The 112254-nt window shown below is 49.9% G+C and overlaps 1 protein-coding gene, 1 long non-coding RNA gene and 1 pseudogene across 5 annotated transcripts; 2 read left to right on the top strand and 1 right to left on the bottom strand.

Moving 5' to 3' along the window:
* The first annotated feature begins 11256 nt into the window (after nt 1–11256).
* Nucleotides 11257–108661, top strand: GATAD2A (GATA zinc finger domain containing 2A). Of its 4 annotated transcripts, none has more exons than XM_055431366.2 (13): nt 11257–11622; nt 50054–50142; nt 72283–72551; nt 97447–97579; nt 97681–97812; nt 98974–99063; nt 99697–99828; nt 99972–100139; nt 101482–101761; nt 104017–104315; nt 104980–105054; nt 105364–105559; nt 107195–108661. In XM_055431366.2, exons 2-13 carry the CDS (start codon nt 50128–50130, stop codon nt 107323–107325), a joined length of 1920 nt encoding a protein of 639 aa, XP_055287341.1. In that variant the 5' UTR covers nt 11257–11622; nt 50054–50127; the 3' UTR covers nt 107326–108661. The 4 variants fall into 4 exon arrangements, with proteins under 4 accessions (XP_055287341.1, XP_055287345.1, XP_055287340.1 ...); XM_055431365.2 differs by lacking the exon at nt 11257–11622 and adding an exon at nt 25395–25676; XM_055431370.2 differs by lacking the exons at nt 11257–11622; nt 104980–105054 and adding an exon at nt 25391–25676.
* LOC148777192 (large ribosomal subunit protein eL33 pseudogene) lies at nt 23197–23795 on the top strand (annotated as a pseudogene).
* Nucleotides 87490–91218, bottom strand: LOC148777193 (uncharacterized). Its single transcript, XR_016038123.1, has 3 exons — nt 91087–91218; nt 89874–90014; nt 87490–87591 (listed from the first exon to the last, which is right to left on the bottom strand). It is a non-coding gene; the product is annotated as an uncharacterized LOC148777193 (long non-coding RNA).
* Nucleotides 108662–112254: the final 3593 nt, after the last annotated feature.

Raw genomic sequence — 112254 nt, forward strand, 5'->3', positions numbered from 1 at the left:
ATGCTTTATGAAAAATGTAACTCTCAATGAATTATGACTGCTACAACAAATGTCATTTTAGAAATTGTAACATTCTTGCACTAAGTTAGGAGTTCCCTGTAGGAAGAAAAGCTCTCTGAAATAGATCCTTAGAAGGGGGCCACTTGGTCAGTGTGTGCTTGTTTTGCTTTGAGTGTTCCTAACTACAATTCTGAATGTCACGTGTCTGTGCAACTTGATGTTCAGGCTCTATCTGCAGATAGGTATGCTTTGTCCAGAGCGAGTGTCTGTGTGGCCCTGGAGGATGTCCTGCTACTGAACATAGGGTTCTGAACAGAGACACTCCCCTAAAGGGTTAAATACAAACTGCTCAGAAGTAACGTGAACCGGAAGTAAATCTCCCATCTCATCTTGGTGTCATCAGCAGCTGCCAGTGGCCCGGTCTGTTCCAGCCTCAGCCACCAGGGGGCATGGACACTCCAGTCAGCGGTCCCACCAGGCAGGGCAAGCAAGCTGGGAGGGCTGGTCTGGGTGTCACCAGACCTCAGTGTAGCCTGGCTCTGTCCTTGTCTGCAAGGATGTGGGCTGACCTTTACCTGAGGGCCGCTTAGTTCCCCTCCTGTAACACGCAGTTTGGAGAAGCTGATCCCCATGGTTCTTTCTCTGTTAGGGCTACACCATTCCTTCATTTGGCACCTACTGGGGACACAGCAGGAGCCACATCAGACAAAGTCCCTGCCCTCAGGGAGTGGACATTCTACCCGCAGCTCTGCGATGGGCCTCAAATAGGAGCAAGTGTTGTCTTGCCCGTGAGAGAAGTAGCATACTGCAGGATGGGGCAAGCAGGGGACCTAGGGGGTACTGGAGCTCTGTGACAGGACAAAGGGAAGCCTTCCTCAGCCAGCCAGTCAGCTGGGCAGGCGGATGATGTTTCCAACTTCTGCTGCACAGCCACCGAGACTGTGGGGAGGGAATGGACAGCCCTCGCTTCTGGACACTCCATAGATGATGCTCCGTGGGCCTCTGGGCTGCCTGTGGCATTCTGGAGGGCAAGGGCTGCCACACGCGCCCACCACCTCAAGTCCAGCCAAGGCCTGGGTCATATCCAGGAGGACACTGATGGATGGAGAAAGTGACTGAGCCCCCTTATCCAGGGGAACGACTGAATCCCCAGGTCCCCTCAGGTTCTTCTTCCCCCAACACATTTGGGCCCATGTCCCAGAAGTGAACTCAGGTCGGACTACAGACAGGGCTGAATGTGAGGCATGGCCATGGATCAGAGGGTGACTGACGGAGATGGGGTTACCCACCCCCTCGTGTAACATGGACTCCAACAGCAGGTAACCAAGGGTTGGAGCCCTCCTGACAGCCCCACAAACTAACCAGAGAAGATGCCTCAGAGCTGGGCCCTGAATTCGGGTACTGTACGCCTGTTCCGTCTGTCATCTGGCTCCCGCAAAAGGAAGTCCCATCAGGGCCACACCCAAATCCCTCACTCAGGATTTTTCTCAGCATCTAGTTTTCTTGAAACCTTGACTTGAGATTACTTTTTCTCCGGCCCCTCTCTGATTTTTCTGGAATAGCCAAAGGCCATGCCCGGGCTTGCCCTATGGAATACCCACATGCCTTGGATACAGAGTACAGCACCAGGTGGGTTTTGCACACAGACCCCAGCATCAATTCGGTTCCCACAGTGAAACGAGGAGCCCACAGCCACGTCATCTCTCTCTGGATTCTTGCAACCTTGAAACTTGATCTCAGGTCTCAAAGCCACACCCTCGGTGAGGATAATAGGTTGGTGCTGAGCACACTCCCCTCCCTTCTCATAATTCTCATGAAAAAGGCCAGAATCTATATTTGGTCACCCAAAAAACCTCCCCACACAACAGGATACATACTGGCGACGCAGGGACATCGAAGGCGTTTAGATCAATGCTGTGTGGCCAGCTAACAAGTTGGGGCACCCAAAGGAATCACCAGTTCAAGGTCACAATTTGGGACCAAGGTGGATTTTTGAAGCTGGTTAATCCCTCACTCCCAAGCCACACCAGACTCTAACCTTCATGTCTGACAAGCTCCTCCAAAGGCAGTAGGCTGTGGGGTGGTGTGAAGTGAATTATTCAAATCTGAGCTGACTGCTAGCAGAGCCCTGGCATATGGAAGATACTCTGACACTCGAGGATAGGTTTATAATACGGGAGAATTGGTCATTGATCTGAAGTTCAAATCTAACTGGGCATCCTATGTTTTCATTTGCTAAATGTGGCCACCCTGGAGGTTCAATAACATCTTTGAATAAAAGAATGTAGTCATGAAACCAGAGAGCTGGAAGATTACTGAATCCAAACCAGGAATTTTACCAGTGGGAAACAGAGCTCACAGAGCCTTGTAGCATGCTTACATCTCCCCATCAGAATAAAATCCCACTTCCTCGCCGGCTTGCAAACATCAACCAACCTCTCCCACTTAATCCTTGCCCACCAGCTTGCCAGTTGTTCTCTGCCAAGCACTGCTCCCCTCTGTCCAGAATGCTCATCCCTGGGCTGAGTCCTTGTTAAGATTCAAATCTCTCAAATCTACCTGCTCACAAGTCTCCCACCCCTGTCCTGGTCAGAGCCCTTTCCGGTCACTATGTCACATCCCCAGTTACTTTCCTTTTTATTGGCTGCTCCATGTGGCATGTGGGATCTTAGTTCCCAGATTAGGGATTGAACCAGCACCCCCTGCCATGAAAGCACGGAGCCATAATCACTGGACCACCAGGAAAGTCTCCCCAGTTACTTCATCAGCATCTTCAATGGCTGAAATCGCCTTGCTCACTTTGTTGGCAGTTTGTCCCTCCCCGCTTGACTTGCTCGCCGCAGCATCCCGAACTCCAAGACCACAGGCCTGTGATGGCCCCAGTGGAGAACCTGGGCCCTTGCACTGAAATTCTTGCCGCAGCCCCACCTGCCCCTAAGCTGCAAGCTCCTGGCTGCCTGCATCATTTGGAACAGGAGTGAAGGTTCCCAGATGGGGCACTAGTGACTCCTGCGCTAGCCAGAAGATACATTTGTTGCCAGAACTAAGCGGAAGTTGTGATTTGGCCTTCTCCAACTCCAAGGATCCAGGAACTGTTTCCCCTCAGGTCCCAATGCAGGGCTTTCTAGGGCTTTCTATTTGTTGTTTTTCAGTCACTAAGTCATGTGGGACTCTTTGCAACCCTTTCTATACTGAAAAGCAATGTTGGGCTAAGGGTGCTCAGTTCTTAGAAACATTCTAAAACAGTCCCAGGTCACTGAGGGGGCAACTTGAAAACTGACCACCAGAACACTTGCTTTAAAAGATCAGAGTGTGTGATGCTGTGTGTGTGGAAAACCAAAGTGGACCCAGTACTTCTGCGTGTGGAATAGAACCTCTGTGGAAGGACATTCAAGAGACTGGTGACAGTAGCTACCTGTGGGGGAGGGAACAACAGGCCGGAGGGTCAAAGTTAGGGAGAGATGCCTTATGCCTGGCACCTTTGCCCATTGCTCTAACCGCACAGTGCTCAGCCCTCCTTAGGGGCCATTAGATATTTGTGGAATAGATGAATATATCAATGAATGAGGGAACTTTTGAAAGGTTATTTGTCCAAAAGAACAAAATAAGACAGAGGCACTAAGTATGCTCTTTCATTCCATCCCCACTGCTCCTCCTACTGCCACCCAGTGCCAGCCCCATGCCTGCCACAGAGGAGGAAGAGGGGAGCATCCGGGCTCACGAGACACATTCCTATAGTTTCTATGTGTCTGGGAGAATGCCTGTCTCCTGCCTCTCTTGTCCATGCTTCGGCAACAGCCCAGAAGAAAATTCTCATAAAGAGGATCAGGACCTTGGTAAGCAGATGTGTGAGAGGCTGACTTGCAGCAGGAAGCAGCAGAGCCTGGCAGGGTCTGGGTGGGAGCCAAAGTCAGGGAACCCTGATGGCTGCTTCCCTGCAGACTGGCCTGGAGGCCTTAACATGGAGGCAGGAAGCAGCTGGGCAGCGACAAAGAAACTTCCCTCACAAAGATACATGAGTGACCCACGGGGCATGGCCCGTGACTGCCCAGAGCTCCCCGGGGACTCCTGAATTCCACTCAAGACAGGAGATGGGACGCCGCATGCTTTTCCACTGGAGTTTAGAAACCGCTTAAGTGCAACGGGTCTCTGTGGACTTTGACATTCAGGCTGGCTCTGCCAGGGGACTGGCTCAGCTCTTGCCTTGATGCCAAGCTTGCTCAAGTCATACCCTCTCTGCACTCTGCATTTGGGAAATTGAAGATAGACTAGCTGATTGCTTAACTTCCTCTCGGTTCTGACAGTTCTTAACACGCTATTATCTACATGAAGATGTGAAGGGGAGAGATGAGCAGGCATTCATTGTTCAAGCCTTGTGTGTGTGTATTTTTATTATTATTTTTGGCTGCACCACGTGGCATGTGGGATCTTAGTTCTCCAACCAGAGATCAAACCCTGCAGTGGAAGCATGGAGTCTTAAACACTGGACCATTAGGAACGTCCCCACTGTGTATATATTAAATGTGTGCATGTATCTATTATAAGTATTAATATCTTGAATAATGTAGCTCTGTCCTTTGGGAATGTATTATCTAGCGGAGAGAGGAAGGGCGAGAGAGGGAGGGAAAGAAGGACGAGAGAGAGGAAGAGGAGGAGGAAGAGGAGACGGAAAGAAGGAAAGGCAAGCCCGCCTACATACTCTCTGTAGTTGCTTAATATAAAATGTACAAAAATGAGGATTATAAACAGAAAATGTTAGTTATAATATGCTTATGACCCTCGTAGGTGGAAAGGCTCTATGAGAGTCAGAGATTTTGTTCAGAATTGGAATTTAAACCTAGGTTCTGGTTTTATTGATTTGTGACCCTAGCTAAATAAAAACCCTTGAGCCTCAATTTTCTCCCCTCCAAAAATGGGGCAATGTACCTTGATCTCATTCAGCTTCTGGGAGGCGGAGAGGCAATAAGGGAGGCAGAATCTGGCTTAGACAGGGCAACATGCCCAGCCAGCCCCATTCAAGCCACGAGCCACGTGCTACTGATAGTAAGTTCGCCAGAATATTAATGGATGGTCTTAGGAAAAGGCTTCCATGGTAGCTCAACTGGTAATGAATCTGCCTGCAATGCAGGAGACCTGGGTTTGACTCCTGGGTCGGGAAGACCCCCTGGAGAAAGGAACAGCTACCTGCTTTAGTATTCTGGCCTGGAGAATTCCATGGACAGAGGAGCCTGGCAGTCCATGGGGTCACAAAGAGTCGAACACGGCTGAGTCACCTTCACTTTCACTTTAGGAAAAAAGGAAATATCACATGCTCAAGGAGGGTTGTAATATAACATAACAACATGTATTAACAATATTAAAGGCTTAGCCAAATTCTCTGGCTGAAAAATAAAAAACAGTTGTTGTTTTTTAAGCAGGGAAACTCATCATTGAATATTGATATTTTGAGTCATTCTTTTTTCTAAGACTGTTCTTTTTTTGATGACTGTTTTTAAAGGATTTATTGAATTTATTACAATATTGCTTCTGTTGGTTTTTTGGCCCCAACGCATGTGGGATCTTAGCAGGGATTGAACCTGCACTCCCTGCATTGGAAGGTGCAGTCTTAACCACAGAACCACCAGGAAAAATCCCTTGAGTCATTCTGATGTCTCCTGGAATTCAATGTGGGAAATTTTTCATTAATCAGTGTAAGATAGCATTCCTGAAGAGAGCATCCAGGAAGAAACTAGTGAAAAGAAGGGGCAAGTAGAGGGCTTAAAACATTAAGTCAAGATCCAATCTTTACCTTTGGTGATGGAGGTCATTAAAAAAAATTTTTTTCCTTCCTGATTTATAAAAGCAATGCGACAGACACAGTCTCCATAAAAATCACAGTTTTTTGAGTAGGATGTCATTTGGTCCATGATTTAAGAGAAATTAGTCTGACAGCTTGCACACGGGAGTCCACGCACCGTGGCAGAAATGGAAATTGCCAAGAGCAGATAGAAACAGGAGGGCTTCCGCAGTGGGCCAACAGCGAAGAACCCGCCTGCCAGTGCAGGGGACACAGGTTCTCCCCCCACCCTCCGGTCCCCGCACAGTTCAGGCGCTAGTTGACTTTCTCTTAGGGAATCAGGGGGACATTGTAGGCCAGCCTCTTGATTTAGCGGTGTCTATTCCTCTCTGGAAACAGGGACTGACTGCCTTTTTTAAGACTGAAGTATAGTTGATGTACAGGGCTCCCCAAGTAGTGCTTGTGGTAAAGAACTCGCCTGTGCAGGAGACATAAGAGACATGGGTGCGACCCCTGGGTTGGGAAAGTCCCCAGGAGGAGGGCATGGCAGCCCAATGTGACTTAGCACAGCACAGAAGACATAGTTGATTTACAATGTTGCATTAGTCTCACGTAGACAGCAAAGTGATTCAGTTATACACATCCTTACCTGTATATCTTTTCTTCTCAGATTCTTTTCCTCTAAAGGTTATTATAGAATATTGAGTGTAGTTTCCTATGCTATACAGTGGGTCCTTGCTGTTTATCTATTCTACATATGCTAGAGTTAAACTGGAGAAGGCAATGGCACCCCACTCCAGTACTCTTGCTTGGAGAATCCCATGGGCAGAGGAGCCTGGTAGGCTGCAGTTCATGGGGTCGAGAAGAGTCAGACACGACTGAGCGACTTCACTTTCACTTTTCACTTTCACGCATTGGAGAAGGAAATGGCAACCCACTCCAGTGTTCTTGCCTGGAGAATCCCAGGGACAGAGGAGCCTGGCAGGCTGCAGTTCACAGGGTTGCACACAGTAGCAGCAGCAGGAGTTTTAAATTCAGTGTCTGGGACTAAGATACTCCTAACTGTGGTGCTGGAGAAGACTCTTGAGAGTCCCTTGGACTGCAAGGAGATCCAACCAGTCCATTCTTAAGGAGATCGATCCTGGGTGTTCACTGGAAGGACTGATGCTAAAGCTGAAACTCCAATACTTTGGCCACCTCATGTGACGAGTTGACTCACTGGAAAAGACTCTGATGCTGGGAGGGATTGGGGGAGGGAGGAGATGGGGACGACAGAGAATGAGATGGCTGGATGGCATCACCGACTAGATGGACATGAGTTTGAGTGAACTCCGGGAATTGGTGATGGACAGGGAGGACTGGCGTGCTGTGATTCATGGGGTCGCAAAGAGTCGGACACGACTGAGCGACTGAACTGAACTGAACTGAACTGAACTTATCCCTCCCCAAAGGAACTGACTTATGGCCACCCTTTCCCTGGGAGAATCAAAGCTGATTCCAATGGACTGGCTGAACAATGCACGTTTCAGTAGACTAGCAACTCAGATATGTGAATTTCATGCGTGTGTGCCTGCTAAGTCACTTCAGTTGTGTCTGACTCTTTGTGACCCTGTGGACTGTAGCCTGTGAGGCTCTTCTGTCCATGGGAGTCTCCAGGCAAGAATACTGCAGTGGGTTGCCATGCCCTCCTCCAGGGGATCTTCCTGATGCAGGGATCAAAACTGAGTCGCTCACGTCTCCTGCACTGGCAGGCGGGCTCTTTACCACTAGTGCCACCTGGGAAGCCCAGGTGGACCTCATAGTGCTTGGCAAACCCAAATGAATTAGGCAATCCCAGAATCCTAGGAGGCAATGATGGAGGGGAACTTTACTGTGTGTGCCTGGACTGCCACTCTGATCGAGTGACACTTGTGGGCTTTAATATTCATGCTTAGTACCCTTCTACTCCTTGTCAGCTGGCTCTCTTCCTTGTCCAGGACCACGACCCCAAGAGAAGGTCTCTGCAGGGTGGCAGCCCACCAGGTCCTTGCTTTCTAACTACTGATGAGGCCTTGCCTTCCTCGCCGCTTGTGCGTTCACCTGGCTCAGTTCCCATTTCCCTATTTGGATGTGAATGTCACTTAGCCAGTTTGCCCACATGATTTCCCAGACCCAGGAAGGAACACGCCTTGATGCAGAAAGATGCAATCACGGCTACCAGTATGGAAAGGAGAGCCCATCCTTGGTATGAGTTGAGTGCTCTTCTTTTTTAATATCAGAAGCTGTGCTCCTGTCATCCATTTTGGTGGGCCATTTCACTCTCTCCAACGAATGCCATTTGCCTCTGATTCTTCAAAGATATAATTTTCCAGCCAAATGGGACTCTTGTTTATGCTTAGAATTCCAGACTTCATTGACATCTCTTAATTCAACCAACATTTCCGCCTCCAGGCAATGCTTTTTTTTTTTCCCCCTTTCCCCAGAGAATCTGAGAAATTCTGTGCATTCTTAAAATATAAAGGTGAGATGTAATTATAGGTCCTGACATTTCCAGGGATCAGTCTGGAAATTACATGGAGTAGCTCTGAAATATTAATAACCTCACTTCATTTGCAATTTCCCTTTGATAACGTTAATTTAGGTAGCCTTGACCCTGGTCAAGGCCCCCACTTGCCCTTTGCTCTTGAGTCTGGGGACTCTATTAGAACTATTTCCAGAACCTTCTCACAATTGCCTGAGAGAGAGATTAGGCCCAGGGAATTCTGGGTTCTTACATGACTCTGCCTTGCACAATGGATCAGGGGCACAGGTCTCCCTCCTCATCTTTCCTGCACAGAGGCCAAAACTGAGATTAAGACAATGCAAGTTTAGGATTCAGCCGTAAAGTACTAGTGGGATGTGAACAAGTCACAGTTGCCCTCTGGGCCTCTCGGTTTCTCATATATAAAATGAAGGGGTTGGACAATGAACTGCTCTTTGATCCCAGTTCAATTCAGAACTATAAAAGCACTGAGGGATTATTTAAGTGAGTAAGGCTGTATTCTTGCTCTCAGAAAGCATCCTGGTTAGTGACTGGAATGAAATAAAAAGCTCCCAAGTCCTATTGCACATCAGGTACCACACAAGGCACTTCGAGCTCACAATCCTCAGTGCAACCTTTAGAGAACTGGTGTTCCCATTTCTGATATGGCTAAGGGAAGTAACGTGAAGTAGGAAATGGTAACCCACTCCAGCATTCTTGCCTGGAGAATCCCATGGCCAGAGGAGCCTGGTGGATTACAGCCCATGGGATCACAAAGAAGTGGACACGACTGAGCGACTAAGCATGCATGCAAGGGAAGTAACTGGCCTAGCTAGAGAGTGACGGGTTCAACCCCAGCTCACTATAGTCCCAGGATTTACTGTCCACCCAGACTGCTTTAGACACTTGTAGAATGCGGCAAGTGCTACAAGAGAGGTACAAACAAGGCGCTCTGGGAACACGGTGTCTTCATGTTTCCAGAAGTTTCCTTTCCTAGCCAAGGATTCTGTCAGCCTTACCACTTGGGTCCAGGCTGAGCTCACTCAGGGAATCAGGCCCCACAGGGCTCTCTGCCAACCTCCCATCACTCTCTCAGCATTTATTTTTTACTTTTCTCCCAGGAATGTAAGCTCACTTGTAACAATAACAATAATCCTTTCTACAAGGGAACAGTGCTTCAAGGTTTACAAAGCACTTTCACATCCATTATCTCATTTAATCACTTCCTCCTCTACATTCCTAGAACCTATTCTTGGTATCTCTTCAGTATAACAGTCTGCCTTGTCCAGTAGGCCTATTTCCCTTTATTGTGTTCATACTGGCTCACAAGTTTCATCCTATAGTTCAGGTATTCCAGCGTCTTGCATATTTCTGTGCATAGGTCAGTGGGGGTGGGGTGGGGGTGATAACAGTTTGTCATATTGAATCCTCAGAGTGTTGTGGATCTTTCTCATGGCTGCCTTCTCCCTTCAATTCAATGGATGTCTGGTTGACTGCAAAGGGTATAACTGGGATCCTTGGGGATAAATCAGGGGAGACGTTCAGAAGAGCTGAGGGAAGACAGAGGTGAAAGCCTCAGACACCCGGGAGGCCATGGTGATGCTACAGCAGAGTTTAGTTACTGCTTAGTTTTGTCTGGGGACAGGTGAGAAAAAGCACTGCTTCTTGGAAGGGCCCCACTCAGTAGAATAGAAAAGTGGAACTGAAGAGCCCAATAGGGGACAGAATTAGGAAGGGCCACAGATTCGACCTTTGGGAAAGAACTGACAGCTGCTTGGAAAAATTCTCATAAAAAAAGAAAAAAAGGGAAGGAGAGCTAAATGGATCACTCTTCGAGGGCAGAGGAGTCAAATGGTTGCAGTTCTTAGGAAAAGAGGAACTCTCTTTGCAACACTCAAAACACTGCTTAGAAAAAGCGCAGGGAGCACAACTCCTTGGCAATTATTGAGTAAAAAGGGTAAGGGGCCATCAGTTTCCTGCAATTTCTCTCTGGAGGGAGGAAGGGTGCTTTACATTCAAAGTTTCTCTTCTGGTGGAAGGAAGGACTTGCAAGTTATGAATTTCCCAAGTTATCTTCAGAGATGAAGGCCAAGGACATGCAACCCCCACTGCCCCTCAGACCAGGGAGGAAGAAGGCCAGTGGCCACCACTAGGGCTCAGAAAAGAGGCAGGGTATGTTCGCTAAATATTCTCCAGGAAAGGCAGTGGGCCCCCAAATTCTCCTTAGTAAAGGGGACAGGGGCCCGAATCCCTACAAGTTTTCTTAGAACAAAATCATTCTTATCCTGGCAAATTCTCAGGAAAGTGGGCAAGGCAAGAATCGCTAAAACTCTTCTCAGAAGAGGGGCCAGGGGCAAGATTCCTCAAAGTTCTCCTCAGAAGAGGGTCGAACCCGTGACTCTAGTCAAAAGAGAGCCCAGGGCAACGAATCCCCTAGGGAACAAGAGTGGGCCACAGTTCGCCCAGAGTCCTTAAGAGCGCGCCTCATGCGGCCCCGCCCACTGCCCGGCGTAACCGCTCCACGCCCGCCCGGGCTAAGCCGCCTCCGGTGCATTGTGGGTGGGGCGCCCCTGCTGAGCACTGCGGGGAACCCCCTGCCCAGACAGTTGTCGGCCTCCGGGTAGCCGGGCAGAATCCCCCGCCAGTGTCCGAGCAGCCGACCACGGATTGACGCGTCCTCATGCCCCGCCCCTCGCGGTGTTCCTGCCCCGAAGCTAAAGCCCCGCCCCCGAAGCTCCCTGACTGGACCTGAGGTCCGCTCCACTCTCCCATTGGCAAATCGCATGTCATTCATCTTGTCCCGCCTCCTCGGGCCCGCCCAAGCCCCCGGCGCGATCCCGAGGGCCAGCCGGCCCGTATGCTCATTGGCCGCCGGATGCTGTCCGTCACGAGGATGGCCACGCCCCCTCCGGGGCTCTGATCCCGGGAACCCTGGCCAGACCTCATTGGCCTGCGGCGCCGCCACTCGGTGAGACGTGCCTCAACCCGGAAGTGTGAGAGGCGAAATCTGCCTAGCAACCGGGGAAGCCGGGCTGCGAAGCGGGCAATTTCAGTGTGAGACGGAGCGGCTAGACCAAGCAGCGGCTTTGAGCGCGGCGCGGCGGCTCCTCCCGCCCGGGGTCAGCGCCCCGGCGCGCGCACGCGCACCCCCGCTGCCCGAACGCGCTCCGCGCCGCCCGCGCAGTCAGTCGGTCGATCGTCCGTCGTCCTGTCGCCGCCGCGGTCGCCGCCGCGGGCGCCACCTGAGGGAGCTGCCGCCGCGAGACCCGAGCGGACGGGATCCGACCCTGCCACCCGAGGCCGTCTGGGGCCCAGCAGCCGCCCGCAGAGGCGCCGAGCAACTTCGGTGAGTGAGGGGCGGACGCCGCTGGTGGCGGGTCCCCGGCTTCCGGTGCCCCGGGCTTCTCCGGGGCTTCCGCTTCTCCAGGGGGCCGCTTCCATGCGTGGACCCTCTTGTCTGGGGGAACCTGCTTCTCTAAGGGACCCTGCCTCTCTGAGGGGAGCCTCCCTTCCCTGAGGGTGCCCCATCGCTTTGAGGGACCTCCTCCTTCGTTAAGAGGCTCGTTTTCTGAGGGCCCCGCGTCTCTGAGACACCTCTTCTCAACTTCTCTAAGGGGACCCCTGCTTCTCCGAGGGGTTACTTTTTATGTGGGACCGACCCCCATCTTCCCTGAGGGACCGCCACTTCTCTGAGGAGATATCCCTGTTTCTAGGGGACCCTCCCCCTCAGTTCTCTGGGGGACCTCCACCTCTGTAAGGAGATCCCTGCTTCTCTGAGCTGTTGTCCCACTGTGTACTGTGTTCCTTTTTTGCCCTTGCTTTTTTAAGGCGTCCTCCACTTTTCATGGGTTCCCCTTCACTCCTACCTTTCCGCGTTGCTCTCCCTGCTTCTCTGTCCCCAGTTCTTTGGGTGACCTCTTCCTGTCCCCATGTCCCCCCCCCCAACTAATCTGAGGTATTCCTGCTCCAGTCAGAATCCTTCTTGGAGGTGTTCCCCACTTTTTTGAATTGTCCCCACTTTTGATGGGACCCCTAACTTTTTGATGAGTACCTCCATTTTCCTGAGGGGGCCCACTACTCCAAAGTGCTCATACGTATGACTGGATCCTTATTTGTCTGAGGAAATGTTCCCCACTTTTCCAAAACAGTTTCCATTTTGTGGGGGACTCCTGCTAATCTATGGGTGCCCCAGTGTTTGGAGGGGTCCCTGGCTTCTCCAGAGGTTCTCTTCCCAAAATGAAATGTCCCACTTTATTAGGCTCCTCACATCCCTGAAGTGTGCTTGCACTTTCAAGATACCCCCTCTCTGATTGAAGAGGGAATGAGTTTCTTCACTTCTCTGAAGGGTCCTGCTCCATTCCCAGGGGTTCTCCTTCCACTTGCCTGAGGACATTTCCCCTTTCCTAAGCTTTCCCTCCTGATTCTCTAATGCAAAAACTCTTCCCTCACTTTTCCTTTGAGACCCCAACTTCAGAGTTCCCCTGTTTCTGTTTTTGGTACTCAACTTCTCTCTGTTCTGGAAGGCGAGATCAGAAATATGCCCCTCCCACCTTCAGTCTTCTTTCTGGCCAGATTAGGGGTATTCTCTGAATTGTTAACCTCAGCTTCAGGGGACCTGGAGGAATTTGTGGCTGGAAGGGAAATTGGGAGACAGGCAAAAAACAAAATGCTATTTTCTCTTATCCTTTTAAGGCCTGCTAGATTTGGGGGAGCAAGAGCTGTTGTCAAATGACAATTGTGTTTACTCCATGTTTGAGTCATGGGGCCACTACAGTGTTGTCTGGCCAGTGCAGAGACAGGACGGACAGGGCTGGAGCACTGTACCCCATTATCACACCTTCATGTTGTGGGACTGGCCCACTTCCTGTTCCATCCCCAGTCCTCCTCTTCGTGCTAAACTCACCCCCCACCCCTGCAAAAGGAGAAGAAAAAAAAAACGCTCATTCAGGTCTTCCTGCTGTGTTTTCTCTCCTGAGGTCGACTTATTTACCCCTTGATCTCTAGTGGATCTTCAGTTTGTGGGACACTCTGGTTTGAAAGGCAGGGCAAGTGCAGGAAATGGGTCACCTTCGATCCAGGAAGGGAGGAAGCAGAGAACAGGGGATTTGAATTCATTTCTTTAAGTTAGGTGACTTCAGCTTGGCTCAAAGGAAGTTTTTACGTGGCTATTACAAATCTCATGTGTACTTTATTTTAGTGGCCCACCCTGGATTCCAAGTTCACTCCAGTAGCTAATTTTATCTGTTTTGCCAAACGCAGAGCTCTCTGGAGCCCAAGTTGATGAATGCTGGCATTGAGAGATGGTCCAAAGGACAGGAATGAACTCAATTTGAAACCTGAGTAACTTGTAACCACTTCGTGTCCATGCACAAGTCTCAGGCTAAAAACATGGGGAGAAATGTTCCTGAAGTGGAGTTCCAAAATATAGGCTGAACTTGTTTGGTTTAGCATTTCAACCAGTTCTTCCCTCTGACTCTGCTAGAACTGCAGTTCACTTTACAGTTTGACTTAAGACTCTCTCTCTCCTGTTCATTTCCATCTGGGTCTTGCTTAATTTGCGTCCTTTGTGAAGACTCCTGCCGAGGCTATAATTTGAGTTCTAAATCTGTCGGTGGACCATGTGGACACAAGTTTCAACTCGAGCTATTTTCTTCTGTGGAGAAGTGCTTGGAGAGTTTCCTGGGCCCTCTGCTCCTGCAGTAGTCAAGTCCAGGCAGGAAGCTGCCACAGACCTGGTTGCTTCTCTACTGCTTCTTCCTGGTCAGCTGTAGGCACTGCCCTGAAGGAAAAAGGAAGATGGTGGGGAACTTGGGGCATAAGATGTCTTGAGACAGGGCAGAGAAGTGCTGGCACATGTTTATTATTTGAAATGAAACCCACAGGACCAGCAGGGTTAGGGAAGGGGAGCTTTGAAATCAGAAGGACCTGATTCAGATTCTGGGTCTGTCCTTCCTAGCTGTGTGGCCTTAGATCAGTTATGGCACAAGATCAGCACATTACTAAATATTTGAGGGGGGTCACATCTCCGTGAATATGTGTGAAGGTGCCTACAAATGGGAAGTGCTTCCCAGATGTGTGAATGAATGAATCTAGGATAATGAACTGGAGGAAGCCAGCACAGCACCTAGCACATGGTTGGTGTGCAATAAAGGTTGGTTGTTGTGCTCAGGAGACTATGGTTCTGGCCTGGACTCCCAGACCAGGAAGCGTTTGATATTTTGCCAAGGCTAAATATGTCTGAAGATCTAAGAGAAAGAAACTTATCTTTTGCAAAATCCACTGCCTACCTGAGTCTAGCGTTTTTCTGTGTTCAGATAGCAGTTGTGAGACTTGGCTTTGTGGTAGGGGTTTGTGTTTGCCTTGGCTTTGCTTTCTCTGTAAAATGGGGTAACCTGTGAGTTAAGGACAAGGAGATGTATTACTATAATTAGACCACAGGCCGGATAGAAGATTATTACAAACTTGAATTGTGGGAAGAAAAAGAAGGTGAACCATATAGGATCCTAGTCCGGATTTTGGGACTGCTTGACTGAAGGATATGCAACAGTTACCTGATAAGTGATCTCTTCTTACATTAGAACCTTGGAAGACGAACCATTCTTTTTGGGTAATGGATCAGATTTGGGGTCAAAAGACTGCAAACTTGATGTACAAAGGCATTTGTTCCCATACAATAATAGTACACTGAGTGTGTAGCGTAGTGCCCATGAGATCAGAATTCACCTTGAGGTCCCACATATCCAGAGAACTGTGGAGATGCTAACTCAACCTCTGCGGATGGGGACTGGAATGAATGGGCAGGACCCTTTTTTTTTTTTCTGAGAAGCTGTTTTTCTTAGTAGCAGTGAGAGCCTTAAAATTGGGCCTGATGAGTTGGGCTCTGCCTTTTTCACTTATTCATGTGGGGACAGATGGCACTTGTCCCTGATAGCTACAACCTGGGTTGCAGGGGAATAGTGAGTGAGAAATCTGAGCTCGGCCTCCACTGCATTGCTCCCAAGTTAGAAGAAAAGGCTTCCCTCCAAAAAATATCCCCTCTCCCTCTCTCTTTCATACATACACAGTGAATTTTACTGTTGAAGCTAAGAAATCTGCCAGTCTTGAATTTCTCTTAATTCTCTTAAGGACATTTATTCCATTATATGGGAAAGGAGCAAAGTTTATTATTTTTAAAATATAAAACACAAGGTTAAGAACTTTAAAGGGATTATTATCCCTTCTGAAATTACGTCTCTTATGTACCACAGACTTCACTTTGGTGGATGGTGGCGCCACCATCTCATCTCTTTGATCTTACAGGAAGTTTTTTAAATCTTTTTTTTTTTTGAATTGAAAGATCCTTACAGCAATAAAAACCCTTGGATAGTTAGAAATGATATTGATCTAGGTACATTTATTAGATGTAATGTAACGTGGTTATCCGTTGGTAAGCTGCTCTAAAAGGCATGTGGGTCCCAACACTGCCCAGCTTCTAACTCTGGACGATAAACTGTTGATTTATATAACTGAAATAGCTGGGGAAGTCAGGGTTTCCTTCCTGTTGGAGACAGCACTGGGGGCATTAAATCCCTGCGGGATTTTGATGATAAGAAAGAAGCTAACCTCTTTCGGAATTGGGAAGTAACTACTCTATGGAGTTGTTCCATTCAAATGAATGGATGTTGTTATTTTGAATTTCTAGTATTAAGTTTGACATTATCCTCTCTGCAGACTATCTGCTTTTGTCTGTGTGGGTGTGTTGCTTGGATATGAATTTATCCCTCCAAACTGGCATATAAGGGACGTTTGAACACTCAAGTAAGGCCTTAACTTGCTATGAGTTTTCCTGTGTGGCCCTAAGGTAGGGTTTTTGTTTTTTAATGTAACTTAAATTGGATTGGAAAATAGAAAGTGTTAGATCTTCTGGCTCATATAACTTCCTATGCCAGCAAATAATTCAGCAATAAGTGGGCACCAGTGATGCACCAGGCGCACCATGCTGAGTGCTGGAAGTCTGGCAGTGAGCTGGCTAGAGAGATGCAGTCAGGCCTCTAGGACCTTACTTGCTGGTCACAGACAAATAAACAAATGAATGAAAGACTATCTCAGTCCTTCTCTGAGAATATCCCTGGATGTTGAGATTTTAGGGTAGAGTTTCTTGAAGGTTTGGAAATAAAACCTTACTACCCTTCTAATTTCCTCACTGGACTCTTTTTTTCTGTTTCCTCCCTCTGAAAGGAAGCAGAAATTATGGTGTTTTCCCAGTTGATTGTTGGCTTTTGGCACTAGTTGATCCAGGATGACTGGGGCTATAGTCTTGGAGAAACAAAAGAAATTCTGGAATGGTTATTTCCCAGAGCATTTTCAGCTTTGCTTCTCCTGAAGCTGGTGGCAGTGTGTTTTTGGAATCCCGTGGTATTTCTTCATGGCAGTGCCTATTATGCAAAGAGATGCATGCATGCATGCTATGTTGCTTCAATCGTGTCCAACTCTGTGCAACCCTATGGACTGTAACCCACCAGGCTCCTCTGTCCGTGGGATTCTCCAGGCAAGAATACTGGAATGGGCAGCAGTGCCCTTCTCCAGGGGATCTTCCCGATCCAGGGACTGAACCCATGTCTCTTATGTCTCCTGCATTGACAGGCAGGTTCTTTACCACTAGTGCCACCTGGGAAGCCCAGATATGCAAAGAGATACACAACTCTAAATGTCCTCTTGCCTCATTTGGAATCTCTTATAAAGAAAATCAGACAAGGGTAGTACTTGGCTGTTGTTTATGGCATAGGAAAGGTGAGATTTCGAAGAGCTAGGTTGCTTTATCTTGTATTAAGTCTTCTTGGCGCAGAGTTCCCTCTGCCCTACGGTTCCTTCTTATACTGGGACTGGGGAAGCACTAGTTTGATTTTCCTGTGTTGTGGTCCAGATTTGATGTTAGTCCACGTAGATCAATCATGTGACAGGTGTTTTTCTTAAGTAAGTGTATTTGTGAGGGGTGGGGCCAGAGAGCAGGGGTGGATACTCATTCAGGGCCCAGGTTCCAGGGGAGAGGGAGCATATACAAGGAGTTCCTGGTAGTCTTCTTTTCCTTTCTCTCCACCCAAGTACTAACTCCTGAGGTGAAGAGGAAAGCCCGGGCCGGAAGTGGGCGTGGACAAGTATTGCAACTGTGCACGTGATCAGACTCCCACCTCTGGGCTCTGCTGCCCTTGGGAAGTGGATGCTTGCTCTCTGTTCACTTCCTGTTCCCGCCCTCCAGGCTGCGTTCTTAGACTCCAGTGTGAGCATAGAAAACATGTTAGGCTCTCACTTTTTGCTCAGTAAGCCGCTCTGTTAGAGCTGGGAGGTAGTGGACCTGCACTTAGCAGGGCTGGGGGCCCAGCTCATGTACCCACAGATTCAGGACTGTCTGGCAGGGTGGTTAACAGGATAGTTTCCTGTTGCATTATCACAGGGTTCCCTGCAGTAGCTTGCCTACAAAAGGCTGCTCTGGAGATGTGTGTAGAACTTATGGAAGCAGACAGTAGATAGATCCTTCTGCAAGAGTGTGTTCTTGGATAATCGTTTGCTGTTATTTTTCTTTACTGCTTGGTAAAAAGTGCCATGGGAGACCCTGTGTGCAATAGAAACTTTAGAGCCAGAAAGCCAGATTCTGCCACTTGCTGGCTCTATGCCCTTAGGAAAGTGGCCTAACATTGGAGCCTCAGTCTCTTCATTTGCTCGTGGGGATGGTAAGCATGAAGCAAGCAGCCAGACTGTTGTAGGTGCCTAGTAAAGGTAGCTTCCTAGGTGGCTCAGTGGTAAAGAATCCGCCTGCCAATACAGGAGATCCCCTGGAGGAGAAAATGGCAACCCACTTCATTATCGTTGCCTGGGAAATCCCACAGACAGAGGAGCCTGGCAGGCTACAGTCCATGGGGTCGCAAAGAGCCAAACACGACTCAGCAACTAAACAACAACAGTCAAGGTAATTGTTATAGAATCATATCAAGGCTGGCTGTTCCTCTTGAGGTTGGCACCCGATAGCTACCAGTGGCAGTTAATACTGCCCAAGAGCAAACCACTCCATGTTGGGGCCACAGGCTGCTGTTTATGACTGAGGGCCAGTGATCTAGAGCAGTAGTTCTCAATTTTTTTGGCACCAGGGACTGGTTTCTTGAAGGACAGTTTTACCATGAACCAGAGGGAAGGAGGATGGTTCTGGGATGATTCCAGAGCATTACATTTATTGTGCACTTTATTTCTGTTGGTACATCAGCTCCACCTCAGATCATCAGGCATTCCCAGAGGTTGGGGACCCTTGATCTGAGGGTTCCTGGATTGGCTGTTTTTTCCAAATGGGTCCCTTAGTTCACTGTAGCCTTACGCTGCTCCTGCTGCTGCTGCCCCCGCCACCGCCACTGCATCACCTTGGTGTACCCTGTGGACGTGCTGTGCCTTCTGAAGCACGACAGGGCAACTAGGAAAAAGGCTCAAACTGACACATTGTGTGCTTGCAGTATGTTATAGCAAAAACCTTACCTTCAAGTATGATGGGAGTACTATTTAACTTAAGGGTTGGGCGCCTGGCTGGATACAGTGACCCTCATATGCTGCTAGGAAAAGAGAGGTTCATGAACTGGAAAGTGCAGCAAAATGCTGCAACTGGAATGTGGAAGGAGGGATGGATTGGAGAACCTGCAAGGGAAGGGGAAATGGGGAGAGCGACTTCTTAGGTGACTGGGCATTCACAGGAGAGGAACAGCATGGGCATCATCAGGGACCCGGACTTGAAAAACAGTCTGGTGAATTCTCTTGACCTGAGGTGGTTATGCTTACTTAAAAATCAGTGTTTGACTGGAGTACCTTTGGCAAGAAAAGCTCAGTTACCTTCAAAAGTAGAGAGTCTTATAAAATGTGTCATAGTCAAGATTGAACTGTAAAGTTATATTTAAATTGACCTCTGAATAAGTATTTTCAATCAGAAACAAGGGGTGGCTAGTGAAATCAGACTGTGCAGACTCTCTTTGTAATAGTATGCAGTCTACACGGAGGACAGATAATGGGGACTGCTTTTGATTTTTTTATAATATTTATATATGTCAGCTGCACTGAGTCTTAGTTGCAGCACGCAGGATATTTAGTTGTGGCATGTAGAGTCTAGTGCCCTGACCAGGAATAGATTGGGCTCCCTGCACTGGGAGTGCAGTCTTAGCCACTGGGCCACCAGGGAAGTCCCTGCGTTTGAATGTTTTCTTTCCTTTGAGAATTGTCATTTTTAGAAATTTGTCTTTATTTTTGGCTGTGCCGGGTCCTCTTTGGTGCAGGCGTCTCTCGAATTGCAGTGAGTGGGGCTACGCTCTAGTTGTAGTGCTCTGGCTTCTCATCGCGGAAGGTGGGTTCCGGGCACTCGGGCTTCAGTAGTTGTGGCATGTTGTCTCAGTGGTTGCAGCTCCCGGGCTCTAGAGTGCGGACTCAATAGTTGTGCACCGTGTTAGTTGCTCTGTGGCATGTGGGATCTTCCTGAGTCAGGGATCGAACCCGTGTCCCCTGCATTGACAAGTGGATTCTCTACCACTGAGCCACTAGGGAAGCCCTAAGCTGGTCTAAAATTCTTAAGATGCAGAACAATTTTTTAACTTGCATGACATTTCCAAGGTTTAGGCTTTATATTTTATATTTATAAAGGTTTCAAGTTTATATTTATCCTCTTAAAGTATCTATACTGAAGGTTGATTTTTTAAAAAAATTTTATTTTTTTATTGAAGGATAATTGCTTTACAGGATTCTGTTGTTTTCTGTCAAACCTCAACATGAAACAGCCACAGGTATACATCTATCCCCTCCCTTTTGAACTTCTCTCCCATCTCCTTCCCCATCCCACCACTCTAGGTTGATACAGAGCCCCTGTTTGAGTTTCCTGAGCCATACAGCAAATTCCCATTGGCTACCTATTTTACATATGGTGAAGGTTGATTTTTGACCCAAGTTTGAACAAAAGATTTTACTGCTCTCAAACCAGGATTTGGTAAAATTGTAGGCCTGATTAGGTCAGCATGGAATAGGGCAAGCTGTGAGGGAGAAAACTAGAAAGACCCACCTCATATATTTTCTATAGTAAAATGCTGGGCACCAGTGGAGGCAGCAAGTACTCATCCTATTAGGGAAACTTTGGGAGGAATGTTTTCCTCCTTCCTATGTCAAGTTGGAAGATCAGCCATTTAATAACTGGGAGATGGAGGTATGAACTGGATACCAAGGTTTTAAAATATGTTTTTCTTCATGTCTAAACCAAGGATGTTTATTAGCAAATGAATCATGTGACTAACACTTTCTTTGTTAAGTGTGTTTGAATAGATTTATTTCTAGACTTAAGACTGTCATATAGCACTTTTTTTTCCCCCCTGTCGTCTTCTAATTTTTTTTCCCCTTTTAATTCTTTAATTCATAGAAAACATGGTTCACTAACTAACTTTTCAAAGACCTAAAATAGATCTAAATTAGGTGTGCTTTTTGTCAGCCATGTATAGACACAAAAGAGATACTCCTTGCCAACTGGTGACACATGCAGATGAAGACAGAGTGGGAGATACACTTCCGGTTCATGGTTCACAGTGATACTTCTTAGCAGTTTGTATTTAACCCTTTAGGGAAGCATTTGTGCTCAGAACCCTGTAATAGAGGGATATCATCAGGGTCACAGAGACTAACTACACATGGAGCCTGAACTCCATGTTGCATTGACACTAAGTGTTCAGAGTCGTGGTTAGAAAGGATACTGAAACACATGTTGCCAAGGTGGCTCATCTCCAGAGAGCTGCACCTCAGAGAGCTTTCCTGGGATGGGACAAACAGGAGTTGATGTCTGCCACAAACTCCCAATCTAGTGTGAAAGTGCTGTGGTTGTTTTTAAACAGTGACATTTGTTGTAGCAGCTGTAATGTGTTGGGAGTATTGTATTTTTCTTAAAGTACATCTCTTTAACTCTTTTCTGGTCCTTGAAAAACGTACCAAAAATATCAAAGCACTAGGGAAATGAAATTCACATAGAAATGGATCTTTTCCTTTCCCAACCCAATTGCTTTGTAATCTCACCATCTGAATATGAATTTGGGGTGAAATAAGAAACTTAAAAATAATCCTCTTAGAGACTGGTTATATTGTCTCTAAATTCAATGAAAATAGTTTTAGACTTTAGAGTACTAAAAATGCAAAGTGTGGAAAGTAGTCAGTGTTTTCTTTTTAAATAATCTTTTTTTTAATTTTATGATCACATTTCTATTTATGTATGTGTGTGTATTAATTTTTGGCTGCATTGGGTCTTTGTTGCTGCACGCGGGCTTTCTCTGGTTGCACTGAGCTAACTCCTCTCTCATTGTGTTGCACTGGCTTCTCCTTGTGGTGGCTTTTCTTGTTGCAGAGCACCGGTTCTAGGGTTTTCGGGCCTCAGTAGTTGTGATGCACAGGATTAGTTGCCCCTCAGCATGTGGGATCGTCCCAGACCAGGGATAGAACCCATGTCCCCTGCATTGACAGGTAGATTATTAACCACTGGGCACCAGGGATGTCTAGTGCTCTTTGTCATAAGGGTACCTTTTAAAAAATATATATTTATTTATTTTTTCTTTGGCTGCACTGGGAGTTAGTTGCAGCATGCACAAACTTTAGTTGCAGCATGTGGGATCAGTTCCTTGACCAGGGATCCAACCCGGGCCCCCTGCATTGGGAGCTCAGAGTCTTAGCCATTGGACCACGAGGGAATGAACAACCTGTCTGTTCTTTGGAGAGCTTCTTAGAATATAAGTCGGAGCTTAGTATCACTGTTTGATAGCAGTTATCTAAAAATTGGTTAAAGTCTTCATAACTAGGCCTGCTTAGCTTGTGAATTTAAGCATTCTGAGAGAGAAAGCCAACTAGAAAGTTTAAAGGATAGTGAATCCACCCCTTTTCAGCCCCTTTTGTGCCAAAGCCACTCCAGGAGTAGCCAGCTCTGGCCCCTTGCCTCTGCTATTCTCGGTGCCTAGGATGTCCATCCATTAAGAGCTGGCTCAAATGTCACATCCGCAAAGATTTCCCAGAGCTCTTCCCAGGGAGGGGAGCAGTCCTTTCCTCTGTGAGTCCTGTCTTTCCTACGAATGCATTTTCTGCATTGAAATCATTCTGTCTTTCTGTGCCACCAGCCAGTGAACTTGTGGAGCTGGTGCCTCTAGGCTCCCCAGCCTACAAAATCCAGTTCTTGTTTATCACATAAGACATCTTAAATTTTTGTCCACCAGAAAGTTCAAAGAAATTTTCTGATTAAAACCCAAAAAGTACAGTACCTTAAACATTCAGTAGGTGATGCTACTCCTTTTCAGTCAGTTTCACACTATTTTGGAGCCTTTGACCAATTTCTGCTTTACAAACGAGGACACGAACATGGAATTTGGCCCAAATTTCTTTTCGTCAGTCCCTCTGTTGTACAGGAATTTAGCTCAGATGGTGTTTGGAAGTTTATCTAATAGTACATTAGAGAGAGAATTAGAATATTTCTTAAGTGGTTAGGGTGGAAGAAGGCTTTGCTATTATTAGCAAGGATCTAATCTGAAGAATATGAAGTGAATTTGGCAGAAATTTTTGTTTAACCTAATATCAGAAGTGTTTTTATGTTAACTGGCATCTATAAGTATTAAGTGACTGCCTTTTTCTTAGGGCAGAGGGAAAAAACTTCAAAAGAAACAGTTCTAGCCCTACTTGTCTCTTAGTGTTTTCAGTTTTAGAATGGCATCTGAAGGTGATTGCAGCATATTTCTTAATCACCAGCTGAACTATTTGCTGTTTAGTCCAGTACTATGGCACAAGGCCTCAAAGCCAAGCAGCATCAGCATTCACCCACCTGAGCATCTGGGACCCCAAACAGGTCTAGATTCACCATCGCTTTTTCCATCTACACACTTGGTCCTCTCTTCCTATCACAAAATAAACCATTTCACCCTTTGCCAGCCAGAGAAGTTGGCACTATTCTTTGGAGGACCACCTGTCACCAGTTCACATCTCAGTCCATGGGGCCGTGTCATTACTGTGTTGCAGCTGATGCCTTCCTCTTTAAAACAGGACGGTTGCTCTTTCAGCCATCTTGGACCCTATGGAGGCCTGCTGGGAATGGGACTTCTGAAACGACAAATATGTCTGGAAGGCTGTGGTCCAAGGCCATTTTTGCTGGCTATAAACGGGGTCAACGGAACCAAAGGGAACACACTGCTCTCCTGAAAATTGAAGGTGTATATGCTCGAGATGAAACTGAATTCTATCTAGGCAAGAGATGTGCTTATGTGTACAAAGCAAAGAACAACACAGTAACTCCAGGTGGAAAACCTAACAAAACCAGAGTAATCTGGGGAAACATAACTCGAGCTCATGGAAACAGTGGCATGGTTCGTGCCAAATTCCGAAGCAACCTTCCTGCTAAGGCCATTGGACACAGAATCCGGGTGATGCTGTACCCTTCGAGGATATAAACTTCTTGAAAATAAATAAAAGTGTGGATTTGTCCTGTTGTGCTTTTGTTTAAAAAACAAAACAAAACAGGATGGTTGTCACCTGGGTGATTTGCACAGGGTTTGCCAGCTCAGATTCTGGAATCCCTATGTCAGGCTCAAGTCTTGGATCTCCCACCTGACCACACTTTGCTGTGTCTGTAGTTAATTAAGTTGGATTAATCAGGACCCAGCTGAGGAGCAGTGAGGTAATATTTTGCTTGTATTGCTTTGATATACATCATCTGATTAATTGTTGAGTAAAGCAGTTCTCAAAATACAGAGCTGCCATATTAGATTGAAAATCATATTTGCTTTAAACTACCTTTGCCTCTGGGATCAGGGGTTTTTCTGCATTCCTCTACCCAGTTACCGGTTTGAGAATAAACTGTTTTTGTTTGGTTTTTTAATTTGAACATTTAAATTTCTTTGTAGCAAATTGCTGACAAAACTGGGTCAGGCCAGGTGTCTGAGGGTCAACAAGTTGTATTTTGTATCATTTTTAGTTTGAGGAATGCTTCTCCTTTGGCCCTGGAGAGGTTGTACCAGATGTTGACTTTAAGCCCTTGGAAGAGTTTTTGGGTAGGGTTGGGGGTGGAATCAGCAACAAAAAGTTGCCAGTTAGGTGTGGAACTCACAATTAAAATGGGCTTTTTTGAACTTCTTATTGAGGTGGGGTGGGGGGAACATGGCAGAAAACTTATTTGTAAAACTTATTCTACATTAAGTGTTTTCAAAGTTTTGGGGCAAGACCAGTTGTGGGTCAGAATTACATTGATTCTCTTTAAAAAAAATGAAGTAGAAAAATATCACTACATTTCAAGTGGTAAAGGTATGTTTGGTGAAACTTTGTTTCACTTGATGAATATGTATTAGGATGTGTTATCTAGGTGTCTCATCGTGAATTATTTGTATTAATGCCATAAAAAGAACTTGGGAAGGGCCTTTTTTGGTGATTCTTCAGAACCTAACCTTGATATTGAGAGCTTCTTGTAATACAAGATATTTTCCCTATTAAAATTGTGTTTTGCTTTATGTAGTTGAATATCTCTCCACGTCACTGCAGAGGGAAGGGCGCAGCTTTGCTTTCTTGGGAGGTTTCACCTTCTAGAGGCACGGGGCAGATTGGGAGGTAACTGGAGAGGGAGAGCAGTCATCTCTTAAGTGTTTTTAAGTGGGTGGGTCTGGCGCTTACTTTGTAGAACTCTCTTTACTGAGCTGGAGGAATTATAGTTTCGCCTATCCCCTGGAGGGGAACTTTTGTGTGTTGACCCCGTGGAGGTGGCATTCTAACCTCGGTTTTCAGAAGCAGTTGCTCGATGTCTCGCAGCCCAGTTGGAGCGAGGTCAGCAGTGAGCGCGCCGTGAGTCAGCCCTGGGCGCGGCCCGCTCGACTGTGCCGCGGGGTGAGCTGGCGACGACCCTTCGGCGCTGCTACAGGAGCCCGCCCGAGCCCTCGTGGGAAACCGGCGCACGGGGCAGGGCGTCCCGTGGAGGGCCTTCGGGAGGGGCGGTGCTTCCGGGGCGGTGTCGGTCAGCAGACCCCGCCCACCACCACAAGACCCCGCCCACCACCCGCCTGGCCCCGCCCAGCCGGGCGCGGGCGGGCGGCGTCGCCTTTAAGAGCTCCCCGGTGTTTTGGGGGCCGCGGGCCGGGCGCGCTGACCTGGTGCGCATGTCCCGGGCGGTGACGCCGGCGCCGGGCTCCATGTGTGCGGCCGAGGGGCGCATTATCTGGCCGGCGGCGCGGGCGGGCGGGCGGACCGGCGGAGCGAGCGCCGCGGGCCCGGGCGGCCCCACAGGCGGAGCGAGCGCGCGCGGCCCAGCGCCCCCAGCCCCTCGGCCGCCCGGCCCCGCAGGCGACCCCGACCCCGGCCCCGCGGCCCCTTGAAACCACGCACTGTCCTAGGGCCCGGCCGGCCAGCGGCCCGGTAAGTTCGGGACCAAACTTGGCGGGGGGCGGGGGCTGGGGTCAGGGCCGGGGTCGCGTGAGGGAGACTGGAGCGGCAGGGGCGGTGTAGGCTGGGCAGGGTCGGAGGGTCTGGGGGCTGTGAGGGACCCCGATGCGAGCGTGGAAAAGTGAGAGCGAGCGAGTTCTACTCCTTGTATTCCGGGAGCGTCTTCCTCGCGCTGCCCTGGAAAGTTCCGCGCTCCGACGCCGCCCGGGCACGTGGGGGCCGGGCCGGGCGGGGGTCCCAGAGAGTCGCGGCGTCGCCCCTCTTACTCTTGCGCTTCCTCTGGGGGTCAGAGTCGGGGCCAGGTCGTGAGGTGCAGCTTCCAAGCGGCCGGGACGGGCATGGGGGCAGTGGCACGTGGGCGCGCGGGGCGGGGGTCCCGGGCGGGAGACGAGGGTCGCGGGCAGGCCGGGCCGTGGCGCTGAACCCCGCGGCGACGGCGACGGCGGCTGCGGATCCCGTGTCAGAATAAGAGTCCCCGCGCGCCCACGCCTGCAGGGCTGGCCCTCCCCCACCCCCACCCTCCGCTCGCGCCCTTCCTGCCTGACCCCGGGGAGCCACGGGACCCTTTCTCCTCTCTGGGTTCCGGCCTTTCTCAGGCCTTATACTTTAAATTTGCCTCTCCATCTAGGCGTTGTCTGTATTGATTTCTTTTTTTCCCACCTGGAAAGGGTTGGCATCTGTGACTAGACAGCAGCAGCTGGCCTTTTAAAGGGATTATTGCCAAGAATCGGAATTGATCACTTCAACAAGGAAAGGCTTATGGGCAGGGCCCTAGCCTAGAGCGTGACTGACACTTGGTGTGTGTGTAAACACTGGGACCCAGAAATGAATGGGGACCCCTCCCTTAGGCACCGAATGACTTGGGAAGCCTGCGTGCACGTTTCTTCCTTGCCCTGGGAATTTTGCAAGGACTGCTTAATTTTGTGTATCTGACCCTACCTCCTTACGTGTGTCGTTCATCCTTATCTTTAGAGCTTTGGATTCTTTAGATCAAAGTCCGAGTGAGTCACTTGAGCCTTTAGTTTTTCTCTCTTACTTCTTTCAGTTTTCTCAGAGTACACAGTACTGGTTAAGTCTATGGTTCTTGTGTGTCCATTTTACACAGTGACACCTTCTGGCTGTGGTAGCACAGAGAATCTGAGGGACAGACAGCCTTCTGTGCAGTTGCTTCAGTCTTGGGCCCAGTGTCCTGTTGATATTCTTTTTCTTCTGATGGTGGTTACAAGTTTTCTTTTAAGTTCAGTTCAATTCAGTCACTCAGTGATGTCCAACTCTTCTGACCCGGTGGACTGCAACACGCCAGGCTTCTCTGTCCATCACCCAACTCCCGGAGCTTGCTCAAATTCATAGCCACTGAGTTGGTGATGCCATTGAACCATCTTCTGTCGTCCCCTTCTCCTCCTGCCTTCAGTCTTACGTAAAATGTTCACTGGCACCAGAGTGCTGGTAGCTTGTTAGACCTGACCAGCAAGCTGTGGAGGAAAGATCAAACTGGCCCCAGTTTGAGTGCCCACTGTATGCTAAGCTCAGTTCACAGACATTATTTCAGTGCCACTAATAATCTGATTTTTCCGGGAGTTCCCACAGCACAAAGCCATGTGCTTGTCCAAGCTCCAGTACACCTCTGCTTGGAGTTGGGGGATGATCTGATAACTCCGTTTCTAGCCCTGCCTTGTCCTTGGAGAGCAGAGTTACCAGGTGGTTTTTAAGAACCAAGCCACAGAGTCACCCCATTGCTTCCCTTCTATAGCCTATAACTCAGAAAAGTTGGCCCTTTTTTTTGGAGGAAGCAGTTTAGATTGGGGATTTTGAGAGTGATTGGCTAGACCCTCCCCTTGCTAACTCCCCCACCCTTCAGCTTTCATCCCCTCTGCTGCTCCTAAAATTCTGAAGCTGGTTTTTGCAGAGGATTGCCTGTCATCTTGGATGTGGTGTAGAGAATGGGATTAATGTATTAATGATTTGGATGCATTGTTATTTCCATTCCGATGACATCATTTTTTTTAAATGTCAAGTCATCTCGATTAATGCAGGATCATTTGGCAGATTCTACAATCTTATATTTTGATAGAGAGGAAAGAAATAATGCTGCTGTTGGTAGAAAAAAATCCTGGAAGAATTTGTAGCAAGATGTCAACAAAATCTTTGGGTTGGGATTAGCAGTAGTTTTTTGTTTTTATAAACTTTTTGGTGTCTGTATTTTACAATTTTTTTTAAAGAAAGAACACTTAAGTATTGAATGATAAAGCATTTAAAAGACTCCAGTTCTCAACTCTTGTAAGTAGTTCTTCTCATGTGTTCTGCATCACTTATTTTGTGACTTTGTGGCATTGCAAGTAGTGATTTCTCTATTGATTTATTCAATAAATATCAGAGTGCATACTGTGCCTCCGGCACTGTGCTAGGGCTCTCTCCTGCTCAGTGGAGTTTACTGTGAGATTAGGGGGAGAGCAGTTGTAACTAAGCTCATAAACTTGAGGAAACTTACCATGGGCCGAGGACAGAAGGGTGCTGTGAACTGGTGAGCAGGACTGGAGGGGCCCTCCTTCATCTGGGACCAGAGGACATGGAGGAGCTAAATAAGCGGAAAGGGAGAGCATTTCTGGCAGAGAGAGTGTTTGGGACTGAAGGAAGATCAGTGTGGTTGGAGCAGAGAGAGACAAATGGTCAGGTTCCAGGACTGAGGGAGTCTGGCATTTACCATAAGAGCAGTGGGACCCAGCTGAAATGGGTAAGGTGGGGACCAGTGTGATGCAGGTGCACTGAAGCTCAGAGCTAGGACCTCTTGGGCCTTAGACAGCAGAGGACTAAAAGGTGCACCTGAAGGACGTGAGTGGGAGAGTAGTGAAATGACCTGCAGAGTCTTGACTGTGTCAGTTTCCAAGACACAAAAGTGTGATACTCTTACCACTGAATCCAGTGAAGGACTGTCAGTGTGACTGTGTTAACCTCTGAAAGCATGGGCAACTCAAATACTTGTCTCGAGAACTACCTGTTTGGACTTGGGGTGTTTCTCTGCCATCAAATGGAAAGGACAAGACTGTTTTCCCTGGGCTTATTTTTTCCCCACAATAATTGAGATAATTTATGCTCATTGTAGAAAACTAGGAAGATTATGAAACAGGGGAGTAGGTGAGGTCTTCATGAGCCGTCGTCCTGGGGTAATAGAGCATCGTTGGGATTTCCTTATAATAGTTGTCGGGTTTGGAAGTGCCGCAGAACCAGAAGAACAAGTTGGCAGTGTCATAGTTTGAGGCTTACAGAACTGTGCTGCCAGCTAAATGTGGTTGTTAGAATGGATGCTCTTGAGTTATATGAACTGTTTTAGGAGGTGAGTTAGGCAGTCTGGCTTCAGATTGCTATTTGTTCAGCTAATGAAACTTACTTTATGTGCCAACCGTGCAAAGCTACATCTTTGTCTTGAATTAGGAAGGCGGTGTGTTTAGAAGGTGGAGGTAAAAGGCAGGGGGCCTGAAGAGGTGGCAGTGAGGTGGAAGGTGGTGAGACTGTGTTATTGGAAACAAGTACCAGCTGGGGACACATCTTGCATACCTGTGGATTTTGGCAAACATGATGCAGGACTTTTGAGTCAAGAGGAATATCACACCACAGGCTTCTTGCCCCTCCCCTTGCTTTCTAGACTGTATTTATGACCTCTTTTTTTGTCTGATGAAAATGTAGGTTATTAGAAGACAAAGAAACTTACTCTAATTGAAAACCTGCAGGTTGCCTTAGGAAGTGACTGGGAATCCTCTGGAACACTCCAGGATATGTTAGAAAGGGTCTTTGCAGCTTCAGTGCACTGCACCCACTTTCTCGCTCTCAGTCTCAACAGAGGTACCTGTTTCACAGGTGAGTTTGACAAGGATCTTGCTTTCCTGTTCTGATTCCTAGTTTTTGGATTCCTTATGTGAAAGGACTGAATATTTGATATGTGTCCGAGGAAATCTGAGGTAGAATGTGCTGGCTAGATGGGCTGTACCTGAAAGGGGGCTCTCAACAAAATTGAGGCAGGAGTTTGGAGGGAAGGTTTGATGGGGTTGTAAACTTTGAGGCTGCTTGGCCTCAGGTCCAGCCATAGCTGGGGGTGGGGTAGAGGGCAGAGGCGGAGTTGGAGGCAGTGTGGGATTGGAAAGAAAGTCTTCACTTGAGGCTGAAGAATTCTTCAGCTAGTCCTCCTCTGTCTTCATCTCTACACTTGACACTACTTGACCTCCCTTTATGGCCAGGTCTTTTGATTTGAGCCTTCAAACCTAATTCATCCTAAAGGAGGTAATGCCTTTGAGCTCAGTCTAGTACTGTTGGATTACATGGTTATCCAGCTTCTCCTGGTGCCGGGGGTGGGGGAGGGGGTGTTCCCCGGCAGCAGGTCCCTGTAGATGTGTCCTGGGCCAACCCTGGCTTTGCCTTAGGTTGGGTGTGAGCTCCACCCAACCACTTCATAGTGACTTGACCTTGGTGAGCCTCGTCCTTTGTTTCCCATTTCTTCTTTTTAAAATATTTATTTTAATTAATTTGGCTGTGCCAGGTGTTCGCTGTGGCATGTGAACTCTTAGGGAGCTCTTAGTTACCTGACCAGGGATGACCCCAGGGCCCCTGCATTCAATCTTAGCCACTGGACCACCAGGAAAGTTCCCTGTGTTTTATTTCTGAAAAGGAGAAAATATTGTCTCCCATGAATGACTGAATTGGAAGTGAGATAATAAATGCAAAGGGGCATAGTGCAGCACCTAGTGTGTACCTGCTCACACACTCGGGGCCACTGAGTGTGCTGTTGTGGTTGGAATAGATGAGGCAGAGCTCAAAAGCTCACTGAGCTGCTTCTCACGTGTGGAGCACCTCCATGCTTGTGGGACAGATGTTGCAATCTGCCCCTGGGAACCGCAGCCTGTCCACACATTTGAGATGGAAGAAGGTGAAGTCCCTACAGAGAGTGATGCTTGCAGGGTCACCTTGCTGGTTTTTCTACATCTGGGACTGGGTCCCAGCCTTTCTAATCTCAGATTGAATGTTTCTCCCTTCAGCCTTGGTGCCTCCCTGGCAGCACAGAACGCCTGGGTTGGTGATACCTCATCCGGGCAAAGGGCACACAGCCCCTCTTCCTGACGCTGGGCTTTCTGAACCTCACATATTGATTTTTAGGGGGCTGCTCTTCCATTTGTAAGATGTTTGCCAGGCAGATCCTCATGGGGTCCTGCCGTTGAGAACCAAGAGGGGCTTCTGTACTTCTGGCCTTATCATTGAGTGCCCTTTGGCCAGGGATTGGAAGTAGGTTGCTTGATGGTGCTTGCAGTGGCTAATGGGAGAGTTTGGGCCTGAACCCTGTCTTTCTTCCGCACTTAGGCTGCTTGGGAATCTGAAGATCTGACAGCAACTTACTATTCTTCAGCTGTGGGCAGGTTGCCTGGCCGCCTGGCCACCTGGCCTCAGCTTTCCCACCTGTAGATGGGGACTGTATCTTTAACCTCATGGGATGGTTGCAAGGACAACTGAGAAATGTTAGAAAAAGTCGTTAGGGGTATCCTAGCAGTCCTCCATTTACTTCGGAGATGAAACTCCTCCCCTGAGGGAATTCCCTGGTGGTCCAGTGGTTAGGACTCCTGGACTTCCACTGCAGGAAGCATAGTTTCCATCCCTGGTTGTGAAACTAAGATCCAAAAACAAACCAAAATCCTCCTCTGCCCAGAGGACAATTACAGGAATATCCCCCCAAGTTTTACATCTCAGTTATCAAGCACAATGAAACACTCAGATTGAGGAGCTAGATTTTCTTTTTAACAAAATTCTACCACAGCCTAAAAATTTGGAGGTCTTCAGAACTCATTGTAAGGAGATCTCACCTAAAAAGGTCAGTCAGGTTGCCCAGAAGGAAATTTAAAAAAGTCTTGTGGTCTTAACTCTGCATATAATCCCAATATAACATTTCCTCCAATTTCAATTGTTCTATGCAATTACCCTTTGAGTCAGTGGCTGTTAAACTTGACCCAACACATTTTTACCTAAGAGGAAGGGTTCTCACCAGGACCTTGGAGGTAAGCAGGTTTCCAGGCCAGTTTTTCCTTACTCGAGTTTCCATTTGTTGGGCTTTTGTGACAGTGACAACAGTTTTAGTTTTCTTGTGTGTTTTGGGCAGGCTCTCACTGCTAGCTGGCCAGTTCTGAAAATTTTGCTGCTGCAACTTTCATTCATCCATGGAGGAAAATTTTTTTCCCCCCAGTTGTTCAGTGCTGTGGGGAAAGTAGGAGCATGGCAAACAGAATCCTTGGTTTGAAGGTGTTGGTTGCATTGGTTGAGTCACTCCAGACCTGTGGTGTTCTCAGGGCTTGCTTATCATTGACAGAACACTTTAACTTCATTTTCTTTTCTTTCCTGTATTATTGTGTATGTAAAGGCTTAATGCATTCCTTCAATGGCAAGTGATTCTTTCAGAGGATTCTGGAGTCAGATCTCTCCCTGGGATTCTTTTTCGTGCACTGGGGAGATTTTGAGGGTTTGGTTAGGATTTTCCTCGACACTTTTGTTTGATTAGCTGACCTTTTCAGCAGTCTGTGTGTTGGTCATCTGTCTCTTGCCTCTTTCCCCAAACCTGTAAGGTTTCTATTGTTGAGGCTTTCTGTCTCTTTCAACCCTACAAGTGCCATTTCCTGACCCTGAAGTCTGGAGAGAAGGTGGGGTCTCCGGTGTCAGTAGTAGTCATACCACTATCTGCTATTGAAGTTTTCTTGGTTAAGGACATTAACAGACTTGTGTCTGGATTGAAGTGTAATTGCAGCCTATTGTCAATTTCTGTTTGTCAGGAAGAGTCTTTGGGCAGCAGACAAGTTTAATATTCACCTAGGACTAGCTTTTTTGTGTGCTGTTTGGCTGAACCCAGCAGGCGGCATACAGTCTTCCAGATGAGTGGGGCAGGGCTTGATGTTACAAACTGGAAACTGAGGCCTGAGACGGGGAATGGCCTGCCCTGTGTTGACTTGAAGAAGAGAGAAGGACACAGAGCTCTATTCCCTCCTGGAGCCTCCTGGTCTGATCTGTTATCCTTACTTCTTTATGGCTTGGTTAGTTTCACAATTTTTGTTTTGTTTTAGGTTTCTCTTCCCTTTATTTATGTAGTGTAGGTCCAGTGTCAAATTTCCTTCCTCAGGACCTTGTCTTTTGAGGTCATCATGGTATCTAACGTGAGGATGGGACAGAACACAGGCAGGAATTCAGGCTGCTTCTGGAGTATCCGGACTGCATTTAAAAACCAGCAAACGAAACAACTGTAGCTGTGTTTCTTGTTCTGGAACTAAGCGGTTGATGGCTTTTAGTTTTAAGAGCATTAAACTGCTTTTCCCTATCTATTAAAAAACAAGAGATGGCACTTATTATTTAAGCATCCTCGAGATGAATCATTTTGGGTGACCATTTCAGGATTCAGAAAAGCAGGACATCAGATCCTATATCAGGCTCTGCTAGTCTTGGGCAGGAGGGACGGTCCTTAACACTCACGTAAGGGTGAGTCTACAACAGCACAGGCTGGCTGCTGAAAAGCTTTGAGAGAGGTTATTTCTCACTTACCCTTCACATGTGGGGGGAGTCCGCTCTGTCTGCTGAAGTCATCTTTAAGCCGTTTCACAGGTGGACTGGTTACAGGGATTGAATGTGTTCTTGGACGAGAGAAGATCGGGGTATGGGGTGGTGAGGGGTTCCAGGAGGTACGTTGGTGGTAATTTGGGAATCTTGGCTCAGGATTGGACAGTTGTCCTTTCCTGCTGCTGGTGCCATCAAGTACCCACTCAGCCCCCTCAGGGAGGATGGAAGGGGTTCCTCTTAACTTTGCAGAGATAAGCTCGGGTGGCTGTGCCGTGGCATGCGGCGAAAGGGGACGGCCACTGGGAAGGCGCTCTGCATCGGGCGAGCACAGGAGAGCCCTGTGTGCCCTCTGTGAGTTCAGGGTGGCGGGAGCGCGCCCGCTGTGTTGCCTTGGTTTATTGCAGAAAGGAGAGGGAAGCTGAAATTGTAACCAGTCTTGTGTGAACCATTGTTGGCTGCTGCTTTTTCTTAAGTTATTTTTTAAAAAGTTAGCCCACTGACATTTAAGAGCCTGTTAAATGTCCATTCCAGTGGGCAACCCACGGAATGCAGTGCAGTGCCAGCGCCGCACAGTGAGGTGGTGCACACATGCAGGCTGCGTCATCAGTTGCGAGCTCTGAGATTCCCTAAGGAGAGATGCTGAGCTGGGTGACAGAGATGCACAGACATCCTCGGGCCCAGGTGGCCCCAGCCCAGCTCCTCAGCGAGTTGCCCTCATATTACTGAAGTGCACTGTGCACATATAATTTTTGTTACATGTCATGACGTGAAAAAGATGGGGCATCCGATCTGTGTTCATCATGCACACTATTCTGAGAAGAGATAATTTCCTTGGTCTCAGGGGTCCTAACAGCTATTGTGAAGCAGCTTCGTTGTGTGGGACTGGACTGTTAGAGAGAGTGTTCCCTGCACTGGAGTGTCAGGGAGGGATGGCATTGGTAAATCACTGTCCTGGACCTCAGGGTTTATGGAAAGTCTTAATGGAAAATAAGTATGAAAAATGATTATCGTTGATGACCTTAAATGGATGACTGTTGACACTTGATACCAAAAGCATGGAGAGCCCTCAGGTTTGTGAGGAGGAAAATGCTGACTTGAATTGGGTAGGGAAGCCAGTGAGGTAAAAGGGCCACTGATAAGAGGCAGGCATGAGCTGACCTGGCCTTGAATTTGCCTGATGGGGAGTAAAAAGCAAGGACAGGTGCCAGAGATCCTGTGCGTGAAGATTGGGTAGGGATTAATTGGATACCAGGAGCTGAGGACAAGTCATCTGTTCATTCAGCAACTGGGGTCCCTTCTCTGCCGGGCCTGTGCTGTGTCCCTGGGTTCTGGCGATGGGTGAGATGGCCGGTTCCTGTCCTCGGGGGTCTTAACTCTTCATGGAGGAGACAGGGCACAGTGCTCTGGGAAAGAGGAAGGATGGGCAGGAGCATGTCCAAGTGGTGGCAGCCGAGTGAGGACTGGGAGGTGACACAGGCCCTGACATAGTGGGTCTTAAGTTTTCAGGGTGCTGAGTTTGAGTGAAGGTGGGGTGAGCTGGGTCCTAGAGAAGCGTGGTCTGAGATCCTGTCTCCGTCCTGGAGAAGCCAGGCATTGTGAGACAGCCCAGCCTGTGGGCCTGGATGGCCACTCTCTGCTTCACTGGGAGAAGATAGTGGATTGAGGTGTGGTGGGTCATGTGTGGTCCTCAGGACCCAGGACCCTCCTGAACTGAGGGGTGTGTGTCTTTGACCCTTCTCTGGGGTCTGGATGCAGAACTTGATTTGTCCTTGTGTCTCCTCCTCCCCAAACTAGCAGTGCTTCGTGTTAGATGAAAGTGTGGTAAATAACACATAAAAGAAAGAAATATCTGAGGGATGGTCCCATATGTAAACAGTTTGTTCTGCTCTGTTCCCAAGAGTGAAGTAGTGATGAGTGGATTGAAATTAGGAGGATGCGGCCCTTAACGTCACCTGAGAAAGAGATTGCCAGTAGTTAAAGAGGGAAATGGCAACCCACTCCAGTGTTCTTGCCTGGAGAATCCCAGGGACGGGGGAGCCTGGTGGGCTTCCGTCTATGGGGTCACACAGAGTCGGACACGACTGAAGTGACTTAGCAGCAGCAGCAGCAGCAAAGAGGGACAAGAAGAGGCTCAGTGTGATTCCTGTGCCCCAGGAGCTGGTTGGTAATCAGCATTTTCTAAAGTCTGAGAATTTTCCAGCTTGAGGCTTTGGACACTTTTCCAGACAGACCTAGAGCGATTAAGACACTTCCCTGAAACATCCACATGAATTTTTCCAACAGCTGCTACTTTCTAGTTTGAAAAAGTTACCCTGTTTCATGCATTGCTCAAATGTTTTCAAATCCTGACTCTTCTGGCAGAGTTCAAGGAAGAAGACAGGTGGATGTCCTGCCAAATGACAGTATGGGTTTTGAAAGTAGGGAGGGGTTGTGGACGCAGGAAGGAAGGGAGCCTTGGAGACTTGGCCCTTGGGAAAGAATGACTTGGTTTTGAGAGTGGTATCTGCCTGATGATGACTAGGGGTCCCGGTTTTGAGGTTAAGGGTGGGAGTGAGGAATCCGGAGAGTCAGGGTGAGGGTGGCAGACTGGTGCCTCCTGTACAGAGCTGGGCGGGCCAGCATGTGCCCTGGCCACCAGCACCTTAGGAAGCTCTTTCTTCAGGGCCTGGGCTGCCCCCCAGCTCCACGTCCCATGGGCTGGGGAGACTGCCGAGTCAGTGACCAGAGAACCTGTCTCCTTCCCCCGGTCTGGGTCTGCTCTGTTTCCTGCCTCCTGTGAGCACTTTGCTCTTCTGATGGAAGGAAAGCAGCTCAGTCTGCACAAGTCCTCCTCGCCGCGGGACCCAGGTCTGCTTGGTGGAGTGCTGAGTGTGGTTGGCGTATGTGTACATCTCACACAATGGAAAAGACAAAAGGGTCTTCATTTATATTTATAACCCAGGCTGGCAGTGTTGATCAAGTCCTCTTCCCTTAGCTTGTATGTACCCTGGCAGGTAGGCGCTTAGAAATCTGTGCTTCAGCACCCTCCGTAGGTTTTAGTGCCTCTCATAGAAGGTGAAGACACACATGAGTCCCTGAATTTGCTGTATGGTTCATGGAATGGGGGTTTGCACAAGGAGGTTTCCTGAAATTCAGTAAAGGATTAAGCTAGTGTGCTTTAATCAGAGGAACGGAGGTTGTGCTGACTTTGTTTAGGAAGTTCTCCCAGAACCTTGGGAAGGATCCAGCCTGAGGATGGTCTTAGTTAGAGACAGGCTGCCCACCAAGGTGTCATGGTTGAGATTGGAGCCTGGGTCTGGATCCCCATTTAACCCTGTGACCTTGGCCGATCACCTTGACTTCTCTCAGCCTGTTTACTCACCTGTCAAGTGTGGGCATCAGTGGCAGTTCTTGTGTGCAGTGTAGGTGACGGTGGCAGTCCCCCGTGTGAAGTGTGGGTAGCGTTGGTAGAGCCTCAATTCTGTGGTTATGAGGATTAAATGAAATCAGGCATGTAAAGTACTGGCGCCACGCCTGGCACCAGATAAAGAATTTAATAATTGTTAGCCACTGTTACACTTCTCTTTTCCTCCTTTAGTAACAGAATCTCTTGTCAGTGTGCTAAAGGTGATTCTCTGGATGTTCCCGCCTTTGTCAGCAGTGGGCTTTTTTTCCTGCAGCAGTTTGAATCTGTGTGTCCAGCGTGGCTTTCTCAGTGAAGAGTCAGGCCCTCCCCTTCCCATGCCACCAAAGCTTGATGAGCACTGGAAGGAGTCCTGGACCACGGGGGACCGTGGAGTCCCCACTTCCAGCAGTCATGTCACTGGGATCTTGGGGACAGACCTGCAGTGACTGGGCCCTAGGTCTGTGTGAGGCGGCTGGTGACAGAGCATGGCAGTGGGGTGGGCTGCGGGGGAGGCCGGAGGGGTCCTGCAGGGCGCCCAGTAAAGGTGAGGCGACTGGACACCTCACTCCTGCCTCCCTGGCACTACTCCTCCTACCCCCCCTTACCCCTTTTGGTCTGGAAGGGCTGGTGACCTGGGACTCGAAGCGACTTCCCAGAGGATTTCTTGCTTAGGTTGGGTTATGTTGGCAGGACTGTGCCATTGGGACGAGGTAGACTTTGTGGGCTACTTGGGACCACTTAGGACTGTGTTTCTCTGCGTTCTCAACAACTGACAGCTTAGAAGTGCGCCTTTGCCTGGAAGGTAAAATGTGTGCTGGCTGCTGTGTGTGCCCCCGTGCTCACGCTTGTGCACCTGTGTGTGCCTGCTGGCGGGCGTGGAGCCTGACCCGAGCAGGCACTCTGCTGTTTGCAAATGGAGCAAAGACATTTCGGTCGGTGTTGGATGTGGACTTTGTGGCAGAGTCCTGCCTTTTGTGGGGTCCCTGGCTTACTCTGGGGTGAGTTTCAGGTATAGGCAAAGGCCCGTGAGGGCACAACCCCAGGTTTCTTTGAGCTTCTTATCTTAAGTCAGAGATTCACATGGCATTTGCATTGTACCTCACAGCCCATCAGTGTTGGTACTAAAATCTACCACCAAGGAAAACTCCGATTTGCAGCCGAGGACAAAGCAAAGCATATTTCAAAATTCTGGTCTCACCGTTGCACCCCTGGAGGCAGGCACTCTTCTGAAGCTTTGGTGGAGGCGGGGGGTTGGCCCTCGCTGCCTCTCTCCTGGAGCCGGCTTCTCCAGGTGTCTGAGTCCCTAGTACAGTTTCCTTCCTGTCTGCTCCCCAGATGCTGGCTTCTTGGCCGAGTGGAACAGGACTCTTCCCAGCCAGCAAGACTGTGTCTGCCCGGCACCTCCTCTCCGCATTGGCCCTTCTGTGAGGAGGAAGTGATGGGAAGTGTCCGTGCAGGGAAGCCCTGATGGCCTACAGAAGCTGGTGTTACCCACCCTCCCCTCTTGCCCGCCTCCTCTAAGACCTTAGGGAGGCTCTGCTGCTTCCCTCTTGGGCTCAGTTTAGCCTGTAAGGGCTGGGGGCAGTGGACAGTTGGATGGTTCCCTGAAACACCCTCCCTTAGAAACCCCTCTGATCTTGATGTTCTCTGATCATACCTTTATTGTTGGGTACATTGTCAGGAAGATGTGGTGTATGTTCATGTCATTTCTCAGTTTATTTTTAATTGGCTTGTGTAGTGCAAGCTTGTGTGTAGGACTTCTCTGGTGGCTCAGATGGTAAAGAATCTGCATGCAATGCAGGAGACCTGGATTCGATCCTTGGGCTGGGAAAATCCCCTGGAGGAGGGCATGGCAACCCACTCTGGTATTCTTGGCTGGAAAATCCCATGGACAGAGGAACCTGGTGAGCCACAGTCCATGGGGTTGCAAAGAGTTGGACACAACTGAGCAAGTAAGCACAGCACAGTGCAAGCCACAATTTACTGATTGATGTTGCCATTGTTGTGGTTTCTTTTTTGAAACTTTGCAGCATTTTAATCAGTCCTGCAGTTTAAAAGAATTAGTTTTCTTTATGGCTGCCCTGAGTGTGTGTTGATGTATGTGAGTTTTCTCTAGTTGTGGCAGGTGGGCGCTACTCTAGTTGTGATGCTTGAGCTTCTTATTGTGGTGGTTTCTCTTGTTGCGGAGTGTGGGCTAAGTAGTTACGGCACATGGGCTTAGTTGCTCCGCGGCATATGGGGTCTTCCCAGACCAGGGATCGAACCTGTGTCTCCTACATTGGCAGGTGGATTCTTCACTCCTGAGCTAGCAGGGAAGCCCTTGGCAGCATTTTGTTGTGCAGTTTCTTTGGGGAGTGGAGGGAAGGACTGAGTGATGGTGGAGCATGTCAGGGGCGCGGGCCCGCTCTGGGAAGCGCGTTTCTAGAGCCACACTTGCAGCTGTGGGTGCGCCAGCCGCATGGGGTTTGTTCCGAACGCAGCCCTCAAAATGCTAGAATGACCTGTTGTTTTACCTCGAAGAGGCATTGTGTTGAGTGAAGTAAACCAGACAATAAAGGACAAATAGTGCATGATTTCTACTTAAATGAGACGCCTAGAGTAGTCAGATTCATAGAAACAGAAAGTAGGATGGTGGGCGCCTGGATAGGGGTGTGGGGGAGGAAGAATGGGTGATCAGTGTGCAGTGGGGACAGTTTGAGTTTCGCAGGGTGAAGAAGTTCTAGAGACGGGTGCTGCTGATCGCTGTACAGCAGTGTGAGTGTACTTAATGCCGCTAAACTGTGCACTTAAAATGACTAAGACCAAAAACATGACTAAGTCAGTAGATGTTATGTATATTTTACTAATACCACATTGAGGAAGAAAAAAGGGAACCTTTGTGAATTTAGAAATATCCTGCATCTTTATGAGGGCATGCATTTTTATCTTCCAAACGTTAGCTTAGAGAGAAATGAACAAAGGCACTCACATTTTGATGGTCTGCCTTATGTCAGATACTAGGGGCTTAAAAAAAAAAAAAGATATGCATAGTTCTAGAAGGCTCATTGTAGCATCATCTTGGGAGCATGATTCCGTGGGTGTTCTTTGGTCCCTAGAAGTGTGGGGCCTGGATGCAGTTCCTCCCCTCGGTAGGGTGACATGGGACTGGAGTCTGCAGGAGATTTAGGGGGAGCAGTGTCCTGGAACACCTGAGGTCTTCTCCCAGTGCCTGAAGAGCTTGGAGGTATCCCTTGTTTTCCTGTGGCTCTTTGTTAGAGAACCCCCTCAGTGTGGCACATATCTATGGGTGTGCTCAGAAGGGGAGCCTCCAGTTCGCAGGTCCTCATTACTAACACCGAAGTTATTTCCTCTTTTGTTCTGACATTTTCTTTAGGTTGTCCTTTCATAACGTAACACACTAATGCTAAACCCTTCAATCACTTAGCAAAGTCTCAGATCTGTCTAGAGGTGGACATTTGATTCCTGTGCATTTTAAATATGGGGGGAGGTGGTTTCTCTGACGATTGGGCAGCTGCTAGGGAGCGAGTGTGCAGACGCTGAAAGGAGCCTCATTATAAGAAGGCTTAGGATTTTGAGGAAGAACAGTAATCATAGTCAGAGAAAGAACTAGTTGCTTCTGTTGGAGAGCCCGCCTGGAGCCAGGCTTTATTGCTTGGTCCTCAGGGTGATCTTGAGACCTAAGGGGCTAAGCGGACCCTCAGGGGCACAGTCGGATTTGGCCCCAGAGTGTTTGAATTGTCAGTGGGGTCGTGGCCAAGCAGTTGGTTGTGTGTGATTCATCAGGAGGACTCTGTCCATCATCATCAGGATGGCCTAGTGGTGTGAAAGGGAGGGATATCCGGAATGCTTAGGAGAGAGGAGGAGGGTGGTGGAGTCAAGTCTTCAGGAGGGCACGGGTCTGTTGGAAGGATTGTTGATGGTATTTTTTCGGGAGGGATGCAAAAGGAGAAGGGGGCAGCAGAGGGTGAGATGGTTAGGTGGTATCATCGATGCGATGGATGTGACTTTGAGCAAGCTCCGGAGACAGTGGACAGAGGAGTCTGGCATGCAGCAGTCCATGGGGTTGCAGAGAGTTGGATGCTGACTGAGTGACTGAACAACTACAACAAAATAGAATTTTGGTCATAGGAAAGGGGGAGGGGAGTAGTTCAGGATGCTGGTGAATGGGTACTGGGATGGCTCTCACTTCTCAGCAGTGACAAGGAGGTGCTTCTGGACACAAGGCTATTGAGGACTGTGGGAGTCTCCAAGCACCTTTCTCCAAACAGCTGTGTGAAGGAGTCGGGGGAGCCCCTCCCCCAAGAAGCCTTGGGCCCCCCAGGGGCTGTGGCGATGCTGTGGCCTTGCCTGTCTCCATGTGTTGTTTATTCCTAATGTTATTTATATTGTTATGTTTTTCCATCAAGTTGGTGGTAAAAACAGACTTCCCAAGTGGCTCAGTGGTAAAGAATCTACCTGCCAATCCAGAAGACATAGAGATGTGGGTTTGATCCCTGGGTTGAGAAGATCCCCTGGAAGAGGAAATGGCTACCCAGTCCAGTATTCTTGCCATGGGGTCACAAAAGAGTTGGACACGACTTGGCGACTGAGTACAGTGGTGAAAGCACAGTGGCTGGACGTTTATAACTGGTAGAGGATGCCACTTTGTCATTTCTTCTCCATTCCTTGTTGGGCCTTGGATAAGATGAACAAGAGCCCTTCCTCTTGTGGATTGTGGAGTGTTTGGGGGAGAGAACCGAGTGGGATGCTTGTCAGATGTCAAGATCAGCCATGCCAAGTGATGGGGTTTTAACCCTTGGGGATGAAAGGCAGAGGGTTTCTGAGTAATACGTGTTTTCAGTCTGACAGATGAGTGGGGGGAAGGAAGTACTTTCCCAGGAGTGAGAATAGCATGTGCAAAGGCCAGGTCACAGAGGAAGGCAGATATGGTGGGTAATGGAAACAAGACCAGTGTGGTTGGAGGCAGGAGTTTGGTGTGTGTGCCCATATGTACGTGCGTGCCTGTACATACATGCATGCCAGATGACTTCATGTGGTCGCCTGGGCCTAAACAGGCAGGGTCCTAAAGGCTGTGGTGAGGTGTTGGGAGCATTGGGGGTTTTAAGGAGCTTCAGAAAGGGACGGTGTGGGGACACAGTCCGTCTCTTGGTGAGGCCATGGTTACTGTGGCTGAGGGGGGACAGACAGGGGCCCTTCAGGGGTCTGGGGGGCATGTACTGTTTGTTACCCCAGTGGATGCTCTGGCTTGACAGTGGAGATCGGCCAGCTCTGGTTGCCAAAGATAGGCTTGTGCAGCTGGCCTCACTGTCAGCTCTGTGGCCCTCGTGGGGCTGAGTCTCCCTCTCCAGTCTGCCTAGTCATGCTCTCCCTGCCTCTATGGGGACACAGGGTTAATGAGGCTCTGGGCCTAGGGGAGAGCAGGTGCCGCTTGGTCCCGGGGGATGTGGAGCCAGAGCACACCCTCGCGGTGCCTGCACTCTGATCTTATCTCAGGCAGGCAGCTCTGACCGAGTCACCTCTGTCCCTGTAATGCTGAGCAGAGCCCACCAGCTCAGTCTTGTTGGCTTTGGGGGCCACGTTGTCTTTGTCACTACTGCTCAGCTCTGCCCTGTGGATGAAAGCGGCCGTAGACAGGGTGACCTTGGGTGGATGTGGCTGTGTCCCCGGAAACCCATTTCCTAGAGCAGGCCCAGGCAGTAGTTTGTGATCCCTGGATTAGGGAATTGACTCTGACCCAAGTTAATCTTTCCCTGACCAGCCAGCACATGTTGGAGCAGTGTGACCTTTGGGCTTCCTTGGGGTAATCCGCTGTCGCCCTGCCTCAGTCTCTCCCTTTCTCGTAGGGCTGGCTGGGGACGTCGTCTCCTCAACAAGTAGTTGCGTGGTCACTTCGATCGTTGGCAGAAGGGTCTAGGGTAGCCCTTTGTCTCTGGAGGGGGTGCTATTTTGTGTAGAACACGTGGACTCTGTGGCCCTAGGGGTGGGAGAAGGCGACTGGGATTGTTGGGTTTCCCCTTGGCGGTTTTTGGGCTTAATACATGTTCTTGGACCTGGGTTGGAGCTAGGGTGGTTATATATTTGGATGCAGACACAACTGAAGAATTTTAGAGACACACAAGTGTTTGAGTGCAGACAGTGCTAAGGAGGAAACCAGAGGCATGTGGCTTCCATAGGACCAGGCCTCGGAAGGGACGATGTGGCCCTCGGGGGAGCCCCTCAGAGAGCCCAGGCTTCCCCGTCAGGTGCCCTTGGCCCCTGAGAGCTGTCCTTGGGCTGGCCGTAGGCACTGCAACTTCAATGTCTCTGAGGAACACTAGAGCTCTCTAGACAGCAACCAGCGTCTGGCCGGGGCCACCTCACCTCAAGTTAAAAGGGTGCATACCTTAGCACCTGAACTGGAAAGGATGAAATGGCAACAATGGACTTCTGTTCCCCGAAGTGCAGTGACTTGATTTCATGTGAATCACCAGTCACTGCCCCCTCACCAAGTGTGTGCTCCCTCAGATGGGGAAATAGTTGTTTGGGTGGGTCGAAGGTTTGGGGTGTTGTGTGTGTATGCATGGTAAGTGCAGTACCCAGGTGCAGGGTCAGAGCCAAACCATGATGATTTACCAAGGGAGTGGAAGAGTATCTTATGAGTTGGTAATTGTGTACTTAAGGGTTACTCGATACTGATTTAAATGTACCGGTTGGAAATAAAAATAGTAAAAACTCTTTAAACCAGTGTGGGGTCCACGCACAGCAGCCCAAATGATGTATCAGTGAAAAGCGATTACAGTTTCTTTTAGAGAGGTGCTTCCAGTTCTGTTGGTGCTAAGGGGTCTCTGCTTGGTTTCTGCTCCTTCCTGAACTTTGCACTAATTGTATCAAGGGGTGGTTGCTTATGAACTCCTCAGGTTGATTCCTTCTCCCTTGGTGTTAAACCATCTCTGCTCATTCATTCCATAAACGTTTATTGAGCGCCAGACATGTTGTAGGTGGCTTGAAATGAAATCAGGCCCCAGGCAGATACCCCTTTCCTTGTGGCATCTTTGTTCTTACTGGTGAGAAAGTCCATAGACATGGTAACTATGTTGTCTGGAGTTTGAGGAGGGGTTGGGGTGTGGGAGAGAAGGGGCAGAGTGAGCAGGGTGGGCCTCTTTGAGGGAGACATTTGAGCAGTGATTTGGGGGTAAAGGGAGGAGTCAGTCCTCGGAGTCAGAGTGATTGAGGCAGAGAGAGCAGCTAGCACAAATGGTCTAACTACAGTTGGAACAGACTGTATACAGACATTTCTGAGAAATCGTGTGAGGCTGAATATGGACTGGGCATTTGTTGACATTTCGGGCTTATCGTATGGTAGTTATGTCTTCAAAGGTCATTTTCAATTTGGACTGCAAACTGAAGAATTGATTGTTTAAAATGATAGCGTATCTGGGATTTTGTTGAAGACCTTAAAGGACGCCAAGGCAGAAGGGAGCATGGTGTGTTGGAGGCCAGCATGACTGGGAGGTGGGGTGGACATGCCTCTGGGATCAGGAGAGGACAGGACTTCCCTCTGAATGAGAATGCAGGGCCTTTGAGGGTTTTGAGCTGAGGAGTGAAAGCAGGAGGGCCAGTCTGCAGACCTCTGCCCTGTTATTGGAGGATGGTGTGGCTAGTGGAGGTGTGAGAGGTGCTTGGACCCCACATGTGTTTGATAGCAAAATCAGTAGGATTTCCTGACGGACTGGATGATGGGTAAACCAATTAAGAAGGTAACGCCAGATTGTAATGTGAGCATCTTGAAAGACTGACTTTGCTGTGAGCTAAAGTGGGGAATGACAGAATGTGGTCCACTGGAGAAGGGAATGGCATAACACTTCAGTATTCTTGCCTTGAGAGCCCCATGAACAGTATGAAAAGATAGGATACTGAAAGAGGAACTCGCCAGGTCAGTAGGTGCCCAATATGCTACTGGAGATGAGTGGAGAAATAACTCCAGAAAGAATGAAGGGGTGGAGCCAAAGCAAAAACAGTACCCAGTTGTGGATATGACTGGTGATAGAAGCAAGGTCCAATGCTGTAAAGAGCAATATTTCATAGGAACCTGGAATCTTAGGTCCATGAATCAAGGCAAATTGGAAGTGGTCAAACAGGAGATGGCAAGAGTGAACGTAGACATTCTAGGAATCGGTGAACCAAAATGGACTGGAATGGGTGAATTTAACTCAGACGACCATTATATTTACTACTGTGGGCAGGAATCCCTTAGAAGAAATGGAGTAGCCATCATGGTCAACAAGAGAGTCCGAAATGCAGTACTTGGATGCAATCTCCAAAATGACAGAATGATCTCTGTTCATTTCCAAGGCAAACCATTCAATATCACAGTAATCCAAGCCTGTGCCCCAACCAGTGACGCTAAAGAAGCCGAAGTTGAACGGTTCTATGAAGACCTACAAGACTTTTTAGAACTAACACCCAGAAAAGATGTCCTTTACATTATAGGGGACTGGAATGCAAAAGTAGCAAGTCAAGAAACACCTGGAGTAACGGGCAGATTTGGCCTTGGAGTACGGAATGAATCAGGGCAAAGGCTAATAGAGTTCTGCCAAGAGAACGCATTGGTCATAGCAACATCCTCTTCCAACAACACAAGAGAAGACTCTACACATGGACATCACCAAAGGGTCAACACCGAAATCAGATTGATTATATTCTTTGCAGCCAAAGATGGAGAAGCTCTATACAGTCAGCAAAAACAAGACCAGGAGCTGACTGTGGCTCAGATCGTGAACTCTTTATTGCCAAATTCAGGCTTAAATTGAAGAAAGTAGGGAAAACCACTAGACCATTCATTTGATTTGACCTAAATCAAATCCCTTAAGATTATACAGTGGATGTGAGAAATAGATTTAAGGGACTAGATCTGATAGAGTGCCTGATGAACTATGGACGGAGGTTCATGACGTTGTACAGGAGACAGGGACCAAGACCATCCCCATGGAAAAGAAATGCAAAAAAGCAAAGTGGCTGTCTGAGGAGGCCTTACGAATAGCTGTGAAAAGAAGAGAAGTGAAAAGCAAAGGAGAAAAGGAAAGATATAAGCATCTGAATGCAGAGTTCCAAAGAATAGCAAGGAGAGATAAGAAAGCCTTCCTCAGCCATCAATGCGAAGAAAGAGGAAAACAACAGAATGGGAAAGACAAGAGATTTCTTCAAGAAAATTAGATACCAAGGGAACATTTCATGCAAAGATGGGCTTGATAAAGGACAGAAATGGTATGGACCTAACAGAAGCAGAAGATATTAAGAAGAGGTGGCAAGAATACACAGAAGAACTGTACAAAAAAGATCTTCACGACCCAGATAATCACGATGGTGTGAGCCCTTACCTAGAGCCAGACATCCTGGAATGTGAAGTGAAGTGGGCCTTAAGAAGCCGCGAACAAAGCTAGTGGAGGTGATGGAATTCCAGTTGAGCTATTTCAAATCCTGAAAGATGACGCTGTGAAAGTGCTGTACTCAATATGCCAGCAAATATGGAAAACTCAGCAGTGGCCACAGGACTGGAAAAGGTCAGTCTTCATTCCAATCCCAAAGAAAGGCAATGCCAAAGAATGCTCAAACTACCGCACAATTGCACTCATCTCACTTGTTAGTAAAATAATGCTCAAAATTCTCCAAGCCAGGCTTCAGCAATATGTGAACCGTGAACTTCCAGATGTTCAAGCTGGTTTTAGAAAAGGCAGAGGAACCAGAGATAAATTGCTGACATCCGCTGGATCATCGAAAAAGCAAGAGAGTTCCATCATCGAAAAAGCAATAGAAAAACATCTATTTCTGCTTCATTGACTATGCCAAAGCCTTTGACTGTGTGGATCACAATAAACTGTGGAAAATTCTGAAAGAGATGGGAATACCAGACCACCTGACCTGCCTCTTGAGAAACCTATATGCAGGTCAGGAGGCAACAGTTAGAACTGGACATGGAACAACAGACTGGTTCCAAATAGGAACAGGAGTACGTCAAGGCTGTATATTGTCACCCTGCTTATTTAACTTATAAGCATGAGTACATCATGAGAAGTGCTGGGCTGGATGAAGCACAAGCTGGAATCAAGATTGCTGGGAGAAATATCAATAACCTCAGATATGCAGATGACACCACCCTTATGGCAGAAAGTGAAGAGGAACTAAAAAGCCTCTTGATGAAAGTGAAAGAGGAGAGTGAAAAGGTTGGCTTAAAGCTCAACATTCAGAAAACTAAAATCATGGCATCTGGTCCCATCACTTCATAGGAAATAGATGGGAAAACAGTGGAAACAGTGTCAGACTTTATTTTGGGGGGTGCCAAAATCACTGCAGATGCTGATTGCAGCCATGAAATTAAAAGACGCTTACTCCTTGGGAGGAAAGTTATGACCAACCTAGACAGCGTATTAAAAAGCAGAAACATTACTTTGTCAACCAAGTGGTTTTTCCAGTGGTCATGTATGGATGTGAGAGTTGGACTGTGAAGAAAGGTGAGTGCCGAAGAATTGATGCTTTTGAACTGTGGTGTTGGAGAAGACTCTTGAGAGTCCCTTGGACTGCAAGGAGATCCAACCAGTCCATTCTAAAGGAGATCAATCCTGGGTGTTCATTGGAAGGCCTGATGCTAAAGCTGAAACTGCAATACTTTGGCCACCTCATGCGACGAGTTGACTCATTGGAAAGACTGATGCTGGGAGGGATTGGGGGCAGGAGGAGAAGGGGACGACAGAGGATGAGATGGCTGGATGGCATCACCGACTTGATGGACATGAGTTTGGGTAAACTCCGGGAGTTGGTGATGGACAGGGAGGCCTGGCGTGCTGTGATTCATGGAGTCGCAAAGAGTCGCACACGACTGAGCAACTGAACTGAAAGTGGGGAAGGTTGTGGTTCAGGGTGAAAGTCTGAGATGACCTTAAAACTTCTTATATGTTGCATAATGTCCCATTATGCACTGTATGCATTATTATAGCAGATTAAGGTGACTTGGCATTAATCTCTTAGGAAAGTGTCCAGTGTCTTACGGTGTCAGAGTTAGGGTACTTGATGTTGCAAATCATTTGTCCACACGAGCGTGGCTGCATTCTGTTCATTTATCTGCTCATCCGCTTTTATGTGCATGTCACACTTGGTTACATACTTGATGGTATGTGCCAGATTTGTTTCTTTTTCAGTGTTTCATTATTGTAGTCTTTTGCATTTCCATATAAATTTTGGAATCAGTCTGTTTTTTTTTTTCCCAGCAAAACATGCTGGCAAATTTTTGATTGGGGCTTTGCATCAATTTAGGGGAGAACTGACACTTTCTGATCCTTGGAAAAGTCAACTCTCCAGGTTTTCTCTCACTAATCTTCGTGACATCTTACTGTAGTTCAGGTTACAGATCTTTTCCATGTTTTTAAAAATCAGATTTATCCTTAGGTATTTTACATTTATGCTGTATTAATTATTACTATTTTTTAGAGCTTTGAGTTTGTTTTTTTCCCCAAAGATTTATTACTTAGTTTCTTGTCTGTGGCGGATCTTTGTTGCTGTGCCCAGGCTTTTCTCTGGTCAGAGCAGGGACTGCTCTTCGTTGTGATGCACAGGCTTCTTACTGTGGTGGCTTCCTTTGTTTCAGAGCTTGGGCTCTAGGCGTGCAGGCTGCAGTAGTTGTGGTGCCCGGGCTTAGTTGCTCCTTGGCTTGTGGGATCTTCCCGGAGCAGGGAGCAAACCTGTGTCCCCTGAATTGGCCGATGGATTCTTAACCATTGGACCACCAGGGCAGTCTGAGCTTTGAGCTTCTAAAAACTTTATTTACTAATTTGGCTGCTCAGGGTCTTAGTTGTGTGCAGGCTCCTTTAGTTGTGGCATGTGAGATCTCGTTCCCTGACCCGGGGATTAAACTTGGTCCCTAAGAGCAGGGAGTCTTAGCCACTGGACCACCACAGAAGTTCTGAATTTTGATTGTTTGTTGCCATTGTGTGGAAATACCTCTGACTTTTGTATATTGACCATGATCCTGAAGAGAGCAGGTGCTTGGAGAAGAAGTCCAGGACTACTCCTTCTGAGGCTTCCCTCTCGGAGGCAGAGAGAGGTGTTGGCTCCAGGGAATTAATGGCATCTACTGCATTTCCCAGACTGAATAGGGTCTTAAAAAGTGGCAGAAAGGGCCCCTCTCCCTAGGAGCTAGCCCTCGTGGTGGCTGTAGCCAGCCCTGGGCCTCACTGAGGAGGACTCTGTGTGTTCCTTGGTGCCCAAAGGTCTTTCCATAGGTATCTTTCCATATGATATTTGCTTGTTTTGCCAGTTCTCCTGTGGGAGTGTTTCTTGACATCCATGAGCTGTGAATTGCTGTGAACCCAGTTTGAATATAAAGGTTTCATAGCAGAGCAAGCTCCTGGTAGTCATGTGGGTGCAAAGAATGACCACAGAGGTGATATTGACAGTATTTGGCAAGCTGCAACTGACAGCCGCCTGGGAGGCTGAGATTTGGCTGGTTCACTGGCTTGAGCCTTTGTGCCCATTGCACTGGACATCTAACCTCACAAAGGAGGGAAAGTCATGCTGTCTCTGTGACCTTGGGAGAGTTCCTGAACGTTCTTGAGCCTTAGTTTTCCTGTCTGTAAAACAAGGCAGCCCCTTTTTGCCTGGGCCGTGTAAGCCTTTTGGAGCTGATCGCTGGGTGAAACTTCTAGTTGCCCTGTGGCAGTGAGGCCACTTCCATGTGGGAGATGAAGTTTATCCATCCTTGGGCTCCTCATGTCCACAGCTTCATGAGGGCAAACTCTGCCCTGCCTGTAATGGTGTGTGGTTTTCTTGGGGTCTGTGTTTGGGTGTGGGGACTGGAGAGGGGAGAGGTCACCTCGGGAGAGGGAGATGTGGTGACCTTGGACAAGTTCCTGAATATCATATATGTCAGATCCCTTACCTGTCAAATGGGAATGATTGTGTAACTTAAGCCTGAGCCTGTCCTGGGGATTCAAAGAAAGAACTGAATTTTAGCGTAGTGCCTAGAGCTCACTACTAAGCATCTGTTCAGTGCCAGCATGCCTGTTCTTTCTGTTACTGTCATTACTATTATAATCGCAACCTTGAACCAAGTTTTGTGTGGTCAGTACGTTGGCTTATGGTTGTGTACCACCTGTCTCTATCTGTATTGTTTAAGATGGCATCTTTCATGTCTGAGATCTTTGTGTTTACTGGTTAGTGCACCGTATTGGGTCATGCAGTCAGAGACTGATAGAAATTGATTTCTTCAGCTTGCCCTCCTGTGGAAGGGAGCAGTCACAGAGCTCTGGCTGAAATCTAGAATTATGCTGTGTAATTCCAGGGATTGGAGACATTTAAAATTGTCAGTATGTTCCAGTAACTTTTTTTGGAAACTCAGTGTTTCTTCCTCTGTTCTTTGTTTTAGGTTGGTCAGCACGTTGACAGAAGTTGCCTTTTGACATAGCTCCCACCATGGCCGGCTGGTAGGACCACCGTCCCATGCCCAGAAGCCAGGTGAGTGTGAGGTATCTAGTGTCTGGAATGGAGGCACTGACTTACCCAGTAGGCCTCACTCAGGTCCTTGGACGTTGAAACAGCACTGCTTCACAAGCTGATGGCCACCTCCTAGAGAGGGAAGAAGGCCAGCGCCTCTGGTTTTGCACACTGGGCGCTGTCCTCGGGGCTGCCCGGCCCTGCCTTCTCCAGATGGCCTTTTGCTCTCTTCTTGTGTCTCACAGGTCACTCGTTTGAAAAGCCCAGGCCCTAGTAGCGTGAGCCGTCCTCTGTGAGGATCAGGGGCAGAGGATCATCCTGGCCAGGTGGCCTTTGCCCTCTGGCCATTCCTGCGATTTCCCAGTGCTGGCGGAAGCGGTTAGAATTTATCCTTAACCACCTGTGTTTGGAGCTCACTGGCCTTAACACACTCCGTGCCTGTGAGAAACTGAGCCATCCCCCCACTGCTTTGGGGTCTCAGGTGGGGACTCTGTCCAGGGCTTTTAGGACCCAACAGGACCGAGCCCAGAACCAGGTTGTATTTTGTCTAACAATCAGGGCCTGGCTAGTGATGTTTTGGGCCAGGGCTGCCTAACGAGACGGGAGGACTGAGAGACGTCTTAGAAGACGAAGACACCTTGGAGACCTCGTCCTGGGTCCGTGAGCCGTTCCTCTTGTAGGCCAGCTGGCCAGTGACTTTCCGAGGGGTGTATGCCCTTGAAACAGGGGCACAAGTGCGTGGGGCGAGAGCTGGCTGCAGGGACCCCCCGCTGGGCTGAGCAGGGTATGTGACAAGGGTTGGACGTGGGTTTGGGAGGTTTCAGCTCTTACCTGCATAGGCCAACAACGTATGGGAATGGTCAAGCAATCCTGGGGTCAGGAAAATGTTTCCAGAATGTTTCCCCAGCAAAAATAAATTTTATTGGTGTTTAAAATGTTTTAATTGAGATAATTTGTATGCCATATAATTTACCCATTTATAGTATACGATTCAGTGATGTTTTTGTGTGTTCAGGAGTTGTGCAGATGTCACCTCTGTGTAGTTATGGAACACTTTTCATCACCCCAAGAAAAACCCCATACCTATTAGCAGCCCATCTCCAATCCCCCTCCCTCAGCCCCCAGCAGCCACTCCTCTACTTTACATGTCTGAATTTGCCTGTTCTGGACATTTCTTATCAATGGAATCACTCTATATGACCTTGTGCGTCTCACTTCTCATACTTAGCATGTTTTAAAGGTTCAGGGTTCGTCCACTCTGTAGCGTGAGTCAGTGCTTCATCTATTTTTGTGGCTCAGCATATTCGATTGTATGGCTAGACTGTGTTTTGTTTATCCATTCATATGGCATAAATTTGGGCTATTCCCACCTCTTGGTAATTATGAATAGTACTGTGAAGATTTATGTACATATATTTATGGAGACGTGTTTTCAGTTCCTTTGGACATGTACCTTGGAGTGGAATTGCTGGATCACAAGTCTAATATTCTGAGGAAATGCCAGACTGTTGTCATGGCAGCTGCACCATTTTGCATGCCCGCCCCACCTGGGCCCTACCCAGGGACCCTGGAGCTCTGGTGAAAATGTCTCAAGAGTCTGCGCCAGTTGCTTAGAGCAACTGAGGGGCATTGGTGTTAATGGTGCTCGTTACCGGGTGCTGGTGGCAGCATGCAGTAGGCCAGCCACCTGGAAAATGGGTTTTGCCTGTGGTGCTTTCTTTGAATGTTAGCATTTAAAATTCATGGTACTTTATGTCTAGAAAAGGTCTCACTGCAGCCCAGGGTGGGGTGAGTGACACCAACACTTGTCTAGTAGCCCAGAGTGTTGTCTGAAGGCAGAGGGCTGGCTCAGGATTCTTTGAGGTTCTAGGCTGGATGACCTCATATCTGCCTGGCGCTTTGTTTTATTTTGTTTTAAATTTTGACCTCAGTTCGGCATGTAGGATCTTAGTTCGCTGACTAGGGATTGAACCTGCACACTTTGCAATGCAAGTGCAGTCTTAAACAATGGACTGCCAGGAAAGTCCCTGCCTGGCCCCTTGTATACTGGGAAGTACATGGTCTGAGCAATAAATTCTTGGTGAAAGAATGAATGAAAGAAAACTCCTCCTTTCCTGTCAGAGGGCCAGCAAGGAAGACATAGCCATAGCATTAGAAAGCAGTCAGGTTGGGGATCCGGGAGGGAGTTTCTGGAAGCCGCCTCAGGTGTCCTCTGTGGTTCTGCCTCTCTGTACCTACTGTGTGAAGGGCTTGATGGGAAAATATGGTTTGCGGATGGCAGTGGCAGGTGATGGTCAATGTCAAACAGGCAGAAGCACCCTTGAGCAATTATTTTTTTTAAATGTATAAATACGTCAGCTTGTGTACTTTTGGTCGTGGGTGTAAGTCAGCCGAACAGATTGATTGATTGATTGTTCCACTTTCCATTGAACCGTGGCCTGTGGTCAGCTGGGGTCTCCTCATTCCTGCTGCCCAGGACTCAGTGGGCACGGAGAAAGAACACGGCAGAAGAGGGGCTGGGTCCTGGAGCATCTTGGACACGCACACAGCCCGCACACAGTGCCACACGTTGTGTGTGGTGGTCAGCGTGCATGCTGAGGGTAGGTCTGCTTGCCTGGGCTGATGGAATCGGTGTCCGCCCTTGACTTTCGCCTGTCAGGGGTCTTGCTCATTCAGCAGCCGTGGACACTGCTTGCGCTGAGAGATTGGCCTTGTGCTTGGTGTTAAGGACCAAAACGGGTATGACTTGTAGAAAAACAAACAGGGAAAAGCAAATGCAGATGACCCTTAAGCAAGGCAGAAAAGAGACTCAGTCTTTCCCAGGACTAAGAATAATGCTCACTTGGAGCTTCCTTGAGACATTTCTGACCCTTAGTCTCGAAAGGTGGACACTGTTCTCTTGGTGGGAACCAGGCACCACCGTATGTTGCTTTGGGAGGTTCGCAACACCTCAGAGAGGGATTTGCTTACCCTTTGCTCCAGTGAGTTCACTTCTCAAAAAGTATCCTGAAGATACTGTCAAAAGTAAGGATTGTGGCTGGGCTGTTCACTACAACATTCTGAAGTAGCAGACTGGAACTAACCTAGCTGTTTGTCAGTTGGGGCCAGGACTGATGGGGCTGGATCTGCCAGTGGGGTGGAGCTGAGCCCCTGAGTAGAAAGAAGGGATGGCTTCATGTCATGGTGATGGGATTTCTAGGGTGAATTAAGTAGAAACAATAAAAAACTGAAGGGTAGATGTATTGCACTCACTTTCATCCCCCATGATAAAGGGTTAGGGGTGGAATGGAGACATAATGTGTATTTGTTTCTATTTTATTTTTTAGAATGGATATACAAACCATAAATGAACTACATGGTCACCTGCAGAGGCATGATGAAAAGAGGATAGGATTATTGGGAGACTCCTCCAGGTTTCCTTTCTGTGTCGCACCAGATGCATGTTTTATATAATGAGAAAATAAAGTTATGTCATGTTGGGGGAGGGGAACCCCTAAGAGCCGTGTGCAAAAAGCAAGCTGAAATAAATGAATCTAGCTACATATCAGTTGTTACTCAAGTTGGTAATTTAACCTCTCAGAGGATTTATTTTACATGGCTTTAAAGCATTGTAGTTTTGGGGACTTCCTGGTGGTCCAGTGTTAACAATCCGCTTGCCAAGGCAGGGGACACATGCTGTGGGATGACTGAGTCCATGCGCCACAACTGCTGAAGCCTATGTGCCTAGAGTCCGTGCTCTGCAATTGGAGAAGGGCTGCATGAAGCAACAAAGACCCTGTGCAGCCATAAATAAATAAAATTTTAAAAAATGGTAGTTATCGATCATAAGATATGAGATAAGGCCATACAGGTAAGAATTAGGGAAAAAAATCTAACTGCTTTTAGGAATCATATTTTTGGTTTCAGGTCAACAGTGCCAATAGTCTTATATATTGTAGGAGAAAACAAGTAATTGATCTTTAAGAACCAAAATTGGAAATTCCCTGGCTATCCAGTGGTTAGGACTCCATGCCTCCATTGCAGGGGGCCCAGGTTTGATCCCTGGTCAGGAAACTAGAATCCCACAAGCCCTATGGTGTGGTCAAAAAAATTTTTTTTGTTGTTGTTTTTTAAGGACAAAAGATATGTAAGTGAAAGATCAAAACACTTAAGTGAAAATGTTTTAATTCTAAATTTACATTGGGAATGTCCCATTGTGAAAGATCCTGCCAGGGTTGTGTCAGAAGGACCTACAGGACCCCCTTCCCCCATACCCCCGGCCAAGGGTGGGGCAAGGGAATGTGAATGAAAATTAGTTCCCTGGGTTGGAGCATCAAATGTGTGGGGTTTTTTTTTTTTTTTAGTCCAGGGTTTGTATTGATGATTAGAGGAAAGGAAGAAACTCGAGTGCCCTTCAGAAAGTGTTAGGAAATCAACTCATTTTGAAAAATTGGTAGAGTGAAGAAGCAAGCATTTACCTCTACTCTACAACTGAACTTGCAAGGAACAAAATAGTGGGTGAGGGCTAGTTTCCCTTGAAGACAGATTCAAGCTGCCAGAATTTTCCAGTATGCTGTACTCATACTGTCTGATGTGGTACCTGGAATATTGTGATTGAGAAAGTCAGACTTTAGTTTTATTTGATTGAAGTCTTCTTAAATGGCCACATGTGGCTAACGGACAGTGTAGCTATTGACACTCTGGCTAATGAGTATGGAGCATGAAATTATGAGTTCATACACTTGCAGACACCTCATAAAATGGTGGGTCTAGACAGTGGTCCTCAGAAGCTGCCAGCCCTCCACCCCCACCCCCAAGGACGGGCGCATGTGCTTTCAGAGGGATGCATGCTTGATTTGGCCTCAAAATCTAGTTTATAGGAAACTGGGGCTGTGTTCCTGGTGTGTATCCCTGGTGACTCAGATGGTAAAGAATCTGCCTGCAGTGCGAGAGAACTGGTTTCGATCCCTGGGTTGGGAAGATCCCCTGGAGAAGGGAATGGCTCCCCACTCCAGTTTTATTACCTGAAGAATTCCATGGACAGAGAAGTCTAGTGGGCTACAGTCCATGGGGTCACAAAAAGTTGGATACAACTGAGCGACTGACAACTTTTCACACTTTCCATTATACCACAAGGAGGCCACTTGGAAAACCCAGTCAAGGGAAATGGGACAAATGACCTGATTTCTTCAACATATGATTGAAAAGAATGCAATGGGGGAACCTGTGTATCTAGACAAGTGTGACTTTGACAAAGATTGAGGAATGATTGTTTAATTGTTGATGGTGTGATCATGGAATTGGGATTTTGTGTCCTGTAGTGATAAATGCTGAACTGTTCATTCATAAATACATGTTGAATGGCATCTGCTTCTTAAAGAGCCTCGCAGATGTGAGGTGGGTGAAAGACAATGGTTGGTTGTCTGATGACCGTGGGATCTGGGTGGTGGGCATGTGCAATTTATGCTGCTTCTTTGTGTATGTCTGCAATTTTCCATAAAATAATTCATTTTCCATAAAATAAATTTGGAAGATGACTGTAACCCAGGCCTTCCTTCAGGGAGCTTTATGATGCATGTCACCCAGAGCAGGAAAAGTACTGCTTATAAAAGTGAGGATGGTGGTCACTTGTGGTTAGTTTAAGTTCAAGCAGAAAACCTGCAGCAGAGATTCTGCAATTGCTGTGGGGAGCTGTGACCAGTAGCCCGTCAAGCGGTACAGCTTCCTGTTAAAACATTCTTATTTTCTGCAATAACAGCACTTAACAGTACCTTCGTGGAGCCATGTTAGTGATAAAGTGGGTATGTTCCCATTTTACAGGTGAGGAAGGTGAGGGGTATGGAGGTGAGCCAGGCATTCTGGTTTCGGCCTGATGGAGTGTGACGCTGGTAGCACTGTCTGTTCTGTGTGCGCTTCCCCCCTCTGCCCCCAGAACCCAGAATGCATCGATCATCGCGTGTGCTGCTTCACTTCAGTACTCTGATGCTGTAGTGTCCCATATGTTGTTTTCTGACACAAATTAATATATTATTCATTATAAATCAATCTCACCTCTCCATTGGTGGTGTCTGTCCAGAGCAGCCATAGCCAGTTAGTCTGGATAAAGTAGGTGGTGATCTGGTCTTCAACATGACTTTGTCTTATAAAAAAAGAAGTGCTTTATAATTTGAGCCTTAAGTGTGATCCAGGGTTTATGACAACTCCAGCGTGGGAGGGACCTTCGCCCTATGTCTCAGCCTGCTGTGTTCACTGCCCACCCCACACATCTGTGTGTGTCCCCAAGGGCTTCCTGGGACTGTGCTGCTATGGATGGGAGGCCTTTTGTTGAAACCCCCAAGGGTGTCGCTGGGGCTCAGTCAGCCCCGGTCCCTGGTAGAAACTAAGCAAGTGTTAGGGTGAATGCGTGAGTGACGTGTCTGTGAGACTGAGGCGTCTGACACAAGCCAGTGTGGGGCCAGTGACAGGCCTGACTTGAGTCCTGCTCTGCACTGGTGGCCTGTGTGGCCCTGCCCTCGGAGGCCGTGGCTTCTCCCAGAGTGGGTTCCCTTTTGGTAAACTGTCCCCTTTGTGTCCCACGTGGCCACACTGTATCACGGGCTTGCTGCGGCCTCCTTGGCTGCCGTGAGTGATAAGGGAACCGCACCCCAGTGGACAGTGGCTCTTGGGTTGTTGGCGATCTTGTTACACAAAGGAGTCTGTCCTTGAGGACCCTTTTCGAGTCTTGTTGGGATCAGCAGCTCTAGAGGGGCTGTGGCTCTTGAGGTTAAGATTATTTTGTTTTTGTTTTCCTGCCTTAAAATAATAAGGTAATGTTCACACAGCATGAAATTCACCATTATAACCCTTTTAAAGGGTATATTGGCATTTAATACAGTTATAATATCGTGCAGCTATCACCTCTAATTCTAGAACATTTTCATCACCCCAGAGAGAAACCTGTATGTATTAGCCTATGCTCCCCAACCTCTGTGCCCCCATTCCCTAGCAACCATTAATCTACTTTCTGTCTCTAGATTTGCATGGTTCTGGGCATCTCAGAAAAATGGAATCATATACTGTGTGGCCTTTTGTGTCTGCTAAGCATGCTAAACACTTACCATGTTTTCACGGTTCATCGGCGTTGTGACAGGGATCAGCACTTTGTCCCTTCTCCTGTCTGAATAATATTCCGTTGTGTGGATATACCACATTTTGTTTATCTGTTCACCCATTGGTGAACGTTTTGGTTGTTTTGAATAGGTCTGCTTTTTAACACTTCTGTACATTTTTTTTTTTTTTAATGAACACATCTCTTGGATATATCTAGGAGTTGTATTGTTGGGTCATAAGGTTAATTCTGTATTTATCTGTATTTAACTTTTCAAGGAGCTGCCAGACTTTTCCACATCACAGCAACATTTTACATTCCCACCAGCAATTTATGGTGGTTTCAGTTTCTTTATGTCTCAATAACATTTTCCTTTTTTTTTTCTTTAGTCATCCTAATGGGTGAGAGCTGGTTTTGATTTGTGTCTCCCTAATGATTGGTGATGCTGAACATCTTTTCATGTGCTTATTGGCCATTTGTCTGTCATCTTTGGAGCAATGTCTTTTCAAACCTTTTGTCTGTTTTTTTGAATTGGGTTTGTCGCTAAGTTCTAATAGCTCTTTATATATTCTGGACATCAGACCATTATTAGAGATATAATTTCAAATATTTTTTCCCCATTCTGTTGATTTTTTTCCACAATCTTTTGCACAAAGGAATTTAAATAAATTTGATGAAGTCTGATTTATTTTTTTCCTTTGTTGATACTGAGCTTTTTGTGTCGTATCTAAGAATTTCTTGCCATATTGAGGGTCCTGGTTTTACCCTTGTATACCCTTCTTCTAAGAGTTTTATAGGTTTAGCTTTTAATATTTAGCCTTTGGCCAGTTTTGAGTTGGTTTTTCATGTGTGGTATGAAGTAAGCGTTTTGTTTTATTGGTTAATTTTGTTTACTTTTGGCTGCCCTGATTGTTCGTTGCTGTCCGTGGCTTTCTCATGCTGTGGCGCGTGGGGGCTGCTCTCTGCAGTGTGGGGGCTTCTCTTGGCCGTGATCCCCCTTGTGCTGCGCAAGGGCTCAGCTGTGAACTTCGGTACTTGTGACTCCCATGGTCTAGGATGAGGGCTCAGTAGTTGCAGCCCGCTGGCTTAGTGCTCTTGTGTCCTGTGGGATCTTCCTGGACCAGGGATGGAACCTGTATTCTCTGCACTGACAGGTGGATTTTTAACCACAGGGCTACCAGGAAGTCCCCGTTTTGTTTGGTTTTGATCATTTTGTTTTCTGTTGACATGAAGAGTTTTTGACTTACTTAGCAAGGGAGGGGGGCCCTAGTGCCAGAGCTGAGAGTACTGCAGGTGCTTTTTCTCGCCTGTGTAACAAGTGTGTATGGACACCTCCTCTGTCCGGGGCCCTAGGATAGTGTCACTGGACAGAGAGAGTATGTATTCTTGGGTTGAGAGGAGGGGACGCACAGATGGAAAGGTGGGAATTAGCATGTCTAGTGGCGATGAGGTGGGAAAGGGGGTAGAGACCCCCCGGGGTGCGTATGTGGAGGGGAGACTTGTGCCACTTTGCTGCTGCTGTTGAAGGAGAGGGTGCAGTACACAGATCCTGGGGAGGACCTCGCAGGAAGTACAGAGGCCCTGAGGTGGGAGTAAACTTGGCTTTCAGAGGAGCCGCTGGGATGTCTGAGGGTCTGGAGCTGAGGGAATGGGGCCGAGGGGTGGGGGGCATGAGGGGGTGGTAGTAGACAGGTCAGAGGGGCTCTCCGGGCCTTGGCTGGGGCGAGATCTTGCTTTTACATTGAGTAGCATGTTGTACAAAATGACCACTTGTGATATCCTCTAGGTCAGCCTGGCTATTTCTTGGAGGTTGTGATAGGTGTCTATACCCAGAACAACCCTCTGCCCAAGGGGGAGATTTCAACTTACAGAATGGAGGAGAGAAGGAAGATTTCTGTTCCAGCTCTCGCAGCTGTGCAGGAAGTGCTGGAGGAACTGTTCATCACTAGGAACTGTTTCTTAGGCCCATGGGCTTCATTGAGACCAGAAACTTGTTTAGTCCTGGATGCAGGTTTCCCCGCTGGCTCTCATCCTCTGGGGCTGCCGGCCCTGCTGCCGCAGGATGTGTGCGGGGAGGAGCTGACAGGAGCCCAGGCAGGGCCTCCAGGCCCGCGTCGCCACAGTGCTGGGTGCATGTTTGGTTCTCCCTCTTTCCACTCTCATCTCCTCCTGAGAATACAGAAGGTTTTTCTGGCCCTTCCTGGAAATTTCTGTGTAAAACCTCCTGCCATTTCCAGCTCGGTGGAGCTGGTGGTCAGGACTGCTTTCTCAGCCAGGTCCTGAGGGAGGCAGCCCTGGAAGGGTTAAGGCCTCCCATTTGGTGATGTGACGCCCGCTGGGCACATTGCAGATGGCAGGGAATTGGCAGGCGTAACCCTTTGTGGGCCGAGGAGACTCAGTCACACATCTCTCAGTGACGTCCTGCGCCAGGGGGCCCCTGGCCACTGTTTCCCTGTGGGTGTTTAATATCATTCACATCCCCCTCACAGGTAGCGTCTTTATTTCCGTGTCACCTTCTCTTCTGGTAACATTTGTTTCTCTCTCTGGGGTGTTGCACTTGGGCTTTAGGCGCAGGCCCCAGCCGTCAGAGGCTCAGACACCCCTGTGGGGCCACTTCCAGGTGGGCAGTGTTGGGTAGTTACTGAGCATTTCTGAGAACAGAAACACAAAATCCAAGCCCCCCTCTCCAGAGCGAGCCCTGGGGTGCTATCAAGTTTTAAAAACATTTGCCGCCATCTCTCCCCCTCTTAAAGTGCGGTCAGTTTAGGTGTGCTTTGTCCTGCTGTATGCTTGAACGTGGAGGTGTGGATAGGCTTCCATCTCCTGTCACTGGGAAGGGATACTCAGGCCAAGGCATGAGGCTGCGGTGCAGGCTGGTCTCAGTGGTGTCTGCGTGGCCTGGCTGGTCAGTAGTGGCCCCTGTTTTCAGAACTTCCAAGTGATGGTCTGTGTCTGGGAAGGATAAAAACACAGTCCCCACCTGCCTCAGCTTCCTCGACGGGAACTGTGCTTTCTCTGGCCGCCCTCCCTGTGACTCCAGGGAGGGAGGAAGGTGTTGCAGTCTGGGGACTCGGCTGTCCCAGGCCTGGCCCTGCGTGTCCCTAGGGTGAGTCTGGGTGGCTGGGCGGGCCACCAGAGGGCCGGCTGTGGCATGAGCCCCATTGAAGGCAGTGACCATCAAGTTTTCTGGAGATGGCTCGTCCCCAGACCTGCTCTGTTCCCTCAAGCGGCACTAGGGTGAGCTGCTACCACCGTCTTTCTCCAGGTCTGCATGGCATTGGCCTTTAGGAATCTGAAGACCATTGAGGTTTTACTTTTAAAATGTTGGTGGTTGCTACCTGAGTATATTAAAATTTCTGCTTTCCGGATTAATTTTGTTAAATATATCCCAAACAAGCATTATTTCAGAAGCTACATTTACATGTTCTCTACCTTAAAAAGGCTTCCTTGGTAGCTCAGCTGGTGAAGAATCTGCCTGCAATGCAGGAGACTCCAGTTTGATTCCTGGGTCAGGAAGATCTCCTGAAGAAGGGATAGGCTACCCACTCCAGTGTTCTTGGGCTTTCCTGGTGGCTTAGATAGTAAAGAATCCACTTGCAATGAGAGAGACCTGGGTTCCATTCCTGGGTTGGAAAGATTCCCCTGGAGGGGAGGGCATGACAACCCCAAAATAATTAGATTGTAAATGTGTGTTTATTTGTAAATGTAAGAGCCCAGGGTGTTTTATATATGAGTTTTTTTTGTTGTTGTTGTTGTTTAATTCTTTCCAGTGTTAACAGTCTACATACCTACATACCCGAGTGGTTCTTGAACCAGGGACTGAAGGTGACCTGATAGGATGGCTGCCTTGGTCTGACTTTACCTTGCATGATTCCTGAGTGTTGATGGCCTTATATTTGATGTGTCATTATCATTTCAGATGGATGTGGTGTCTGGGCACGCTTGGCATGAAAGAAGTGCCCTGTTAGGAGGAGACTAAGATGCTCCTGAACTTAACCGTCACCTTTCAGTTCTGAGTCTGAGTTGAACCCCGCATTCTTAAATGTTGTCTCTTCCCTGAAGGTTAGGTAGAGCACGCCTTTGGGGACTGGGGTCAGAGAGTTCCCTGTGGAGAACCTCTAGTGCTCAGATTGATTAGGTTGATGGAGTGACTGGAGGCACTTGATTTACATTGTGTGCGCACTTAGGTCTTTTTGGAGCACACTCTGTGCTCTCAGCACTTCCCTCCTCTGTCCTTCAGGACCTAATTAAGGTTCCAGCTCTCCTCACTCTCACAGGTTGATGGCCGGCCAGGACCTCCACCCTATTCCCAGTCCCAGACTACTGCAGTCTGGGAGGCCCAGTCATCAGTGCAGAACATAAGTGGCCTCACTGTCACGGGGATGTTCTCCTTCTAAGCGACCTCACTCCATTGTAAGAGTTGTTGACAGTGTCGCCCCCTTTTGTCTGGCCCCATGTGCTTGCGTGGGGGGCGGGGCTCACACGCCTGTATGTTTCTGCCACTTCACCTTTCTGCTACCATTGCTTGCTCCTCTTCCCCCTCTACAACTCCAGACTCTGCTCACGGGGCCTACCTCTAATGGCGCATTTCTGGATACTCCCCCTCCTCCTCTGGGCCAGCAGAGTGGAGTTTTTTTCTGTTGTTGGCTTGTAACAAAATGATGACTGACACATGCATCTCACAGCCCTTACTGGGTCTTTGCTCTCACGAAGGCCAGTGACCCCAAGCTGCTGCTCCTGCCTTCCACAGAGGTGGGTCCCCCAGGCCACTGGCCCCTTGGAGGTCACTGACTGGCACAGAATCAGTATTTGACATCCATGTCCTGGATCAGACAGGCTGTGAACTAGGACAAGGGTATCCCTGGTTGTTAGTAACTGACCAGGCTCCTCGGTACTGCCAAAGTTCCCTTCCAGGTTCAGGCATCACTCAGGTATTAACACCAGTAAACAGCAGTTGGTTCTTTGCCTTCTTTGTAAGTTTAAATTACTGTGTGCAGAAAGTGGTAAGAATGAGCGTGGTCGCAGGTGCTAGTGATTTGTAAACCGCGCTCTTGTTCTGCCCAGGTGTGAAATGGTTTGTCTCAGAGGAAGTGTGGGTGGACATGGTGGAGGTGTGCAGGGTCCCCATAGGGCCCTGAAGGGATTCTGCATGGCCTGTGGCTCCTTCACTTGCTTCAGAAGGTGGTGGTTCTGGACCCTGTGTCTCATCTCATTTGCAGAATGGTTTTCCTTCCCGACAGTTGGTTCTGGAGCCCAGCGGACAGTGATCACACAGAAGAACTGCTGTTCTTTTGCTCATGAATGAATTACACAGAGAAGAAAGACCTTTTCTAAGATGATTGGGTACGATTTGGAAGTGGGAGGAAGGGATGAAAACTGTACATGCATGAGTTTGTGTAGGTGCATGTGTCTGAGTGTGGGTACACATGTGTGTATTTGTGTGTGTGACACAAGGTTTCTTGGTGTTCAGCTAGCCTTGTGTATTTCATTTTGGGGAACAGGGAGGTATCTGCTGACACCCCAGTTTCCTGAGTCCCTCCTCTGCCAGTAGGGTGTCCATCAAGTAGGGTCAGATGCTCCCAAGTCTGGAGCACCATGTGTTCATCTCTTTTACGCCCTTCTCTCTGCGTATCCAGAGCCTAGGCACCTCCGGCCACCGTTCGAGGCCAGCAGTGACATTACCCATCTTGTGAGAAACCTTTAAAAGAGCAAGTGAACTCCTTTAACATGACAGAAGTATTTCTTGGTCAAGAATTTAAGTTTTGTAAAGTGGTTGTTTATCTGGCAAATGACACTGGCTTCTCTTAACATTAAGCAGGAGGCTCAGAAAACCTGCATCAAGCCCCCCAGTCCAGGGAGCTCCAGTGGGATGGGCACGATGCTGTCAGGCTGGCAGTGAGGTGGTGTGCCTACCAGTCAGACCTGGTGTTCACATACAGGTCAGGAGACTTGAAGGACCAAGATGCTGACTGGGTGAAGGCTGAGCCCAGCGGCTGAACCCGAAGCTGTTGTGGCGTCTCCAGGCTGGGGCTGAGGCAGAATGCATCGAGGTTTATTCAGGATGCAAGGAGCAGGGCTGTGATGGCATTGCCTAACCTGCCCTGGAGTAGGACCGTTGGGGGGGTGCAGTGTGGTGTGAGCCTGTGTCCTCCTTTACCCCGCCCCGTCCCCCGCTGCTGCCAAACCAGTTGAAGGGCCCTTCTTAGGGTTTCTCTGACACAGACGAATGCAGCCACCCTCCGACCAGCCCTCAACGGCAACGTTAAGTCGGTTGCCTGCAGAGAAACCCGATCCCGAGGCTCTTCCCAGGGACCTCTTCCCTCAGCATCCCAGGGCTCTAGCAGCTCAGCCCCAGTGTGCTTGATTTGCACTTTGGTTCCTGGTGGCTCAGACGGTACAGCGTCTGCTTGCAATGTGGGAGACCTGGGTTCAATCCCTGGCTGGGAAAGATCCCTTGGAGAAGAAAATGGCAACCAGCTCCAGTACTCTTGCCTGGAAAATCCCATGGATGGGGAGCCTGGCGGGCTGCAGTCTATGGGGTCGCACAGAGTTGGACACGACTGAGCAGCTTCACTGATTTTCTTTTCCTGGCTTCATCCTGCCTTGTCCCCTGCCCCAACTACCCCCCAACCCCCGGGTCTCAGCCCCTATGCTGTTCCTTAGAGCGTTGTTCTGATGCTCAGGCACATGTGCTTAGGAGCCATTTGTTTCTGTGACTGGGTTAAAGTTTCATCTGCTTCAGTAATTGAGCTTATAGCATGTAATTTCCTTCTGTGAGGGGCCTATTTATCTTGAGAGTGTGTCGGGCTTTTAGAGTGATGTAAAAGTGACCCATGTAGTTGGGACAGACTGACCCTGCAGTAACCAGTATGCATTTGACACTTTTTGAAACTAAATTTCTTCTGATTTGTCAAAAAGGGTTAACCTTGAGTCCTGGACTTGGATTGAATTTACACATTCACATCCTTTTTGAAACCAGTTTTCTCTGTAGTCAGTTCTGCTGTAATGCTTGTTTGGAAAAACAGATTTGTTCTAACACTGTTGGTATAAGGGCACACGGTTTTGTTACATGCGATTTTGTCCAGGAGAAATGCTAGGTCTGAGGGGATGGGAACCTATGGCCCACAGGCTGGTGGCCTGTTTGGGTAAATAAAGTTTGATTGGGACACAGCCACGCCCATTTGAGGACAAACTGTCACAGTTGCAGGGCTTGAGTGACCGTGACAGAGACTGAATGGCCTGCAGAGCTGAAAATCTTTATTGTGTCTCTTTAAGAAAGTTTCCTGACTCCTGTACTAGATGAATCCAGAAAACTGCTCCCAGCTAAAAGAGCACCTTCTGGGACCCCGAAACAAAATGCACATACCTTAGATGTGCATCGCGCCACACCCATCCCCTTCTGGGTTCAGACAGCCTCCTTCCTCCTGAGTTACTGTTGCAGTAACTCAGAGACTGCACCCCACCCTCAGTCACAGCAAATACCAGGTCTTCCCCGGGTGAGGCATAAGGCTTTAGGCAGCATTTGTGTATTTCTTAGCTATTTAACACACTGCCATTTAAAAATCAGGTTCCAGACTCTTTTTTAATGTTACTGATGAAGTCTTGTGGTATTGTTCCATAGTTTCTACAAGCCCTGTTTTTATTGCATGATTTTGCACCATGTGGCAGTTTTTAGGAATGTATATCCTGTACTCCAACAGAATTTCTGTGCTCTGAAAGCAAACAGCAAAAGGTGTGGTCTCACTGATAATACTCAACAAAGTTGTAAATATTTAATATCTCATTTGGACCTCATGGGGCCAGAGCAGCAGTCAGACCCAACTTCCTGCTTGTGAGGAGCTTCCTGTGTCCTGTGGAAAGGACACGCCTGACTCTGGGTGGTTGATGGGGTGTTTCAGTGGGCACTGGGCTTCAGTTCCCAGCCCCGTGCCTCCCACTTGCCGTGTGACTTTCACCTGCCTCAGTTTCCCTTCCTGCAAATCAGGGGCTGATGATAGCACTCACCTTGCATCTGAGATGATCCATGTGCGGTACATAAATGCTCAGTCAGTGTAAGCTATCTTGTCTGTAAAAGAAGACCCCACATTTCTGTTAACAGGGGAACATTCAGCTTGGGTTGAGATCTGAGAGTACCAGTGTTGAAAGGGAGCCCATGTTCAGCAACCCCCACCCCAGCCCCTTGGGGGGTCTCTTTAAAACCTGCATTTGTTCATCAAATGTTTGCGTGTACCTGCTGTGTGGCTGGTACTCCTCCGGAGTTGGGGATACACCAGGTGGGTGGCGGTGACATCTGATGCCAGGAGGCTCATACCTTTCAGTCGCAGGGGTCTTCCTGGCCAGACCTCCCCACAGGTGCTTCTGTAGCCCCTGGCAGAGCAAGTCTTAATTCTCTGAAGTAAGGCTGCCATGGAGGCATTTGAGGACAGCTGTTCTGTCCTCACTGGTGTCATTTAAGCCCCACCATGTGCTTGTCTCTTCAAGGTGAGGGAAAAAAAGCTTTAAGCATGATTAACAAAAGGCCTTTAGACTGTCTGGTGGAATGTTCCCCGGTGGGCAGCTTATAAGAGCGCCAAGTAGAAAGAGGAGCGTTGAACCTGGTTCTAGGCCCACTATTCTCGGATTTCCCCCCGATGGGGTGACTGGCTGGTCTTCTACCCACAGAGACTCTTGGTGAAAGGCATGTGCCCTCACATGTGTGGGTGTGGTTGGTCCCCACCTGAGTTCTTGGGCTGCGGCAGGGAGAGTCTGTTCTCCTTTGAAGGCCCGTGGAACTTTTAGCCAGGTGGCTGGGCCAGGGGCCCTTTGATGATATATAGGAGAGAAAACATTTACATTTTTGGAGTGTCTTTAAGTTTTCAGACCACTAAGGGTTCAGATGCTTTTGAACTGTCATGCTGGAGAAGACTCTTGAGAGTCCCTTGGACAGCAAGGAAATCAAACCAGTCAGTCCTGAAGGAAATCACTCCTGAATGTTCATTGGGAGGACTGATGCTGAAGCTGAAACTCCCAATACTTAAGCCACCTGATGTGAAGAACTGACTCATTGGAAAAGACCCTGATGCTGGGAAAGATTGAAGGCGGGAGGAGAAGGGGGTGACAGAAGATGAGATGGTTGGATGGCATCACCGACTCAGTGGACATGAGTTTGAGTGAACTCTGAGAGTTGGTGATGGACAGGGAGGCCTGATGTGCCGCGATTCATGGGGTCGCAAAGAGTCGGACACAACTAAGCGACTGAACTGAACTGAAGGGTTCAGAACTCAGCTTCAGTCAGTCAGTAAGACTCAGGTTTCTTTTTGAGGAAATCTTTTGCACAGGACTAACTGTGGCCCCTTTTCCTCTGTCTGAGATTCCCGACTCAGCTGCTTGGCCTACGCTGTTCCTCTACCTGGACCATCTCCCTGGATTCCTGTTCCTGCCTTGGCCTCAATCTGTGAGGCTCCATCTCAGTACACTCGCCTTCCAGAAAGTCAGAATGCAGGGGTTTTTAATCAGAGCCCTTGACTGACTTGCTACATTTTGCCATGTAACCCATCTCTAAGAGTCACACCCTTCATGAGGCTGATAAACAGAAATGTAGGTCTAACTCAGCAGCCCATACTGAACCCATACTGTTTGCCCCACACTGAAGATGAAGACAAATGGGGGACATCTGCCATGGGGGAGATGACACCCCTGAGTGGTGTGGGATTTGCTGCTGTGGGATGTCTCAGGGGCCCTCTCAGGGAGAGCCTGCTCTAATGCCGTGGCCTCATGGCCACTGGGGACAGCTGGTGACCCAGGTGGAAGGTGGGGTGTGGGGATGAAATAATGGGTTTGGGTTTACTGCTTAGAACTCAGAAGTTGCTGTAGCGAGTGGTCCAGAAGGTGGACTTGAAAGCTGCCAGTAACAAGTGGGAAAGTGGCAGCGGCATCCACTCTCTGTCCGCTGAAGGTCGCGGTTCCTCTTGGGTTCTTTGTTTGCCTGTTGGAGGAGCTGGGCGCCTCCCTCCACACGGGACCTTCTCCCCTCAGCGCACCTCATGCCACTGGTTCTTTCAGTTCTCACCCTCTGCAGTGGGAATGTTTGTTTATCTAACTCTTCTTTTTATCTTTGTTTTCTTTGACTACAAAGAAACTGGTTGTCAGTGTTAAGAGAAATAATTTAGTACAGAAATGCTTAATATAGACAGTGAAAGTTTCAGAGGGTGAGTGTTGTGGATTTTAGTCCAGTTTCTTTCAGTTTCGATTTTAGTGAGCTTTCAGTATCTTTTCCTGCAGGTTGTAACTAAGCCTTTTAAAACTGTGAATGGTATCATACCATTCTGCAACTTGATTTTCTTACTTAAGGTTTTATTGATGTCACTGTTTCTCTTCACCCAGCACATCTGTGAGTTGTGGAGGGGAAACTGAGGCTCAGGGAGTAACAAGCTCCCCTGCCATTTGCTCCCTAAGGTTCATCCTTGTTCTCTGCTGTATCTGGTGGGGGCTGGCCGTTGGGATCAATTTTTTATTTCCCAAGTTAAATTGCATCCCTTATATTTGGCCTTAATGAGGTTTGACATTATTTAGAACTCGAGAACTGGTGTTTTTGGTGTGAGTTTCTTCCAGAACACAGCTGCTGCATCTCTGCCACTGTCTCTCAGAGACAGGCATCAGGAAGTAACTCAGGCCGAGAGCATAGTGAGGTCTGTGTGCTGGATGGGAAGACGTGTGCCTGTCAGCCAGGGGTTGTGGAGGGTGTGGAGCTTGGCCGGTACCCCGTGCGGCTGGCATCTGGACCCTGTCTTCACTCAGCCCCATGGCAGTTGCTGCACAAGCTCAGGCCCTTCTTTGCGTACCACCCCGAGGACGGCAGCTGTGCTGTGTACAGGCCCCACCTGTCCGCATGCTCCTGGCCTTTGTGCGTGCCAGCCTGTCTCACTCCCGCGGTCTTCCTCCAGATCTGCTCCATCTCTGTCCCGGAAAGTCAAGTCCATCTTTTCTCAGCTGCTCAGACAAAAATTAAGAACAGCAACAAAACCACCCTCTCTCGTCTCCTGTCCAGCTGTTGGTTCGTTACATTGTCCAAATCCTCTGAAGTTCACCCATCTGGTCGTGTCTCCCTGCTGCTCTGCCCCAGTGTGTCCCCAGATCAACCACACGATCCTGTGGAACAGATTGCACCCCTCTCCCCCGACTTACCCTGTCCTCTGTGCTCCTCCTGAGGTCAGTCTGCACTCAGCACCCTCCTGCCACCACCTCGAGCTCACACCCTTCTTTGGGCTCTGGGAAAAGCACCCCAGTCATCTGCTTTTCAGAGCATCAGCTCTTGTCACTTCTCCCAAACACGCACTCCTGAGCCTCACTTTTCCTCATGCCTGGAACAAGAGTGTTACCATAGTGTTTTGCTGTTACGTTAGTATACATAACCTTTCCTAGTACAGAGAGCATAAATGCTAACCTCAGGGTTAACACTCTGTGACTTATGCCTCTCTAAACCTCCCACCTCCCAAATGAACCAGCCTGTGTGGGGTGCTGGTCCCTGAGTCCTGTTTAAGAATATTGGTTCCTGTCATAGCACAGTCACCCTTTTGGAGTTATTTTAGAACAGATTTTCCACCTGAGGTATTCAGACCAGTTGGAAGGTGACATTTAAGTAAAAGCATCTTTTGGTAGAAGCAGTTGGAATCTGCACTCCTCCCAAAGCCCTGTGTCAGCATTCTGCCTAGGACTTGGTAGCCCCCATGCTGGGATTTGTCTGTGCTGGGTGCTGGGGAAGCCTCTGGTGTAGCTGGAGCTTGTCCCTCTTGGGCCCGAGGACTACCTGGGCTGCGTCCTGCTTACCAGCCAGGTTTTGTCTGGAGAGAGTGAGAACGGGGACTGAAGCCCCTTGGGCTCCAGCCCTGCTCCTCGGGGGCAGCCTGTGCCTCAGGCAGCCTTGGCCTGGTGGTGCCCCTTTTTGGTGGGCTTGCTGCTCTCGGGCTATGCCCTGAAGGCAGCAGCAAGCTCGGGGTCCTGCCTCAGTTAGAGGGGCTGCTCTCTGCAGGCCAGCGGTTCTCCTCCAGCCTGCGGTGGACCTTACGTGGTGGCGTCTGTCGCTGCTACTCTGCTATCCCTTCGTTCTCTTCCCCTCACTCTCCAGGAGTTGTGAGACAGATCCTGATTAGCCGGTTGGGGTGATATATCCTCTTCAGCTGCTCTTCAGAAAGTACCCTGGTGCTCCTCCTCGCTGCGTCTTGCAGAAATTGTCCGTTCTGCTTCATTCCTAGATCATACTTCGTTCCTCAAGGCTGGTTTCTTTCCCACAACTTTTTTTTTTTTTTTTGCTGTACCTGCAGGGCGGTGCCGCCAGCCCTGATGTGCTGGATTGGGTCACAGGTCCTTCCTGCTGAGAGGAGGGTGGGGCCCCTCCTTCCTCGCACCTGCCCTCCCCAGGAGCAGTTGCCTGGCGGGCTGGAGATTGGCTGGCGGCAGGCCCCATGTGGGCACTAAGGCAGCCGCCTTCCCAGTGGCGGAGGAGGCTCCACCCAAGGAGGGGGAGGTCAGAGCCTGAGACTCCATCCCCCTCCACCCCCTGCTGTCCCCACCCACTCCAGCTGTGCACATCCTTCGTGGGGGAAGGATGCAGCTGCTGGGCCCCCCAACCCCAGCAGCCTGCCAGAGGCCCAGGGAGCCCCTGGGGTTGGCAGAGTTCCAGCCCCTCGGCTTCCGAGTGAGCTGCCCTGACGCTGCACGCCAGCACAAGCAGACGGGTCTCCCAGGTCCTCGGCTGGGGACCCTGACCACGTCTGAGTCTGGAGGGAGCAGCCCGTGGGTGTGAAACTCCACTCTGGCCCCCTGGGACCACTTGTCCCACACCAGTGATGGTGAAATGAGGTCACTGGGGCGCTGCCTCGCTGGTCTGATGGCCTCATGCAGAGCGACCTCCTTGTTCTCACTCCCCAACCTTCCCCCACCCCAACGTTGTTCTTCATATTGACAGTCGTGAGGAAGGGCTTCAGACTGAAACCGGGGTGCAGATGAGCTTCGTGGGTTGGAGCCTGGGGCTTGCTGCTCTGGAAGCTTGTCCTGGGGGGGCCCTCTGGGCTGGCCAGACTGAGAGCTTCTCCCTAAGGGACAGCATTTTCTCTGACAACAGTGGGGGACCTCCTTGCCTGAGATCCTGGACTCCCCACATCTTTTACACCCAGTAGGCTCCTCTCTGGTCCTGGAAGCACAGGTAGTCACTACTCAAAGTGACCACTGAAATCACAGCTCTCATCCAATTCCCCAAATGTTGGAGCAGCTCCTGTTGTTTAGGCAGTGCCCCAAAGGAAAGTGACCGGTCCCTTCCACGATGAGGGAGAAAAAGGGAGGGTGACTTCCATTCAGGGCATTGACTTGTTCGCAGCTCACGGGGAAATAGGACAGACTCAGCAGTCTGACAGTTTGTGGGATCTAGGGGGCTGAAGTGGTGAGGCAGGTGCAGGCTGGGGTGCCAGGAGGGTTTGGGGGCAGATGGAGGCCAAGTTGATAGCCTGTACCCTTGAGCTTCAGAGTTTTCAAGCTCTGCCTGGAATGGGGAGCATCCTGGGGGCTGACATGGCCATTGGGAAACCTTGATTCCACCCTTTTGGACTGCCTGTGGGAGCAGATGTCTGAGTGCCCAGGCTTGGCCACGCTGGCCTAACACACGTGTCAGACGGATGCTCTGCCTCCTGTGCCAGGAGCATGGAGCAGCTGTCACTTCCCTTCCTTTCAGTTTGAGTCCAAGGCAGTGCCTTGCGCTGTTGCTCATTTGTGAAGTCGGCTGCTTTAAAGAGGTGGCAGATGAGTTGCCTCAGGAGTGTGTCCCACATACAGCCATGTGGCTCCTTCACTGCCCTGTACCACCCCCCAGATTCCAGAAGTTGGGCTCTGGACTGATTCTGTCTGGCCCTACCCAGAACAGGCCTCCCAGGGGTTTTGCTGGGGAGAAACCCAGGTGCTGGGTACCCTGCCTGCGTGGACACAGCCAGGAGGTCTTCAGTGTGGGCACACTGCGGCGGGTGGTTGGGGTTCCCCAAGGGGCTACCGTGTTGGTAGGTGTGGGCATTGACTGTCCTGTGGAGAACTGGTACTTCGGGAGTTCAGGGGCCTGGCAGCTTAGATGCTTTTTGTCCTGTGATGAACTCTTGCGTGGCTTCTTAGATCCTGGCCATCGGAACTCTGGTTTCCAGTGTCCTGCCCCGTTGGGACATCAAGGCTGGTCTCTGAGCGTCCCCTTTAAGAGCAAGTACCTATGTCCCAGACTGGGTTGTGGAATGCCAGCAGTCTCCCTGCAAACAGCCATCACTGCGGTCTTCCTTCACTGTCTCTGTGAGGGTTAACAACACTTCAGCTTGTTGTCTGGAACCGGTTCAGACTGGTTTTCTGGAAAGTGCTTTGTCTCTCAGACTGAATCCTGGGAAGGGTCATGTGGAGCCCAGTGATGTCATGGGATCAAAACCTGACTCAGCATTTTTCCCCCCCTCTTTTCTTTCTTATTTCAATCAAGATATGTGTGTGCTGCAGGTACAGGGTGCTGGGCCAGGCCTCACCCCATTCAGAGTTCGCTTTGTCGGCAGTCAAAGGGTTAAATGGGATCTCCCCCTGCCCCTCCCCGCCCTGCTGAGATGAGCAGGCAGTGAGGGGCTGCCCCTGGGTGAAGGGGGAAGAAGGGTCAGCCCTTATCAGGGCAGGGCTGGACTTGGGCTGTGGCCCTGCTCCTGGGACAGCATGGTGCCCCCTTCTTGGGTTCCAGATAGCTCACCCAGTGCTCTTGATCCCGCCGGAGGGGTCAGACCTAGAACGGTTTCCTCTATTTGCTCTTGAGTCTGGAATGCAGAGATTACCCCCTTCTTTCTGACAAGCAGCCACCTTCCCTTGTTCCTGTCCAGTCCCTGTAGGTTTCTGATCCCGGACAGGGCGATGCATAGCTTGGCTTCCCAGATACTCTGTTGCTCCTGCTCAGGGCCGTGAAGAAATGTTCTGGGCATGCTTTGTGGGCCGTTCCTTTGTTGTACCCACTTCTGCCATTGTCACATGGTGAGGCAAACACTCCAAGATGACATTGTGAAAAGTTTCTAAAACTTGGTTGTTCTGTTTAAATGTCCTCTTTTCTCCTTCCCCTAAAGTTCAGAATGACTGAAGAAGCATGCCGAACACGGAGTCAGAAACGAGCGCTTGAACGGGACCCAGCGGAGGACGATGTGGAGAGCAAGAAGATAAAAATGGAGAGAGGAGTGTTGGCCTCAGATTTAAATGCTGACGGAGACACGCGAGTGACGCCGGAGTCAGGAGCAGGCCCCGCCCAAGGGCTGGTGAGGGGGACGGAGGCGACGGCCGTGGGCAGAGGCGAAGGGCAGGTGGGCGACGGGCCTGTGGACATGCGAACCACGCACAGGTGAGCAGCAGGGGCTGGGCACCGGGGGCGAGCAGGTGGAGGTGGAGCTGCCCGTCAGGCCTGCAGGAAGCAGCTTTTGGTGGGTGATCATGGAGATGGCTGTGGGCTCCAGCTCCGACACCTGCCCACTGTCCTGGCCAAGGGACCCTCCTCCTGGGGCCCAGCCATCTGTAGCGTGGGGTGGGTCTCACAGAATGGGGGTGGTAGCCTCTGTGGGCTCCCCTGCTTGGCAGCAGGTCTTAACTGAACATGTACCTGTGTCCAACTCTGTGCTTCTGGTTTTTAGGGAAGCTTGAGTTTTTCATTTGGTCCTGCCTCCCTGCTTTTCACGTCTAGGGCACCGGGGGCCAGAGAGGCTGCTGCCCCCTGCCTGGGTCATTGGGCTGTGGGCAGTCTGGAGCCACCACTCCTCCTAGGCAGGGATGGCAGGGGTGTGTGGGAAGAGAAACCCCTCTCTTCCCAAGTTCGGTACCGTGTGCTTCACTGGTTTCCCCGTAATCAGTACTGATGGCTTCAAAAGTAACTTTTCCAATCCTTAACTTGAAAGAAATAAGACTCAGTGTACCACCCCATTTCTTTTCTCCCTGTAAAAAGAATTGCAGCGCCCTGCCCCCACCCCGCCCGGGTCCTACGGCCCCTCCTCCCTGGAGAGCTCAAGTGAGCGCTGCTCTGTGCAGAGTTCACCGCTTCTGCCCGTGAGCAGGCAGCTGGGGGCGTGTGGGTGTGGCCGCAGCCTCCTGAGCAGCCCCTCTGCCCGTCTCAGCCCGCCTCTTGTCCTCCTCAGTGCCGCCTCTGCACACCCCCTTCCGGATCTGTTCTCCCGGGGTCGGGGGTGGCAGGAGGTGGAGGTGCAGCTCTGGAGAACCTGGGTGCCCTTCCCTTCTTGTGCTGACTAATCCCGCAGAGGGACCCCAGCCTGCAGGCTTTGTGTTAAATTCACTGGGGGCCCAGACGGTTGCTGTTCTAAGGACTTCAGAGATTGTCTGACTCGGTATTTCTCAGCTTTAAAAGTTTTCAGCTCCTTGAGATAAATGGGGAACTTAACCCCCTCCTGCTGGGGAAGCCCATTAGTTGGGGTGGTGTGCTTTGTGTTCTTGCTACCCAGAAAGGCCTTTTCTATCTGACTCTGCTTTCTGCCCTCCCTGTTTTAAAACCAGAGGCCTCTTTTAAAGTTCTGGAAATTAAATTGTGAGTTTGGGTCTGCTTTCCCTTCAACAATGTCACATGTGGGTGAAGAGAAGGAAGAGCCCACATTTGTGGAGATTTGCTGGGTCCCTCTTATGTTCCTAGGTGGCAGTGGTTTAGTCGTTAAGTTGTGACCGACTATTGCAACCCCATGGACCATAAACCACCAGGCTCCTCTGTCCAAGGCATTTCCCAGGCAAGAATAGTGAAGTGATTGCCATTTCCTTCTCCAGGGACTCTTCCTGACTCAGGGATCAAACCTGTATCTCTTGCATTGCAGACAGTCTCCTGCATTGTAGGCGGATTCTTTACCACTGAGCTGCTAGGGAAAACCCTGTTTATGGGTGTCTGGTCTGCATTTTTTCCTTGTAATCACCATGCTCCCCTGTAGGGCAGGCTAGTGAATTGTGAGGTTAAGTGAAGGAGCATAGAAGAACGTGGAGAGCAAGCGACAGACTAACCCAGGCACACAGGTCCTCCTGTGGGACTACAGACACCCTGGTGTCTCCAGACATGAAGCAGTGTGAGATTGTGGAAAGAGTCTGGCTTTGGCAGAGTAGGGGTCAGCTCACACTCCCTGGCTGACCTTGGGTAGATGACCTTAGTCTGTGCTTCTTCATTTGTAAAATGGGTGATAATGTCTGCTTTGCATCTCTAGGTGACAGGTGTGTATGCGGAAATTGACCATGGTGCGTGGCCCATGGTGCGTGGCATGAGAAGTATTGGTGACAAGTACTTTTTAGTTTTAGACTTTACTTAAAATTAAAATAAAATGTCGCATATAGAGCTTAGTGTCTCCTTGAGTGCCCACACAGAATGTTCTATCTGGTCTGTTGGAGAATTTTGACAGAATAATAGGATCAAGTCTAGCCCAGAACCATTCTAGCACTAATCTTTTTGGGGGTGGGTGGCCATGGTTTCTGTATGAGAAGCTGGCAGTCTTTGGATCCTCATTGAGAGCATCTGGCTCATCCCTTGGGAGCCTCCACAGAGAACTTCACTTGATGGAAGTGTAGCGCGCGATGAAAAGCTGACATGTGCCACCTGGTGTGCTTCACACACTGATCTCCTTGTAGCTCAAATCAAGAAACGCCATGTTATTTGGCCCCTCATACCCTCTTGTTGTAATTGCCCTCTGAGTAACCACTCGCTTGACTTCCAACAGCAGAGGTTAGTTTTTCCACTTTAAATAATTGGAATTATGTAGTTTCATTCAGCATAATGTTTGTGAAGTTTACTTATGTTGTTCTGTTCTGTTCAGTCGCTCAGTCGTGTCCGACTCTTTGCGACCCCGTGGACTGTAGCCTACCAGGCTTCTCCATCCATGGGATTCTCCAGGCAGGAATACCGGAGTGGGTTACCATTTCCTTCTCCAGGGGATCTTCCCGACCCAGGGATCGAACCTGGGTCTTCCGCATTGGAGGCAGACGCGTTAACCTCTGAGCCACCAGGGAAGCCCTACTTATGTTGTTACCTTTAATATTTTGTGGATTTTTGAGTCTCAGATGCGCATGTGGGCTCTTTCATTGTGGTGAATAGGCTTAGTTGCCCTGCGGCATGTGGGATCTTAGTTCTCCGACCAGGGATTGAACCCATGTCCCCTGAACTGGAAGGCAGATTCTTAACCAGGGGACCACCATGGAAATCCCAAATTTACTTGTGTTGTTGAATGTTGGAATAATCTTTTTTTCGGTGCCATGTAGTATTTTTCTAGAATTTCTGTTTGGCTTTTTTTATTTCATTAATTAATTCTTATTGCAGTATAATTGCTTTACAGTGTTTTGTTAGCTTCTACTGCTTAGTGAAGAGAATCAACCATACATACACATATATCCCTTCCCTTTTGTGTTTCCGTCCTATTTAGGACACCACAGTGCATTAAATAGAGTTCTCTGTGCTGTATACTATGTTCCAGTTGTCTGTTTTATATAGCATATCAGTAGTGTATATGTCTCAGTCCCAGTCTCCAAATTCATCCAGTACACTCCTTTCCCCTTGGTTTGGCTCTTTTTAAAAACTGCTTCTTTCTTTCATGCTGTCCTATTCTTATGATCCAGTTTAGGCATATTGAAAAGCAGAGACATTACTTTGCCAACCACGGTCCATCTAGTCAAGGCTGTGGTTTTTCCAATGGTCATGTATGGATATGAGAGTTGGACGGTGAAGAAAGCTGAGCGCTGAAGAATAGATGCTTTTGAACTGTGGTGGTGGAGAAGTCTCTTGAGAGTCCCTTGGACTGCAAGGAGATCCAACCAGTCCATCCTAAAGGAGATCAGTCCTGGGTGTTCACTGGAAGCACTGATGCTAAAGCTGAAACTCCAATATTTTGGCCACCTCATGCGACGAGTTGACTCACTGGAAAAGACTCTGATGCTGGGAGGGGTTGGGTGCGGGAGGAGACGGGGACGACAGAGAATGAGATGGCTGGATGGCATCACCGACTTGATGGAGGTGAGTTTGGGTGAACTCCGGGAGTTGGTGATGGACAGGGAGGCCTGGCGTGCTGTGATTCATGGGGTTGCAAAGAGTCGGACTCTACTGAGCGACTGAACTGAACTGAGGCATATTGAAGACTAGCGGGAGTTTCTGGTGGCTTCTAGCAGAGAGAATTTTTTCTTTAAGGAAGTGGCTGGTGAATTTAAATCAAGATACAACTTTAAAAAAAAACTACTTTGGGGGATTTAGAGTATGTGGAGATTGATTAAGAAGTAGCAGGATGAGTTTTCTCTTTCTCTACAGTTCCTCTTTTCATCTCTGGCATTTTTTTCTGACATAGTCTTCCAATGTGTATGTTTTATTTTCAAAATGAGTCAAGACTGGAAGGCAGCTTCCAGCAGTGATTGAGTAAAGAGAGATTGTCAAATCCTTTTCCCCCCCAAAAAACAGCTATAAAGCAGGACAGAATTGACAGCCCAGCCCTCCCCTCCTCCCTGAATCAACCATTTCAGCATCCTGGAGATGGACCAGAAGCATGCAACAATCTGAGAAGGGTTTATGCTTAAGAAACTGCTGAAATTGTGGGTTAAAATGGTGAAAATCTGTGTCACTTAACCTGGTGCTGCTCTCATGCCCTCTGCCCAGCTCTGTTCATAGGGAGGTTCTGCCAGCCAGTGCAGGCTGTGATGGGTGAGAAGGGACTCAACTCAGTTTAGAGTGGTGGGCAACAGCCTTGTTGGCTGAGGGGACAGTTTTGAAGATGAACACGTGGGGAGGGACAATAGCTCTGTTAGCCCACATTTGCAGGCATATTTGGGGCAAGAGAGAAAAACTGAAGAAAGAATCCCCAGAAATGTATTTGAGGAGAGTTTATCCAGGAAGCTCAACAAATCTCAAGCAGCATATATGCAAAGAGATCTATACCTAGCACATCATAGTCCAACTGTTACAAGCCACAGAAAACGAGGAAATATCAAAAGTAGCAAGAGAGGAACAACTCATGACACATAGTTCAGTTCAGTTCAGTCGCTCAGTCGTGTACGACTCTCTGCGACCCCATGAATCACAGCACGCCAGGCCTCCCTGTCCATCACCAACTCCCGGAGTTTACCCAAACTCACCTCCATCAAGTCGGTGATGCCATCCAGCTATCTCATCCTCTGTTGTCCCCTTCTCCTCCTGCCCCCAATCCCTCCCAGCATCAGAGTCTTTTCCAATGAGTCAACTCTTCACATGAGGTGGCCAAAGTATTGGAGTTTCAGCTTCAGCATCAGTGCTTCCAGTGAACACCCAGGACTGATCTCCTTTAGGATGGACTGGTTGGATCTCCTTGCAGTCCAAGGGACTCTCAAGAGTCTTCTCCAACACCACAGTTCAAAAGCATCAATTCTTTGGCGCTCAGCTTTCTTCACTGTCCAACTCTCACATCCATACATGACCACGGGAAAAACCACAGCCTTGACTAGACGGACCTTTGTTGGCAAAGTAATGTCTCTGATTTTTAATATGCTATCTAGATTGGTCATAACTTTCCTTCCAGGGAGTAAGCGTCTTTTAATTTCATGGCTGCAATCCCCATCTGCACTGATTTTGGAGCCCCCAAAAAATAAAGTCTGACACTGTTTCCACTGTTTCCCCATCTATTTCCTATGAAATGATGGGACCAGATGCCATGATCTTTGTTTTCTGAATGTTGAGCTTTAAGCCAACTTTTTCACTCTTCCTCTTTCACTTTCATCAAGAGGCTTTTTAGTTCCTCTTCACTGTCTGCCATAAGAGTGGTGTCACCTGCATAGCTGAGGTTATTGATATTTCTCCGGGCAATCTTGATTGCAGCTTGTGCTTCTTCCAGCCCAGGGTTTCTCATGATGTACTCTGCATATAAATTAAATAAGCAGGGTGACAATATACAGCCTTGACGTACCCCTTTTCCTATTTGGAACCAGTCTGTTGTTCCATGTCCAGTTCTAACTGTTGCCTCCTGACCTGCATACAGGTTCCTCAAGAGGCAGGTCAGGTGGTCTGGTATTCCCATCTCTTTCATAATTTTCCACAGTTGATAGTGATCCACACAGTCAAAGGCTTTGGCATAGTCAATGAAGCAGAAATAGATGTTTTTCTGGAACACTTGCTTATTTGATGATCCATCGGATGTTGGTAATATGATCTCTGGTTCCTCTGCCTCTTCTAAAACCAGCTTTAACATCTGGAAGTTCACGGTTCACATATTGCTGAAGCCTGGCTTGGAGATTTTTGAGCATTACTTTACTAGCGTGTGAGATAAGTGCAATTGTGTGGTGTTTGAGCATTCTTTGGCATTGCCTTTCTTTGGGATTGGAATGAAAACTATCCTTTTCCAGTCCTGTGGCCAGTGCTGAGTTTTCCATATTTGCTGGCATATTGAGTACAGCACTTTCACAGCGTCATCTTTCAGGATTTGAAATAGCTCAACTGGAATTCCATCACCTCCACTAGCTTTGTTCGTAGTGATGCTTCCTAAGGCCCACTTCACATTCCAGGATGTCTGGCTCTAGGTGAGTGATCACACCATCATGATTATCTGGGTTGTGAAGATCTTTTTTGTACAGTTCTTCTGTGTATTCTTGCCACCTCTTCTTAATATCTCCTGCTTCTGTTGGATCCATACCATTCTGTCCTTTATCAAGCCCATCTTTGCATGAAATGTTCCTTTGATATCTCGAATTTTCTTGAAGAGATCTCTAGTCTTTCCCATTCTGTTGTTTTCCTCTTTCTTTGCATTGATCGCTGAGGAAGGCTTTCTTATCTCTCCTTGCTATTCTTTGGAACTCTGCATTCAGATGCTTATATCTTTCCTTTTCGCTTCTTTTCTTTTCACCGCTATTTGTGAGGCCTCCTCAGACAGCCATTTTGCTTTTTTGCATTTCTTTTCCATGGGGATGGTCTTGATCCCTGTCTGCTGTACAGTGTCACGAATCTCCGTCCATAATTCATCAGGCACTCTATCAGATCTAGTCCCTTAATTTCTCACTTCCACTGTATAATCTTAAGGGGATTTGATTTAGGTCATACCTGAATGGTCTAGTGGTTTTCCCTACTTTCTTCAATTTAAGTCTGAATTTGGCAATAAGGAGTTCATGATCTGAGCCACAGTCAGCCCCCGGTCTTGTTTTTGCTGACTGTATAGAGCTTCTCCATCTTTGACTGCAAAGAATATAATCAGTCTGATTTCGGTGTTGACCCTCTGGTGATGTCCACGTGTAGAGTCTTCTCTTGTGTTGTTGGAAGAGGGTGTTGCTATGACCAATGCGTTCTCTTGGCAGAACTCTATTAGCCTTTGCCCTGCTTCATTCTGTATTCTAAGGCCAAATTTGCCATAATCACAGAAAACTAGTCAATCTGATCACATGGACCACAGCCTTGTCTATCTCAATGAAATTGAGCCATGCCGTGTGGGGCCACCCAAGACAAGCGGGTCATGGTGAAGAGGTTTGACAGAATGTGGTCCACTGGAGAAGGGAATGGCAAACCACTTCAGTATACTTGCCTTGATAACCCCGTGAACAATATGAAAAGGCAAAATGATAGGATAATGAAAGAGGAACTCCCCGGGTCGGTAAGTGCCCAGTATGCTACTGGAGATCAGTGGAGAAATAACTCCAGAAAGAATGAAGGGGTGAAGCCAAAGCAAAAACAATTCCCAGTTGTGGATGTGACTGGTGATAGAAGCAAGGTCCAATGCTGTAAACAGCAGTATTGCATAGGAACCTGGAATGTTAGGTCCGTGAATCAAGGCAAATTAGAAGTGTTCAAACAGGAGATGGCAAGAGTGAACATCGACATTCTAGGAATCATTGAACTAAAATGTACTGGAATGGGTGAATTTAACTCAGATGACCATTATATCTACTACTGTGGGCAGGAATCCCTTAGAAGAATTGGAGTAGCCATCATGGTCAACAGGAGAGTCTGAAATGCAGTACTTGGATGCAGTCTCAAAAATGACAGAATGATCTCTGTTCGTTTCCAAGGCAAACCATTCAGTATTACAATAATCCAACCCTGTGCCCCAACCAGTAACGCTGAAGAAGCTGAAGTTGAACGGTTCTATGAAGACCTATAAGACTTTTTAGAACACCCATGTCCTATAAGGGAAGCATTAATATAATTAACAGCTGACTTCTCACCTGAGACATTCAGATGGAAACCAAAAGGGAACTGAATGCATTCAAAGTACTAAAAGAAGAAAACTGTCAACCCAGAATTCTCAATGCATCAAAACTGTCCCTCAGAAACAAAAGCAGAAAGACATTTTCAGATAAACAAAGACTGAGAGGATTTGTTGCTGGCAGATCTGCTGGTTCTTCAAGCTGAAAGGAAATGACATGTTGGTAACTTAGGTTCACAGGAAGAAATAAAGAGTTCTGGGAAAGGTAGATGTGGGCTACTGTAAAAGACTTTTTCCCCTCATTTCTTCTTAGTTAAAAGACAAGAAAGCATCTAAAGCATTAACTGTATAGCACTGGGTAGAATTGACAAAAACGACCGTAGCTCTTTGGCAGTTGATCAGAAGTATATAACAATCTGTGTATTTATAACATACATAGATATATAATATATGGGACAACAGTAGTACAGAAGGAATGCAATGGAGCTGTATAGGAATAAAGTTTTTCCATTTTTCCAGGATCAGGTTAGTGTTAATCTGAAGCCGATTGTGATCTTAGTAAAATGCTTATTGTAATCCCTAGAGCAAAGATCCCCTGGAGAAGGAAATGGCAACCCACCCCAGTATTCTTGTTGGAGAATCCCATGAACAAAGAAGCCTGGCAGGCTAGTCTGTGGGGTCACAAGAGTCGGTCAGGACTGAACTACTAAGCACAACACACAGAGCAACTATTAAGAAAATAAGTTTAAAATATTGTTTGAAAAATCAACAGAAGAATTTAGTGGTACATTAAATATTTGACACAAAAGAAAGCAATCAGTGAGGAACAGAAGAACAAAAAAGAAGGAAGACATGTAGAAAACAAATAGCAAAATGATGAATGTGTAAATCCACCCAGATCAGAAATATATTAAATGTGAGTGGTTTAAATACTTCTTTCAAAAGGCAGAGGTTGTCAGACCAGATAAAAGGGCAAGATAAAGCTTAATTATATATCGTCTATAAGAGACACCCCTTAGATCCTTAGACAGAAGGATAAGGAAGAGACACCATAAATAACCATAAGAAAACTAGAATGACTGTATTAATATCAGATAAAATTAACTTTGGCTTCCCAGGTGGCACAGTGGTAAAGAATCCAGCTGCCAATGCAGGAGATTTGTTAAGGGATACCAGTTTGATACTTGGGTCAGGAAGATCCCCTGGAGGAGGAAATGGCAACCCAGTATTCTTGCCTGGAAAATTCCGTGGACAGAGGAGCCTAAAGGGCTACAATCCATGGGGTCACAAAGAGTTGGGATATGCCTGAACGTGTGCGCATACATGCCCACACAATCTACTTTAAGACAAAAAACATTCCTAAAGCCAAAGAGGGACACTTTTTTTTTTTTCTTTTTTAATGTGGACCATTTTTAAGTCTTTGTTGGATTTGTTACGATATTGCTTCTGTTTTACGTTTTGGTTTTTGGCCACGAGGCTCCCTGATCAGAAATCGAATCTACACCCCTCTCAACCAGAGAACCACCAAGGAAGTCGCAAAGAGGGTCATTTTTTTTAATTGCACAGCAGGAAGTTGTAACAGTCACAAATGTACATCTACTTAATGATAGAGTCCCAAAATAGCTGAAACATAAACTGATAGTATTGCTAATAGAAATAGATAATTCATAAATTGTAGTTAGAGACTTCATACTTCTCTTTAAGTAATTGGTAGAGCAACTAAGCTGAAAATTGGCAAGATTCTGGAAGACTTGAAGAGCACTGATTCTGTTTGGCTAAAGGGTGTCTATAGAATACCGGGAAATCCATCTCATATGCACGTGGCACAGGGTGGATCATAGACTAGGCCATAAAACAAGTCTCAAGGGTGGCTCTATTAAAAAAGACAATAACAAGTGTTGGCGGGGATATGGAGAGGTTGAAACCCTTATACGTTGCTGATGGGAATGTAAAATGACATGAGCAGCTTGGGAGTTTCTTAAAAAGTTAGATGTGACCAAGTTAGCGCATGACCCAGCAATCTATCAAGGAATGTACCTGAGAAAGTACATCTGCACAAACACAAATGCATGGGCGTCCATAACAGCATCATTTCTCTGGCAGGTCCTGTGCTGGTCCTTGGGGGCCGAAGTGATGGGACAGGGTTTTCTAGGGTACCATAGTGTGGTCAGAGAACCTGCAGAGGTGTTGGGGAGCCTTGATTTTAGGGGTGTGGCTCACAAGGGCTGAAAGTCACTGGGCACCTGAGCAGACCATCTCTATTTCCTTATTTTACCTTGGGGGGAAACAAAGCTAGGGCTCCTAGGTCTCGGGCACAGCAGGGGCAGACTCGGAGCCCCATTTCTGCTTCTCACCAACCAGCCCTATGGGCCTTGAGTGGATGTGTGGGGCAGGTGGCATGGTGACTGCCTTTGCTGGCTTCCACTGGGTACGTGGTCTTCAGGCAGCTGCTTCACTTGCTCTTTTCCCCGTTCTGCGTCATGTGTCTCTTTTGATCTGGGACAAAGCTTTACTTGGCCCAGTGGTGTTGCCCTGTGGCGTGGATGGAGGCACTCTGATGTGTGTTCTTATCCCCACCAAGGTGCCTGCAAAGCAGGCCACGTTTGAAGTGGGTATCCTTGATGACAGAATCACTGCCCCGTCCTTCTGTGGGACTCTGATAGGGGTGGGCGACACTCTGTATGGAAGCCAGGGTTCTCAAATCATTTGCCAGTAAGACAGGACTTAGCTACCCACAGGGGTGAGTGGTGTGTGGGAGCACATCATCCACACCCAGGTTAATGCTCGAGTCCTCTTCCAAAGTGAAAATGAATCTGAAAGTAACATGATAGCGCTTCTGCCTGTCGTTTGTAGCATGGGCTTGTGTGGATGGCCTCGTTCTGTTCTGAGTAGAAATTGAGTCCATAGGACAAGGTATGTGTGTCACTTAATGTTTATAGGTTATGGAGTCCTTGTTTGTTTGCATCTGCTTTACCAGCAGCCTTTAGGAGAGGATGAACACAACAAACATGGGTTGGCATTGCTCTGCCAGGAGTGCCCCTTGTACTGGCTGCGGATGCCTCTCCTGCCGTGGTTTTCACGTGTGTGTCCACCTGTGTAGTCCAAAGCCTTATCAGGGTGCAGACCCTTAGCACCCCAGATGGTTCACTGGAGCCATCTGCACATACACTGCCCTTCCAGACGGGGTGTATGCTCCCACTTTGCACCAGTCTTGCTTCTTCTCAGACCTCCTAGGAATAGAATCAGAGTGTGTGCTTGGTGGGGTCTGCCTTCTCTGACTCCATGTGATTGGGAGTCGTCCCTGTTGCGTGTCAGCGCCTCACTGAGCAGCTCCTGTGTAGACAGCGAGTCGTCTGCTCACCTGTCCACGGATGCCAGGCAGTCTCCAGGTTGGGGCTGCTGGGAGCATTCCTGTGGAAATCTTCACGTGAACATGGATCATCTTGTTAAATAGGGATCAAATTGCTGGGGTCACAGGGTAGGTCAGTATTGAGTTGTTTTAAAAGAAATTGCTATACCTTTCTTCTAAAACGTCTGAGTGGTTTTACTTTTGTGTGGAGATTTGGCTACTTGATCCTCACTCAGTGTCAAGTCTTCACAGTTTTAGCCACAAGGTCTTCAGAGAGATCTGAGCCCACGTCCTGGTCTGCTTGTGTGACAACCAGCCCTCTCCCTTCTGTGACAGGGTGAGGTCAGCGCTGTTGCCATGCCAGCTTCTGTGTGGGATGGTGGGGGTCCTCCATGGCCGAGTGCAGACCCGAGCCCCCACCTACCCTGTTCTCCCCACCGTGCCCCACTGCAGCTGTGCCTGCCCCGCCGGCCAACTGTCTGCTGGAATGTGCGTCCTTGAGTGATTTGGGGGAATGTGACACGGCTCTGGGCCTGTGATGGCTCTGGAAAGGGCTCTGGTTCTCACAGCCCAAGTAGGTGTGGTGCCCCTCACTTTGGCTCTCCTACAGTCGCCAGCGATTGACCCCCATCTCCCCCCACACCGTGTGTGAGAGCTTGGGAGTCCTGCATCCAGGAGCCTGTTCTTTGTGGCCATCACTTCCCATAGGTGGGGGCTCTGACACACTGTGAAGCCCAGCCCCTCCCCAGCCACCTGTTGTGGGCTGGCCTTTCATTTGCTAATTCTCTGTCTCGCTGCTGGGCAACTTCCAGGAGAGGCCAGCCAGGCTGGGGAGCAGCTCCGTAAGCTTCAACTAGAAGTCCATAGCTTGCTTGCATTTTAGCACGTGGAACTGAGGGGTATGTTCCTTCAGAAATCAGTTCCTCATTCTATACTCCTGGCCTCAGCTGCCACCTCTCCGAGCCTCTGTGACTTCTCTCCATCTCCTCGTCCTCTCCCTCTCCCCTTCCTTCAGGGCTGCTCATCCCAGTTCTTCTCTGTCCGACCACATCTTATCACAGGTTTGTAATTGAAATTTGAGGGAGTTCACCTGTACTTCTAAAAATCATCATTTTGGGATGGCAGCGTGACAGACTTGAGGTGCCTTGTTTTCTAACTCTCAGAGTGACCTAGGGACATATTGTGAGCCAGCCTGGTCAGGTAAGGAGCCCCACAGTTTTGCCACTTCCCTGTTGCCTTTACGGCGCCCTCCTCTGGCTGTGGAGGGGATGGCTTCTCACTGAAAAGTGCCAGCCTTCTGGGAATATTACTGTGTGACTGCCCTACCAGGAACCAGAGGCCACTGTGTACTACAGTCATCTCGGTAAGTAGCTGGGAATTACCAGGTGGTGCTTGTGTTAAAGAACCTGCTTGCTGATGCAGGAAATGCCGGTTCGATCTCTGAATCAGGAAGATTCCCCTGGAAGAGGGCATGGCAACCCACTTCAGTATTCTTGCCTGGAGAAACCCATGGATATAGAAGCCTGTTGGGCTGCAGTCCATAGGGTTACAAAGAGTCAGACATGACTGATGCAACTTTGCAAGCACAAGGAACTCTTGGCCTCACACACGTGTGAGTTGAGCAGATGAGCAGACTAAGCAGATCGTCTTCTTGCTCAGTCTGATCCTGCAGTCACAGTCTCTGACGTCCTCTCGTGGTGTGCGTGCCTGTCGGTGCTGTGTCCCCCTGCTGCAGTGGGCCACTGAAGCATTCTGCCTGCGGGAGTTCACGAGAGAGGGTCTCTGCCCCGCCCTCTGCTGTGGAGGCTCTGCTTTTGTATGCATTGCTTTTTATCTTGCAGCTGGTATCTCTGAGGTGATGAAAGCAGGTGTACCAGAACCTTAACCAGCCCTGAGGGGTGGGGATGGTGAGTGTGCCAGCCGGAGGGATCCCATCTTGACCCTCCAGCCACCTAACCCAGTGAAGAAGTGGGCTGAAGGGAGCTCTGTGTGTGACCCCAGGCCAGCAGGGATGACAAACCAGGAGAGGAACATTTTTTCCCTAGCAGATTGTGCCCTGACGAAAAGGAGAACTGGCCTGATTGCAAGAGATTTCTGGGAGTTTTTTTCCCCCTTAAGATGAGCATTTGAATTGTGAGCCTGAAAGGGAGTGGGGATGGCAGGTGGTTTAAAAAAAAGAATGTGGGGTCTGACAGCTCAATTTCACTCACGTCCCTGGGTAGCCCAGGACAGGTCTCTCCACCCCTGGAGCCCACTCTCTGCTCTAAAGTGAGGTTGGTCATGCTCAAACGTCAGAAGGTCCAGCCTCATTCAGTAAGGTCTGTCACAGTGCTGGTGGGAAGGAGCCTTGGGACTCATGGATGTCCAAGAATGAGGGGAGTGGGGACTGAGTTCTCTGAAACTCTGTGATGGGCCCATCTTGGGGAGGGGGAGTGCAAAGGAGGTAGGGAGTGTCTGATGGGTGGAGAAATGGGAGACATACCAGATGTTGCTGAGTGTCCCCTGCCTTAGGTCCCAAGCTGTCAGACTGCTTATTTTTAGAGCTTAAATCTTGAAAATAGTTGTGATGTAATCATATGGAAAAGCTTCGGGTCTTAGGATTCTGAGACCTGGTGACATACAGAGTTCCTTGAGGCAGGCCCTAGACAGCTTTCAAAAGCAGCTTCAGCACAACAGTGCTCTAAGGAGACCAGCCAGTCGAGGCACGCGGTGTGCCCTTCCTTCAGGAGGACTTGGGTATCCATCCGTGGGCAGTATGGGCAAGAGCAGTCTGGGTGGCATGTTCTGGGAGCTCACAGCCCAGAAATAGGGCTGCTCAGGTGTCCAGGTCCCTGGGGCCCACTGGGTTTGCCTGGAGTCAGGGCCAGAGAAGGCCCATGGTGGTGGGAGCAGGGTCGGGTTGTTGGGCTGGGAGTGCAGGCCGTGGACCACCCTCTGGAGCAGGGAGAGTTGATGCTCTGGATGTGGGTGAAGCTCAGAAGCTTGCCAGATGCCTGCTTGTGAGAGCAGAGGTGCTGGAGGAGGGAGGAGATGCCTTTGCCTGGAGGGCAGCGTAAGCAGGGAGTGCAGCATGAGATGCAGGGTAGTTTCCTGGCATGGGAACTGGTGTCCCGACCTGCCTCCACAGGACGTCAGTGCTTTGCCTGCCCCTCTGCAGATGCAGAGTGTCCCAGCCACCCTGGACAGTGGCAAGTTCTCTGTGAACTGGCTAACTGTGGGGCCGGTACAGTTGCTGCTTTTCAAGGCCACAAGAGCAAGGTTACCTGTTCTTATAAGACAGGCATCCTTGTCTTATAACTGAATAGGTTTTATAGAGAAATTACAGTGTTAATGTGAAGTGAGTCCTATGAAATTTTTAGCACACCTTGCTTTTCAAAACACAGCTTTGGCAACAAGAGAAAAACCTATGGGTTGTGGCATGTCAGGAGGACTCCACTTGGGGGGGGCCTCTGTTCAGACTGGCTGACATCTTCCTTCGATGGGGACAGAAAACCCTTTGCCGGAAGCGCTGACCTGGCCCCTTTTCCATCTCTGGGCCCCAGAGAAACTTAGTCGTGGGGAAAATATGTTGACATTTACTGTGTTAGAAACATTTGATGAAAATACTTGTTTATTTTTAAATAATAATAATGAACAATAATGAACCAATTCCATGTTAGCATAAAGATTATTTTTCATTTAAAAAAAGCTATTTTGCAGCTCTCACTAATAAGCAGACAGCTGAATTCTCCTATCTGCTTCTCCATTTAGTCTCTCGTGCTAAGTTGTTAGGGATGAGACATCTGAAGGAAATACAGCTTCACACAGACAAGCAAGTTGGGGCAGGGAGGAGTGTTTGCTTGTTGTTTTGCATAATTGTGTGTTTCTTCTTTTAACGCAAGACACAGAGTGGCCATTCCCGACAGTTGGTTGCACTGTGGACTCTGAAACATTAAGATTTTGTACTCGGTTATATTAAAATCTATCAGTCCCTCTTGTACTTTGAACAGAAAAAAATTTAAAAAATTTTAGGATTGCTTTAGACTTAACAGAAAAGTTGCGAAGATCGTTCCTACACACCCCTTCCCAGTCTTTTCCATTGTTAACAGACTGCTGTGGAACATTTGTCCTGAGTAGTTACTACTAACCACAGTCTATATTGTCTGTTCTGATTTCCTGTTTCCAATTTTTACCTATTCTGTCCCATGATCCCACATGACATTTTGTCATCGTGTCTCTTTAGTCTCCTTTGGGCTGAAACAGTTTCTTAGACTCTCTTGGTTCTCATGACCTTGACAGGGTGGCCCTCAGTTGAGACTCGCCTGGTGTTTTTCTCGTGGTTGGACTGGGTTTTGGAGAGGACCCCAGGCGGGAGGTGCCCTCCTCGTCATACCCGTGTCCACTGCACGTCCCGTCGGTGTGGGTTGTCACTGTGGTGTGGGTCACCTGGGTGTCTGTCAGGGGTCTTCACCATGAAGTTACCTTCTTCCTCCCTTTCTGTGCTGTGCCCTCTGGACGGGAGTCACTGTTTACAGCTCACAAAGGGCGAAGCATCGGGGTGTTTTGTTTCTTCTCTCCCTGAATGATCCTTTACTCATATTTGAGTGTGTAATAATACCTCTGAACATTAGAAAATATTAGTTGACTAAGTTACAGAGATCTTTCAAATACTGATGCATTTTATTTTTCAGTATTGCGGAAAATCAGATTAGTTAATTATCTGATCTGTTGCTAAGCTGTTGGGCTCACAAGTTTTCTAAATTTCTACATTTTGCTTGTTGGGAGCTCAGACATTATCATTGGTGATATATTATTGGTTGTTTTCCTGGAATTGAACCAGCTTTGCTCTAACCATTTAGGGGAAAGTGCATGCCGGACACCCGCGTCTGAGTAACTACAGCATATCTGTCCATCCTTCCTTCAAGCGTTGCGAATGCCTAGACGTGTGATTTTTTTTTTTCCCCCTACATGGCTCTTCTGTTTTGTTATGCAGCGGGAGTGCTTTATCTTGTCACAGAGTATTAAAAAGACATGTGTACTCAAATGCTGAGTTTTAATAAAATCAATAGCTTGTACTTCATTTAAGGCATTGCCTACAGTGTGACGACAGTGTGAATCTTGGCAGTTTGCTGCAGCTGTGCTGACTTGGTACAAAAGGCAAATGTCATCTCCATATTACAACAACCTGGCAGAACCCCTGAAAGGGTCCTGAGGCCCACGTTGGGGGAGCCCTGGCAGGCTATCCAGGGTGGGCACAGGTACCTGGCGGGACTCCACGCTCACATCACAGGCAGGACAGTGCTTAACGGCCCGATGGGGTCAGAAAGTGGGGTTAAGAGAAGCCCTCAGCTGGGGACCTGGTCACCAGAGACCTCGAGTTGCAGGGCAGGTGGCCAAATGAATCAATTCAGAACTAAATTGTAGCAGAAAAGGTGATGGGAGCTGCCCTGAGTGTGCATGCACCTTACATTCTGTGAGCCTGGGGGAGAGAGGTGGGAATCCATTGACTGGATGCACTTTCTGTGCCCTCCAGGGTTCACAGCATCTTCTCAAGGTCAGTGGCATCCCATTCTGCAGATGAAGAAACTAAAGCTCTTTGAGGCTTGGTGACTCGCCCAGGTCACTGCAGCCAATGAGGAGTGCCCAGCCCCCCACAGTCCTCAGAACTGACCTGGGTGGAGTCTCACAGCAGCTTTGCTCAGAGCAGATGGAGCAGGTCTAGTGGGGGTGGGGGGTGGCGGACTCCAGAGCCTTGCTGGGAGGACATCCCCTGGGGTTTGCCAGGGCATGGTGGGGGAGGATCCAGAGGATCCAGCAGTTTGAAACACATCTTTAAGAGGGAGCAAGAAACTTCCAGGCAAACAAAGCACTTTCCATTTATCAGAAGAGTTTGTGAACATTGCAAGCTGGAAAGCAGTGTCTGTTTCTCCAGTGTGGTTTCATCTGTGTACAGCTGACTTTTTTCTTGCTGTGAGTTGGTGAGGAAGCTGGCATTCTAGGAGGTGTGTTTGGGTTCATCTGCTGTAGGGAGTCCCTCCGTGCTGCAGAGTGCTCCTGAATTTCTCCCTAGAGGAAGGTTGACCTGGCACGTGGGTACAGTGACAGAGGAAAGAACAGATGCTAGTGCTGGTGTCGTGGCTGGCAGAGGGGTCCCACATTCCTTCGACCATCACTGACCAGACCCAGGCCCTTGGGAAGCGTGAGTTCCCACGCACTGAAACCTCACCCAGCTCCTCGAGTAGACCACAGTCCACACGCAGCAAGAGTTGCTTCTCAGATGAGTCTGAGGCCGCATCTGTGTCCGTGCTCTGGTAGCTGTTTGTCACTCAGGCACTCAGCATGCAGGTGCTGCTGACTATCCAGGATCCTGCAGGTGGAAATAAAAATATTTTCCCCTTTAACCTGGTCCAAAAATGGTGTTTGATAACCTGAGTAGAGGCCTCACTGGACGGTTGTGTGAAACCCACCCTCTCTCACCCTGCACCTTCTTTCCTAGGGTGCCATTTAGCCCCCTGCAGGCTGCAGGTGTCCAGCTGCTCTGAGCAGGACGTGGGCTCAGGTCCCAGTGCGGTGTGGGGCGCACGTGGCAGACCTTTGCGTGCCAGAGTTGAGCAGACCCAGGTTATCTGCAGGCTGTGGGGCTGTGACCTCAGGAAGTCACTCAAGACCCCCTCCTCACCTGTGGGTGTAGGTGGCAATTGAGAGGATCATACAGAGGCATGCATCTTGATGGCTGGCACAGAGGTGGCCACCATAAAAGGTCAGCAGACGTCCAAATCTGACACAGGCCAGCATTTCAGTTCTGTGACTGTGGTGGTTTCCTAACAAGTGCCCCTTCCCAAATTTCTGAGCAGAGCGTGTGCTGAATCGAATTTAGCCTTCCTGGTGGTGCCCCAACTGGAGTGTGTTCCTGGCTGGCAGGCCGTACTGCAGTGACCATGTGTGGGCTGACCCTGAAGGCTGCCCCATTGCCGTTTGGAGGTCAGGGTCTTTTCTGTGGGGCCGCTGCCAGCTGTGGCTCAGGGAACACTACCGTCAGCCTATCCTTGGCTTGTTTCTCCAGTGATCTTTCATGCCCCTGTACCTGGCCCCCATCCCTGCTTCCAGTTCCAGGAAAGTCCTCTTGGTTCCCCTGGCCAGACTGTGTGACTTCAGGGGCTCCTGTGTTCCTAGAAGGATCCCCCAGCAGGACAGGCCGAATGCCTCCTGGCTTTGCCGATGGAACAGTGCTCTTCCACTACAGCTGCCTCTGCCCCCCCCCCCCTTGCTCTGGGGGCTTTGGTGGGGGATGGGCTCTTGGGCCCAGACCCCGGTCACACGTGTTCCCTTCCTTTCTTCTGAGATCCTTGGCCATAATGGAGTCCCGAAGCAATAGCTGGACCTGGAGTCTCCAGGAAGAATTATGGCTGGGTTTCCAAACTCCCATCTCAGCTGCTTACCTCCATGGCCTCTGTGGCCTAGAAGCACGATGTGTTCTGACTTCCTAGCCCCACAAAGCAGACTCTGGGCTTTTGTCTTGACATCCCAGCCAACAGGGTGTCAAGTTACAGGGCTGGGAGAGGTGGTAATGGATGCCAAGAAGGGGAGCTGAGGGAGTCTCAGAAGAGCTGGGGCAGGCGGGGAGCAGGTGGGCTCCAGGGGCGCAGCAGGGACCCCCTACTCGTCAGTGCCGCCAGTCCCCAGGGCAGGCAAGTGTTCGGCTTCGGGGCGCAGCCTGTGTCTGCATATGGCAGTTCCTGCTCTGATAACGCTGAGTGTGTCTGAGTGGGTGGGGCCTCTCGGGCAGGGAGGGTGCTGTGTGGTGGGACCCAGTGAGTAGCTCTCACACCCAGATGACTGGGAAAGATCCCAGTGGTGTGTGTCCACTGAGACAAGCAGTATGCAACTGGAAACTGCCAGTGAAACGCTACCAGGCAGCAGGACTAACCTGGAAACTGGTGATAAACGTCTTATTTTTCTCTCTTTAGAACTTTCCTAGAAGTGCTTCTGAAATAGGGGTGCTCCCTGGATTAAGTGTATGGAATTGCTTTCCAACATTGGCTCAGACAGCCCTCCTGGCAGTGCCTGAAGCTGCCAATGGTGGCTCCCCGGCCTGAGGCTGGCCCCCTGCTCTCCTGGGACTACCCATGCACCCCTTTCTCTGCTGGACCGGGCTGTCCCTGAGCTGTACACCAATCTCCTCCTGAGTGGGCGTCTGCCCCGGGGCACCGGAGAACTGCTGCTGGTCCTTTCAGGGGAGGAGAGGGGGCTTTGAGGTTCAGCGGGGGTGGTTACTTGGATAAGCCCTTTCTTTCCCGCCTTCCCTCTCCCAGGGTAGTGTAGTATCTAGGGTGGCCAACCTTGTTGAAGACAGACTGAGGGAGGCCGTAGAGTTACACTGGCATTGGCTAGCTCTCCGGGGCAGAGCTGGGCCGCCAGCCACAGGAGTCGAGTGGTTTAAAGTGCCTGTGATGGCATAGCACCGCCTGTCAGCTCTGCTGGCTGGCTGGTCCCAGCTGAGCATAGCTTCTGGGGCTCTCTCCAGGGGCTTTGTTGCTGGTGGGGGGTGGGGGGCCGGGGCCATCTCTGTGTCTGTCTCTGTGACCCTCTTGCCAGACAGCTAGCTTGGGTCACCTGTGGGGGTGGTCTTTCAGAGCACATGAACTCAGAGCCCAGGGAGAAGCTTTTGAGGCTGTGGCCTTGCTTCAGAAGCTCACACTGTTGCTTCCTCTCTGTTCCTCACTGCAGGCCGCAGGGAGTGAGCGGCCTTCAGGGCGGTGCAGACTGAGTGGGCGGCCTCATAAGGGTATGGTGCAGTGGTCCTCTACCCAGCGTTTCGTCAACTAGGAGTGTTAGGACTCCTTGTTAACATCCACCAGAGTCCTGGGCTCACAGGAAGTGGATTTCTAGGGCTTGGTGCTTGAAAATACATAATGACACAGTTCAGAAATGCTTTGATTTCTGAGTTGAGCTTGCACATCTTTGAGCAGTGTAGTATCTGTGCATGCCTCCAGGTGCACAGTGATAAGTCAGTCTGCAGGCACTGTGGATTCCTTGTGAGCTCAGACTGTCATGGAGCCAGGTACAGGGAGGAGAGGGAGGCCGGTGCACACCAGGGATGTCGCCTGAGCACCCAGAGAGCAGGCTCAACACCTGTCCTCACTGGGTTTGGGAATATTCAGCTATTACCTGGTTGTCCACTGTCTGCTGAGTTCACCTTCACAGCGAGCAGCTCCTTACTGCCTCAGGGGAGGTTGGGGCCCCAGCTGCCCCAGTGACCTCCTAGGGCATCTGAACCTTCTCGGCACTGTCTCACATCACCCAGCAAAGCTGAAGGGCAGTAGGGCAGGAGTCACTGTCCCCAACCTTGTAGGAGGCACAGAGAGGGCTTCTCGCTTGTAAGAGGCAGGGCCAAGTGGGGGGCTCTGTAGGAGTGCGACCCCTCCTTCCCTCAGCACACGCAGGCTTGGTGCGCTGTGCCTACTCTGGGAGTAGGCCCTGTGGCCTGTCCACCAGCCAGCATGGTGCCAGGAGGAGAGTGCTGCCCCTCTGGCTCAGGGGGCCTCAGCCCCTTTTCCGGGGTTGTGGTATTGCACCGGGGCTGGACCCCTGTTTTTGCCCTTGTCACAGCACTCTGGGAATATCCTGGCCCTCACTGGGAGCTGCAGTGCCCCCCCCTTTCTGGAGAGAGGGTCTAAGTGGGAGCACCGGTCCCTGGCCCCAGCCCTGGGTTGGGGCACCTGCCTGTCAAGTGGGCAGTGGCAGCATCACCCTGGGAGGCTGAAGGACGGTGGCCCCTTGTAGGAAGGCCAGGGCGCTGTCCTTGGATGAGTTTGCGGAGTTGAGGGGTGAGTGAGCTGGGCTCTGGTGGGGGAGTGCCTCTGCTCAGGCTTTTGCTGCCCTTCAGTGTAAGGCCCCAGTGTTTTGCCCTGAGCTCCCTGCTGAGGGTGGGCAGTTTGGGGGTAGAACTAAGAAACCTTCCCCCGACTGTGTGCCACTGGGTGACAGGTCCCCTGAGTGCAGTGGGGTAGTGCTGACTGTGCTTCCAGGGGCTGTTCAAGGAGTGCATCTTCCAGTGTGAGTTGGGTCTGTCACAGGGGAGATGAGAATATGATGGAGGGACACTCCTTGGAGTGGATGGTGGTGAAGGTGAGGGCAGCTCAGAAGCAGGAGCTTGGGGTTCAGGGTTTGGGGACTGGAGAGACCTGTGGGCCTGGAAGGTGTGAATGGGCTCTAGTGGGAGGAGTGCCCTGGGAGAGGGTCTCGTGGGGCCAAGACAAGTGTTTGCTTGGTGCGGGGTCTAGCAAAGCCTCCCTCACCCCCCAAACAGTTAGCAACTACCTGCCTCTCCTCACCCAGCTGGGGCCAAAAGATGGGGGGAAGAGGGAGGGTTCTGGCAGGGACTAGTTGGCTACCAGCCCTGCTTATCTCCCCCCAGGTTAGCCCCGAGGAGCAGTTTGTTGTCCTGAGGCCTCATTGGGCCCACAGTTGTCCCCGACTTGATTCGTGTGTGCGGGCATCTCGGGGATCTTAACAAAAACGCAGGCTTTGGTCAAACAGGTCTGGGGCAGTAATGTCCTCTGGTAAAGCCGGGTGGGTGGTGGCCTGCTCCCGCGTGCCCCTGTCACTCCTGGTGTTGGATCTTTCCCTCCTGGCTGACCCTAAAGACAGAACTGCTTTTATCCAGGGGTTTCTCCCCGCTGCTGGACACAGCACCCACTGCTTAGGCTGGCTTCCAGCAGCTAAGAGTGAGTAAATAGATGAGTGAGTGTGCATCAAGTGCACCTTTCCCAGACATCAGGCAGGCACATATAGAGAACAGCAAAGGTCAGGGCTACGTTCCCTTGATGAAACTGCTGCCCCTGGCACAGGCCAGTGAGACACTCAGTGTTAACCTCGCACTGACCGCTGATGGGTAAGCACCTGGGATGGTGGTGCTGTGAATGGAGGGATCTTGTTGTGAGTTAAGTTTTAATCTCCAGGAAGCTTGATGGAAGTTCCGGGCACGTAACAGAATTTTTGTTTGTTTAGCCTCGGGTGGCATACAAGGGAGGGAGGTAGTGAGAACGTTTTCACGAACAGCCTGGCTTGCTTCCAGGTCACATAAAATCTCTTCTGATCATAATAATTTATATCAGGATCCCCAAGATGGGCAGGCTAGGCTTAATGAATTTGCCCTGAAATCATAGCTTTCAAATAAACGTGGTGCCCGGGCAGCCTCCCTGGACCGAAATAGTACACATGACCACTACACTGTTTCCCTGGCATGTTGGGCTAGATGGTTTTATAATTTAAAATACGTTTTTTAAAAAAAGAATGCCCGTGATAATTTTGAGTCTTTGTCAAATGAGTGTCTTTTTCCCTGAATTAAAAGAACTCTCTGGGAAAGTACTGAGAAACTTGAAGTACCTTTGTGTTAAAATTGAGCTTTAGGAAAGTTTTCCATGTTGGAAACTAGTGGGGGCTGGTGGCCCTTCTGTCTTTGGAAGAGGCCACCCGGGTCCCTGTAACAAGCAAACAGTCCCCTGTGGGCCGGCGCCACACAGGAAGTGCCTGCAGCCCCACAGCCCCAGGGCGAGCTGGTGCCTCCATTTCCTGACAGCACCTGAACCCTACCTCACTTCTCAAAATGAAGGCTGCATGTCACAAACTGGTTAGAACTGGCTGTTGCCATGGTTTTCACGTTGGAAGGCACAGTTAAAGGGTCACATGACCAAAGAGGGAAATGCCTTTGTCACATGACTTTTTGGTGGCCTGATTAGCATACAGGAAGTTCACTCCCTGCTGGCTGCTGGGATGCTGAGTGATCACTGATGGGAGGTGATGTCATCTTTTGGACGAGTTATTGATTAGTCTCGGTCCAAGATGGGACCTGGGAGAGCTCTGGTCACAGTGGTCATCTGAGGAAGCTTCTGCTTCCACGTGGTCCAGCCTCTAACTCTGCCCTCTTCCCTCAGGCAGATTTGAGCTCTATTAGGCATCTCACCTTTGGGAGATGGTTAAAAGTGATAAATCCCCGTAGGTTACTGTTGCCTCTGTTCGCTCTTGCTCAGGAAGCACCAGCAGTCTGTAACTCTAGATGTGGTTCAGCCGAGGCTGCTGCTCTGCCTGTGTGCAGCCGCCTGGGAGTCCACCTGGGCTGTGACCAGCGGCTGCAGCTCCTGTGCCAGAGCCTTGTGTCTGCTCAGTGCCTGTGCACATGTCCACAGAGCCTGGATTGGAGCCCCGGGGTCAGCTTTAATGTGGATCTTGGGCAGAGTTGGCAGCCAGCAGAGAGACACAGACTTGAAAGAGTAGTGGTTCCTGAACTGCATTGACTTTTGGCTTGTTGAGGCCCTAGTGAGACATCCTGGGTTATTTTATAGACAGCCAGCCAATTCCTAGACTTGAAAATGTGGGCTGCTAACCCCAATGAGGGAGTTCTGTACCTTGAAATGGGCGCCTCCTGATCGCTCGTGGAAGACCATCCAGCAGCTGTAGCTGTGGTGGTTAAATCACATCAGGGCTGGGTTTGTTGAAGTGCAGCAGCTGTGCGGCTCTAAGAGGTGAGATTAGGGTGGGCCAAGGGAGAGCCCTGCGGGTTGAGGGGTTGGGGGAGTCAGTGAACCCAGTGTCTGGTCCTCTGTGCACCCCCTTCCCTGAAGACATAGCTCGCTCTGGGAGTGGAAAGGGCAGTTCAGTGGTCTGTTAAAATACCAGTTTCCCATCTCTAACTCTGCTCCCCACTCTGCTAGAAAGAGTGGAACAACTTTGAGCTGTTGTTATTCCCAGTTAACTTAACGGAGTTTGTTCTTTGGGTCATAGTGCCACCTAGCGGGTAAATTCAGTCCTTGGCTGGCTTTTCTGCTGATTTGATTCTTCCCACACAGATGCTGAGGCTAGATCTTAAGGGAGAGCTTGCATTACGTCCTCAGCAAACGTCTCTGAGACCCGTAGGTCTGTATATGTGTGGTCAGCAATGCCGTTAGTGGAAGCCTAGCATTGCCAGATGTGCATTTACGTTCTAAGGAACTTGATGGTAGGGTTGGGGAAAGAGAGCAGGGGATAATGGGCAGGGGTGGGGTGGCTGGGAACTAGTTTGTGAGCAGGCTCAGTGGGTGGGTAGTCCACTGGTCTGTGAGAGCAAATGTGTTCCATGTTCCAGTCAGTTTCAAAACATGCAACCTCTACTGCAACATTGCCACTGGCAGGATAGAGAGCTCACTTGTAGCCCGGGAAGGACCACACAGCAGACTGCCTTGCGAGGTGGTGATGCCCTGTGCTGGGGAGTTAGACCGCCGGCTGACAGTGTGTGCGTCAGCCCCTCTGTCACCTGGGGAGGGGCAGGTGGGCTGTCCAGGCATGAGGCTTGTCAGGGAGTCTGGGTTCAGCACAGAAAGGCTGATTCAAGTGGGGCTGGCCTCCCCCTCAGGTGGCTTCCATCATGGGTAGGTAGGCGCTCCACCAGTAGGCCCAAGACCCAGGAGCAGGTGTTCTAGTTCAGTACTGCACCACATGGTACGGGAAGGGGCTGTGGTGGGTTCCAAAATGCGATGTTTTCCTGCAGACACACAGGTATCCTCAGCCCAGGGGACGCAGAGGTGGTTATTGGGAACAGTCCTGACTTTTTAAAGGGCTCAGCCGTAAACTGGCAGGTTCGAGGGCCACGTGGTGAGTGCAGTGAGAAGAGGCAGCCGGGGCAGGCGGTTGTGGGGAGGAGTGGTAAGGCCAGCCTGCTCGCCTCCACTTCAGTGTGTCTGCATCTGAATGCCAGCATCCGTGGGAGTGCTGCCCACCATAGGCGGGGCACTTGGGTAACAGCCCTCCTCCCTGCCCCACAGTGACGTGAAGTCTGAGAGGAGACCCCCTTCACCCGATGTGATTGTGCTGTCTGACAGCGAGCAGCCTGCGAGCCCGAGGGTGAATGGGCTGACCGAGGAGCCCCCGAAGGAGACCAGCACCGAGGCCCTCCTGGTGAGCTTTGTCCCCATGCTGGGGAGCTGCCTCTCAGTGGAGCCAGCTGGTGCCCTGGCCCCCAGTGCTCTCCCTCAACCCGTGTTCCCTTGACCTTGTAGAAAAGCAGTCCCGAAGAACGAGAAAGGATGATTAAGCAACTAAAAGAAGAGTTAAGGTTAGAAGAAGCAAAACTGGTTTTGTTGAAGAAGTTGCGGCAGAGTCAAATACAAAAAGAAACTCCCACCCAGAAGGTATGTGCGTGGCTGTTCACTCCTCAGTGAGAGGTATTTAGGACCAGGGATAGAAAGCCATGGGCACTTCCTTGGCTACCTGCTGCCCCAGGAGCTGAGTCTGTGAGGAGTCAGGTTTTCTTGGGGGCAAAGGGGCAAGGTCTGAATTGGAAATATGCAGGCTCAAGTTCATGTTTTGGATTTAGCTTAGAGGAGATCAGACTACATTTCAGTCTAGAATATTCTGGATCTGAGTATGAGAACCTCATTCCCTGTAGACTCCCATCAAGGAAACGGAGAGCAGACGTCTCTGAAGGTGCTGGAAACACAGCTCTGGATTTCTGAACCCCTGCTTCAGGGTGCACATGCCCAACCCCAGAGGCCGTGTCCCAGGGCTTCTGCCCCTGTCACCTCCCCACGCCTCACGCTCCTCGTGCGGCTTCTAAACGGGGCTTACCCTGTAAGGCACGGTCAGGCTGGTTTTGTGGGCCTCTTTTGTTATCCCACTCTGGACAGGTTCCTGGTCCGTGACGCGGCTGCCCTTGCTTACATTCTGGTGACTCTCTCAGTGAACCAGAAAGCAAATGCATCTTGGGCAGCACCAGCTGACGGTGTGTAGACACTGCTGCTGCCTGAAAGGGAGCAAGACAGGGGCGCTCAGCAGCCTGACTTGCGGGTTTGCTTGAGCTCCCACTCCACGCCTAGAAAACAAGTGGGCCAAGCCTGGCATCTGTTAATATCCTGATGGATGAGCCTGCTCTTCCCTTGTTTCCTTTTGACTGCTTAAGAGTTGATGATGGGGACCAAGTCTGTCACTGTCCCTGGTGGACTGTATGCCTGGACCAAACAGTTTCTCACCAGGGTGGGGGTTGATAAATATATATATAAGCCTCAGCCTTTACCACCAGCCTTTTTTTTGTCCCCTGGAGGGTAGAGGTGGCACCCGAATCTCAGTGATAGCAAGCACCCTGGGGCAGAGGGGTTAAGGGCCCTGGAAAATCCGTCCTGTGTCTTTCAAACATGTTAATTCCTGCTGCAGTGAACGTGGCAGACAAACAGAACCTTTGAGAGCCTGATGCTTCCTAAAGAAGAAAAAAAGCAATGCTCCTCAGAATCATGTGTGGGGAGGAGCATGGTTGGTAGCCCACTCTCTCATCTCCTGCGTGTCCTGATCTCTTGCAGCCTGCAGGCTCCACTGGGAGCTCCGTGACCACCCCTCCCCCGCTTGTACGGGGCACCCAGAACATTCCTTCCGGCAAGCCATCACTTCAGGTCAGTGTTTACTCTGCATCATGCTCCTGAGCAGCCCTGATCTGGTTTCTGCAAAAGGCCGCTCATTCCTTCTCGTAAGACTAGAATGAGGCCTTCCAGTGGGAGTCCCCCTGCCAGTCACATTTGCTCCCCCCCTAACCGGGCCCCTGTTGACGTCATGAATCACACAGACGCTCTGAGGGCCCCTCCCATGGCTGCCTCTAGTGAGACTGAAGAGACGACCAAGATCCTGGACACTCTGGGCTCCCACTTCAGCCTGACCCTCTGAGCCTGTCACAGCCTCCTCTGCCCACAGGATGCGATGGGCAGAGCTCCCACTCCCAGCCATAGGACAAAGGTCAGGCCAGGCCCACTTGCCCTCACTCAAGCCAGAGACCGCAGCTCAGACCACCAGGCGGGCAGTATTGATCCCAGCTAGCTAACTTCTTACCATGGGGGTGCCTGAGTCCTGAGTCCCGGTTGGCATGGCTCTTGTCGGGAGTCTGTGTTCCTCGTTCTTTTGTGTGTTTAGAGTAAGTAGGCATTTTAGCTTTTTTCTGCCACTGTTTTGGTGGGTATGTGTATGTACCTTTATGAAAACAACAAACCTGTTTAAAAAGCCATGTAAGATCTGAGGGTTGGTGTTGTTGACAGACCTCTTCAACTCGGATGCCTGGCAGTGTCATCCCGCCACCCCTGGTCCGCGGCGGGCAGCAGACGTCCTCAAAGTTAGGGCCTCAGGCGAGCTCCCAGGTCGTCATGCCCCCACTCGTCAGGGGGGCCCAGGTGAGCAGAGCACGGGCTTATGGAACAGCCCCAAGCAACTGTCCCTCTCGCAAGAATGACCCCAGTTCTCAGATTGGGGCTCTTTCCCCGAGTCTCTCTTTATTGTCCTCTCATTGTCTTGCCTCTGCCCCACACCCCGACAGCAAATCCACAACATCAGACAACATTCCAGCACAGGGCCGCCGCCACTCCTTCTGGCTCCCCGGGCGTCTGTGCCCAGTGTACAAATTCAGGGACAGAGAATCATTCAGCAGGGCCTCATCCGTGTTGCCAATGTCCCCAACACCAGTCTGCTCGTCAACATCCCACAGGTGAGTCGTACGACAGGCAGTCCAGTCCCACGGACTGTGGCGCTGTAGCTCCTCGGGCCTTGTTGGGTCGTGAAGGTTGTGGACAGGAGTGTCCTGTTGCGCTCTGATGTCTAGCAGAGGTAGATGACTGCTGAGAGGGTGAGGGTGGGGCCACCAGAGGCTCCCCCTCCCCACCACCCACCCTGCCTTCTTCACCACCACTGCCAGGCGCAAGCGCATGAGGGGAGTGTCTGCAGATGTTCCTGCAGCGCCAGTGCATCTATGTTTGGCCACGTGTCCCTTCACCTCTGTACAGAGCCTCTGAGATGGTGAGGGTTTGTTCCCACCTGAGAGTGGGAGAAGATGGAGCCAGGGGTGGCAGGCTGAAGATCCCCATTGGCAGAGGGAGTGACTGGGTCTGCATGGTTCTGTTGATGTGCGAGTTAGCTTCTCTTCCTCCTTTGGCGTGGCTCATCCTTGTCTGCCTTTCTCAGATAAGATCATGGCCACCAGTGCTCTTCTGAAGTCAGGTTCAAGTACATCCTGGTGCCCAAATGGCGATGTCCTGGGCAGGCCATTTCATCCACCCGTAGATGCTAAGCAAATCCCTGCTGTGTGTCAATCCTGTCCTCGTGTCAGGAGGATGGCAGCCAGGCGGGCAGTGGTGATCCTGCGGCTCTGCTCCCCAAGGGGTCAAGGGAGCCGGCGAGGGGAGCAGCGAAGAGCTGGCCAGTCAGAGGCCAGGTGGCCAGGTCACGGTGCGGTGGTGGCATTCTTTGCACTGGGGAGTCTCGCTCCCCTGTGGAGACCCCTTGGGCCAGTGTCATGGGCTCCCTGAGGCAGTGAGGGTGGGGAAGGGTGAGGGGCGGGGCGCACAGAGGCACCCGTGAGGGGGACGCAGCTGATGCCGCAGTGAGCCGCCTTTGCAGCCTTCTGAGGAGGGGGCCGCCCGGACACGTGCTGAAAGGGGAGCCAGGCTGTAGTGACAGGACAGTGACATGTGCCTGGGTTGGAGGTGGCTGCCAAAGGGGTACCTGCTGTGATGGTGATGGTTTTATGAGTGTCCTTAGTTGATAGAGTGTAGCAGATTACAGATTTTTAAGTTATCTGGGTATCAGCTAAACCTCACCAAGTTATTTGTAAGATTGGTTATCTCAGAGCAGTTGAGTTTAATGTCTCTTTTTCTGTTGCTTGTTGATGTCAGGCAGCTCTGAGTTACTTTTAAGGACTTGTTAGTATAGCTGATGGTGCCAACCTGGAGTTAACTTTTATAAGGACTTAACGTAGCTAATGGTTCAGACTGTGGGGTTCTCCTCAGGGTGGGCCCCTCAAGCACCCTGACCAGGTCATTGTCTCCCCAAAGCCCTCCCCAGCATCGCTGAAAGGAACGACAGCCACCTCTGCTCAGGCCAACTCCACCTCCACCAGCGTGGCCTCCGTGGTCACTGCTGCGGATTCTCCAGCCAGTCGGCAGGCGGCCGCCAAGCTTGCACTGCGCAAACAGCTGGAGAAGACGCTGCTTGAAATCCCCCCACCCAAACCCCCTGCTCCTGAGATGAACTTCCTGCCCAGCGCTGCCAACAACGAATTCATCTACCTGGTCGGCCTGGAGGAGGTGGTGCAAAACCTGCTAGAGACACAAGGTGAGCAGGCCATGGGCCCAGGGCTGTTTCCTGTCTTGAAGCTGAGATTTCCATCATGTGAGTTGTTTCCAGTGCATAGCGCGTGTGGGCACGTCTGCTGTGTACGCACGGCTGTCTTGGAGCACATTGTGGATGATCTCTAGCCATCAGTTCTTCACTTGTCTGAGGTTTAGATAATTTCTTTTTTTTTTTTTTTTTTTAAAGTTTTTTGTTGAGTGTAGTTGATTTACAGTGTTGTGTTGGCTTCTCTGCTGTACAGCAAAGTGAATCAGTTATACATATATCCACTCTTTCTTAGATTCTATTCCCATGAAGGTCATTACAGAGAATTGAGTAGTTTCCCATGCTATGCAGTAGGTCCTTATTAGTTATCCATTTTATATACAGCAGTGTATATATGTCGATCCCAGTCTCCCAGTTTATTATCCCACCCATCCTAGATCATTTCTTAAATGTACAGTAGGCAGCTTCCTTCTGATGGGGCCTCCTCTGAAAGTTGGGGACAGGTGGAGCTTTGCAGAGCTGAGTCCCCACCTTGAGGGACGGACACCTGTGCCTGGGCCAGCTTTGCATTATTACCCTCTCTGGAAGTGGTCTGGAAAGCCCACCTGCGTGTTAAGGGGCTTTAGAAACGAAAGAGTACATTCCGGGTAGTGAGGAGAAAGGATGCTGAAAAGTCGGAAGGCAGGTTTGCCCCAAGGGAGTCGCCAGTGGATGCGGAACTGAGGGCCCTTCTGTCCTTAAACTGAGTGTGTGGTGACGCTGATTAGCCAGCCAGCCTGGATCCCCTCCCTGCGTGGTCTCATCAGACTCTCCGTGCTGAAGAGGAGACAGATGTAAACCTCCTCAGGGCCGGGGATGGCCGGGTGGACTGCACCGGAGGAGCTGGGAGCCCACCGCTGGGCCCAGTGCAGAGCGATGTGCACTCTGACACAGCCCGGACGTGTCTGCACTCCCTTAATGACTCCATTGGAATGAGGTCAGGTTGGCAAAAGAGCTGCTACCAGGCCTGTGTGGTGAGGCAGGCAGGAGGCTGCAGTGCCCACCGGTCTTGCACTGGCCTGTGCTGGGCACCTTCTCTCCCAGACTAGTCTGTCTGCGCTTGTTCTTGTCAGGGGTCAGTCTCCATCCCCTGTTGTCAGAGAACAGGCCCTAGCCATGAGAGGAGGCCCTGAGTCCTACCTGAGGTGGCTCTGACACCGAGGGCAGCCACCGCTGCCTGGGCAGCAGGGGCCACCTCCTCTGGGGGTGGACGTGTGGAAGGAGAAGCTGCAGCCTGGGGACCAGAGCTGGGGCCCACGGTGAACCCCGGAGCCTCAGGCAGCTTGGACAGGTGGCATCCTGTCTGCTCTGTGGAGTGACAGGAGCCCCCTAGAGTCAGATCCCCCGCTGAAGCCCCTCAGCAGGTAGAGGCAACTCAGCCAGGCCCCAGGCAGGATGCGGAGGCCGGGGTCTCTCCACGTCATGATCCATGACGCCAGGAGGCTGTTGAACTTTGAGTGCTGCCCATGGAAGAGATAGGAACAAAATGCAGCGTTACCCCTTAATGCACATTGTATGGCACATATATGTGTGTGTGTGCACACTGAAGAAAGTATGGCCTCACACCTCAGCAGGCACTTTTTGTGGCTGCCCTGGTCACCCCTCCTGGAGCTGCGTGCCACCAAGTTCCCATTTCCCAGGGTACCCGGCTATGCGCCTGAACAGCTGTGCACAGTCACTTCAGCTCCCTGGGCTGTTTCTTCTCAAGACGGGGCTTGTTGTGTGGCCCGGACGCCCTGGTGCACACAGAATGCCAGGCACGGTGTCTGTCGTGAGCACTTCCTAGATGCCTGGTCCTTGGTTACCTCGCCCCGTGCCTAGGGTGCCATCACCTAACAAGGTGGTGCCTGGAGTGGCCACCATCTCCCCCACAGGTGATGCAGTGCGGGAGTGTGGGAGATGTCTGCTCTGTGGGTAGGAAGGATGGCCGGGAGAAGCCAGGTGTCTCTGAGAGCTGGTATCAAGGAGGCCGAGCCCACAGTGTTTTCTGAAGTGCATCAGTGTTACTTCTGCCAGCAAAGCTTCTGGAGGCTGGCCCTGTGTCTGCACACAGTCGGCACCCGTGTGTGTGCTGAATGAACAAACGTTGGGCCCCCTGGCCCAGGGCGCTGCCTGGGCTCTGCCAGCTTGCACATCCCTCCTGGGGGTGGTGCGGGTTCTGGCTATGCTGTTCCCGCTCCTCCGACGTGAGCCGCATTTGTCTCCCCCTGCAGCGGGCAGGATGTCGGCCGCCGTCGTGCTCTCCCGGGAGCCCTACATGTGTGCACAATGCAAGACAGACTTCACGTGCCGCTGGCGGGAGGAGAAGGGCGGCACCATCATGTGCGAGAACTGCATGGCATCCAACCAGAAGAAGGCGCTCAAGGTGGAGCACACAAGCCGCCTGAAGGCCGCCTTCGTGAAGGCGCTTCAGCAGGAGCAGGAAATCGAGCAGCGTCTCCTACAGCAGGGTGCCGCCCCCACGCAGGCCAAGGCCGAGCCCGCCAGCTCCCCACACCCTGTGCTGAAGCAGGTGAGAGTCCGGGCGGGAGCCAGAGCCACGCAGGGGTGGACACGGATGGTGCCCTCCAGGGGAGGGGCTGCGTTCCTCGCTCCCTTGGCAAGGAGCCATCGCTGGCAGGCAGGATGTTCTGGCATTCTCTCCCACACTCGGCGATCATCTGCCTGGTTGTTAACTGTGCGTCTAAATTGCATTTAATGGTGGCTTTTGGTGGTGAAAATACTAATTTGCAGTTTCTTTAGATTTTGTAGCTTTCACTCGCAGTGTGCCGGCTGACAAGTACTTCTTGTCTAAAAGGACTTTTCTGAAAGCCACATTGAGCTGCGAAAGGGGCGTTGGAAGAAATGTTCTAGCTAAATTAAGGAGAGAAGCAAGTTTGAAATCAAGTTTTTTTGGCTGCCCTTTTTTTTTTTTTAATGTTTTGTTTTCCCACCCCTTGTAGACCCAAAGCTCCCTGTTGGCAATTTTTTGTGTCCTTGGAAGTCATTGATAATTTACTAACAAACTCATCTTCTCAAGATCCCTGAATAGTGGGTGGCGGTGCTGCCCTCAGGAAATTTCTGTCCTTGTGGGGACTCAGCCTCGCACAGCCATAGCTGCTGCCCCTCGGTCACATGGTCGCCTGAGGTCAGCCTCTGGACAGTGCTGACCTCGCTTTCAACCCCCGTTTGTGTAGGTCATAAAACCCCGGCGTAAGTTGGCGTTCCGCTCAGGAGAGGCCCGCGACTGGAGTAACGGGGCTGTGCTACAGGTCAGAACTGGGGCGCCGGGAGCCCCCCGCACTGTACCACCAACCAGCCCTCACGCCCCCGACCGTGACCACGTCAGTCGCCGACTGTCACGCTGCCTGCGTCCGTCCGTCTGTCTGTCTGTCGCTCTCTCTTTCCCTTCCTCCTTCCCCTCCCGCCTCGGTGCAGCTTACCTAGTCTCCTGATGTTGGACTTCGGGATCCCGTGTGGGTGGGAAGAGGTCAGCTAGATCAAGGAGAGGCTGCACTGAGCACCATGCCCTCTGCAACCCCCTTCCCTGTGTGAGCTGTGGCTTTCTCTCTCCCCTGCAGGCCTCCAGCCAGCTGTCCCGGGGCTCAGCCCCGACGCCCCGAGGCATCCTGCACACATTCAGCCAGTCGCCGAAACTGCAGAACGCAGCCTCGGCCACCACCCTTGTCAGCAGGACGGGCAGACATTCCGAGAGGGCCGTGAGCGCTGGCAAGGGCAGCACCACCTCCAACTGGAAGAAGGCGCCCCTGAGTACAGGTGGGCGGCTCCGGAGGGGCCCAGCGGGGGCCTCCCCAGGGGCGGGCCCTTCCCGTCCTTACTTCTAACAGGCCCACACACGCCCAGGTTGTGGCACCAGGGTCCTGAACCTGTCCTTGCTTTCTTAAGAGCAGCTGCCTCTGAGATTACAGCCTCATCTCTCTGTTCACTGAATAGGACACCCTGAACTAGTGGTAGCCCTGGATGAATACTAATCACACTTGGTATCTCCACTCCCATACCTAGACTCTCAGCTCTTGACCCAAAATGTGGGACAGAACCAGTTCAGGCAGTGCCCGCCTCACCCCTCCTCCTTCCTGCCGCAGAGGACGTTTGTTTCTGCTGTTACAGCGTACCTGTCACGGCGTGCTGACCTAGTGTCCTTCATTCCCCACTCTGGGGAACCCCTTCCCGCTTGGACAGGTCAGAGGGTACAAAGTACAGGATAGAATGAGAAAGGAGGCAGGAGGAGGGGACCCTGGGGAGGGGGGCAGCAGAGACCTGTGAGGAGCAGGGGAGGTGGAGACCCTCAGGTGGTCACTCCCCAGTCTGCCACAGCTCCCCCTTCCCATGGTTGTCCTCTGGCCATCCCCCACACCACTTTTCCTGTTTTTCATTATTCTTGCGCTGGCCTTGAGATGAACATTAACTGTTTGTGTCCATCAGTAACTGGAAAGTGAAATCTCGGCACAGAGGGCCGAGAGGAAGAGGTGGCTGAGACTCTCCCGTCCCCCTCCCCAACCCACCCCCGGGTCCCTGCAGGAAGAAGAGGCACCATCATGAGAATCCATCTCAATAGTCAGAACTGGGAGAGGACTGTCAGTTTAAACACAACACAGAAAAGCTGGCTCTGCATGCGGCTGACCATGAGTTAGAAACAGGCCCGAAGAGCAGAGCCTGCTGGAGGGTGGGGAGGGGTCATCCAACTGTAGCAGAATCCAGCCCTCCTGGAGAGCAGAGAGCACTTGTGAACATGCCAGACTGAGATAACTTTTCCTCAGCATGTTTGGGATGGCAGCAAAGAACTCATAGGCTGGTCAGAAAATTCCTTTTTTGGGAAATTTGAAAGTATATGAAATAAGTGGGAAAATTCAAATAGGAGACTACATGTATGTGCACAGCGATGGCGCCCATGGGAAAAGTGTACACTGCAGGTAGTGTTTGAAACAGACATGAGGGGATAAACAGTTGCTGTCTTCCAATACTTGTATGACTAGATACGGAAGTGTCATGGCTTAGGAGCGGCACTCCTGGTTGCCCTGGATTTCTGGGTGGTAGTTTGAAGAAAGCTGGGCAGGACCTGGCAGGACCTCCAGGTTTCTGGAGCGCTGGCCTTGAATGTGCACGGAGGGTTCTGTGGTGCGTTCAGTGTGGAAGTCTTGTTCCACAAAATATATTAACCCACCCAAAATATCTGGTACCACAGTGGCTTGGGTCCCTGCTGCTGCTGGGACTTCAGGACAGTCTTTGCTGCATGCCAGCCCAGAGCCCAGAGTGTGCTGGTTGGAGGCTTCAGGGGGTTCCCCAAGCTGGCCTTCATGCCACCTGTGCCCAGTGGGCACAGCCGAGGCGGGGGTCTCCCCAGAGCCTCCCCTGACCGGGGCCGTTGTGGCCTGTCGCTCTGTCCTGTCACAGGCGGGGCCCTCGCGTTTGTCAGCCCGAGCTTGGCGGTGCACAAGACCTCCTCAGCCGTGGACCGCCAGCGGGAGTACCTCCTGGACATGATCCCGCCCCGCTCCATCCCCCAGTCAGCCACGTGGAAATAGTGCGAGCCAGGCCCAGTGGAGAACAGGCTCCCTCCTCCTTCCCACCTGGCCCCACCACCCTCCGCTCGGGAAGACACATCCCGCTCGCGCGCAGGCCACGCTGCAGAAGTGAGAGCTCCAGTCTTGGCTACAAAGTCTCGTCGCGTCACGGAGGGATGCTTCACAGGTGGACCAGGATTCATACTGGGGGACCTTTCCCGTGGGCTTCCTTCCTTTCTTTGCCTTTAGTTTGCCCAACACCAGCAGAAAAGCGGACCTCGGGGCCGGCTCTGCTCCTGGCCCTCCCCTTCAGCCCCTGGCAGGGCTCGTGGACGGCACACCCAGACACTGTGACATGCTTGGGCAGCGGTGCCCGGCGCTGCAGAAGTTGAGCAGAGCATTGTTTTGTTTTGCTTTGCCCCCGTCTTAGCCTCCTAATCTCTGACTGCCTTTCTTCATGGCAATCCTTAGGTTGACAGATTTTTTTAAAAATCACCTCACGATGATGGAGTTTAATGTAAACGGTGCAGACCCAGGGTTCCCTGCCAAGCATGACCCCAGTGCCCTGGTGGGTGGGCCGCTGACCCTCCAGCCCTCACTCCAGCAGAAGGCCTCTGCTGCTGCTCATCCCGGAGACACCCTCCGGCCTTCCACACTTAAGGAGAAGAACAAACTGCAACCCAGACCCAGCCAGAGAGCCTGGGACCCTGGAAGCCGAGTGCTGCCACCTGAGTAGGGAGGGGAGAATTGGCAGCCACACCCAGAGCCGGAGCAGGAAGTTGGAGGGGCCGGCTGTTGTGTTTTTTGTTGTGGTGGTGATTTATTTTATTAAATTTTTTCCTTTTCTTTTCCTACTTATTTTGATGGACAGCATCCTAAGCCCTGACCTGTGCTCCTGTCAGGTGTGTCCGCATGGGGAGGCACCCCCACACCCCCCAGACTTCAGGGTTTACGTTTGGCTCTAGTTTAGAACCTCTCTTAAAAAGCAGGGCCACGCTGCCAGGGTTTGCCTTCAGACTTTTTTTTTTTTAATCCTCTAGCGTCTACAGAAATGTCTTACAAAGGATCAGGTCTGCTTTAGTCGTGTTTTGTTTTCTCCCATTCCTTAAGAATCAGTCCATGAGGAAAGGTAGAAGCTGTGTGTGTGCTGCACACGGGCCAGCTCTGTGCTGGTGTGCAGGTGTCACATGTGCATGCACACACGTGTGGAGATGGGGCACGCTGCTCCTCACTTCAGCCCCAGCCCTGGTTCTCCTGTCCATGCAGTTAGGGACTTAATTTAAGATTCTTATTTTGTAGGGCCACCTTCCTCAAATACACTGCTGCACCATTCTAATAAAGGCTCATTTAACCCCCCCTCATGTTGTGTGAATATCCGTGTTTAGAAGACATTTTTGACATGCAATAGAAGACCTAATTTTGCAAAGCATTCGAATTTTTTGTTGTCTAAAGCCCTAAATTTCTCATTGATTTTTGAGTACATAATGAAGGTGGCCTGAAGGAGGGGAGGGCTGGAGAAGGGTGGCTTTCATTCCAAGATCCAGGGATTTGGGGAAAAGGGGAAATTGACCTTCGGGGAAGGGGGGAGTGGGGAAGGGTGTGTTTTTACACCAAAAATCAAGAGTATGCAAGCATTTCTATTCCTCGCGTTTTTCTGTGTGCCTGGCAAATAAACACCTGTCTTATACTACTCTGAGCTGTTAGCTCTCTCTGTCCGATGACGGGCCAAAATTCCCAAATCCTACAGGAAGGAGTGCTCAGCTGATCGACCCAGGCAGACTGACATCTGTGCCATGCAGCAGCTCAGGCGTCTCGGCCAGGACCACCTCTGCACTGGGGGTGCCCAGGGTTGCTGCAGCCCCACAGGGGTTGACTGGGTCTGTGACTCTGGGGCTCAAAAACCAGGCCATTTGCATTGGCCCCGGATCCCCTCCCCATCACTCTCCACCATGCTCAGGATCCACCTCTCCTCACCTCATCTGGCCAGACTTCTCCAGGCTACTGACTAGACCTTGTGAGCTGAGTACAGACTGACCGCCACGGGCAGAGGACGTGATGGCTGGGCCCTGACCTGCTTTGCCTCCTCCAGCCCAGCATTTGCAGGAACATTCCCATGGGTAGGACTTACTGTGACATAAATGTAGCTTTTTAAAAAGGGATCAAGAAAAAAAGGGGGGATCCAGAAGGTGAGATGCCTTAATCTTGACTCACTTCCCCTGTCTCAAAACTTCTATCCCCCTCTGTTTTCCTTTAGTTTCCCTTTCGCATTGTCACTCCTGTGAGCCTCAAGTGCATGGTTCTGCTGGAATTTACATTATTAAGGGCATTAAATACCTTTCGAGTATGGGAAGGATGTTAACATTAAAGGTATTCTCCCAGCCCCAAAGCCCACCCCTCAAAGTGGGCCATAGTTCTGGGAGTCTGTAGGCTGAGAGGATCTAGTTCCCAGGAGAACCAGAGAACTTGGAAGCCCCCAGTCCCAAATGACAGTTGTAACTGCCCAGTAATCTGCAACAGGAACCCCCAGTGGCACCTGGAAACTGTTTAGAACGTCGGCTGTTATGTGGACTGGGGTGCAGGGCTCACCAGGCTCCCTTCCCCATCTGAAATGGCTGTGTGCGGAGGCCCGCAGGTGCCTGTGGGTGCTCGCACAGCTAACTCTGCGTCCACGCAGAGCTGCCCATGACTCCGGCCATCCCGACTCTTGTGGGGACCCTAGTCCTCAGTGTCCCAGGTGTATCTGTTGGGACTCACACCTTTGACAAGGTCAAGAGTGACTGCTCTGGGAGGTAGGGACGGGTGGCAGCTGTGGTCTGGAAGCAAAAGGTCACTGATGCAGAGGGAGGGAAAGCGGCGACAGGACACCCCTGCATGGCTCCTGAGTGGCGCACGAGTCACTCCTGTGGCTGGAGAGACAGGGGAGGCGTCTTCTGTATAAATCACACGTTCTCATCATGGGCGTGGATAATGGAAAGATGGCCCTTGCTGCTCTGCCATAGGGTTTTTCTTTGATGCCTGGTTATGCTGCACATGGCATTTGCCTAAAGAAGTTGGACTGAGTTCTTTTTTTTTAAGGACAGCTAAAGTTTTATAATCCTTAAAGAGTAATAGTCACACCAGTGTAGGGTTGGGAGGTGGTTTGTTTTGATTGGGGGGAGGAGATTGTCACTTGTATTTATTGTGACTCTTAAGTCTTTGATAATGTTAAACAAAGTGACCACCAAACCGGCATAGAAGTTCTAATAAAGACGCTGGAATCAATGGCTACACGTTGTGTCATGAAGTTTTAGAATCTGAAGGACAATAAAGAAATGGATGACGTGTTGGCTGTATTTTTCTTTATGACTGCTCGGCCTTGGTATCCTGCATTGTTTTCCTCCCAGCTTTGGGGCAGCTTGGAGACTTGGGATGGCAGGGTGATCCTTTCTTAACAGGTAAGCAAAGGATTGGACACTTATTTCCTGGGCTTCTTTCAGATCTCACTTGTGGGGATTTAGTCTTCCCCAACTGGATGCTTCAGGTGGACGGCTCAGTCATGTCTGACTCTAGGACCCCATGGACTGCAGCACGCCAGGCTTCCCTGTCCCTGAGCGACTGAATGGAACTGGATGCTGGGGCTTCCCAGGTGGCACTAGTGGTAAAGAACCCATCTACCAGTGCAGAAGGCATAAGAGACGCATTCGATCCCTGGGTGAGGAAGATCCCCTGGAGGAGGGCATGGCAACCCACTCCGGTGTTCTTGCCTGGAGAATCCCATAGACAGCCTGGCGGGCTATATGGTCCATTGGATTGCAAGGAGTCAGACATGACTGCACGCAAGCACGCACCCAACTGGATGCTACAGCCTTACGTCTGGGTGGCACTTTGTTGCCTGTTTACCCACAAGGCCACAGGAGTGCATGCGGTGAGCATGCAGTGAATTCTGCCCCTTGGGTTCTAGCCTCCAACAGCTCAGGATTGAGTGTCTGGTGCAGTGTGGGAGCCACCTGGCTGGCCTTGAAATCAACAATTCCTGGTGCAAATTTGTTTTCAGAGGTTGACACACTATCAAAGTTTTACTCACAAAATGAAACCTATGAGCACTTTGAACTCCAATATGCACAAAATGTCACCTTGTTTTCTGAGGTGATTTGTTCATTTATTTACTGCTGCCGCTTGTTACTGGGGCATCTCTGCCTCCAGCCTGCGGTCTGATTTCCCTCCCCTGCGGCCATGGCCAGCCTGGTCTCACCTGGTCAAGGCACAGAACTGGTACAAGACACTACTGAAGTTAAACTGTCACCTCTGACACCTGATTGCACCTACACCCCCCCCCAACGCTGACTGAGATGCCCACTTCTGGGGTTCCACAGCCCCTTCTTCAAGTGAGTCTGCTGGATCAGGCACCCAGGCTCCTCAATGGAGGGAGGGCAAGTCTTAAGCATCTTCTCCAGATAACAGATGGGACACCAGCCTGGTCCCTGAGACCCTGTCCCCTCTTAACCGAGTCATGGGTGTGGCCATGAGGAGAAGGACCCCCAGGTCCACTGCTTACACACCGTAATCAGGGCACAAAAAGGCATGTGCCACACCCCAGTCTGGGATCACACCTTGTGAGGGGGGTGAGGAGGGAAAGAATGGGGCCTCATGAGAGGTGACTGTCTTAGGCCAAGTCTTGTATGAAGAGAAGGGGAGAGCGCTGGGAGTGGTGTCAGCCTGTGCAAACGCTCAGAGGTGGGACCAAGTGAGGCAGGTTGAGGATGGAGCAGCGTGACTGGACCTTGGGGGCGAGGGGAAGGGATGTGGGCTTTTTTTCTGAGTAAGGAAGACACTTCCCTCTTCTCACCCTGTTTCTTGCGCTGTAAAATGAGGCGGTTGGGACCACACCCTATTTGAAGGGAGTGGAGGGAGAGTTGGCACATAATCCCCAAGGCACCTGAGAGCCATGGAGGGTGAGGGAGCAGGGGTGGG

Source organism: Moschus berezovskii, chromosome 8 (assembly GCF_049115385.1).
Source record: "Moschus berezovskii isolate FMDL1 chromosome 8, NW_MosBer_1.0, whole genome shotgun sequence".
Lineage (NCBI taxonomy): Eukaryota > Metazoa > Chordata > Mammalia > Artiodactyla > Moschidae > Moschus > Moschus berezovskii.

Coding starts and splice junctions, on each gene's coding strand:
- GATAD2A (XM_055431366.2), top strand. Junction 97,813..98,973: donor AAGAAACTCCCACCCAGAAG/GTATGTGCGTGG, acceptor GATCTCTTGCAG/CCTGCAGGCTCCACTGGGAG. Junction 99,829..99,971: donor CACTCGTCAGGGGGGCCCAG/GTGAGCAGAGCA, acceptor ACACCCCGACAG/CAAATCCACAACATCAGACA.